At 38.0% G+C, this 121896-nt stretch overlaps 3 protein-coding genes across 3 annotated transcripts; 1 reads left to right on the top strand and 2 right to left on the bottom strand.

The window, feature by feature from the left end:
- The first annotated feature begins 2588 nt into the window (after window positions 1–2588).
- LOC140245980 (hepatocyte growth factor receptor-like) lies at window positions 2589–34496 on the top strand. The gene is made up of 18 exons (XM_072325430.1): window positions 2589–3483; window positions 4854–5185; window positions 5529–5717; window positions 15501–15656; window positions 16208–16429; window positions 18231–18385; window positions 18971–19112; window positions 20033–20169; window positions 21195–21359; window positions 22506–22614; window positions 23198–23491; window positions 27916–28074; window positions 29013–29277; window positions 29718–29870; window positions 30969–31228; window positions 32373–32645; window positions 33527–33663; window positions 34239–34496. Exons 1-18 carry the CDS (start codon window positions 2631–2633, stop codon window positions 34411–34413), a joined length of 4176 nt encoding a protein of 1391 aa, XP_072181531.1. The 5' UTR covers window positions 2589–2630; the 3' UTR covers window positions 34414–34496.
- Window positions 34497–42312: 7816 nt separating this feature from the next.
- On the bottom strand, window positions 42313–77638 carry LOC140246299 (peregrin-like). Its single transcript, XM_072325766.1, has 12 exons — window positions 77263–77638; window positions 69499–71149; window positions 67298–67454; window positions 66084–66212; window positions 64946–65074; window positions 63450–63638; window positions 62084–62204; window positions 61297–61548; window positions 59925–60812; window positions 47993–48099; window positions 45402–45544; window positions 42313–43364 (listed from the first exon to the last, which is right to left on the bottom strand). The coding sequence occupies exons 2-12, from the start codon at window positions 71043–71045 to the stop codon at window positions 43160–43162; spliced, it is 3867 nt and encodes a 1288-aa protein (XP_072181867.1). The 5' UTR covers window positions 71046–71149; window positions 77263–77638; the 3' UTR covers window positions 42313–43159.
- A 17061-nt stretch (window positions 77639–94699) lies between these two features.
- LOC140245063 (protein fem-1 homolog A-like) lies at window positions 94700–96007 on the bottom strand. The gene has a single exon (XM_072324662.1). The coding sequence runs from the start codon at window positions 96005–96007 to the stop codon at window positions 94700–94702; it is 1308 nt and encodes a 435-aa protein (XP_072180763.1).
- Window positions 96008–121896: the final 25889 nt, after the last annotated feature.

Raw genomic sequence — 121896 nt, 5'->3', positions numbered from 1 at the left:
CTTTAAAATGATGTATAACTCGATTCAAATGGACTCTCCTAACCTTTCCTAATTTTGGACAGAAAGCACATACTCTGGAAAGCGTGAACAGAGAAAGGAGGCTCTTAAATTCAGGGTCTATTTAAGTGTTTAATCTTTACCAAGCTGTGCTAGCTGTGTGATGAATGGAACAAAAAACAGGATGTAAACCACTGGAGCATCAATAATGAAGGGATTATTGGATTAAGCTGAAGTTGAACATGCTCTATCAACACATTCTGTAGATGATTAATGCCAACTTTCAAAGCAGTAGCATCATCTTTTCCCAAGTTTGTAGAGTTAAAAGTGAAGGGTATGGACAGGGTTTTTTTTAATGAAATGAAAAGGGAACTCTATAAGACTCACCTAATCACATTTAAAAAAAAAAAAAAAAAGTATTTGAGAAAAACTGCTAAAACCAGAATTTCCTGTTTGGCTTGTGATCATAACTTTAGTATGATGTAGAAGAAGACTTGCTCTTTCAGAAAATATTAAATAATCAAGATTGGCTGGGCTGACCCACTTTACCTATTTTCAGCCCTCACACAAAATCAGTATGTGCAAATTTTGTTGGTTTTGTAATGCATGGTCACATTTATGGAAGATATTCTATATCCTTAATAAATGTATAATCATAGTTATGGTAAAAAATTGTTGCTGTACACAATATACAAATGTTCATGTGCCGAATAAATAATGATAATAATAATAATAATAATAATAATAATAATAATAATAATAATGATAGTGATAATAATAATAATAATGATAATAATAATAATGTATATTTAAATTCATTCAGGATATGCAACAATAACAAACTGGCCAGAGGAATTAATATGAAAGCTATTCTGCTGGCATAAAAGCTAATTAAATGACTCTCAATCTCACATCTTGGTCCAGCATTGTTCTAAAGAGGGATACCAATGATGGTTAAATATAAACTGTGACTCCCATTCAAAACCACATTAATGAAGACAAAGCATTAGGTGCAGGAAGGCATGTAGCGAAACTTTTGCATGACGAAACTTGGTGTAGTCAAAGTCGTTATCGTAACATTTTGCAGGACTTGTTGTGGAAACCAGTACATGCAAAGTTTGTTTAATGTGCATCCTCTTTCTCTCTCTCTGTCTATTCTTCTGTATGTCTTCATCGGTTGGACACATTTTATGTGATTTGTTTCAATTCTGCTTGTCAGGACATTGTGATGTACAGCATTGGGCAAATTGAATTATGAGGAAAAAGATGCAAAAAAGCTCTGTGTGTGTGTGCATGTGTGTGTGTTTGTGTGTCTCTCCAAGCCCTACCCCCTCCCTCTAAAAAAGAAAAATATATGTATATAAATGTGTACATATTTTTGCATTGCCAAAACTATGTTCGGGCTTTAAATGAAAATGAAAACTGTTTTTATTCATTTGTCCAACCGCCCACACGTCTCGAGCAGCTCTCTGCCCTGTTTGTTTACTAGTCAGAGCTCAGGGGGACTGAAAGTTTGCCTGGGGAATTCTCGTAAGTTTGAAAAGCCGGAAGGAGGAAGTCCCAGGCAGCCCTCTGGGGTGAGAGATGCCGAATGCCTGGAGGCATCTTAAAGAGACCCAAGCCATAGCATTTTCATTCATTCATTTTTATTTCATTTCAACATGGTGATAAAAGAAACTTGCTTAGATAGTGGCTATTGTTCTGCAAGTCCGTGCATACAATTTAAGAGTAGAAACTCAGCATAATAGATTTAGAGTACAAAATAGTAATTTAAAAAAAAAAGAAATGTGGAAGGAAATGTGTCTTATCTTGCTGGGTTTTTCACTGATTTTTGGCACTTATCCTTCCAGTCTGCAATGAAATGAAAGTGATTTATATCTACTGTCAGATAGCAGAGAGCTAGTGAAAGATATCTCTTTGCATGTGTTAATAAAGAAACCAGTATCACATGGCAGTCCCCTCCATTATTAATCTGTGCATGTCAGACTAAGCTTGGCATTTGAAGGAAAAAGTGGGTGCATTGACATATTTTAGTCGTAGCAAAGAAAATACAGTTAAAATATCCTAAAGTTTGATCTTGTACCCCTCCTGAGATTTGAAGAGAATTTAATTGATGACAATCAGTTTTGAAATGGCTGAGATATTCAAAACAAAGTAGTCCTAATTGAAAGTGGGACCCACCTTTCATTATGACATCTACATGTACAACCAAAACTACAACTTCTATTTCAAGTACAGAAGTAATAAACATATAAATACTTCACAACCACTTCTGCTCATAAATGATGTAATGGAACTATGTGGGAGTGTTGACATTTTTTACAAGAGAAGGATTAAAGATTGGAAGAGGATGGCCTATTATGTGGTTTTCACAGCTCACTTTCAATATCAATCATGTGATTGTGATTTATCCACACTTCCTGTGCAGAATAAGCAATATATCATTATTCTGATATTTAACACTGAAACATTGTCAGCATTTCCCATTGAAGCCTGTAATTAAAATTTCTGTGTGTTCATTGGTCTTCATAGATGTTTTTTTTTTCTTTTCTTTTCAGACCATGTAGTATTGGCAAACTCAACAGTGAATGTGAACTTCTGTTTCAAGACCAGCACGGAACTGTTTCACCACCATGGCACAGCTACCAATAGCGTTCAAAATGCACTGCAGACTATGGGTTCTTTTGCTGATATGCCAGCTGATTATAAGACATACTGCAGGCCAACTGAGCATTGACAATTTGATGGCCTTTGAACCCGAACTTCCTGTTCAGCACGCCATGATGGACAAAATGACAGGAAACCTATACCTTGGGGGCACAAATTTTGTCTACCATCTCAACTCAAATTTATCGTTGATTGCTGTACAGAGCTCCATCACAGCTGACATCTCCAACTTCTGTGTAAGAGGAGAAGATGGCTGCGCCCTCCCAGAGGGGTCTGGAGAGAATGAGAACAGGGTCCTCCTGATCGATCGCGAGAACAACTTCCTGATGGCATGTGGCACTGCCTTCAATGGAACGTGTGTGCTCCATCACCTGGAGGACATCCAGACCGTAGAAGCCAGGGTGCACGACGTCGACCACTACGAGGAATCCTCCCTCGGGATCGGCGAATCTGTCGTCGCCTTCTTCGGGACCACCACGTCCAACTACCGAGGTCGGACGGACAACGTGCTAGGCATCTACACTGGCATGAGTTTCAACCCGCTCTTCAACGGCACCCTGATTCGCCAGCACGCTGTCTCCACAAAGTGTCTGCGGAAGCACAACAACCGCTGGACTCTTGACCTTGCATACCAAGAGCTTGAATTTGGGCGGTACACCTTTATTGACTTGAGGGAGGAGTATGCACATACTTACCCAATTGAATATGTCAGTGGATTCTCGTGGGAAGAGTTCAATTACTTCACTACGGTGCAGAGGGTAGATGTTGATCAAGAGGCCTATGAAAGTAGACTGGTGCGCATTTGTTCACTTGACATAGGTGGGTGATGACAGACACTTGATTACAATTAAAAAAGATCGATAAACAAAATTTGGTGGGAATAAGGAATTGTGGAAGGTTTATCGCCATTTTATGCATATTTCAGGTTAGTTGGGGATGCAAGCATACAATCGAAATGTGAGAGAGTTTCATTGCAAAAGAACATTATCGTCTCCATTGTGAATCAAATCACTGTGTGATGGTACTAGTAAAGACTTACAACAAGATTCCCGTTCTGAGTTCATCTGAAGTGATATAGTCCCATTTCAGTTGTTAAATTTGGTAGATGATTTATATGCAAGAGCAACAGATCTTGTGGACAGAGCCTTAGAGTACATGTGTCATCACAAATGTAAGATGCAATTGAACAACAGAACCAATTGAAGCTGCATGGTCTAGAAAATGTGAGCATGCATGATCACAACATCTAGATTGCCTTTTGTGTGTGTTGGGGGGGGGGGGGAGGGAGCTGATAGCCAGTTGGGAAGGTGTTGTTAAGTATTAAATTAGTTTTATTGACTTGCATTAAGTTTTATAATGACTCTCATATTTATATGAAATGATGTTGGCATAGAGCTGTCATTGTGGTGATGTTTAAGTGAGTATAACCTGAGCCTGGGAGCTTTTCTGTGATTAGTGATGTGAATGTCTTTTGGAGATGAATGAAACTGACCAAATCATCTTCACGTCTTTTCATAAACCACTTTAAATTGTGCTCTGTGACCCTGGAGTGTTTTGTGCCAGAAAGTTATGCAGACCTCTACTAAAACTTCATTCCAGCAGGTTTCAAAGGAGACTACCAAGAAATTGCCAAGACAAGATTTATGAAAAAAAAGAAAACTCAGATGAGATATTGTGCAATCAGCATAGCTTCATTGTAATGAGAAACCTTGTGGCAATATATGTGTAAAAAATCAACAACAACAACACAACAGACTTTAGGACTGTAGCTATTGATACTAGTGTATCTACCAGCAATAACAAAAGCACAAGTAGAACTAATGTTAGTCAGCTTAGCAGAAGAGCCCTGGCATTAAATTTCACCCCAAATCAAATTTTTTGTTCATGACATGATTTTACAGAGTTTTGAAAGCTTTTTTATATGTTCTTTCATCAGTTTATGTGAGTTTTTGTGAGCCTGCAAGCCTTAGGGCCCTTTGCCAGAAGGCTACATAATGTCATTTTTTTTTTTCATTTGAATAAACAAAATCATCAATCAAACATTCACGCATTCAAAAATGTTTTTCCTGTCATTTGAGTTGAAGCCAACATCACATATTGATTAACATCAGCTAATCAGGTACCTTTCACATCTGTTGACTCAACTTCTGTGCGCTATTAATACTATAGATTATCTGGTCATTCTCCAGGTTACTACTCTTACACTGAAATCCCGCTGCAGTGCATCAGTCGTGATCGCACACGTACTTACAACCTGCTCCAGGCTGCACATTTCGGGCCCATAGGATCTGACATGGCAAAGAGGCTAAGAACTGCTTCCGATGAGTACGCCCTCTATGGCATCTTTGCTGAGAGCTCAGAGAGTGCTCCCAACAAGCCGACAGGACACTCGGCTCTCTGCATCTTCACCATGAAGAAGGTGTCCAGGAAAATTCGTGACGGACTCCAAGGATGTTTCAATGGTTATGGATACCAAGGCCTGAGACACTTCTCTGCAAATAAACCCTGTTCATACGCCACAGTGAGTAGCGTTCTGCACCTTGCCGTCTTGATTTATACACCTCCATACTGTACCAGGTCTGGATCAAAGTAGATAATGGATTAATTAAAAAACAAGTACAGAAATGACAGACTTAATGAATGAATGAAATGATAAATGAATGAATTAACATATGAATTAATGAAAAAATGAACAGGCCCTGTGTCAGTATCAAACAGATAAAAACCAGTATATATCTACAAAACAGAATTGAATAATGTGAATTTTTTATGTATGCAAAAGGTAGTAACCTGATCAGTGAGTGTTAAAAAAGATATAAGTACTTGCTAATGTAGGCACACTTATTTTCACACACTCTCAACAGTACAGGGTGGTTGATGAAAACTTCTGCGGGACGGGAGACCTGCATCCCATCGAAGCAGATGCCAGCCTCCGTTCCTATGACTACCTGAGGGGTGGCGGCCATGGTCACCACTACACCTCCATTACCATCAGGCCCATGGGTAGGGATACCATTGTGGTCTTGGGAACAAGGTCTGGCATGATACACAAGGTCAGTGCATATATCTAAATAGGTTTCATTTTACTTTGCTATTGTGACTTGCTGAACAGTGCTTGAGAAAAGTGAAGAGCACTCTACTCTGCCCAAGAATACTTAGCATGAACTTTTTTTTTTTTTTTGGGGGGGGGGGGGGCAAGACAGGATTGGGGCAGGCGACAGTCTTCTAAAAATGGGGAGGGGGACAACAAGATAAACTGTATTATTAATATCATATATATTGTAAATGAAATGTATATTCGTATTGACATATTCACTATCCTCTGATAATCTAACACAATAAAAAAAAAAATAAGGGTAAAGGAAACAAAAAAAAAAAACAAAAAACAGATTAGCAATACACTGTGAACAGTCAGTTTTTCATGAAAACAAATCTTTGTTCACCTTCTGGCCTGGGTACAGTGTAAATAGAATACAGGAAGATACAGAAAGCTGCAGACAGGTGTTTTTGACACTGGCTAAGAAAGTACAAAAACACTTGCACAAGTGGTTTGTTAATCTAGTCACCTGTACCACCAGGCTGGTATCCAGTTGGCCACAGATTTCCACATGGCTGATAAATAGAAAAAAAAAGTATTAGAAGGAGTTTGGACATTTTATATCAAGCCCTCGAGGAACACACTTGATCCTATCTTATTTTCCCCTACGCAGTGATTAAGTATGTTGGAAACTTATCAAAGGATTGTTCTAGACAGCCCAAAGACTGTTTTGAATACGATTATTCATTTTTCTGCAAAGTGCTAAGATATTTGAATACATAGAAGCAAAATCTGATATCTTTGAAGATTGGTATACAGATCTGTTTGTATATACATATGATATAATCATATCATTTTGTATATATCAGAAAAGTACAGCATTCAAATAATGATAATGATAGTAATTTGCAATACTTAAGTAGCATATTATAACATTAAGTGTCTCTAAGTGCTAGCACTAGTGCTAGCTTATTTTTTCCTTTTATATTCCATTTTGTGTTGTGTTCTATGTGTGTGTGTGTGTGTGTGTGTGTGTGTGTTCTGTTCCTTCAGTAAAAAACAAAAACAAACATAGAGTTGTTAAAAGGCATAATATTCAGAGGCTGTTATCCAAGTCAAGCTATTTGCTTATTGATAGCGTTCTCTCCCACCTGTATATCGTCTGTTGAGAATGAGAAGGGCGTTAAGTGGTTTTGAACACTATGGGTTTAGTGGCAACTTAACGCCCTTATCATTCTCAACCGACGATATTTAAATTTTTGCCATGAAATATATGTATTATTTCACATTATCATATATTTGTGATGTGAACTATTTTATATTTTCATGACTTGCAAGTAATGTGTTTGATATTGTCATACTTATTTTTCTTTTATAAACAAGTGGAGAAATATAACTTAACTGAAGCTGACAACTGAAAAACAAAGCATGTGAAAGGGAGAAAGAAAAATCACAAAAGAGAAAGTGAGAGAAAAGTGGGGAAAGAAAGAAAGCAAATGAAAAACAAAATGTGCATATTTTCATTTATCTCCTCTTTTTCTTTCTCTCTCCCTCTCTATCTATCTATCAATCTATCTATCCATCCACCTACTTATCTATCTATCTATCTATCTATCCATAATATATCTGTTTCCATCTCCATCCATAAATATATGCAAACTTGTGTATGATGAAATCCATACGTAAAAGAGGTCAGTAACTTAGAGATTTGAATAAGTGAATCTATACTGTGCTTGTGCCATTCCCTGAAAACTCATCAACATTAAGGTGATCACCCATATGCTGATTTGGTCATTGGAAGTGAACCTGCATGGTAAAGCTGTTTCTATACTAGTAGCTCTTCTTAAATTCTCAATGAGATAACCAGATTGGTAAATATACTGGCATAGTAACTCTGAACCCTTGTTGCAGGACAAAAATATTCCATCGCCACTGTTCAGTGGATGGTGAACTTTCTTTGACACACCTAGCTGTGCTAGATGGATCTTTAAAACTTTTTTTTTGGCAGGTACATACATGCTGCTTTATTCAAAAAGTACATTGATAGTGCCAAATTACATCCTTGCATGATTTTGTCTAATGCGAGTTGTAATCAAGCAAGGTAAATGATGTGGAGATTTTGGAAACGATATTCATGTCAACATCAGAGCAGTCTTTTTCGATCATTTGAGTTCTGCAAATTTGAATTTAAAGTTTTTAATGCATGATTACACTAACTGTTTTTGATTTAATTGCAAGTATAAAGATTATATCAACACAGTATGAAGCAAAAGGAATTAGCTCTCTTTTAGCTCCAATCAGTTCGGTAAATTTCATCTCAAACTGCATTTAGCAGCAAGGAAGAGAAGCATAATTTACATTCTGTTTACTGTCTCTAAATGAAAGCATCAACAAGGAGGTGTAAGTTAAAGGGAAAAAAATCCAGTCCAAATATATGTTATTCTGATAAGAGAGTAAAATATTACAAGTTCAACGGTAAAATTTTGATTGAAATTGGGTGAATAATAAGGAAGTTATGACATTTTGAAGTTTCGATAATTTTTTAGGAAACAGTTCTTGAACGATCAATATGAATATGCAAATAGCAAAGAGAGCATGTCATCCTCTCACTACTCGCCATATAGCTTGCACATGAAATTTTGAAATGTCCAGTTTTTCAGTCAAATGCAATTATGCGCGAGGCTCAAATCCCAGTATAAACTGATCACTATTCTGAAGTTATTCAACCAGGAACAGCATCATGTTTTAGACTTCAATGGCAGAAACATTGAATTTTCATCATTTTTTTTTTTTTTTTTACACGATCAGTGGAAAATTGTGAGGTTATGACATGGTTAGCTCACTCATTTGCATATTCACTGTACAAGAACTGTTTTGCAGAAATTAGCAAAACTTCAAAATGTCACAACTTCCTTATTTTTTGTCCGATTTCAGTCAAACTTTTATCGTTGTACTCAGAAAATTTTACTCTTTTTTATCAGACTAGCTTATATTTGGACTGGATTTCCCCTTTAAAAGGGATGCACATTTCCTGGTCCCTATTTCATTTTGAGTAGTCTCTGAATATTGTGATATCCACATATTATCTACATTTTTTTTTCAGATATATACTTATCATTCATCCACTCTCATTGTTTGTCATTTACAAGGTTACATACAGTATATCTGTATTGTGTATTTTCATGTAAAATGATGTTTGTTACTACTCCAGAGTGCCTTTGGAAAGCAGTTTTACAAAACTGAATAGGCCAACCCTTCAGTATAAAGTACATAAATAAATAAATGGTAATAACGATTACATTCAGTACAAAAAAAAAAAAATAAAAAATTTCTCTCTGATACAATTGATCTTCTCCAAACCCAAGTGACATTTGGCTTGTTTGTGTGTGTATGTGTGTGTGCATGTGTTTTTGTCTTTTATCTACAAAGTTACAAATAACAGCCCTGTAGTATTTGTTTAGTATCAAAGTGTTGTGTGTCGGTATTCATTAGTGTAGTAGTTAGACTTGAGAGTTTAGGTACAGTTCAAGTTACCATATTTGGGGCAAGGTATATTCGCAATTATGTAAAATGAGTTTTGTGATATGATATTCCTGAGTAGTACTGCTTGTATTCTATCTGATAAGAACTGAACAATATTCCTTCAGAGTTTCAGACTGAGTGGCTGCTTAGTTAATTAAGGGATCTGAGCAGTATCTGGGGATCTTTGGGGGAACTGGGACTTTGCAGTTGCTAAAAATCAGCTCTTGCACCAGCTACCCAGATAGAATACAAACAGTATTTCTAAGAACTAATGCATGGACACTACAAAGCTCACTTTACATATGCACCTCACCATGTATGTGCATACATTCAACAACTCAAGCTAATTCATATCCATTATGAGAAATGGTGGTTATTAACTGAATATGAGCTCAGTCCTTTCATTTTGTATTGTGAGTTGCCTTCTCATCTCTTTACCTAGCACTTGATGGCATGAAATTAGGTGACAAACAAAAAAGTGTCCTCGCAACTCCATCTATAGATCTCCTGCCTCAGTTAGACTATTTCCTATTCAGACTGTCATTGAGTCAACCAAATAGGCAACTGTAACTCATAACAAGGGCAGTGGCAATGTGACCGCAAAGGGAACATAATTATCCTTATATGTCGAGGGACCCATCAAATTACCATTTGGGGATGGCAACAGAAACAAACTGGTTGAAATGATTCAATTGACCCTCTAGTGAATTGAATTTCATGCCCTTTGAATTGCCAAAATAAATTTGTTGACATTGGAGTTAATTGAACTAAGTGGTAGAATGACAGCTTTCAACAGCTAGGGTACTTCTTAATCCACATATCAGCCATACTTAGTCAACCAGTGGCATGAATATCTGTATACACATATATGGGCACAACAGGAAGAAAAGAATGAGGGGAGTGAACGCAAACCAGAAAGTGACAGGTTGTAAATTTTACAGGTGACTTCCTGTCCATGGGCTTCTGTCCCATTCACTTCCTCATGAGATAGGGTTCTATCATATAACCCAGCAGTCACTGTATATAGTCTCATATACCAGCTTGCCAAGAGATTGACTTGTGGCATGGGGGTAGTCAGAACCTGCATGGTAGAATCTTTGTCAAACATTGCTCGGGGGTTGTGTATAGTCCTTGAGCAGTATACTGCACCTCTCTGTGATATCATTCTCATCATTGGAGAGAGAGAGAGAGAAAGATATAGACAGACAGGTGACAGACAGAAGAGAGAGAGAGAAAGAGAGAGAGAGGGAGAGATGTAGATTGGTGAGATATGACTTGATAGATAAATAGACAAATAGGTAAAATACAAAGATTGATTGCAAGCATTGCAGAGGTAATATATAAATGTATTATTATATAATATACTGTAAAGCATATTTTCGAAGCATGAAATTTTTCGGAATGGGAGCCGACGGCCTTATTCGCATCATGAAATTTTCAAGAGTTGCCTTTAACATTCAATGCATATAGTGTAGACAAGATCTTCAACATGCATTTTGAAAAATTCACAAAATCAAAATGCATGCGAATATTCCTCATTTTACAGTATATACACTTGTATATTCATGGTTCATTGTATGATTCACAGTTCCATAATAATGAGCATGAATATATATATGGCAAGGCTTGACACTATACTTTCTCTTTTGGTGGCCCTGAGCCACAAGGCAACTGCAAATGTCAAACCTTTTAAATAAAAGGCATTTTTCTCGAAACGCCAACCATAATTTTTAGATAGGTAGAAAGGTGTATGTGGCAGTAAGAGAGAGGTATGGAAGTACAGTGCTAGGACTAGAACTATATGAGGAAATCAAACTGTAGTCATTCTTATGTATGCTGCATGTATTAGTGGTTTGTCGTTGTACTATGCAGGTTTGTCATTGTAGGTTTAAAGTTTTACATCACTGTGCAATTGATGGCTTATCATTCTGGCAAGTGTGCAAGATCATTCCATTTGATCAGGTGGTAGGTGTCATATCTTGCTGTTAAAGTTTACCTATCATTGTGATAACTGTAAGATAAAAAGAAGCCTGTCCATCATACTTATGCAAGAGGTTGAGAAATGGATAAAATTCATAATCAAACAACAAAATGAATTATAACTATCAGTATGTAGTACTGTTACTGATGGTATTATGATTATTACAAAAGTTATTATCATCATGAGTAGTATTATAAACATCTGTATGGTATACCACTGACATCATTAGTATTATCATTGTATTCATTGTTATCACCACTACTTTTATCACTATCACTATCATAACTGTGATCATTGTAATTGTAATGATGATGAGAATGATAATGATAAGAATTATTATCAATATCAATGATACTCTACATATAAAATGCAACTGTGGTAACAGTATTCACCAAGTACAAATACTGGAAGATCTTGAATTGGTCTGGTAAAAACTGGCTGACTTATAGTAATGGCAGTCTGTTCCCTTCACAAGCTGCTATCACAGATGATTTATGTGACTGAGAATGTCAATGATTAAATACAGCAATTAATGGATTCAAATTTGCAGACGACATAATGGGGTGCATCATCATAAGAGTTATGCAATGTCAAGTCTCATTTCAACAGACCTTACTGTTGCAACAATGTCAGGTGAGAACAGAATTCAGGAGCCTCATGCAATAATTATAAAAGTGTAGGAGAGGGTGAGGGGTATCGTTTTAACACACCAAAATCCTTCTCCGGGTAGGTTTCTACGAAGGGGGTGTATCCACTGATCGGGCTACCGACTACCGGACTGGAATATAAAACCTGCAAAATCCTTGAGACATAAAAGGAGGTATAATGTATCACATTAGGGCTGCAGGATACTGACAATTACAGACCAGGATAACACTACATAATATTTGTGAATTTGTCTGAAATGAAGATGATTCCATCTGTCTGTCTCTTATTCTCTCTCTCTCTCTCTATATATATATATATATGTGTGTGTATTTCTGTCTGTGTGTGTGTATATATTCATATGCATGCATACATATATACATAAATATATGAATATACATACATGTACATACAGACATATATATACTTTGTATATATATATATAGAGAGAGAGAAAAAAAAAACACCTTAATTTATCAATTTTATAGAAATGGCTATTTTGACCATCTAGCTCAACAATATGGATAGAATCTCAAAAAGTCTCTCGGCTGTTCACCCTGAAATGTGTCAGCGGACCATGATTAATTTTGTTTCATGAAATATGACATGTTTTTCTGATATATATGAGAGCAAGTCTGTTATCAAAATATTGCTCACATTTCACAGTCTGTCATGCGATGTATTTTGTTTTTTCCCCATCTAGAAAGGCAGACGAAAGTTCTGTTATTCTTTCCTTGTTTAGGTTTCCATGAATCACAATGTGGGTATAATTAGAGCAACATACATCAGTTATTATATAATTCAAATTAGCTGTGAAATGGTGACACTTAAAGTTACAATTGTAATAGTAGCTTTAGAAAAAGAATAGAGAGGAAGAGCAAATGCAAGTTGTTTAAAAGAGAGGTTATATGAAGAGTGTTAAAGGGATGGTACAGTATTGGTGGAGATGAGAATTGGGCTTTTAACTTTTTGCGAGATGCCAAGAAAACACTTATTAAATAGTACAGAGCATACCATTTTAAGAGGAATTCAAACTTTATTTGATGAAAATCGGGTTTGGAATGACTGAAACATCCAAAAACAAAGTAAAACAAAGCGATCATAATAAAGTGTGGGTCCCACACTTATTAATAGAATCGCTCTGTTTTGGATACTAGTATCTCAGCCATGTCAAAACCAATTTTCATCAAATAAAAGTTGTATTACTCATGGAATTACATGCTCTTTCATATTTCATAAGAGGTTTCTCATCTCACCAAAAAAATGTTAGAAACCTGAAATTAGGTCTCAACCACAACAATACGATCCCTCTGAATTACTGAAAACAAATGTAACTTGGATTAAATACTGTATGTGTGTGCGTGTCTGCTTCTTTCTTTTTTGAAACACCATATCGTCGCTGGGGTGACAAAACCTCATATCTCAAAAATGTCAAATGTTCAGGAGAGCGAAAAAACATGGCGGCCAAAGCACTATAGTGAATGGGAAAGCCTTCTCTTTGACATGTCATGGTGGCTTCATTTTTGGAGTAAGACAGTTGGGATTTGGCCAGGACATCACTTGACCCATTATTTGACCATTAAGCTAAAAAAAAAAAAAAAATTGACATTTTTGAGATACGAGGTCTTGTCACCCCAGCGACGATATACAGTTTTAAAACATTGCAATATTGTATCAGACAGATCATGAAATCATCTGATTAAATGCTACATTTCTGTTAAATTTGCTGGAGAGGAGGATGGGACAGGCAAATATCAAATGCCTTGTCTACCTTTTATCTCACTGCCTACATGAGATCAAATCAGATTGCATAGAATTGCTGCCGTCTAATTATTGTAGAGATACATCCTGAACAGGACTGATGCATATTGCCCTGTTGCTGGAGTCAGCCTTAGACTTTATACACCATAAGATTTATTAGCTAGTCTAATTCTTTGTGAATCAAGACTTCCCATCACTTTTGCAAGTGGTTAAATTTGCGATCATGAAGTACAGTAATGAATGGAGAAAATGTACGCATGTATGTTACATTTGTATCTGGATCAGTGTTTCTATTTTCGCGTATTGTTGAATTTGTGATTAGCACACGAATAGCAAATTTGCAGGAGTAAAAACTGTTCAAAATATATGCTGTATACAGTACCTACTACTTTGTGTACACCTTTACTCTGTGTCAGTTCACCGTGAATAATCATTACCCGACTTAGCAGACGTCCAACCCATTTATGTTCCACTGCCATGCAAGAGGGCAATATATGGACCTTTTCAATATGTACATGTATCATTGTACATTATTATCATACTTGGAATTAGATTTTACTACCATATCTGTTTACTACTAAGACATTTCTCTTCTGATGAACTTTAAATGAGAGTTTGAAGACAGTGAGTGAACTTTGACATCAAACCTTGTCAGATATATGGGGTATATAGGATGAAAATGCATTAACGAAGAATAATTTGTTTGTTTGTGGTTTTTTTTTTTTTCAATGAGATAGATTGAATATTTGAGGTGGGATTTGCATGTAAACTTACATGGCTGATTTTGCTTTATATAAAGAGAAATTAAAAGAAAGACTGTTAGTGAACTTTTCCCATCTGAGTATATTGGGGCTGTTCAAGTATTCCTTGTGTGCTTTCTGATATATTAACACAGAAACAGACTCTTTTTAGATGCTCTGACATCAAATTTCAATCTTCCTATCACAACATGGCTTCTGAAGTGCCATCATTGTCGTTTTTTCCCTTTTCCATCTGATCATTACCAAAGGGAGAGGGCAAAATGTCATTTAATCTTGCCGTCCAGGATCCAGGAAATAACAGCCTGTGTGACAAACAGGTCACTGAGATTAGGAAAGCTTTGAGCATAGTTCTGGGAAGTGACTCACTGAGATTTCAATTCAGTTCTGTGGATAATTCTGAACTTTTTACATTCTATTTAGAAGTCCATTGTGTCATATAATTTGTGTTTCTATTTGCTGCTTTGGATCCTATCTTGTAGTCATGTGTAGCCATTTTATAAGCATATAATGTACTTCCAATTAAGAAGTATGTGTACTAGTAAATGATTGTGCAGTGTGTATGGGTGTGTATTTGTGTAGATATTTCATTCAGTTGATGACAGAAAATGCCTCTAGATCTAGTTCCTAGTCATATCATTAATCATATCAAAATACACTTTGGGAACTTCTGTAAGCAACTGAACATAACCAGAGTGTTGAGTATAGTGGATAAAATGTTGACACAAAAATTTCATTATTGCACAACTGTTGCATACAGGCATGTACATGTATGTATAGCTCACACACTTGTGTTCCTGGTTGATATGCATTAACAGATTGTGGCAGTATTTTGAGTGACATTTAATCCATTGCGATCATTATTCCAAGGTGTCAAATGTAAAAGGAATAGATTATGTTGGAATTGAATTACAAAAAAAAGAAAACATGATTAACTTTTAAATGTTTTATTACAGCTCTATGATTGAATCCAATATCTACTATGGTAATGATTGATTTTGATTTTGTCCCATTGAGGACGGTTTGATTTTGCTACAACATGCCTTTCCCATAGACACCTGCCCAAGTATACTCGAGATTTGATCGTCCTCAGCTGGGCTAATGGTCTCACATTATATCTCCACATGGACAGTTCATCCTAGAGCCGTTGTCCTTCACCCCAGGACCTGCAGGAGAGCCCCCACTCCTTCCCTACAAGAAGATAAAGCTGGATTCTGATGGACCAGTCCTCCGAGATATGCCCTTTGACCTTGACAAGAGTCATGTCTTTGCGATGACACCCAACAAGGTACATGTAAAATGCAATGGGTGCACTTAAGGCTAATTTCTCATATTAAAGATCTTTGTCTTTCATGAAGAAGTGATGGTTGTGAAAGAATAGGAGCAGGGTGTATTCTGGGTTAGGTTCGATATATGTTAAAATGTGAAAGTCAACACGAATTCAATATCTTATGAAATGTACTCAAACAGCTCATATGGAACATATGCAGTTTGGCATCATACAGACTTGTCTAAATGGTAGAACATTGTTTCCAAACTTTGGTGCAGGTGTATTTTGATCTATTCAGCCTTAACACCCTCATACACAGGGTCAAAGTTTCCCTGACCCCTTGCAAGTTTACATTAATTGCTTTACAAACAGTTTAGTAATCATGAAGACTCACTTGTGTAAAGGTCATGAGACCGTCTGTCATATGTTATATTGGTGAGAATGCTGCATGACAATTTAGTTTTGTGTTTGTGAGACGTGCAACAATTAGGATGATAGAGACAGAGACAATTAGAGATTGGCAGGACTATTGCATTGCAATGTGGTCCATCATCATCTTTATCTCACAGGTGTACAAGATTGGCCTGAGGACCTGCGACCACTACACCCACTGCTCAGACTGCGTCACCTCCAACGACCCCAACAGGTGCGGCTGGTGCGGCGGGGTCTGCACCACGCAGGCGGAGTGCGAGAACATGGACGGCGGGTCGGGGGATATACCGGAGGAAGAGGTGGACTCGGAAGATGGTCCCGAGTGGGTCACAGATGCATGTGCACCAGTTATCTATGAGGTGAGGATCTATATGCCACCCCATGTCTTGCTTGTGTGTCTTGGTGGTGCATATAGAGTGTGATGTACCAGTAGGGTGCATTACTTTTCTTTTGCATTATTCACTTATCTTCTGTCATATTTTGTCACACATGTTCAGATGATATATACACTTGAGTGCCAATTGATGTGTGTAAATGAGCTTGTACAGTTGTGTCTCTGAATGGATGAATTGAGTTCACAAAGGCATGTTGGTATTTTTGAGAACATGATTCCATCTTGTCACCTGCCTGGCAGAAGGGAACTATATAAGGCTTGCGGTCTAGAAAAATCACAAAAAAATTGAGATGGCATCATATGAAAGAGCTTTCAGAAAACTGTCAAATCATGTAATGAACAAAAATTTGATTTTTGGGGTGAAATTTCATTGCTGGGGTCCTTCTGCTCTGCTAGGCAGGCAATTGTCTATGTAATGTGTGGAGTGTATGTGTTGATCATTAGAGGCATGCATGCAACATGAGCCCCCATGCATGTGTGTTATTAGGTGTATATATCTATGAACATGATTTTACACAAGTGTGTTTTACATGTGAGTATAGCAGATGAGCAAACACAAGTGTGTCATTCATTGAGTATATGTTTGTGAGTTCACACTGCTGGTGTATGTGACCCTGCATCACAAAACCTACAATAAGTCGCCAGACATGGAGTTTTAGTTCGCAACAGACCCTGAAAGAGCAGACTTTAAGCTTTAAAATGATGTATAACTCAATTCAAATGGACTCTCCTAACCTATCTTAATATTGGAAAGAAGCACACACTCTGGAAAGTGTGAACTGAGAAAGAGGCTCTGAACTACAGGGTCTGTTCAGGCGCCTAATCCTTACCAAGCCATGCTGGCTGCGTGATGAATGGAACAAAAAACAGGATGTAAACCACTGGAGCAACTACAATGAAGGGATTATTGGATTAAACTGAAATTAAGCATGCTTTATTGACACATTCTGTAGATGATTAAGGCCAACTTTCAAAGCAGTAGCATCATCCTTTCTAAAGTTATTAGAGTTGAAAGTGAAGAGAATGGACAGTGTTTTTAAGAAATGGAAGGGGGACTTACACCTAATCACGCTATTCTACCAAAAGATGTTTGAGAAAACTGCTAGGAACACAGTCTCCTGTTCATTTTATGATCCCAAACTTAAGTATAATGTAGAAGAAGACTTGCTCTTTCAGAAAATATGGAAAACTCGAGATTGGTTTGGTTGACCCACTTCACCTATTTTCAGTCCTCACACAAAATCAGTGTGTGCGACTTTTTGTTGGTTTTGTGATGCATGGTCACAAAAGCATGCAACGCTGCACACTGGCACTGGTCCGTCGGTCCCTTACCAGTAAAAATCACTGTTGGACCAGTAACTTTTTAGGAATGGACCAGTAAAAGATGGAAAAACTGAGCACCTACTGGTCTGACAGACAGGTTGGACTGGTAGAAAAAATGGGTTAGTGCATTATATATGATGGGTTTGTTTGCAAAAACCGATAAGTCCATTTTTGAAGATTTTGAAGTACGATCTCTGTCATAAAGTACGAAATAATACCTTTTAAATGATATATTGGTCACTACATAATAAGGTATATTTTTGAAGTTATGGTCAAAAGAAGCAAAAATTTCTTATTGTTCTCTTTATTTTTCTTGACCTTTAATCGCAAATATCTCCATTTGGCAAATATGGACTTATGGGTTTTTGCAAACAAACTCTTCATATGTTTATATAAACCCACAAGTGCATCTCATGATGTACCTCTCCCATCACCTATGGCAGGTGTCACCGGTCTTTGGTCCCCTTCAGGGAGACACCCTGGTCCACATCATTGGTGACAGTCTGGCCTCTGACAGCCCCAATGTGAACATCACGCTCAATGTCACCGTCGCTGGCCAGCCTTGCGATGTTATTCTGAACATCAGCAACATCACACAGTGAGTCAGATATACCACAGTCCTCTTCAGGAAAGAGACACCAGATTTTTACAACTGTGTCAGAACTGTCAGTGCTTTAATGTGGTACTACACGTTCCTGAATTTTTGAGGACTTTTTTTTTTCTTTTACACCTCTCACATGACCTTCAAGTTAGTAGTCATGGAAAAATAAAAAGTTACTATAACAGTGATTATGATTAAGATAATAATGATGATAAAAAGAATAAGGTTAGAGATCAGCAATCATGAATGAATAGCAAATTCATTATTGAATGAAAGCAAGATATTATTAAGCAGAGGGATGAAGGTTGAGGTTGAGTTCCATATCATCAAACTGTGCACATGTATAGCCACATCATCCCTTATTTCCCCTGCATATTTTAATCAATTTGTTCCATATCTGAAACGGTGATGAATGTGATTGAAAATTCATTCATTTTCTAGTGATCAAGAAATGAAAAGAGAAGCTGCCAATGTTATAAATGTTACTTTCCCTGATCTGATAACAGTCCAAGCCAGTTTGAACTCAAGGGCTGACTGTGTGTGATCATAACAATTTGTTTCCTGTCGTTCATTCCTTTTCAGCATCCTGTGCGTGATGCCGCCGGTTGAAGATCCCATCCAAGGCCCGGCAGTGGTAGACGTGCTGGTTGACATGAACCTAGACCAAACCTTTGCCATTGGAGGAACAGCTTCCTCTGAGCCAAACTACATCTATTCCTATGTGGTAGGTGCTTCATATGAGGCTCTTGACCCCTCAAATCCTTAGGGTAACCCTAATTGCTACAGAAAGTGTCCCCTCCATGATCCGGCATGGTAGAGGATGGTACTTGCGCATGGTAGTCTTAGCTGCAATGTCAGTTCAATGCTGCAGACGTCATTGAGGTGTCATTGTGTTGCATGTTTGCCCCATTGTTTACCAGAAGTGCACACAGGTTGACCTGTCCTGACCTTCAGCATTTCAGGCAATTCCAACCGGAAATTTGTCAAGAACTCTCTGTGGTGACACATGTACATGTAGCAAGTTTCAAGATGTATTATGATAGTGATCAACCTCTTGCTTTAAGGCCTCGATCTGCACACTGAGCAGCTAGCAGTCCGGTAACATCAAAGGTCCGGTTTTTTGCTATGTTGCGCCAAAAGGAACCATATCTGGTTCTGCTAAAAGATCAATAATTTGGTGAAAAATCACCAAAAACTTTACACTTATGTCAAATCAAGAGCAGCAAATCACCAGTTGAAGATTTATTTTGTAACAAAATTATTAGCGGGGACGTGATATTGTAACAGAACCAGACGAGGTTCCTTTTGGCGCACCATAGTAAAAAACTGGACTGTTGCTGTTACCATACTCGGTGTGCAGAGGCCTTGTAAAGTGGCTGACGTATATAACCCATTTGCTCCACCAGGGTACCAGACTACGCTCCTGTTTCACTAAGACATTGCAATCATGACAACATCACTTGTGTTGCTATGACAACAACTTTAAACAATTAGCACAGCTGATTGTTTGCTGCCAAGCATGCTGCCATGAAAACTTACCGTTATTGCAATTAGTAAGTTATTGTTTTATGATCAGTACTTGCCTCGTAAGTACATATGAATGCATCATCACCAAGGTCTTTTTGGTCATTTTTTGTTTTGTAGGAGCCGGTGTTCACCCACTTCAGTCCAATGGCTGGGCCATTGTTTGGTGGAACGAACCTCATCATTCACGGGAGTGGGCTGCTGGCAGGGAATACGAGGCAGGTGGCAGTGGCCGGGGTGCCCTGCCTCGTGCACAGGTCAGTAGCAGAGGTGGATCCAGGAATTCCGTAAAGGGGAGGCGCCTTTGCAAAATTAAAGGGGGCACATGCCCCATTTTTTCTATATATTTCTTTTGTTTTTGCAAAAGATAAAGAGGGGGCACATGCTCAGTGCGCCCCCCTCTGGATCCCCCACTGAGTATGTGGCTTAGTGATTGAAATGTCTCATTTTTATAAGTACCAGGTCAAAGTACTAAGTAGCTTTAGTCCTCAGGTTTGATATAGCAAGTAAAACAGAGTCCCAAGACAAGAATAGGAGATCGAGTCTATCTCAACATACTGGAGTGTATAGCTAATCAAGCAAAATTGCCAGAAATCTTATGATTGAAAGTAAGATATTATTCAGGGGGGTGAAGGTTCAGGCATGAGATTCTTCACTTTGTCTCCCTCTACAAATTAAATTTGTTAAGATCACAACTGCTGATCTGTAAATTAACAAACATGTCGGAAAAAGGAACCAGTGGGACTCAAACCTGTCATATACTGCAGTAGTCCTATTGGAGTCCCACTGGTTCCTTTTTTCCAACATGTTTGTTAATTTACAGATCAGCAGTTGTGATCTTAACAATTTCATTTGTGGAGGGAGACAAATTGAAGAAGCTCACACTTGATTCTTATGACTGTTGAATCATGGCATAACGACCTCAACACACAAAAACAACCATGTTCAGCTAGAGATCAGTTACCACAATTTGACTCTATCCTGTGTAGCAGGTGGTGACACAACATTTGCTTCTTCGACAATTGCTCCAGTTTTATTCGCTCCAAGGACTTATAGTTGGGGGATAGGGCTGTGATAGAGTTTTAGGTTTAGTTTTATGTGAGGATTAGGATTAGGGTTAGGGTTTAGGGTTATGTTTGTGATTAGAATGAATTTATATTTGGCTCATAGCATGCAGATATTTCATGGGAGCAATAGTCATAGGAGCAAATGTCATGAAACCATAGCAGACACCACATCCTGAGCGTCACAATTAATGCTCACTTTGTTCTTATCCCACCAGAGTGACTGCCACAAAGCTCCACTGCACCACCCAGAACACCAGCCAGCCGACATCTGGTCCAGTGTTGTTGTCTCTGGACAGTCTGGAGCTGCCCCACACACTGGCCTTTGAGTACAAAGAGAATCCATACGTCACTGACTTCTCTCCAAAGAAGTCCTTTTTCAGGTGAGCACTAGGTGGTATATGAACCGCACAGATTATATTATTATACCACGGTTGAGCTCAAAATGAACACTAACTTTAATACAACCTAGATTACTGAACAAAATGATCAAAAATGGCTGAATTAAGATGACAAGCTACTGGTTAGTGCACACAAAATTCAATTCACTTTTCTTCATGGCACACAAAGTAGTTTTGTGTTCCCCGTATGTCCGACAATTAGAAAGTTAACCTGTTGAGGACGCACTGATCTTGCTACAACACGTATTTCGCATAGACACCCTGTCCTAGTATACTCGGAACTTGTCCTCAACGGGTTAAGGGCAAATACAAAGGTAGAGTGTCACTGGAGCCTTTCTGACTTTCCTCGAAATATTGCCACTTTCCTTGGACATGTTAGAAGTTTTAGGTTCAGTCAGTACTCTCAGTGCCCTCTCACAAAAGTATAATTGTTGAAGTTTTGGTTTTGCTAATGCTGTATCAGTAACCTCATTTGCAGACCTATCTTAAAGGCATTATTTACCATTTGCAGATGAAACAAAAACCCACCATTAGTGCTTTAAAATAGTTCTAAAATGTGAGTTAGGGATAGAAACAACCACTGTCAAAATTTGAATTCGTATAATCGATGTTAAGTGTTGTTAAATACACAAAATGTGAACAATAGTTATAATTTATTGAGAGAAACCCTGATATCTCCTTATATTTTAGGTTTTATTGCAAATATTTCATATGGTAGGATGTTTTATGATACAACAGACCCCCACATATGCATCAAATGTGATATCTTCAACATTTTTGAAATCACTGCTCCCAAAGGTAAACTGGACCTTTAACATAATAAAATTTGAAAGTGGTATAAGGTCATGCTTTTCTTTTCATCCCCCGTTTTAAAAAGTAGTTTGAGACTGTCAGGATTTGAACAAAGTGTGGATAATCTATGACTTTTGCATCAATTACGTAGTTTCCTGCATGATATGCATAAATCTTCCTTAGCTGCATGAGTGCAACTCGATGTTGCCTGTACATGGCTGACTGCCCGTTGTACGTGTGTTCCAGCAGAATTGTTCATTAATGTCTTTATGTGCCCCTTCTCCTCTTCCAACCCCGCCCAAACTTTGACGGCATCTTTTTTGGGACATCTCCCAGTGGTGACATTCCGCTGGAGATTTCGGGCTTCAATCTCCACCTCGGCCAGTCTGTGCGTATAGAGGTAGAGGCAGTCAGTGAATCTGGCCACAGGGTCAGGGCCAGTAAGGTAATGTCCACATCTACCACAGCTACAACAGCTCCACAGTTGTTTCATTTGTTTGTTGGTTTGTTTTTTGTTGCTCTGCTTTTATTAACAGATTTGAGAAAGTCAGTTTAAATGAAAGTGGTGTATTAGAACAACAATGATGACAGCGAACAGGTCAGAGGACAATACAGAAGACTAGATGACTACTGTAAAAGTGACAATAGATGCATGCAATATGAAACTATAGCTCAGAAATAAAAGTGCACAAATATGTTTGCTTGTGATATGTAGAGACATTTCATCTCTTTGACTCCATCGAATTAAAAATACACAAAATTAAATTTACCAGGCCAGGCATAAAAAATTATTTGTGAGAAAATGTCCACTTTTACAGTACCAGAGTGTTAGTCATAAAACACAAGGTGTTCGATAGTCATTCCAAGTGATTGCTATTTTCACTCAAAAACATCTTTCCTGTGAACAAACTCCTCCTTTAATATTGACTCTCCAAAATTAGGTCATCATCATCTTATTATCATGGCACTTTACACCTCTATGTCAAACTGATCACCATATGCACTTTTATCTTCTTTTTTTTACCCAGGATTGCACACTGCCTACCATCCCTGACTCAAATGCCATACCAGATTTAGTCAAGGGGGCACTGACATGCCCCGCCCCAGACCTCAGCGACTCCGGACTTGTCGCCACCCCTGACCAGCCCATAGTAGCCAACCTTACTGTCATGTTCCACAAGCGCATCCTCCAGCCTATGTCCGAGGATGGCCAGATAGTGTTGCCGCAATGGGAACTTGTGTACTATCCAGACCCCATCCTAGACGAGTTTGAGGAGAAGATCTTGGTTTTGGACCAAGATTCCTCATCCATCATTATCCATGTGAGAACTAGATGATCCTCTTGTTGAATATATGACATGGTCTGGTATACATATGATGATCCAAAAGCTTCAAGGCACTCTGGATAACTCCTGCTTTGAGATAAGAGTTTTTACATGAATATAATTAGCATACTCACCTTGGCCTTATGGAAAGTGATATGTTTCATATTTGTCAGTGAGACATACAACAAAGAAATGAAATATTAAAGGGATGGTACAGTATTGGTGGAGATGAGAATTGGGCTTTTAACTTTTTGCGAGATACCAAGAAAACAGTTATATAGTACAGAGCATACCATTTTAAGAGGAATTCAAAGTTTATTTGATGAAAATCGGGTTTGGAATGACTGAAACATCCAAAAACAAAGTAAAACAAAGCGATTGTAATAAAGTGTGGGTCCCACACTTTATTAGAATCGCTCTTTTTGGATATCTCAGCCATTTCAAAACCAATTTTCATCAAATAAACGTTGAATTCCTCATAGAATTACATGCTCTTTCATGTTTCAAAAGAGGTTTCTCGTTATCTCACCAAAAAATGTTAGTCTGGGTGCCAAAGCAACTTTTTGGGCCTAACCTTGTTTTACCGTCCACCCAATGTTTTTTGATGGTTTTGCCCTATTTCGGGGGTGCTGAATCCGAATCTGGATGATGCAACTCTTGCATCCTTGAGGGTTTTGAGATATTCAAGATGGCCGCCAAAATGGCCGCCCGAACTGGAAATTCCCACGTATTTCCTTCTAAATGGTGATAGATTGAAAACAATTGACGGTTTTACTCCATTTTGAGGGTGCTGAATCCGAATCTGGATGATGCAAATCTTGCATCCTTGAGGGTTTTGAGATATTCAAGATGGCCGCCAAAATGGCCGCCAAAACCGAAAATTCCCACGTATTTCCTTCTAAATGGTGTGAAATTGAAAGTAATTGATGATTCTATCCTATATGGAAGGTGCTGAATCCGAATATGGATGATGCAACTCATGCATCCATGAAGTTTTTGAGATATTCAAGATGGCCGCCAAAATGGCCGCAAAACCAGAAATTCCCATGTATTTCCTTCTAAATGGTGAGAAATTGAAAATAATTGATGGTTTTACCCTATTTCGAGGGTGCTGAATCCGAAACTGGATGATGCAACTCTTGCATCCATGAAGTTTTTGAGATATTCAAGATGGCTGCCAAAATGGCCGCCAATTAAAAACGGGAATTCCCACGTATTTCCTTCTAAATGGTGAGATATGGAAAACAATTCGGATGGTTTTGCCCTATTTCGAGAGTGCTGAATCCGAATCTGGATGATGCAACTCTTGCATCCATGAAGTTTTTGAGATATTCAAGATGGCCGCCAAAATGGCCGCCAAATAAAACCGGAATTTCCCACGTATTTCCTTCTTAATGGTGAGATATGGCAAACATATCATATTGTGATAGTGATGTAGAGAAGTGTACTGAAATTACCCAATATTACCTGTCTTAATCCATGAGCAGTTTTAATCTCTTCATCCATGAACACTCAAATTGGTTATTTGGTTTATATTGATGGTCTTGATGACATTGTTGAAGACACGAGTGGGACATTTTTATAGTTATGCTTCAATTTTTTTTCAATTATGATGTAACATTATATATGTGTATATGTATAATATATTACAAACACACACGAGGGGACGGTCATATCACAGGTAACGCGAAAAAAAAAATTGAGTAAAAAAACAAACGACAACATGGAGGTAATAATTTAAGTATAAGAAAATGTTAAGGAGTTTCCGTTCATACAGGATATTTTAGATGTCCCAAAACCTTCAAAGACCTTCAGCACCCTCGTAATAGGGTAAGACCATCAATTTATTTTAATACTTTTACCATTAAGAAAAATATATTAACATTGGAATTCTGCCACTTACTTTGGCTGTCATCTTGGTCGTCTAAAAACCCTAACGAATGGATGAATTTCAACAACCAAGTTTCGAGGGTACTGAATAGGGTCTAAAATTTTCCAATTTTTGACAGTTATATTGGCGGTCATCTTGGACATCTTAAAAACCCTTAAAAAGAATACGAAAGTCGCATCAACCAGGTTCGGACTCAGCACCCTCGAAATAGAGTAAAACCGCCAATTGTTTTCAATTTTACACCATTTAGAAGGTAACAGAGGGCTTACATGGAAAATTTTGTTTTTAACGGCCATTTAGGGGCCATTCTGGCGGCCATCTTTAGTATCTCAAAACCCTCAAGGAAGCAAGAGCTGTATCCTGGAGCTTCAAATTCAGCAAACTCAAAATAGTGTAAAACCACCAACTGTTTTATATTTTACACCATTTAGAAGGAAATAGGGGGTCTACATATGAATTTCCGTTTTTGGCGGTCATTTTTGGCGACCATCTTTATCATCTCAAAACCCTTAAGGATGCAAGAGTTGTATCCTGAGCTTCGGATTCAGCACACTCAAAATAAGATAAAAACCACCAATGGCTTTCAATGTATGGGAACTTTCGTTTTGGGTGGCCATTCTGGCGGCCATATTGAATATCTCAAAATATTCAACAATGCAGGAGTTGCATCATCCAGATTCTCATTCAGCACCCTCGAAATAGGGCAAAACCATCAATTGTTTTCAATTTCTCACCATTTAGAAGGAAATACGAGGGAATTTTCGGTTTTGGCGGCCATTTTGGCGGCCATATTGAATATCTCAAAATCCTCTAGGAAGCAAGAGTTGCATCATCCAGATTCGGATTCAGCACCCTCGAAATAGGGTAAAACCATCAATTGTTTTCCATATCTCACCATTTAGAAGGAAATACGTGGGAAATTCCGGTTTTGATTGGCAGCCATTTTGGCGGCCATCTTGAATATCTCGAAAACTATATGGTTGCAAGAGTTGCATCATCCAGATTCGGATTCAGCACCCTCGAAATAGGGCAAAACCATCAATTGTTTTCCATATCTCACCATTTAGAAGGAAATACGTGGGAATTTCCGGTTTTAATTGGCGGCCATTTTGGCGGCCATCTTGAATATCTCAAAAACTTCATGGATGCAAGAGTTGCATCATCCAGTTTCGGATTCAGCACCCTCGAAATAGGGTAAAACCATCAATTGTTTTCAATTTCTCACCATTTAGAAGGAAATACATGGGAATTTCCAGTTTTAATTGGCGCGGCCATTTTGGCGGCCATCTTGAATATCTCAAATACTTCATGGATGCATGAGTTGCATCATCCATATTCGGATTCAGCACCTTCCAAATAGGATAGAATTATCAATTGTTTTCAATTTCACACCATTTAGAAGGAAATACGTGGGAATTTTCGGTTTTGGTGGCCATTTTGGCGGCCATCTTGAATATCTCAAAACCCTCATGGATGCAAGAGTTGCATCGTCCAGTTTCGGATTCAGCACCCTCGAAATAGGGTAAAACCATCAATTGTTTTCAATTTCACACCATTTAGAAGGAAATACGTGGGAATTTCCAGTTCGGGCGGCCATTTTGGCGGCCATCTTGAATATCTCAAAATCCTCAAGGATGCAAGAGTTGCATCATCCAGATTCGGATTCAGCACCCCCGAAATAGGGTAAAACCATAAAAAAAACATTGGGTGGACGGTAAAACAAGGTTCAGCCTCTGGCACCCAGACTATGTTAGAAACCTGAAATTAGGTCTCAACCAAAACTGTACGATCCCTTCAATGCAAATTTTGTCAGTGTGATAAACATACATTTTGATAGTGTGCTAATATAAGATCAAACTCTCTCTTAAGATTCTAATACATTTCAGCCTTGACACATGATACCCATAGTTTGAAGGAAATGTTACTGCACCATGACATAATTATCATATCAAAAACCTTTAAAATGTTGCAAACTGGGTTGTGGATGTGACATTTACTGTTAACTTTCATGTTCATTATTGCACATCATTTAACCAATTAATGTGTAATCTATCACAGCACTTAAAACAAGAGCATTTGTTAAAGAGTCCTTTGAATCTTCAGGGAACCACAACTAATTTCAGGGCTCCAAACTGTAATCTCTTTTTAATCTGGTGGCCCATTTTGGCCATTGAAATTTTTTAATTTGACATGTCAGTCGCCTGAAAAAAGTAGTGGCCAAAAATGTTAGGAAACTTAAAAGTCTATCTTGATTTTTAGTTGCCCAATATTGCCACCAGAAGTTAACATCTGTGGCAATTTGGACCATGTTGGTAGTTGGCCCGGGTGGCCCATTATCAATTTCTTTTTTTTAGTGGCCCAGGGCCATTGAGCCACCACTTATGTCAAGTCGTGCATGCGGGTACAGTTATTGGCATCATCTCAGACACCAGGATAGTACACGCTTTATCCTGAGAGTGACCTCTTATGGCCCGAGACAGACTTGAACTGCATTAAAAAAAAATTATATATATATATATGCCATTTCCAGGGAGAATACCTGGATCTTGTTAGCAACAAGGACCAGGTCTTAGTCACTGTTGGTAACCAGCAATGTGCTATTCAAGAGCTTCAGTCAACGTTCATCAAATGCGAGGTTCCTGCTGAACTACAGGCATCCACAGATGACTCAAATTTCTATGAAGTCCAGGTAATATATATGCACAGTTTGTTGTTTCTTTCTCCCACAGTAAGCCTTTAGAATCTAGGCAGAGGATGCAGCTATTGTCTTTGCTGTTACGCTAAACATCTGATGCGGTGAGACTACGAACAGTGGAAGCATCCACCGCCTATATCCAGTGGTCTTACTTTAGTCATTGTTTTCTTATTATCAGCTATGAATCAGTCACAGACACCAGGATAGTACACGCTTTATCTTGAGAGTAACCTCTTAAGGTCTGAGACAGATTTTGACCTATTGACCAATTTTCATAGTTGATAATAAGAAAATGAAAAACTGCCACCAATTATTCATAGTCGATAATAAAAAAACAACGAGTGGATATAGGTGTGTGCATCCACTGTTTGTAGTCTTGCCACATCAGACACATCGCTTACCAAAGACAATAGTCTCGCCGCATTAGACGTTTAGCGTAGCAGTAAAGACCATAGCTGCATAAGAGTATAGGCTTATGCTTACCATGATAAAGGCCTTGTTAATTCTCCTTGGTAACACAAGTGTTGTATTACTTCGCATGTCTAATAGAACTACAATTGTACTTAGATTTATGTTTGGTACAGGTACTGTCATACCCAACGTGTCTAAATAATCTGTGGATAAGTTTATCATATGGCAGATTCTATTTGTGGTAAATCTGTTCAGGCAACACCATTGATTTGACAAGCTTCGAGCTCATGCACCCAGTGGTCTTTTTTGGTAGATGATTCTGTTTCAGGTTGTGTTACACACTATATACTGATCATTCTGATTTGATAGCTTTCCAGCATGTTTGAAAGAGACTATTTTCAGCATTCCAGTCAATAGCTTTCATGTGGGCCCCTATTGGTGAAGCTGTTAAAAGCTATTGAAAAGGGTGGCAGGGTGGAATCAAGTTGTGTATATCACACAGGATCCAATTTTTCTCACAGGTCACCATAGGAGGTGTGCAGGAGTACAACGTTGGCATGTTGCAGGTGCCCAAAAAACCGGGGCCCCAGGCCCATGTGGCGGGCACCATCATTGCCATAGTGGCCCTGGTGGCCGTGGTGTTCATCATCATTGTGATTGTGGTGCGCTGCCGGTACAAGTCCAAGAGACGGGCCAGCATGCCAATCGACAACACTCATGCTGCCTTTAATGCCATGGAGACAGCAGGGGAAGTACACCTAGCAACGCAGGGTCCAAGGGTGAACAGTAAGGGAAAAATTGTCATCTGTTGTTTTGAGTGATCTTGTTTCTGTGATGACTTGTTTTTTTAAAAAATGCTTTGTTACGTGGTGATCCTCTTACAACTAGTAAATTAAACTTTCACTGTTATCACACTTGATGGCTCTGCTTCTAGACATACAGTGCACTCTCATTATAACGAACATGGTCATAACGAAATTCCGTTTACAGTGAAGTAAAAATTCAGGACCCAGCATTATTTGCTCTATGTTTTTTATTGTTTATTTGTTCGATTATAATGAAATTTCTATAAAAGAAAACTACTGAATACGAGGCCTTCGTTATAAAGAGAGTTGATTGTATATGTGCGAGTGCGATTGCATTCTACGTTGAAATGATGATAGAGTTTGGTCTTGAGATTGTACGAACCGAATGATGTAGTTGAGTTCTTGTCTTCTCTTCAACAGCCTACCTCACCAATCCAGGCTCACCGATAGACGGAGCAATGCCCATTATGCAGCGCCCTCTACTGGAGCAAATCAACAACGAACTCGCTGCCGAGATCAGCCAAGTTCTTATCCACGAGGAGAGTATCGGACTGGGCAAAGTGCTAGGCTCTGGTGTGTATCATTTCCCCTCTGCAAAAGGGTTGGCATGAAAATCTGTCCAGATTATGCACCGGCAATTTTCACTTAAATTCTTGTCATAGTTGTTTCCACTTTTAACCCGTTGAAGACGAGTCCCGAGTATACTCGGGCAAGGGTCTATGGGAAATGCGTGTTGTAGGAAAATCAAACCGTCCTCAACGGGTTAATCTAAGTTTACAGCCAGGTATGATTTTTTTTGCTTTGTTTCTTCTGACAGTGTCTTTTAAAGATTAAAAAAAAAATGGCGATGATGGTATATCTCCATTGCAACCATCACGTCTGCAGGCTTTGACTTTTTGTTACGTATCGGTTGGGTTACGATTTATTGAAAGATCTTAAGGTCGGGACCTACATGGAAGTAAAGAAATGGAAGGTGTATGGAAGAAATTAATTTCATTACATACGGTGTAGGTGATTCCATTTTTATGAGATTTTCCTTGATGACAACTGACAAGACTTGGCTTGGTCATTCTTTGTCCTGTATGAAGCATATTAATAGAATACTTCAAAAATATTTTCACAAGCAGGAGGATCAGAACTGAAATGTCGGGTGTTGAAATATCTACCCGTTTTTTTTATAACTGGAAAATAGTTGCAAGATTGTTTAAATCTTGACACAGGGGCTGTACAGATTTTTTATATATGTAAATAAAGATGAGGTGGGGCTGTCAAGTACTGGGGGGGGGGGGGGTCTTTCTGCTCACGGTGGGGTCAACGACCCCATCCCCCTGCATCCTGACTGGTACTGTATTCATCTCTGGACAGGATGGTCTGCCCACAATGTCCCTCTTGACTGCTGTGGTAAAGATAATGGCAGGGCACTCCAGAGAGCAGTGTTAATAATCAAGAAGCTACTCTGGGTAAAAACAAAGACCAGATTATAATTGATATTACATTTGCGATATTGATATCAATATCACATTTGTGAAGTCTATATTGATATGGTTGTAAGGAATTTCAAGTGTACTTGTTAAAGGGAATGACATCACAATTCAATTATCACTGCTAGATTTGATACTGTGGTGGTAACTTTGCCACCTCTGACCAATGGCTTCATCTCTCTCATCCCAGGTCACTTTGGGTGTGTCTATGCGGGCAAGCTGACCCAGGACGGCAAGGAGAACAAGGTGGCGGTCAAGTCGCTGCACCAAGGTAGCCTCCACGAGATCACGTGCTTCCTGAGGGAAGGGATCATGATGAAGGACTTCAAGCACCGCAACGTCCTCGCCCTCATCGGCGTCTGCATCAGCAGCGACACCAACATGCCCTACGTCATCCTGCCCTTCATGCAGAACGGTGACATCCTCACCTACGTGCGTGACCCCTCCAACGTGAGTCCATCCACAATTTTCAGTTCAATTTAATTCAATTCAGTTTAAATCTATATCACACAAAAAATATTCACATATAGCACAAACCCCTCGTAGGGACATATGTACATGTACATAGTATTGTTTTGTATATGATTACAAAATTGAAGCAGGTTTATGTATACATAGAATGTTGTGGGGGACTTTAAAAACAGCAGAGCTTGTTAAACAATTAAGGTCCCAAAAGTTACAGATTACTATATTATGCAGCTAAGTGAAAATGATATACTGCCTATAGGGGTTTCCTCATAGATGTTTTACAGCTTCATTTATGCAGAGAGAGATAGATATAGAAATAAATATATGAATATAGAGATACTATAGATATAACAGTATGATTTCTATGATTCATATACAGATATGGACTACTTTTCAGGGCATTGTTGATATATCGTTGCCCCTTGAGATCTCAACTGCATGCTATCACCTGAGGAGCTTGTGCCGAGGGTCATACAATGTAGTGTGGAGTAGAAGCAGTCCATATGAAATTTATGAATAATGATCGCAATCGCACTGGCCAATTCACACACTATTATTGTGAACAAATTGTTGTCTGTGGTGTCATAGGCATTGCATCACAATCACATCAGACAAGGACCACCTCTCGCATTACGGAAGCAGAGCATTATTAATAGTAATTGTACATATGAACTGCAAGGAAAGGGGGCAGTTTAGTACTATGTGACACTTTGGGTACTATGGGGCAGTTGCTGAAATTATGCCCTCTATTGCAACCAATCAGAATCGAGGACTCGGTAAATGAGATAAATTGTATTATGCTTGTCCTCTGGCCATAAACCAGTGCCATGAAACAACTCAAAAAAATATATATTTTCTTGTCCATTGTCAAAGGTGTACAAATGGTTACTAGATAAGAGGGAGTAAAAGATTTCAGATACTGTAAAACCTTACAATCTTGACCCTGATAAGAGAACAGGAAGGAAAAACCTCAAGGGAAGTGGAAATGGGGTACATGACAGTGTGGTTTTCTGCTGTACACCGTAACCAGATGTGAGAGGATCTATAGCCAGGTAGGTTGGACAAAAGGCTATAAGAGAAATGAGGAACGTGAACCTTCACCTTTGACCTTTGTTCTCTACATCAGGAACTCACTGCCAGGCAACTCTTGGAGTTCTGCCGTCAGATCTCGGAGGGCATGCAGTACCTCTCCAGTCTTAAGTTTGTCCACCGCGACCTGGCCGCCCGCAACTGCATGCTGGACGAAGACCTGGTGGTCAAGGTGGCCGACTTTGGCCTGTCCAGGGACATCTATGAGAGGGACTACTACAGTGCCAAGGACCGCTCGGCCAAGCTGCCAGTCAGGTGGATGGCTATGGAGTGTCTGGAGAGGAACATCTACAACACAAAGACGGATGTGGTGAGATATGAGAGACCCTCTGTCTTCTAGCTAACTTTCTCTCACCAAGTACCGAAGTGATGGTGTCACAGTCTTTTGTTATAGGTTGGGTTGGAGCCAGGTGCATGCATAAATACTCAGGCCAGGTGATGTTGTTAAGAAATAGTTTCCACAGCGATGAATGGATATATGACATCACACTTTGGTACTTTATACAACTTTTGAGAGATGTTCTTTCCCACTCTGGTGAATGATAGCTAAAAATGGCTCTTTACTTTTTTATTTGTCCTATTTTATTGGGGGGGGGGGGGGGGGATAGATGGGCCTACAGAAAGGTAAACAGAAGTGTAGTTTCCAGAGCAAGAGAAGTTATGAGTGGGTTTGATCATAGCATGTACTAATAGAATACAGTTCATTGTAACTTTAAATTTTCCTGCGATATCACATGTGACAAAATATTAAAGTGACAGCATAAAAATCCATAAGCTGGCTTGAGTACTGCGCATTCTTAATGGCATTGTGCATGCATTTTATGATGTTTAAGCATGACTTCGGTACAAAATAACCTGTGATCTCATTGCAGACATAATGGCACTGTAGCAACAGTGTGTATCAATAATATTGGTAGCAAACATGGGGAAAGTACATGTATGGTAAGCCGAAATACATGACATTACAATTTCCTTTATTTTTTGTCTGTTTACCCCACTGCATGTGAGAAACTGAATTTGCCTCTGCCATCTGTATGTGTTGTACATGTAACACTCTGTTCACATATATAACAGGTTAATAAACTTTTATGAAGTTTGTGTGGGATATACACGTGTACATGTACAGTCATAGATAGATCATAGAGTGATAAAATCACAAGGAAACGACTCTCACATTTTCAATGTCCACAGTGGTCATTTGGTGTGGTGATGTGGGAGCTACTCACGCGAGGAATTGTCCCATATCCGACTGTGGACAACATCGACATCCTGAAATTCCTGCACTCTGGAAATCGATTATACCAGCCTGACCACTGTCCAGATCACGTGTAAGTATAGTGTGGAGTACTGGACAGCCAAGTGCACTGGTAGCTGACACATCACAGAGCAGGCAGACATAACTTCTCTTTCATTTCATTGATTCTCGTCAGTGACCCATCAAAAGCTGCAAAAAGAAAACGAAAAAACAAATAGTATTATGATGCGTCCTTTCTTTAATGCATTGAAGCAGGATATGTAAAAGTGATATGTGAATAATTTCATCTTTTCTTTCCACATACGTGTAATGAGAATACTCATTCACCAATGCCCGGACCTTTAATTAATGTTTAATGCTCGAGTGTATATCCGCAGGATCTTGTTGATAACCACCTGAGTGAGATAAAGATATATCTCTCAATATCAAATGCTGTAGCATATTGTAATGCGAGTTATCAGTCTCTTCCAACTATGCGATACCAATCATACTGCTCCACCAGTGGTTTGGAAATGGGCCTTATGGCCATTGCAACTTGTGGGTATGATGGCACTTCGAGATACAGTTGCATAATGGCGATACTGAGAAATATATATATATTTTTTTTACCACATGGTACTCTTTGTGACTTTGGTTCCTAACATCCAGGTACGAGGTAATGATGTCCTGCTGGTCAGTGAGTCCAGTGGACAGACCCAGCTTCACTCTCCTGGTGGACAAACTGGATGAAATACTCACGGTCAAGAGCAAGAATCCAGTCGAACGTGAGCAGAGCGACACCTACGTCAATGTCCCCGGCACCTCGGGCGCCTCGTCGTCATAGCTTTTCCTCGTCTTGACACTGACATGGAAGATCGGTAGAGGCCCCACCCGTCTTGGATCAGCTCTCTGTATGTCTTCCAATGAACTACCTTCATTAGCAGTCTTCACGAGGTGTTTATGCCTCTCTGATCAGTTGAAGCCCTGCATACTAAACACGAAACTGTCTCGACAACTTTCTCAATCGAGTGTGTGCAGTGGTCTCATAAGTGCCTATGAATGTAGGTGGTGATTTGAACAACCAAGTACTGACAAGCTGATTTCGTATACTACTACCTACCACTACGTACATTTAAAAGATAAAACTAGAAATGTCGCTACGGCGACTGGTGTATGCCTCCGCCATAATGCATGGTTCTCCTAATAGGTCTATAGTACAATGTCTTGACAATGTGTGATGACAGTTTCACACAATTGGCAAAATATTAAAATGACAGGTTTGCCACAAATGTGCCGAATGTTCACTTTCCTAGAACTAGGTTCAATTGGATGAATGATTAAAACGTCAGAGTGCAGGTATTTGGGGGAACTGATGATTTTCACTTGACTTTTGACCCTTTTACAAGTTTATGCATTGAGTAATTTTCAAGGTATTGAGAAAAGGTATAATTTCAGTATCAAATGGTAAAATAGTATTATCGAAACCTGGCCTTTGACCTTTGACCCCACGGTTCCAAAGAGAATCACTGTTAAGTAGAACATGCATAAATATGTAAGTTTCATGACAATACCTTGAGTTACTTTTGAGATATGGAGGAAAAAGTGCAATTTAGCACTTTCACTTGACCTTTGACCTTTTGACCTTTGACCTTTTGGCAACAAACTTCCCACAGAATATATATTGGGTTATACATGCATACATCAAGTTTTAAAAAAGTCCTTCAGGCATTGCATAAATATAAGGAAAGTAGTTATATTTTGAGGAGTTGACCTTGACCTTTGACCCCTGACCTTTGACCCATGACCCCCAACTTCCCTAGATAATCACTGCCCATCGGTACAAGCATACATGCTAAGTTCCATGAAGATATATGCATGTAAATATCAGTACTTCTGGTCCCTTTTGCAAACATATTACATGTACAATTACATTTAGTCACCAGTCAAGGGGAAGTGATATAACACTGATGGTGAAGCAGAATATAGTCTCGTAAACATGCTAATCAATTCAACCGATGTACAAAAGTGTAAATGCTTCACTGTGTGGTAGTAAGCAAGTAGTAATTGTCAAGGAGGGTATTGACAGAAATTACCTGGTATAAACATGATGTAACTCTGGAATAATTGGAAATTTCGCAAGGGCAAAGTCAAGTTATATATACAGTATATATGCATTTTTTTCTGACATCTTGGCAGAATTACCAAGAGTTGGTAATCTATGCTGACAGCTGATCTGATCAGGTGCATTATTTTGTTTTATAAAATGGTTAAGTGGAATTTGCGTCATTTGATATTGTACTTTAAAAGTGGATATTTTTGTGTGAGTAATTTTTTCATGCTCGGCTTGTCAAGGTGAATTTTGTGTGTTTTTATCTGCAGAATCGGGACATTTACTACTGAGACATATGGCATGCAAAAATATTTGTGTGGTTTTATTTTTGCGCTAGCTTCTGGTTGCGCAAAATATGCAAAAATGTCCACTTTTACAGTACACTCTATGGTACATTATGATGAAGTGTTTTAGATGGTAGTGCTACTGGAAGTTCACTAAGTACCTTGTACGTTGTGCTTCTATGGCTGAAAGGTCACAACTTATAGTACTACCGTCTCGTCATCGTACGAGGCAAAATGCAATATAGGTGATCTGTCGAACAAAAACTCTTGCCAATGATTTTATTGAAATCAACACTACATACCAGAAATTGGTCTGGGAACTGAAATGTTCAGGAATGCACAAACTGCATCAGGAGGTCAACACACTTTTGCTGATGGAAGATTGATTGTGTGGCAGCTTTGGTGAAGTAAGACTAGTAATATTTGAATGTTTCCATGTTCTAAAAAACAAACATGAAACACAAAGCCACGATCACTTGCCAAGTAACGTCATTGGGACTTTCGGTGTAACTTAAGACTTGATGACAGTTACACATCCAGTGAAAAGCATTTTTGTCAGACACGGCTCTCACAGAGTGACCAATAGCTGAGTCTTTTCAGTGTAATTATGAACAGAGAATGCACTTCTTGCCTCATCTGCCTTAAAAAATAATGTGAAAAGTATCAAAATATATTGAAAAAAATAATGCCTCCGGCCACACTGTGGCGGGGGCATAAAAAAAAAAAATTGAACCATGATTTGCATATGTACTTGTACAGGTGTAGATAGGAATTACTGCATGTGCTTGCAGCTTTTACGTCTGCAATATCTGTACCTCCTTAGAGACGCTTTATCACTCTTATATTTTACCTTGCTTTGTATATGAATGAGCAGTTACGTCTTTGTTGTTCTGAAACTGATGTACATTTTGCTATTTGCTGACCCACCATTGAGTATTTCAGTGGTGCAGTTTGTATTTTTGTTGTTTAAAAGGTTGAAGAGTCTTTCTCTTGAGATACTAAAATTTATGCAATTATCTCATTACGCAGGTATACAATATTGTCTATGCCAATGATATGCAAGTTCTTGTGGTGGGAGAATAGGGGGGGTGTTTCATAAAGCTGTTCGTTTAGTTACGAACGACTCAAGAACGACTGGTGATCAGTTCTTGTGCTGCATTATTGAAATTCTGATAAGTATAGCACATCAGAACTGATCACCAGTCGTTCGTAAGTCGTTCGTAACTTTAAGAACAGCTTTATGAAACAGGGCCCAGAATAGAGACTTGACTATACTGGTTCTAGACATACTTATTGGTTTGAATGTAATGGATGTACACGCCAAATGGCAAGACGTCCATGTCTGGTGGTTTTGCAATTTCATATTATTTAACTTTTTCCTTTTTTTTTTTTTTTAATTTAGGAGGTACTGAACAAAATCTTTTGAGTACTTACAAAAATGCAAGTCTTTTTAGTAATGAATCATTCCATACAAATAATAAAAGTGAAACTATATATTTGAGTATATATTTGAAAGATTATATTTTTGTATATATTACCTATGTATCCTTTTTATCAATGCATACTAAAAAGAATCATGTGTTTTGATAGGTTTACATGTGTCATTTCAGAGGTAAAATGCTATGCGTTACCTTGTAACCATGTCTGAGCTTACAAATTGTATACACAGTAATTTCAAAGCACAGTACTGCATTAGAATATTCTAAGCAGTACTTTGTTGAATTATCTGATATGGACACTATTGAATTTAATGCATGTGTTTGCATTTTGTCAGCATATACGTCTTTGCTGCAGTACAGTAATAAATTTATATCATTTGAGACAAGCTTCTGTTTCTTCTAATAAATGACAGTCTGAAATTGATGGTGAGGACAGTATGGTTAGAACACTTACACACACTGCTGGATACACTCACACACATTCCAAATTATCTTACAGTCACTAAAGAAAAGGGAAATTCAAAACCTCAGGACAATCAAAATTTAAATTTGAGTTGCTTGTAGAACATGACATCGGCTTTCTTGGCACATATTTGTCAGATATTTCTCCAGGTTATTACCACTTGTAGTCAATTCTCTTCATGTTTGTCCGTTTGTGTGTATCTGCGTGTCGGGGACGAGGCATGGAGGATACACTGAATCATTGTCTACATAGGATGTGTTAGCCATGCATTTATGAGTTTTCTCATTCGCTCAATTTTCACCGTGCAATGCGAGAGCGCAGTGAGTGGAACGCAGAGGCTTACACCGGCATGTATCAATTCCCACTAGGCTACCATAGTTAGGGGCCGTGCAACAATACACCATATTTTGTCTGGTCTGTTGCACGATTCTTTGCTAGTACTAACTACTGTAAGTGTACGAACTCTTGCTACAAGTCACAAGCGCACAAACATCATACCTACTCAAGTGCAAGTTCCTCCTTTATTCAGTGCAGAGCCGACTTCAAAGTCTGGTAGAAGTATGTAATTTTTGTTTATGCCTTCTGTAGATAATGATTATAGATGATAATAATTATATTGGATGACTTTAGTTCATGGAATACCAGCGAATATTGCACTCATAAGGGCCAATATTGCACTCATCTTCAATTCATGCAATATTGGCCCTAACTCGTGCAATATTCCCTGTTATACCATTCACTGCCATCCAATATATTATCATCTATATAGGACATTTAAGCGGCGCATTAAAGATGCGTATTGTTGTCCGCTCAATTTATACTGTTCAATATCAGAGCATACTGAATGAAATACATAGGCCAACCTATTAATTCCCCATAGGCTACCGTTGTTACTGGCCGTTCAAGATCACGCCATATTCTGTCTCGTCTGTTGCGCGAGTGCTTGCTGAGTGCGCAAACGCTTGCTACTATTGCGTGTCATTTTGTTACAATTCACAAGCGCGCAAACATCTTGCTACGTGTAGTTGCTTGCTTCATACACAGTTTTTGGGGCTTCCCCATTTCAGCACTGGATGTGACTGCCGAGTCAACTTCAAAGACGAGTAGAAGTAGGCCTGCTGTGGTATTTTTGTGCAGTTTATGCTTTCTCTACATAAATGGAGATGAAAATAATCATATTGGATGGCATCAATTCATGGAATACCAGGGAATATTGCACTCGTTAGGGCCAATATTGCACCCATCTTCGATTTGTGCAATATTGGCCCCAACTCGTGCAATATTCCCTGGTATCCCATTCATAGCCATCCAATATAATATAAATTCTCTATTAGATTCTTTGCATTCTGGTTGGAACAGACTGGAATCACTTCTAATTACATATTCACCACTACTCCGATTTCTGTCTCCAGCCAAACTCAAAAAAAAAAAAAAAGAAGAAGACATATGCTCCAGGTCATTTCATTGGCATTTACTAACAATTTATTGGTTGGAAACAACAGTAACAATCGAACATTTCAGAGTCCTTACAATAACGATACATATCTTTTGTCAAAAACACAAATTCTGCATGCAACTGAACATAACTGTACTTTCCTTTTTTCTTTTGTAAGGCATTGGAATCATAACCTTTGCTGTACATAAAAATTGGCCCTAGCAACTTCTGTAATGAGTGAACAAGTAAATATACAGTTAAGTGCTATCATACAATATGTACAATATCAACTCATATCTACACACACATTCAATAGTCAAGAATAAATCTCCGAAGAATTTGGTGACTATACAGGGAAATTCTATGAGAGCCAATAATTTACTTTCCATGTCAATTGTGAAAGAATATCTGTGTTCATTTCAAATTCAGATCATTTCATTTTCTTCTTCAAAGAAATTTCTATGTACAGGTACGCACTAGGTCTACATAGCAATATCTTAAATTCATGTGTACATTCCTTACTGCAACTCACATACCATGGCCATATATGTCCCACTGTGTGAATGGATGTCATCTGAGTAGCATGGTAGATTTGTACAAAAATCATTTCTTTAAGACAGAAGAATCTGCATATTTCTCTACAAATAAACATAAAAACATGAAAGAGGTGAGTGTTAAGTTCTAAGAGTCTACGGTCTGTTCTAGCATTCATTCAAGTTAACACTATGAGTGCCGCACCCAAGCCTTGTCTTAATCGTATACTGAATCCTTGCCAATTCACAGGTCTTTGTAATGATAACCACCTACTAACCACACGTGATCAACACATTTCATATACCCACGCATACACTGTCAGATAACTCGTCTTACGACTGCCACACTGAGAAATCACTTGTCATGCATTTTGCTTGATTAATTGATTGATTGATTGATTGATTGATGATCACCAAGGGGAAGGCTTATGCATCAGACTGATTCTAAACAATCAGCGTGAGATGAATTTGGTATCACAAGACCTCAATAATCATTGATACAATGAATGATTCCTTTTATGGTATAAATCCCTGCACATCGTAAACTTGTGATTCACCATGGCTGGTACCCTACCTTTTATTCATGACTAAAGACAACACCGCAAGAGACGAATCATGAGTACACATGGTGGAGCCACTTGAGCGAAACAGTCTAAAAGTGGGCACTAAACCAATGGTCCCATGTAGCAAGAGCAGCTCCATGGGAGAGAGATGAACAGTGTTGGGAGGGTTGCTTACAACTGTTCTTCTGTTATTCAACCTTGTGGTAATGGTGCAGTCACGAATGGGAAAAAATATACAAATAATGATCAAACACAGTGGTCTGGAAGCCATCCCCCCCCCCCACCAGAAAAACAAACACACAAACAAAGAATGATACCTTTCGCATCTTATGAGTTGAAGAAACATGGAAACATTTTGTTACATAATCACTTTCAATCACGCACCGTTTTGTAGCAGGCTTTCAGGATGTCCCGAGTACAAGTGGGCTTAGCGGAAAACAGTGGGACCATCAGTCACTTCAAATCTGATTCGTATGATTATGATCAGTGATGATGTGACAGCAGCAAAGACAGGTTGAATTATTCTCCTTGACGAAGAAAACTCCGCCCAGCATTCCATAAAGTTTGTAACTACTACAATGTCGGGGGACAGTCTTTGACATATTTCGCAGATGAATTTTGTGCTATGATTTACTCTTACTGGAGTTGATGAATCGGCACATCCAAGCACCTTTGGGTCTGACGTTACATGAAATCATTCCCAGAAATACAATAACGAACCTGCCACCACGTTGACTGCCATTGTCAGTGAACAAAATGACGGGACTAGCTCATCTGATGATGAATTCGTGTTCTTACTTTCATTTTTCGCTTTCCTGTTCAAGTTCATAACATTGTATTATGCCTCTAATATTGTGTTGGGAGCAAACTAGAATTCTCGCAGGAAAAAAAAAAAAGAAAAACAGGAAAACAGATATATGCACATATCAGGTTGACGGTGTGTTTTGCTTATAGTTGAAAACCATTCATGTCAGTATTCAATTGACAAACTATTGGTCTTTAATTTGCATCTTCTTTCCCCAGATCTAACTGGTAACCTGGTTATATAAATTCCTCTCTGTGATATTTTGAAATATTAGTTAAGTTTGCCATATATATTTGTATGTATTGTATCTGCTGCGTTTCTCAACCATACAAAGATGCTTTAGAGCTCGCTAAAACAGGAGTTGTAACACTGACTTGGGTTTTTGTTATCTTTTCAGAATAAATTATCTGGCATTTTCCCTCTTTGATAAAACCATATATAAGCTCTTCAGAGGAGGTGAAGTGGTATTTTCCATTCCTGCACTACATGTCTCTGCTTACTTACACACTTGTAATTGTGATATGCCTGGTAAAAGGACTTTTAAAAATGACAAAATACATAAATTATTATTTGTGAGCTTGACACTCTCTAAATCAATAATGTGGTTTTAAAAAGAAAGTCTTAAAAAAAAATCACCTCAATGGGTGAAAAAGTCAATTATCTAGGTTGACAATTTCTCTCAATTGTATTCAGTCTCAAGAAATTAGCTTTGCAAATGACCAGTACATCTTATTTATATTAGTCAGTTTTTCTTTCTCTCTTTTTTTTTTAAATTTAAACTAAAAAGGATAGCTATTGTAACATTCTTCTGCACTGGTCTGACCTTGATTATTCAAAAACCACACTTGAAATGTGACCGCATTTACAGGGTGCAATTACTACTTTTGCCTATGCTGTGGTTTTGTAATAACAGCCTTGCATGCAGCAGCTGGACCAACAATGGCACCATTAAGGTGCACAGGTCTTAACTTCGTCTTTGAGTGCCACATTTGCATGATGCATGGATGTTTGTGATTTTTTTTCCTACATATTGTCGATCAGCATGCACAGTTGTTAAAACAAGTCACAAGCCCAATGTACACAGTATAAAGATTAGCCCTGTATGTTGTATTCAAGAGTTACTGCCTTCACCGTTTGTCATTAAATGGTACAAAATTGTACGCACTACAGGCCTACTAGTTGAGTCTAAAAAATGCAAAGTCGTCAGGCAACTGAATGAGCCAAGCAGGCATGGACATACAGAGTTGGAGTTTTGATAGCACCACAAGGTGAAATGCCCACATGACCTGCACAGGAGCAAACACAGCTCTGCCTTTTCACACTCCTACAAAGAGATGTTGTCAGGGCTTGCTATATTCAAAGTCCGCTCGGTTCTCCCTGTTAAAGAACTACAGATTTCTTTCAATATAAAGGTAGCTCACGACTGCCCCATTTTCTTGAAGTACACGGTATCTGCATTTCATACCATCATTAAGAGAATAATAATGACAGACTGAAGTGATGATGTGTTTGCATCTCAAAATCATACACATTAGAATTCCATGAAAGTCTAAATCACTTACTGAAATGTGACATCCCAACAAACAACCCTACAAAAAAAAAATAACTAAAATGCATTAACCTCAGCGTAATTACAACAGATATTCCTTTGAGCATGACACTGTAAGAAGGTAGTCTTCAATATGTGTTGTCACGTTGCACAACACATGAATGATTTTAGCCACACGAAGACAGCAGAAGAATCGAAAATATACATCTTTCTATGAAATTACACTTTTCTTAAGTTAGTTGAAAGTCAATGCTATTTTTTTTTTTTCATTCACAAAAGTAATGAGTTTGTGTACATCCCTCTTATGAGTCAGAGGTTGAGAAGGATATTGACGTTGACTGCCGTGCCCATCTCACGGTAGAATGTACCGCAGACTGGAGAGAATTCCAGGGGGCCCAGGGGCCTCCTGTCACGCAGTGTCTATGGCCTCGCTCGTGTCGCTGGTGAACGGCTCGGCGCCCTCGCCCGTCACGCGGCGCCTGTGGAGGAGGGCGCGCTCGAAGGCAATCTGGACATTCTTGCGGACGGTGGACTTCCGCCCCTCCATGAGCTTCACGTTATCCAGGCCGGAGTCAACTCCCAGGGGTTCTAGCTTGGTGCGCGGGAGCCACTGCCTGTAAAGCGATGAGGAATAGGATCAGCAATTCTTTGCATGAGTAGGTCAAGGTCCAGGTATTAATTGTTACCATTCCATGCATATCTTGTCTCACAAAAGTTGAAGGGGAGGAGGATGTACATCATCTCAAGGTCAACAAAAATGACTACTGGAGTATGAAGAAATTCTTTACCATGGGTAAACACCACATTGATCCATTTCTGCTGTCCAGCTATTCCACCACATTATTTTCAGCCATGTAATATAATTCAGAACAGAAAAGTATGATTCTCATAACACAAGACACACATTACGATTGTTATGCTCAAATTTTGGAAGAACAAAAGAAAACAAACTTCTCAGAATGTGCAGGGATTAAGGGTGATTGTAAAAAGACTACACTTAAAAAATTTGGGCCGTGCAACGGCATTTTGCCATCATATAATTCATCAAACTTGGCACAGAGTCTGAACATGTATGCTACCACTTCAAAAAAAAAAATCATTTCAGACAAACTTTGATGAGTAATATAGATATACATTTGAGAGTGTCTGAAATTAGCAGGAACTAAACATTCTTACAAAATTGGAAGAATTGGAACATCGAGGTACATTCTGAATGTTTGGCACTCAACAATTATTTGCTTCACAGAACATTTTATTCTCATGTGCAACATAAAGCACCAGTCTGGGACACTGCTTCTGTACCTGAAAAGTTTTGCTTTGTTTTCATACAGTTGGATCAAAAGCTGTGGGATGTATTTGGCTGTTTCCTCTCAGCACTTCAGCATCTAACGTGTACTCTCACTTGGAGACAGAAATCTTGCAAGTCTAAAAGCTGTATTAAACCTACATGAGAAACTAGACGCACTTGGAAAGTGGAAACCTCCCCAAAAGGCCATTTGGTCACCAACAATTAAGAATTTTGCACACAGCTTCCTTTGCAAAAAATCAAGATCATAATCGGGATCACCACTAGAAGCTTATCACCTGATCCTTTTACTTAACCCGTTGAGGACGAGTCCCGAGTATACTCGGGCAGGTGTCTATGGGAATTACGTGTTGTAGCAAAATCAAACCGTCCTCAACGGGTGAATGTCATGGTTGAATAGGTGTTTGCAATTAAAAGTTATGTGCACTTCCTAAAGTTTGGTTTGCACAGTCCTTTTGTTCTTATCTGCTTCACCATGAATACCAGAAAAGGGTATAATTGACTTGTTTGATTCAATAGACTGTATAGATATGTGAAGAGTGATGACAATGCATGCACAGCTTGGATTATACATTGCTGACACTCAATCACACAACTCTATTCAAACAAAGTATATGAAGCTGAAACCAGGCAATGCTACTTATCATGACCATTCAACCTGTTGCCTTTATCAGGCATTGCCATTTCCATGAATACAGGCCACTTGCAGTTTTCATATGCAAGATATGTCAATAAACCAGTTAATTAACATATATTCACACTGGTTTAATGCCTACCTATAGCTGTAGATCACAAATGAACTTGTTGAAAATCAGAAAACTTACCTGAGGCTGCAGCACATAGCAACGACTACGACACAAAAACTCTGATTCAGACTATTGACATTATTTTACTTAGCAGGAACAGGTGAATACAGGGGTTTTGTAATATTTGACAATCTGAGAACAGCAGATTTTCTTCAATGGTAAGATGATAAGAAAACTCATCCTTGTCCTACCTAACAACAACTTATGGATGCAATCTGACTCAGACCGAGGTTATACTATAAACTCCCCAAAGTGTACAAAGTGGGTGAAAGAATTGCAAATTACTCAGATTGGCTGAAATGAAACACCCTTAAATCAGAATACATTACAAAAGTCCCATATGGAATTGAATTTTGTGTTTTGTTTTTATTTTTTTATTTTGTTTTTTGTTTCTTTGTTTACAAAGTACTCAGGGAACAACATAGCTAAACTTTGATGCATATAAGTAAACTGGTCTGTTCCCCATGTGACTACATTGCAATGTGTTGGAAAATTGATGGGGGGGGGGGGGGGAGAGATGGGTAGCATGTCCAACTCACCATGTACGCTTGTTGTCAAAGAAGAGAACGAGGTAGAGGTGTTCATCCGAGCTGATTCGCTGGTTGAGGACCTCCTTGGTGGGCACCGGGATGGGCACGCCGTTGTGGAACATTCCCGACCGCGGCATCTTGGGGTCGATGATCTGTGAGTGGGGTTGAAAGCACAGAGGCGTCATTCTTTGGGATGGTGGGAGGCAGCGACATTGAACACAGTGGCATCCATTCTGTTCTTTGCAGAAACACGGCACTAGTGGCATAGCCCGTGTTTGTGCAAAAAACAGCGGCACACGCCCTCAACGTGCAGAACTATGTGCATCGCTCATTATCCACGATGCCAATTCATAAGAAGGGCTGTGCCAAATTGTTGCCGCATGTGAAAAGTGGGTATCAGTCACACAGCTTACGACGGGAATATCATGCCACAATGAACATTCCAATATGGAGACGCAGCTCCTGAAATCAAAATACTGAATACTCCCACAGGCTCACAAATGAGGTGCGTGTGATGTCAACGAGAGGCTTGGACTCAAGACTTTGGGTATAACAAATCCTGTTTCTTTCTGCATTTCAAAACCAGATCATGAGCACAACTATTCACTTTGAAAACTTAGACATTTTGAATTCACTACACTGTAAGGAGACACTTCCATTCCCCTATGGAGTGGGAATTATCAATGGAACGACAACCTTTTCCTGCAACCAAATGTGATAAGGAAGCACTGAAATTTTTCAGTCAAAATCTGTTTTGATATAGTTCTGGAAGATATTATGTACTCTCTTCCTTTTTTCATCAAATTTCAATTCCATTGTTTATAGTCAGTTTAAACAAAAGTGAATTTATGCCTGTATTATTTGACATAAACTGTTAACTTCAGAATTTGTTTTTCTTTTGTATTTTGTAAAATGTCTGGCTGAAAAAGATGAACATCAAACTTTCAAACTACATTAAATCAAAATTTGTATATCTCTCTTGTCTGCAAACCCTGTGTGAAAGTGAGTAAACTGCTATTTTATGTGCATTCTAGATAAGATTTCTGCTCTGAGCATGGTATGTTATTCTTTTCCACTGTTATTGCTTGTGCATAGAATGTGATAGAGTATTGCAATTATTATTCTTTCTAGACACAATGCCTTGCCTTAGGATGGATTAAGAGGATCAAGGCAGTGAGCTCTCGGGAGTATTTTTCACTTCATCTTTCTCTCATTTTTTTTTTCTCCCTGTTTCAATTGTCCAACAGAGTTGTAAATATTTGCACAAAAATCTCATCGAGTCAAGGCGGGGGAACAATGTCATTGAAGCTGCATATTCAGAGGGGTTAACGAACAGGTTAATAGGTATATTCATATGAACATAATATGTACTCTATGCATATGGATGCAACAATGCAAATGCAAGCTGACTCTACAAGACATGCCCATGGGTCACATACACAGAGGAGCCGGCTGCTACAAGTGTGCTACAAAGTGTCCATGACTCAACAGCTAAATGTCTACCTTTAAGTTGGAGGGGAGATATGAACATATAGTGCACATGAAATTAGATTTCTAGAATCCTGGTCTGACTTACACCCAAACTGAATTACTTTATTTTTCTACCATTGCCAAAGCTGCACACAAAACAGGAAGCAGGGTAAATAATACCTTTTTTTTTTTTTTTTTTTTTGCCAGCAAAACACCTAAATAATATTAGAATTTTGAGGGGTAAATATGATACACATGAATAATATATCATGAAATAAAAGACAGGAATAGGGCGGATGGAAGCCTGACATGTCTTGATTATTGTTAGGGAATAAGCGTGAGAGAGGAAAAGGTCAGTGAAGCATGAACAGCAAATGAAAGAAGAAGGTAATGATGGACCAAATGTCAGGCACGCCTACTCCTCTCACAATGGAAACGGTAACATCTCTTTGCCGCCACAAACTTACTACCTACTGGATGCAAAGGCCAATGGCCTTCGTTCCTAACCTGCTTAGTCCTAACGGTCTCATGTTTTGCGTGCCTGAATCTGACAAATGCTGATGACACAAACTAGGTGCGGCTACGGCCGTCTACCACTACTCGCTACGTGACCTACGTGACCTAGCAGGGCAGGGTTTCTCCATGTCACGGGTGTCCAACCTACAGCCCACGTACCAATGGCAGCCATGCAGGGGTTAATATGCTGCACGCAAGTCCTCCCCAGATGCCAAAGAGGGGTGTATAAAAACACACAGCATTGATAACACTTTCCAAGAGCATGTACGGTGATATGGCTTTCTTTGTGAAGATGGCAAAACCAAAGTTTGAATGCAGAAGTGGCTTGTTGCTTGCAACCCATACAATTTTGGTCACTCTCTACATGTCTGACATTACAATCAAGTGTTGTCGATGTCAGCTACATATACGATCTGTCCATCACTGGAAGTACACTAATAAAGGAATGGAAAGTGGAGGAGGAGGAGGAGGTGGTGGAGGGGGCTGGAATGATTGCTTCGCGACCCTTGGCTGTAGACTTTTGTAGGTTGGACACTCGCTGGTGCAGGAGATCACCCCGGAATGACGGTTGGGTTGGAGTGTGTGTGTGTGTGTGTGTGTGTGTGTGTACATACCAGAGCGGGATACGAAGGGTAGCCTCTGCACTTGGCCCAGACCAGGTCCAGTGGATTGAGTGGGATCTCCTCTTCATCCGATCCCCATTGATGGCTCCTCAGTTTGCCTGCACGACACACAGTGGGGGTTGTGGGTACGTTAGGGGGGGCCCCAAGCAGTACATCAGTCAGTCAGTCAGTTTAGGGGGACAAAAAAAAAGTGTAGGGAAAGTGTTTGATTGATGACACGAACCAAAGACGTTATTTATTCTAGGATCTTATCTCTTTAGGTATCACAGGAAGAATATCTCTATTATCATGTGCTAGTAGGATGGTTTGAGGTGCCAAATAATCCAGACAGACAGTGACGGTTAATGAGTCTAACTGCTCAGTGGTCCACATGGGTTGTCTCAAGAAGCCCAATTCTTCTTTTTGTGGTCTGTTTTATATTTTTTTCCCATCTATCGCAGGTCATACCATCTAAATCCAAAGCTAAGCCTTACAGATAGGTGGGTTAACAGATTGCCGGTATGTTATCACTATCATTTCATACATCATGAACAGTCATTATTATCATTATTACACGTGTATTATTTTCTTTTAAGATAGAAGGAAAATCCTAAAATGTTAGCTCTCATTTGCCTGAAGAATATTCTACAATTCACCAAACAAGGAAAACTCAAAACTTAAGCAAATTTATCAATTTAAAGCTTACTTCTACTTGCTGTTGTTCTCCATTTCTTATATTGACTACAGTAAAATGGAGTTTATATCCAGGGGCTATAACCCTGCCTCTTAATCATTGCTCTTTGGTACTTCTCTGTGGTGGAACAAATATGAAATTTAAGATGCAGTCGTTCCGATCTTCTATGGTTTGCTTCTTTGCAGTACAGGGCATGCATGCAAATGTGATTGTATTAATGCATAAACAGCAAGTGCCACTGATAATACTGGCTGATGAAGAGCTTCTTGAAATTTTGCATTTTCCTGAACCTCTTTTGTTACTTTGCATCTTACAGCTTGGTTTCTAAGAGGATAAAAATGTATTGTACACGACAAAGAAATAGGCTCTCGTTCTTTTAAATGTATGCCTACATGTTGGAGGAAGAAAACTGAACTGCATTGCTGAAATTTTTCTGTTTTGCTTGCAAAGCCAAGTTGGGGGAGCCGGAGAGGTTTGCGCTGCTTTTGGTTCGCATTTCATTCAGCACACTGAAAAGAAACTTTTTTTTTTTTTTTAAAGGCATTACACAACAAACATGCAAACTGAATTGTTCAAGATCTACTGTTAAGTGTTCACCATATACCAGTATATCCATTGTAGAGAACTTAACAAGTTCAGACACAGACAATTTGAGGATCAAAGAACCCATCTTGGATGTTTTCTTCATGGTAATTCTTACAAACCTGCAACAGCACCAGGCTAGGCCTAGTAGAAAGCTTGAAAACTCAGTATGCAAAGAGAACTACTCACACCTTGTTAGTGGCAAATTCATTTACTTGTAACCCCTCAAATTCCCCCAGCACCCGCTAAAATATACATATGTGGAAAAATGAGCAATGAAAATATATATTTATTATGGGCTTGCGGCCAGAGCTGATGTTTTCATGATACAGGAACCCTGACGTCATCTCTCACGCAGACACTACACTGTATCACCTAATAGCTATGAATATAGGACAACAGTGGCATAAACAGTGATCCTTAATGGCAATGGAACATGTCTCAGTTCAGCTCAAAATTGAATATCATAATATCTAACTCACTGCATTTGCTCATTCTTCATCTGAAAATGAAAATATGCACAAGTGTGTGTGTATCTACCTGTCTACACCTGTAGTAATACATGGATCTCTCTCTCTCTACATACATTATATATTATATATACACACACACATACACACACAAATAAACAGTGTACATCTAAACGTATATCTATTTCTGTATGAAATACATATAGTGTTAGAAAAACAAAGTTAAAATTTCCAAAATTCTGGAGAAACATTTTGAAAGAAGTAGAATGTCACTTTCGTAATTATCTGATTCAGCAAAAAGAGTATAATTATGGAATACCTACCCTACAACGCGTAAAGGATTTTCTGTTCACACAAACACACACACAAAAACTGGAACATGGGACTACCAGCTATATATTAGTTTCATCTCACAACCATACAATCTGAAAAAAAAAAAACAACTGCAAGGTAACATGCAAATAGTGAGCCATCTCTTATCAAGTTTTAGTAGTGTCAACTGTGGATCATTAAGTTATGAGGCTTGTGTTACACATGGTGTTTTTATTATGTGAATATGACAGTGCATATGTTTAAGTATACAAAAAGGCATACAAAAAGAACATGCTTTAAGAAGGTTTCATTCCAGTCGCTCCTATGTCTTGTTAGTCCTCTTGTTGTAAATCATCAAGAAAGTATTGTGCTATAATAGTGCAAACTTCCAAGTACAGTTCTTACTGTAGAGGTCTTGATTTGTGCAACGTAGATCATTTCACAGAGTTTGAGCAAGATTATTTATTATCATTATTGTTATTTCAACAAAGAACATTTCAAATGACAAAACATTACATACTCAAGAAATGACACATCAATTCACTCTCAAACTTCGAACTTTTGTCTTATAAATGCAGAAAGAGAATTGAGAAATATGCATATAAAATTAAATGAAAATATACTATAAATGATGTAAAAAAATTCTTTAAAAATTAATTAGTATTTAAAATTTCCATTGGTAAAAAGGTAGCTAGACCTCATATTTGGTACAACTTAAACATAAACTTTTTTTCTCTTTTTTTTCAGTGCTGTGCAAGTGATAAATGTGAAAGAGGGCTACTTCCTTGAAACTGCTCAGACTTTGTCCATTACCTTAAAGAAAAGAGAAAGAATCAGTTCTTTGGACATTTAAAAAATGCTGTTGAAAGTCCTACGTGGGTCTCTTCAATCTATTTTTTTCCTTTTTATTTTTCCTTTATTTTTTGTTATTATTATCATTATTATTATTATTTTTATTTATTTATTTATCATTATTATTATTATTATTATTATTCTTTTTTTTGGGGGGGGGGGGGTCATTGTGATGGTTGTGTTGTTTAAGACTAACACAAAATGTAGTATGTTCACCCCTCGCTGAGGAGCGAACAGCTCTACAAGGCCTGGCGCAAGTACAGTGTAGTGCATTTGAGGTTGGTGTATTAGTGAGTGACTAGTATGTATTACATCCACACAATAGGTTCATTACACAAATATAAATAAGCCACCAAATGATAGTACCTCATAGAATAATAATTACAAAAGCAAAAACTCATATCATACGTACTCTTTCAAAAGAAGCTCTGTCACAAGTGAAGTAATCAATAGGTAAGGCAACTTCTTTCATCTTGTATAAATTCTTGCTTCATTGCACACACAGTGTATGATATCATTTTCATCTGTAAGAACTATACTTTTCCTACTCTTTTCTCTTGCACGATAGACATGTACATTTGTATGCTTATCAGCTCCAAAATCAAGTTGAGATCATAAGAATTGTGCAAAAAGTTCTCAGCTTTATGGAAATTCCTGTCATTTTAGCACCATGCAATGTACTCAATCCTAGATGTCAGTTGGGGGTGTATACTGATGCTGTGTCGATTGTAAAATACAACAGACAGAGTGAAAAACATCTTTAAAAAAAAATCTTAATTCTTTGAGACCTGAACTTAGTGTACATATTTCTCTTTCTTTTTTATTTCTCTCTTTCTTTCTCCATCCATTTTTTACCTCCGCCAAGGGAAGAAGTTATGTTTTCATCGGCGTTGGTTTGTTTGTCAGTTAGTTTGTTTGTTTGTTCATGTGCAAAATAACTCAAGAAGTTGAGCATGGATTTGGATGAAACTTGCGGGAAAGGTTGAGCATGACACAAGGAACAGATTATTAAATTTTTGTAGTGATTTAGAAATCTTTATGGATTTTATGAAGGATTTTTGATATTTTGGCAGGTAGAGGTTGTAGGCTCAATGAATTTGAGTGCAAGCTGCGCCTTTTTTAAGGTTTTCATATATGTGCACTTAAGTGCATGCTCTAGTTTGTAGTGTGCTGCGCAGCTGAAGGTTTATGACATAACAAAGGCTTCTATATTGGGAAATCGGGCAATTTTTCAGCATGCATAGGCCTACGTGAGACGTATGGGTGGAAATCACTGATCTCTATGGAAGAGCAAGATCATCAGTGGAAAGTAGCTGCTTGGCGGAGGTCTGCGTTCTCAGAGTGCCTTTCTAGTTTTGTTTTGTTTTGTTTTGTTTTTTTCTGGGAGGGGTGTATTTATCAAAATATTTATTAACATAATGTACTTGCAGAAAAGATGTATGAAGAGGGTGTTCATTCTTGCCTAATGATTATAGTAATAAAGCACACTCTTCTGTGTACAAAAGCACTGTACAGTAAAACAATAGCCATAATGCAGCACTTTCGAACCTTTGTCCTACATGAAAATCAAAGGGAAACCTGGCAATATTACATTAAAAAAAAAAAAAAATCAAGTCACTGCAATAAAGCAGTTTAAACACAAATTCCTGTAAAAAAACAAACAAACAAAAAACGCTAAAACATTTTCACCAAGGACAAAGCAAACCTCTCCACAGTATTTTAATAAGCTAGCACACCATTCAGATGAACTACAAGAGACCATTGGCAGTAATATGTTTTATTTTAATAGTTCGAGGACAACAACCCCAGACCCTCCCCCTGACCCTAACCCTAATTATAATCCTGAACCTAATCCTAACCCTAACCCAAATGCTATTAAAGCCTAAACATAACCCTAACCCGAATCTTTATTCTAACCCTATAACGAACTGATATTTAGCTGGGGGGGGGGGGGGTGTCCTGAAACACTTTTACATCATTAAACAACACTACCAAGAAATGCTAGAATTTAATTTCAAACTGTAGAAGACAATATTAAAAATTTGCCTCATGTTCATCACTTAAGGAAAGAATAATAACAGGGGCAGCATTAAGTCATATCACAGAAACACTCTAAATACACATCACCTTAGTTAGAAACTACAATTGTGAGAACCAAGGTGTCAATTTTGAATTGCACTGAAACTTCTTCTTTTTTTGTCATAGTAAAATTATTTTATGCGAGTCATGTAGGGTTGTTAAATACAACATTTGTAATTAGAATTCTGAGGAACATACACCCACACACACACACACCAAAAAGAAAAAAAAAATGAAGAAAATGCAAAATTACATAATGGGGGTATAAAATGCCATCTTGATTTAAATCCAACAGAGCAACATTTGAAATAATGAAAACTCAAAATATGATTTTACATTTGAATGGACCACACACAAACTAAAAAAAATAAATAAATAAATAAAACCTGACAAATAATACTTCAAATACATTTTGGAAGAAGGCCTGAAGATTGATTATAATGATGATACACAAAGTATTGATTCGCTTGATGTATTCATATTTGTATTGTCCCATCACTGTTAATGTCTGTATGCCATACTATTGTCCTGTGCACCTTCGAAAATTTTGGTGTTACTTTTTTTTATTGTGGCTTCAATCTACATATCTGTAGGTAAATCCATTTAATTGGATTTTTCTGACAGATATGAAAATTACTTCAAAAGAAGTTATTTTTGTTTATTTTCACTGGTGGGCCGTGAATTAACAACACACAAAAATATTGTCACATGCTGGGGTAGTGTATGTACTGGTACCTCTGTGCACTTATGGTAGCCTCAGAGTCAAACTGCAAAAACAACATCTTGTGAAAATGTCTGTGACCTCTTCGTTCGCGAAAATATCTGCACGCAAAAATAACAGCCTTTTCTACAGTACAAGCACTGCCTTTTAGTATGTTTGTTGGTTCCTCTGTTTTTGTTGAACATGTCTTGAACTTACAATGTACATACACCATACCTTTCATTGTGATGACAAGCATACCTGTTTCATAAGAGTGATATTTGCTGACTGATTTCAGTGTGTCATCATCTCATTTGCATACCTCGTTAATTTGTGTTCCTTTTTGAAAATTATATAATAATACATTTTGCAACTGAATGAAGTTGAACTAAACACTGATCTAAACCTGACCAGCAAGCCTGTGTTTTGCTAGTTCCTAAAAATAAAAACTCATCCAGGTGCTGTAATGGAAGTTTCAATATGGAGTAACTGATAATAATATGAAGTGCTGGTTTGAATGAAAGAGAAAAAGAAGTATTCAGTGTTTCTTGCACTCATAGAAGTAATAGCAATTCCCATGTTTATCTGTGGGAACTCTCAGTCAAGTGTTACAGGTGACATGACATATTTCAAATGTACCCGGCAAATTATGAATTTACGTATTTGTTGATGATCAGGCTCTCTTTCACTGATACAGTATGACCTGTATTTTCAAGAAAATCACTGTGATGTGACTGACAAATACAGCATTCTAAGACTCCAAATGAATACTTCACTTGATATCAATGTTCACTCAGAACTTTCTTGATCATTTGTCAGAAGATGCCTGCAATTCCAGATATTTGCTGCATGAGTTCATTAGCTTTTACTGGCTCACAGTGAAATGAGCATAGACTTGATACTGTAAAACCAGGTACAGTGGACTCCAGTTATAACGAAGTCCTCGGGACTGGCAGGTTTCTTTCATTATATCGAAATTTTGTTATAACCCAACAAATAAACAATAAAAGACAGAGAGCAAACAATGTTGCAGCCTAAATTATCATTTTGTTGTAACTGGAATTTCATAACGACCATGTTCGTTATGACGGGAGTGTACAGCATGAAACTTGTGCACATTTTGAGAGGAGCCGAGCTTCGTGAAAGTAAAATGCATGCAAAGGTGTTTTTCTATGCAATACATTGAATGCCAGTGGTGATTTGTGAAACTTTCACGGCGCAAACAAGGCTGTCGGCTCCCATTCATGAAAGCTTCATGTCGCAAATGTTTCTGGTTTTACGGCAGTCGCAAGCAGGCAATGTCCAAACTGAACACAGTCATCCTGTGTCAGCTCTCATGGGATACGTATATCACAGGCATCCTGGTGAAATAATCTGGGCCAAAATTTCTTGCAATCAACATGACCTTTCGTACTATCAGTAAGGCTAGAGTACTGTATACGCCATACATTTCGTGAGCATATCTCACAAATCAATATGTGTGGAAGAGAATATCCTAAATGGTTAATTTGTGACTAAGAAACAAAAAACAGCACCTATACGAGAACTAAGTATTATCACTTAGTAAGAACCAGGGTTAGTGATTTTTCATCTGGAATGTGATATGCACTACATTTGTGTTATTCGGAGGCAATACTTACCGTACGAGGTAGAGTATTGTCAACTTTGCAAACACCACATGACTTGCAAAATTTGAAAGAATATAACCACATGTTGTACGTATCGCACATACTGGTAAACCACAGCAGGTTGTCAGTCAAGTTTAGAACGTACCATTTGGTAGTTATTGTAGTGGTTCCTTCAGTCTCAAATTGATTATCACACAGTATGATGACTTTGAAGTACCTTCTCATGGGACTCCCGTAATATACTCTTTTCCTCTAAAGCCTGCACTGAAGTAGTATGGGACATTCCGCAAGAAATGTTAGCTTCTACAGGCAAAATTCATTGGTTTATTGCCAACTTCCTGGATGGGAGGGGGGCACATGGTTACATACAATGCAGGCCTTGGCTACTGGTGAAGGCTGTGGGTCCAAACCATGAAGTTAAAGGAGATTGAGCCCAATTTGTCCAACTGAAAACATCCTTGAGAATGATGTTCATTTCATACTGATCCACAAGCTTGCAATCAAAACATGGGAGCACTTACCACTATCCTTATTTCACAGATGTAAAGTAATTTACCTTGGGCTGGAAAACCATCCAACCAACTTCTCTTGGGAAATTATGTACACTGACTTTGCTAAAAATGATCAAATTGGGATTAGCTCTATGAGTCTAACAGGATCCATGGCTTCATTTGACATAGATCTGTTAAATAACCTTTCCTCAGAAAAAAAAATAACTAAAATAAAAACTATAGAACCATACCTAAACACCCACTTCCACAGTACTAAATTTCCTAGTTACAAAGTGGAATAGGAGATTTGGTTCACAGGATACAGGTATATAGAGATGCTAACATTACAATATTGTCGACCTTATGCCAAAGGGGCCTTTAAGAACTTCCCCTGTTATGCCAAAAGGGTACTAATAGTGTACAAAGTCTATAGCGTTAAGGGCATTTTGGCATAACAGTGGAAGTGGTTTAAGGCCCTTTTGGCATAAGACCGACGATATTTGCTATTTATTTTCTGTGAATATGCAGAAAAGGGATAGTAATATTGTCAAAGCTGTACTATTACCATTCATCCCCATCATTGTGCATCTGACACGACTCGACGATGTTCGATCACATCAGGATTGCAATCCTACCCTGACAAATGAAACCCTCCATGTGTGTTTATCAGGTAAGAGAGAGGAATAATCATTCACATTTCTTCGAAACTCTCACACACATGAAAATCCTCTTCAGAATCCTTCGCTCGCTCGCTCACTTGAAGACATACAAACATTGTACATTCCACTGGGGGCGATAGTGGCACACGATATGAACAGCACTGTCTCCCTAGCCGGCACTCAGATATTGATAAATATTGTCTTACCTGTTTCACATCTGTGATTCCACTTTGCAAACAGCACTGAGAGTTGTAACCACGAATGTTGGTGTTTAAAGTCAATGCACAGCAACCAACACATACACAGACACAGACACAGACACACACGCAACACAGATGAGCTTACACTTAACATTGCAAATTCGACACCAGCATTTTTACAGGCAAAAGTGAACGCCACTGATATGCGTTGCTGGAGGAACGGCAACACACGAGACTGGAGTCATGCAAGACACAACTTTCGATGGAGATGGCAATCAACACAGGATTGACAACTTTGATAAGAGTCACTGAGGAAAGTGGACGACAACTTTGCATGCTTGTAGAGTGCAATGAAATGGACACATCACAATACCACGACATACTAGTATCGTATCAGTCATCAGGATGTGAAAATGACCTGGGCAATGTGTTGGTCATGATCATGGTGCAATGAAGCTACAACACTGTGTTAGTAGTAGTAGTAGTACAGTTATGGTGGCTGTGGTAGTAGTGGTGGGAAAAGTGATGTTAGCCGTGGTCTAGTAAGAGAAGAGGTACTGGTAGTGGTAGTTGTGGTAGAGGCAGTAGTACCAGTACTAGACAGAACAGAAATGATGTAAAGTAGCATTCTCAGGTGTGGAGGTGGTGGTAGTAGTAGTAGTAGTGGTGGTGGTAGTAAAATTAGCAGGAATGATGGTATTTTAGTCTTATTTGTAAGCAGAGAAGTAGTGGCATGAAATTTAGGTAATGGCAGTAGTTGTGATGTAAGTAACAGTGGTATTAGTTGCTACTAATAGTACTATAACACAAGTGGAGCGGTTTACTAATGTTGTAAACACTTGACAGTTAATGCTATTTGATTCACCTTCTAGTTGTAACAAACATGCATCTCAGTATTGTTTTGTGGAATTTAGTTTTTCCTGGCTGATACAAATTAACTATGAAAGCATTTGCACTGTGTGGATGACATATAAAGATAATTTAAACTCCATATAATGGTGCACCTATGGGCAAAGCCAACTAGCTGTGGTCTCAGTCATTTTGTTAATATGACTACCAAAGATAATTCAAACTGATGGTCTGCATTACCCAGTAATATGAGTTTCCTTTGACTTAACCAAACAATAACCGGTAATGACTTTGGAGATACACAGAGTGTTCTGAGCAAGGGGTGAAATACTACATTTCCCAAGATGAATGCTAGTGACTTGTAACCTTCCTGATGTATAAACCCCTCAAATAAATAACTGTGTGTTCCTGCTCATGCAAGTCTACAACTCATCACCTGCCCAGCAGAATGGCCTAGGGCCTGCACATTTAAAAAACAACAATAACAACAACAACAAAACAGACAAAATAAAAAAATGACATCAGTTTCTAAACTCTATCAAATTATGTCACAATAAAAAAAAAAAAAAAAAAACGTTTTGTGGGTCAAAATTTCACACTAAGGTCCTTCTGCTGGGCAGGCAACGATATTGTCATATCACCTTTACAGGTGGCAGACCTATTTTGCAAGTAATGTACTCCCAATCTCTACTAGACTTCTGCTTTGTGGCCCAGCTGGATGTAGTTCTATTTTAGGTGTGGCAAGCATAGATGTGAAGGTTATATTTCCACAGTGCTTATTTTCTTGGAATACAAAACATTTTTTTTTTTTTTTGCTGGAGCAAAGAAGTATATATATTTTTTAATTTCCAAAGTCATTTGAGAATTACTCTCATCATATCCTCACTTCGTAAGACATTTAATGCCATGATAACGTTTATTTCTGTTTGGCACTATGTGAAAAAAAAAAAATGGGGGAGCAGGGGTGGAAGAGGGGCAACCTTATCACATCACCTAGATCACAGACTAGAGGCATATTTCATTTAGATATATGTGAGAACATATCACGTCTTTCGTAAACAACAGTTTTATTGTCTAATTATTGCAAGGAGGGTAGGCTAAATGAGCTTAATGGCTAACATGTCTGTTAACATTTAATTTGCATGACAAAGTGTAATGTAGTGATTGGATGGTCTAACAAATGTGAAAGGACTTAGATGGTGATGAAGGGATCAAAACAGCACAAAATCCATGATTTCGTGCCCTTTGAGTACTCACACTGAGTGGTAAAGGGCATTACAAATACCCCTATTATTCTTACTATTACTATTACTACTATTATTACTATCATCATCATCATTTCACAGAATATTCCACAACTTCAGTCCATAATCTTGCTTGTTAAATGATTGTCTAACATGCTTTGGAATGGAGGGAAGTGTAAGTGTTAGTACTGGAAGACATTGTCTGTAGGTCGAAACGTGGTCATCAGAGTTAAGGAGTTCTAGGTGATTCAAACCATGTGGTTACTTTTAGATGAATGAGGGGGAGCCTTTCACTGGAGCTGAAAGCAGCTGATTTGGAAGCTGTAACCCCGGTGCACCCCTTTAAGTTCATGTCATTCTAGGCACTGCTTGATCGATTTTCACAAGACAAAGTACACAGACTAGGACATGACACTGCAAGCAGATGAGTTGTACATGCAACATGCAATTGAGTGACAAGACTTACAGGCAAAGGGTCACAAAGACACACATTATTTTTCTCAACAAGGACACAGAAAAGAGACAGGTAGACAGTGCCACTTTTTTCCTTTCACTTCCCAAAATACATTTCTTTAAAAAAAAATGATTGATTTATCAAAAAAGCCTATTAAATTCAATCCTTGTACAAACAACATTCAATAGGATGTAGAAGTTGCAAAATTTTCAAGAGCCCAACCAAAAGAGAGCAGAGGGAGTATAGAGTCAAGTAACAACTGCATACAGAAAGGTTAAAAAAAAAATTAACACATAAAGCCAAACATAAGTGCCTTTGAGTGACACAGGAGGACAGAAATGAATCAAGGTAAGATGCACGAGAAGTACAGTAAAGAGCACAGGCAGAAGGTTGGAAATGATGAAAAAAAGGTAAGAGATCAAAGCACAAAAACAATTGAAAGCAGAAACAAAATTTTAGGGTAAGCAATCCAATGAATGGAACGTAGTCAAAATTTGCTCAGAAGATGAATGAGAGTATGAAAACAAACTGACATTTCTATTTTTTTTTTCAGCTTTGTAATGAAAATATGCAACTTTACACATACACCCCGGATTCTTGACAGTGGTGATTTCTTTTTGCTATTTGTTGTAGTTGGGTTTTTCTTTTTTTTTGGAGAAATTTGAGAAGAAAAGTGTTGTGTGCACGGTCACCCTACCTCTCCTGTCCCTTAGCACAGGGCCAGCCGCACCTGTTGGGATGGGTCTGCTAGTAGTACTGGTGCTCTCGCCGCACGATGTGTCGCCGCTGCTGTCGTCGGTGTAGGGATTCCTGTTGGCCTGCAGCAGGCTGCGACCACCCGGCCCGGAGTCCTCCCCTAGCGAAGAGCTCATTTCGGAGACAGACCCATTGGATGTGCTGGTGGAGGAGCTACTACTGTCAGAATCGGAGCTGCTGCGAGGTCTCGTGCTGTCCGTTCGGTATCGCGAAAAACTCTCCCCCGTCTGCTGTCCCGTCTCAAAGCCGTTGGGCAAGTCCTTGGAGGGGGACGTGACCCTTCGGGGACTCCGCTGCCCAATGGTGCTCATGCTCATACTGCGAGATCTCTTTGAGGGTGGGCTGGCACCAGCATCATTGTGCGCAGGCAGGTTTCCTTCATACTCTGTCTCTACATGCAAACTTCCACTCTGGCTGACGCGATGCGCGGGTTTGTTCGGGGACGCTCCCTGGTCCATTGACAGGGACCGCTTTGGAGGGCGTCCAGGTTTCCTTGGGCTGGGGCTACCCTGCTTGCCCTTTGTTGTGAAGAGCACAGATGTCCTCCGACCAACTCCAGACGGGGATGCTGTTGCCTTGTCAACGGGGGCAGGACTCTTCGTCTTTGGTGTCTCTGCATTGTCATTGGCCGACAAGGTTGGGATGGTGTCACCCCCAGCACCGGGCTGGGGATCAGACATGGTGCGCACAGATCTGCCACGCCCCCTTCCCCTCCCCCTCCCTCTGCCTGGGGAGCTGACAGCCTTTCCCAGAGAGGGTCTTGAGGGAGACGACCGGCTGCGATTGGTGATGGGCAGAGGCCTTGCCGGGGACAGCTTGGGTGGAACTGAGTCACTCTGAGATGTCACTTCACTCGACTCACCTAAATGGGGGCAGAGCAAGGAAATATTACAATAAAAATCCATTAACAACGAAATAGGCAGTGGGACATATACAACAACCTATGCTAGATATTGACCCACCAAAGTTGTACCTTTTTGTTATCATTTCTACTCTTCATTATAGAACATTTCACAAGACAGAGTGAAGAGATTCTCTTTCATTTCAGCCCTCTGTTGTTCACATATAACTATTCGTTTCAGTCACGAATTTTCAGAAACATCATTACTGCAAAGTGTGTAACTAGTGAATTGACAACACAAACAGATTTAAAGTTACAGAAAACTTCCATCAGACGGGGACTACAACACAACAGGCTATGGCTTTCATCTAACTTTAAAGTTCTTGTTTCTCTCTTTAAATTGGCACATTTTTTCAATATTTCCCACAGATTTGCCACAGACAGATTTTGGCAACATGTTCCAAGCAAGAAGTAGGGACTAAATCTGTTAGGGTCAAATTCTCACTTGAGGAATCCTCCGTGGTCAGTTCGGCACTCCTGCCGCCGGTGTCCCCTCCGTTCTGAGGCTTGCTCTTGTTCTTCTCGATGGCCAGCCGTCGACGGATCATGTTGATTTCGCGGCGGAGCTGTTTGGAGCGCTTGGAGCGGGCTGCCGAGTGCTTGATGCCGCACGTCGCATCCAGCTTCTCCAGGAGTTCTCGAAGCTGGTCTTCAAGGGTCATATCGGCCCTGTTCTCTGGCTGCAGTACTGAGTCAACTGGATGGACAAACACACATTGCCAAATTAATTACGATCATTGTCAATTCCCTTGCTTCCCTATCACGCTATTCTAGAGTGATTTCATGCATATTTGGTTTACACCTTGCACACTTCTGTTAAACACTAGTTAGTATTATATAAATAAAATTGTACTATCACCTTAAAATCAAAGACCTCATATCATAAAAGGAGGTAATCTTATGCCAAAAAGAAATATAAATAAAAAATAAAACATATAACAGACCCAGAATGTGAGTTGGACATCAACAATGCATTATCCTGCATCTTCGCCAATGTCTGTATGAGTGAACCATATCAAAATCATTGCACACTGAACATACACTTGTAGGAGTTGCATAATTATTACAATACATTTTGTCCCGAAAAATTAGCAAGATACTGACCACTACCATTTAAATTGAATATGAACTTCTGAAAGGAGCCAATTTACAAAAACAAGAAAAGTTTGCAAAAGGACAGGACGTTGAACACGCTTTGTACGACACAAAATGTCAGACGACACTGGACTTACTGTCTCCTAGTTTGATTTTCGCCTCCTCGTATTCTGGTGCCTTGTCAAGGTGTAGTCCTGTTTCTGGGTCGTAGCCTGCTTTCTCTGACTGCCTCTTTGCTTGTCGTATTACTGCTCCTCCCTACATAGGATGAAAACAGTTTTCAATTTCATATTGTATTTCACCTCTACTCAATTTCTGCAAATCACAATTTCTTTGTAAACAACTTAACCCTAAAAAGGCAGGGGGAGGGGGTTGAATCAACCCCCCTCGGCATTTTTGCACGACTATTCCGCTGCGCGAATTTTTTTTACCACGCTGTTCACTGACTTTTTACTTTTACATCTTGCACATCTTTAGACACCATTTTCGAGAAAATTGTGCATACCTTTACAATGCTGCATGACCTTTTATACTTGCCTGTCAGACCGACAATGGCTCAAAAACATGATTTTGTGTATTACAGCAAATGGAGTTTTCTCACCTTATTCATAAAAATATGATTATTTTCACTTTCATAGGCTGAAATCAATTAATTTTAGCATAATTATGCTTGAAATAGGTTCAATCACAAATATTGCGAAAAAAAATGATAAAACAAAAGGTTGAAAAACAAAGAAATACATAAGAAATTCATAAAATACAATACATAAGAAATTAATTTTGATACCAGATTTTTCTTTCGACTATATTGTTAGGAATGCTACAAAGGATGTTGTCACCAAAAATTAGGATTCTAGGAGCTTTACTTTCTGATTTAGAGCAAAATGTATGATTCTATACATATATTTGCATAATTAATATAATAAAATTTCTATTTCTTTATGTATAGTTTGGTAGATTACACCACAGGTAATTCATGTGCCAATTTTCATGGCGATTGCGCGATCCGGATTGACGGCCGAGATCAACCCCCCCCCCCCCCCCTTTTTAATTTTTCATTGAGGATGTGTGTGAAAAGCTATTGGTATCAGTCTCACAGACCACTGTGTAAATTGCGTTCACTGCTGTACACCGATTGCCTATCCTGCAAGATCTATACATCTTTATTTCAAAAGTTTACAGTTTTTCAACTTGTTGAGGACGGGCTGATTTTGCTACAACATGCATTTCCCATAGACACTTGACGGAGTATACTAGGGACTCGTCCTCAACAGGTTAAAAGGTTCCTTGAAGGGAAATAACAGAATAATATCATATACACGTTGTAGCATTTCAAGTCACTAGTGAAATTATGAATTCCGCAGTGACAGAAATTGCACCATTCCCTTTCGAGCTGCGCCCCTCCAAAAATAGTGCAAATCCTGCTACTACAGAACCATTACATCAACTAGAGCCTCTCGGTGCACGGTAAATTTTGTTTTCTATGACTCTACGTCAACGTACCTGGTCGCGTAGCTTGACAGCTGCTCTGTAGTACTTGGTGTCCTTACTGTTGTACGTCATGCAGTTCTCCACCATCTGGTTGAAATCCTCCTCCATCTGGTCCAGCCCCGTGTACTTGTGGCCGTCCACCTTGCGGCTCATGGTGGAGAAGTCCATGGGTTTCTTGATGACATCATAGTAGTCCGGGGCCTGCCATGAAGGAACAAAAGTTTCCCTTTGTTTACTTGTTTTGGTTTATTTTTATTATTTTTTTTTTTGCTTAATTTTTTGTTTTTTTTTGTTTTTTGTTGCTTGTGGACAACTCACTTTGCCATTACAATGTCACCAGAATCTGATGGACACTGATAATACTCTGTCTGCAAACATAAACTAGCCCCTTGGGCGGTAGGATTTGCTTATTCAAAAAAAGTCACCACACTTGCCGAGAGTATATCATCTAAATAAAAGCCTTTTGGTCGGAAGAAGAGGATGGCCAACAGGACCAGTCCACTTTTCAGCTATTTTCAACTATTTCACAATGGCTCCCTCTAATGTATGGTGATATAACCAAACCAAGCCAAGTTTGCCTCTACTGCTTATCACAGCCAAGACAAATCTAAATGTTGTATTCAACATTTATCGCATTCTTCATTACCTGGTGTTTGCCAAGTACACATAACCTCTATGATACATCTGACAAGATTGAAGGTGGGCATTTCTAGTAAAAACTCTACTCCTTCATATAATGTATACAGGAAGACATAAATCTTATGTGGGGGTGGGGCATAATTACATCTATACATAATTACGTCTATCACCTACTTTAAGTGAGGAGCGCAATGAGAAATTTCTAGGGAGATGCATTAGGGTTTGGGACAAAAAAAAAAGGAAGCATACCAAGCAAGGTGCAATGTGTCCAGGTATTGCATACTAGAATAGTCTTGTCAAGTCTGGTGTGTAATTTTTCAGAACATCTGCCCCTCACAAATTGCAGGTAACTTTCACGTACAAAAGTGTCCTCAATTTATTTCTGAAGGTCATTAAAGATAAAGGGATAGTATAGCATTGGCTGAAATAAGGATTCAGCTTCCAACTTTTTGAAAGACACTTAGAAACGGCTTTATGAAATGTTAAAGAGCATAAACTACTAGAGGAATTCAAAGTTTATTTACTGAAAATCAGCTTTGAAATGGGTGATATATCCAAAAATAAAGTAAAACAAAGTGATCGTAATAGAAGGTGAGTCCCACCTTCTATTAGGATCACTTTGTTTTCTGTATCTCAGACATCTCAAAACCAATTTTCTTCAAATAAACTTCCTCTTAGAATAGTATGCTCTTTCATATTTCATAAGAGGTTTCTCATTATCTCACAAAATGGAGTTGGAATCCTAAAGCCTCATCTCAACCAAAAACTATACCATCCCTTTAAATGGGGCTACTGCTGATGGTGGGTTGAAAAACAAGTTTCTTGACTTTTTGCCCAGTAGCATCTTTGGAACACACGCCATTCCGTACCTCCTCCACTGAGACTGGCTCTGCAAAGATGCTGAAGGGGTCCTTCTCCTCCAGTTTCTCCAGTGTTCTCTGAAGCAGGATGTTGAAGGGTTGCAGCTGCATTTCCGTTGCCTTCTGGCTCACTTTGATCTGTGATGGTCGGGGGGAAAACAAAAATTACGGAAGGACTGAATCAAGCAAACATGTGTGAAGGGTTCTAGGGCAATCACCCCCTGGACATTTACCGCCGACCCTTCCCCTAACCCTAACACTAATCGTAATCCTGAACCTAATCCTAACCCTAAACCAAACTCTAACCCTAAACCTCACCATAATCTTTACTCTAACCTTATCACTAACCAGAATTTAGCCAGGGGGAAATTGTCCTCAGGGGTAAATGCCCTGATACAGAGAAAATACTGCATTTAGTGTAGAAATTAAATTACAGAACTTTTAGAACAAGGCTGTATGAAAACCTGCATGTTGAATCAATCAGAAATCAGTGGTGCATTTCAACTTTTTTTAGAGGAAAACAATTCTTATAAAAACGTCCCATAAAAATGATATTCCCTTCTTACTCCTGTCTGTGATAGTGGTATTTTTCTTGTGTGCATAAATCTGACTATTCCACAGACATTGATTTGACATTTAGGAGGTATTGGGTGAAATTCATTTGGGCAATGCAAAATAAGAGAAAGCTTTCACATCGCTGCTACTTTCACGACACTCAGTTCTACAGTGACCACCATCACAGGAATGGCCCAAAGTTTGAAGGTTTATGTAATATGCAACATCAAAGCTCCTCTTCAGAATAGTTCAGAAAGTTTGCTCTCTTTAAAAAGTTTAGAAATAACACATAAATGAAAAAAAAAAAGACAGGAGAGTTACTGTATATGCCAAATATTTCATGAGGTTTTTATTTTCATGAATTTCGCGGGTCAGGTGCTATTCACGAAATTAAAGATATGCAAAATTAATGACTCTGATCCTGATGTGGATGTGACGTACGCATGTACATTTCTTCGTTCAGTACAGGACTCCACAATCGTGAATTTAACCACTCGCGAAATCGTCGGGAATTCCCGATTCGCGAAAATTTAGACTCGCGAAATATATGGCGTATACAGTACCTCACAAAGTGGATTCATGCCTTCCTTACCTGTTCTCGCTTGAGCTTCTCCCGCTTTCTGATGAGTTCTACCAGCAGTCGAGCCCGCTCCAGGTCGTGCCGTAGTCTCTGCCAGTACTTCAGCTGCTCCTTCAGTCTGTTGGCCTTCTGGTTCTCCCTCTGATGAAAGGAAAAGGGAAGGGGGAATGAGATGCACAAATATTGCACAGAGGATGCACACATAGAACGACAGGCACTTTACTCCGTCTCCCTTTTAATACAGCATGTGCGCTAGTGTGTGGCCTCCACATTCAAGCAGTGAAGCTTACATTTCATCTTGGATAATGACAAAGTGGCTGCAGAGACTATTGTGTATCCATCTATCTCGCATATCGTTACCGCTATACTCGGAAGTGAATGTACAAGATGTAGATCTAAGGCGTACGATTTAGGAATAGCTCTAGAAATGAAATCAATCACCATACCCATCATACAGTATGTTATCAACCCTATCTTGCTTTGACCTGTGATACTTCATCCCAATGCATAATTTTCTGGTAATATTTTTGGACAAAGATTGCTGTCACTTATTATACATTCCATTCTCAATTCTCTTACATAACTTTAAATACTTTCATACATAGTCAATGGTCCAAAGTAAAGAATGTACATGTATTTGCAATTGCCCCACATATTATTTAAGTACACTTGTCCATATACCCATAATTATTCTTCTAACTTTCCAATTACCGGTACATTAATACCTTGTGTACGTACTTGTGTACGTAAGATAGGACACCTAAAACTTTACTGAAAATGGAAGGACATACACTGTAGAGGACAACTATATAGCCGTGTATGAATAAAACTATAACACTGCTTTTCTCATTTTCTCTTTTCACTCCACAAACACACAAAAGCAGCTACACTTCTGGACCACAAATGAACAGGAGTTGTAATGGCAACTGGGCATTCAGGACTCCGCCATGCATGATGCTACTAGTGTCAAGATCTACAGCAAAAGTACTCTAGATAGTGATATCAATTTCACATTTCCAATGCAGACACAATGGGGTGACTACAAGAATAGGTAGAAAGTGAAACTCACAGGTGGACTAGGCTATCAAAGCTTGACAGAGCTAGCTAGGGCATACAGATGTACACTCTAATCTTGCATATCTACACTAATGAGCCAGAGAAAGAAAAGGAAGGTGCAATACAATACTCTGAACGGGCAGCAGACTGGACACAATGCTTACACTAACCGAATCCTTGTTGCGCTGCGACTGGTGGTGTGCTTGCAAGCGGCGGAGAAGCGGCACGCCATTCCGTGACTGCCGCTTCAGGGTCCAATAGCTCACCAACCTCTGCATGAACAACTGCTTTTTCTGCATGGACACCTTTTTCAGAATCTTGGATATTCTAACATATCAACATTCAAGTGGAAAAAAAAAAAGAGGTCAACATGAAAATTATATGTTAAGACACAACAATGTCAAATCACACACAAATATGTGAACTGTATCACATGAACTGATAGAAAGTTCACGATGAATGAACATCGCTTCTTGAAGAAAATATTATGTTGTATGTGAGAAGACAATTCCATGATGCCAAGGATAAAAATGTCCTAATCTGGACATGGGTTTCTTTAAGGTTTGAATCAACATTGGGAACAACAAGAGACCCAGGGATCTCGTGAACACCCGAGTATTGCAAGTTCACCTGCCATGCATTCTTGCAGACTCTTACCTGAGAACATCAGAAACTTGGGGCGGGGGCAGCTCTGAGAGCTGGGGGCATGGTGTCCATTTGCATCCATCACACTGGTAAAAATACCTACCAAGTACACTGTACTTTATAGAAGGTTGGACTATGCAGTCTGGGGAAAAAAGACTTAAAGCTCTATCACTTCTGATTCTAGAGAAGAATATCATTGAATATTCCTTAATTTAGGAGGTTTAGGAAAGGAAGGTGCCCATTAAAGCATTTGGACCCCCTCATCCCCCCCCCCCCCCCCCCCGACTTCAAGGGGGTGGGGGCAACCCTGGATCTGCAGTGAACAAACTTGGAACTAAAGTCATCAATGTACAAACTCATGGTATTAACTTTGCTTTATCACTACTGGTTCTACAGAAGATTTGTAAATATTCCTGTAATGTGGGGAGGGGGGGGGGGGGGGGGGGAGAGGAAGATTGGGCCCCCTAGGGGCCCCCAAGGAAAGCATGGTGCCCATTTGAAGGAATTGAGATTCTATCCCCTTAGGGATGCTACCTGCTAAGTTTGGTGAAAATTTATCATGGGGTTTTCAAGAAAAAGATGAAAATGTACAATTTAGGTCCCATTAGGACTGGGTCCAAAGGGGGGCACCCCAGATTCCGCCATGAACAAACTTGAAACTACAGTCATCAATGTACTAACTCATCGTACTAACTTAGCTCTATTACTTCTGGTCCCAGAGAAGAAGATTTTTAAAGATTCCTTAATTTGGGGGGTTTTGGGCCCCCCTGGGGGGCCCCCCAGGTGGGGCATGGAGCCCATTTGAACGAATTGAGATCCTATCCCCCTAGGGATGCTACCTGTCAAGTTTGGTGAAAATCGACCATGGAGTTCTCAAGGAAAAGATGAAAATGTAAAAAGTTTAAACACAACGCACGCCGGACACAGACGAAGAGCGATCGCAATAATAAGTCATTAACAACAGTCTACTCACAAGTACAATACATGGTAGTCTTACAGTATAACACTTGTCCATGTCTCTTTGAAATGTTCATTTAGGATTGTGTGAGACTACAAATTGTATCGCCATTAAGTTTGTTAGGAAAATTTCATGACACCAAAATCAAAGTCAAGCTTCATCTTTGGATGTGCCTTACTTTGACATACATACACTATGTACATGTTGTACATGATGTACAATTCTTTGCCAAAAAAGAAACTCTATACAGTTCGACCTCGATTATCCGGCCATGTCGGGACCGGTGCTCATCCAGATAAGCGAATTGACCATATGGGAGACACAATGCTAATGTATATAGCTGCCATCCAAGCTGCTGTCCCAGTGCACTGGCAGCTAGGCAGGTAGCGTACCCCACAACGGTGGTGTAATCTATGCTAGCCTGCGCAAAATTGTAGTCCCTTCTTTACAAAAATAAAGTATATCTTTATATGAAAATCATACATGTTTTACCTCATTAGATATTGAGAAACCTATCATGTACATCTTATGAAATTAGTGAAATAGATCCATGAAAGTCACTGTTTTGTTCTCAATTTTTGGTTGAAAAAAAAAAGTCCTTCACTGTGTGAACGCATCTGGATAATAGTGATTTCTGGATAAAAGGAGGCCGGATAATCGAGGTCGAACTGTACATGTCTTACGTATTGCCTTGAATAAATGTCTGAATTCCATACACTGTATTTCAGACATTTGATATTGGCAAGAAAAGCTTACAATAGAACATACCTTTGTTGTGGAATGCATGGAATGGAGACAACTGGCATTGCCGCCCTCTTTTCTGCAAGGATCTTGCGAGCCTTCCTCATGTTCTTCCTAGACTGTGCTTTGGCTTTTTTGGTCGACCAGCCTTTTTCGGTCCCATCCATCTCACACGTCTTTTCATTGTTCATGATGGGCTTCTTCTCTGCCTCTGCTGGTGTGTGGATGTCGCAATACGCCGTCTTCCTAATGCTGATGGAAGTGCCATTGATGCCCGTCTCGCGGATAGGCTCCATCTTCATGAAGAGAGTAGCCTGTTGCGCGCAGGTGACGTGAAACGCCGTGTAGCAGTTCGTTTTGTGACACTGAATGCATGCACCCACACCACGCTGTTTGCAGATGTAGCACGTCAGTTTCCACCTAGCTGGGGGTATGTGGGCAATACTGTCAATGGGTTCTAGGAATACTGTGTTGGCGAAGCCCACTTCGGGGATCCAGAGAGCACACATGACGTGGGCCCACCTCCCATCGTCGGTCTGTTTGAACGCACCGCCTTTGTTGGGACACAGAGCGCAGTCCACTGCGCGAGAGGGGGACTGGAGGCACCGCCTGCACAGCCACTGTCCTTCTGGAATGTACGGCACTCCATAGCACTCTTGATGTACTGCGAGATTACACATGTCACAGAATAATATCACATTGCTGTTCTGACATTCTCCGTCATTGCATATGCAGCACACAGCATCCTCATCGATAAATTGTTGATTATCCGGCTTTCCTGAGGACTGGCTTTGGAAGTGGGACTCTTTCTCCAATCTGTCCATCAACAGCTCAAAGATCTCCTGGGAGACAGTATTCAAACTTGAGTTCTTTCTTTTCTGATTGATCATGTCCAGCCACACATAATCTTCTTCGTCCATGTCGTATTCCACATCGTCGTCAAGCTCTTCTGCTGTCTTTTCAATGTATCTAAAGTACGCATTTGGTCTGTTAGGAATATCTGGTGGCTCTTCGTAGTCCGTCAACACAGTGAAGGAAGCCTCTGGTAGTTTCAGCGAAGACGCCACAGGCTTCTCTTTCAAGGGTTTTTGTGCTTGCTCGACTACCTTGTTCCCTTTAGTCTGTGGTGGTTTCTCGTTTTTCTCCTCTTCACTTGTTTCACTTTCAAACTCGTCTTCTGTCATCACATCAATATTCTCGTAGATATCCAGCCGCAGGGTCTGACCATCAAGGTCAACCTCCACAAGTCTCTGTGCCTGGGCATAAGTGAGGGCCTCCCGTGCTGGGGAGCGAATCAGCTGCGGCGAAGGAGCACGCTGGTTGGGCCGGCTATTGCCGCGCGTTTTTCTCCACCCCCCACGCTTCACTGGTGTGGCATATCCATTCCCATTGGGATTGTCATGATCAAAGTGAAAGAGGTGAAACTCTATCCCGCTCAGTGATTTGTAAACTTTCCCACAGTCATTTATGGGGCACTCATACGGAGGCTTCGTGGCCCGTAGATTATGACAGAACGTCTTTACATCAAAATCCGGTGCTGGCATGGTGACTGGCTTTGTAGTCAACGGTCTCATAGAAACAAAGTTTGTCTTGCTTCTTCAGTCATCAATGTTGTGAGGTTGAGTTGGTTTACTTGCACAATATGCTGTACATCTTTGCTGCTCATTGGCTATTTCCTCTGTGAAAAAAAAAAAATAAAAGATAAAATGAGGGCATTACTATCATATCTACAGAATAATTTTCATTGACAGTTTTGACAGGGTTTGCATACATGTAGAATTGTACACAAAGGACAAAAAAAAAAAAACAACGAAAAAGAAAGAACAAATGAAACAACCTGGGAACAATATGGATCTTTGAAATATTACAACATACAGTAATTCAATAGTGTTAACATAATAAAGGAAACCAAAGCTCAAATATAAAATGTGGATTGAGTAAAAGCAGCTACAATTGTATGTTAGTAGAATGCATCCCTGAAAGTTTGAGGAAAGTCGGACAGTCAATTCAAAAGTTTTGAATTTTTAGAGTTTTGATGATGTCATTGCTGGTAAGAAGACTACAAGTACTGCAGTTCATGATGTCAATCTGGACAACATAAAAAAGTGTTAAAAAGAAATCCACAGAATTTCATTTTCGTGAAAAGTACACATTCTATCAATTTGTTTATACTGACTCACAAATTACATGTATGTACATGTATTAGGTCAAGAGTAATATTAATCCCCCCTGCTTTCTGAAAGAGGGGTGTGCATAATTCTAAGTCAAGTGCTCTTTCATCATGCTAGAAAGGCAAAATGACAAATGTATGTCAAATTTTCTTGATGTTTTTATATTGCTGTCCATATTTTAAACATCATGAAGTGTAGTAGTCTCCTTATCCAGTGGTGACAGCATTGAAACTTTAATTGAAAATTCATAACTCTTGAATCGATTGTCCAATTTTACATGTCGGTATGTATACAAATGTACAAGATATAAGTTTGTGTTTTAAGTGTTATACAGTAGGTGTATCAAATGTGTGTAAATGTCAATGTATTACAACACTGAAACTGACTATACAGTATAAACATTAATTTGTGTGTGTGTGTGTGTGCGTGTGTGTACAAGTCTGTGTACGACTGTATGTGTGTGTACATTGTATGTGGGGGGAGGGATGGTTCATCTATTTCTGATAACAAGCTTTCTATGAACTCTGTGAAACCATCAAAACAAGAGTGGAAGTGTCTGTTAATCATCTAGTAAAATTTTCACAGTTGTATGGCCAAAGAATCACGAACACCTTCTCCTACAGTATGACATGACCATAGCACACAGGATGTACAACTGCACATGGGGAAATACAAATGTATGTTAATATTTATTGCAAATCACGTATGTTTAATAATATTTATTGACTGGCCTTAAGGGGGATACAACATTCATTGCCTGAACTAGGATTGTATTGCCCTTGTCTTCTACTCGGGCAATTAGTGTCATATCCCCCCAAAATAGCCAGTCCATATCATTATTATTACCCATTTCAGGCATCCTGAGCAGTACAGGCAACAAAAATTATAACAATGTAAATTTTTTACAACTTTCAAATAACAAATTTCCACTCAGCGCCAGCTCAAGCTCTACAGTTTGTACACCACCTAATCATACCATGCATGCACACATTTACAGAGCAATGTAAGCTCTGCGGCACGCGTAACAGCCAGCTCACACAGTGGCACGTATGGAAATTTTCCCTCTGTTGCAAAACTCGGGCATGCAGTGCGTGTTACAGTCATACAGTGTTTGTATGCTTGTAAACACACAGAAGGGAGATGCAGTGATCATCCTCAATTTTCACTTAACGTTTGGGAATTTGCCCTCTGTCAGAAAACCACTCGCAAGAAACACTCCTCAACAGCAACTTTTCATCACAGGTGTTTGTGAAAGAGGGCGATATTAGAAATTTACCCCTGCTGGCCCGTAAAAACGAGGGGAATACAATCTTGTATAACCACAGCTCAGATGTATGATATGGGTAATAGTATGCATACATATTTTGCATGCTACTGACATGACACTGATTGAAAGTTTTACTGGTAAATTCCTCTTTCGCTATTGTATGCTTAAAAAAAAAAAAAAAAAAAAAAAAAAAAAACTACTACAAATATCTTCTAGCAACATGGAAATCTTGCATCTGTATTGATTTTAATAAACAGGGCCTACATTGTATGTAAAAGTACACTGTACAGTATATACACTTTGTACATCCTACAGCACCGTAGCTTACAAGCACTAATAAGCATTTCATCGAGATCACATACACTGTGTAGATGTGCCTGTAATACACTTCGTAGGCATGCCATTTGTCTTCAGCAAAACAGAGGTGCGGTACAGATTGTAATGCTGAACTGTGCTAATGTTCTATAATGACGTCAGAGTGGAATTATTGTACATCGATGTACATGTTGTATGTGTAGCAATGTTAAAGGAATACATAATGTCTACATTTGTATGTTGTGGTCGTAACAAGGCAACTGAATGGAATCGGTGGGCTCATAGCAAGACATAAAAATATTGGCCACAACCCACACATTACAGTACACCCAATTTTGTTTAATACTCTAAAAATCTGACAGTACAGGGCTATACATTTTATGTGTTACGTATACAAAAATGAACTCTTTCTTGTGGTACAGCTGTACATAATGTACATATGACCATGGCACCTGCAAAGACATTCTCATAACTTGCATGATCTGTATTCTGAACTCAACTGAAAAAAAAAAATGAACAAAAACTGTGGCAAATGATACATGTATTAATGTGTACAATTTTTGTACATTGTACGTGTAGTGCTGTTTACATTGTATGTAATGTTGATTTTATAGTATGACGCGAAGCATCACAAAATGTAGGGACAGCAAATTTATTTGTAAAGTAACTTTTTAATATCAAAGGACAAGTCCACCTTCACATAGCTACGGATATACAAATGTACGAAAGGATTGAGAGAATGCAGCAATATCAGTAGAACACATCAGTGAAAGTTTGAGGAAAATCAGACAATCCATTCAAAAGTTATGAATTTTTGAAGGTTCTGCGCAGTCACTGCTGGATAAGAATACTACAGCTCATGATGTCAAGTGCATAGAACAATATGAGGAAAGCATGAAGAAAATTCAACATACCGGTACACTGTACATATAATACTTTTCTCGCATATAAATAATAAAGCAATTGACTGCCGCTTTCAGGAGGCAGGGGGAATAATATTGCCCTTAACAAATGTCAGCAGCAAGTCGAGGAAATGTGTATTTTTTCAAGAAATTAAAATTTAGTGGAATTCTCTTTATATTTTCCTCATATCATTCTACGCATGTTACATCATACACTGTAGTAGTGGTACAAATGTAGTCTTCTCATCCAGCAATGACTGTGCAGAAACTTTAAAAAATCATAACTTTTGAACGGATGGTCTGATTTTCCTCAAGCTTTCCATGATGTGTTCTACTATTGGTGCATTCACACAATCCTTACAATGTATGTACATAAAGGTGGACTTGTCCTTTAATTTCATGTTGCATTACTGGAGAAACAAAGTTTTTATTGTGAGACAACTCATGAAAGTGTGCTTGCAATGATCTAACATACATTTATCACAAGGCATTTCTGTGAATTAAGGCTTTGAACACAACATACATTTGTACGTGTATACTGTACATTTGTGTTTATACACTTGGTACCCCCAAAATAGGGTTGGACAACTAAACATTACAAATTATGTAAATGGGCATAACATTAACGTCAAAAAACAGATCAAATTCCTTTATCACATTATGAAACATATGTACGATATAAAAACGTACACATAACAATTTATACACCAAACATTGAACTTTTGGTATATTTAGGGTACTAGGTCTCGCGCAGGGACCTAATGATCGTGCATAGCGTAACTGCGTATACAGTAGCAAGCGATATTACGCGTAGGACTAAGCGCAAAATTTGCCGATATGCCCATGGAATCATACCTGACTTAACGCTCAACATGAGAAGGAAGCAGGTAAGAAATTTTGATTTCCAACAAATTTTCCACTAAATTTCCAATTTTTTACCTTGTACAAACCTACCTTCCCTTAAAATCTGTTCTAAGGATGTTGTAGCCTAGACGTGTCGTCTCGCTTGTCTCGTTCGTAGTCGATAGAATTCGTAATTTGTTCGATCGATCGTTTACAACGTGACGTCATCATACACAAGAACAATGTATGCTGCCAGCTACGCTGAAATACTGTTAATAAATGTTGTTTTAAATCAAATTTTAACACAACGATTATAATATTACAAAGGAATAAATATTTCAGTCTATCGAAGTTGAAGTGTGATTTCAATTTGAATTTGCTTGTGATTTCTTGCGCTAACTTGTGATATATTTGTAACAGGGGAGGGCCATAATGATACTGAAGAAAACAAATTAGATGAGAGTGTGACAAATGTGTGACGAAAATGAGAAGGTGACGAATGGGTAAGCACACACACAATCACACACACACACACACAAAATATATGTTCATATTCTACTTTTTTCCATTTTATATTACGTGTATATTATTATAAAGTGATTAGAAAAGTGATTAGAAATGTTGTAAGAAAACTTTATAAATGAAAATCATTAACGATTATGAAAATATCAATGATAAAAATAATGATAATAAGAATGATAAAATGATGATGGTGGTGGAAGTGATAATAATAATAATAATGAAAATGATAATGATAATGATGATTATGATGATCGATGATGGTGGTGGTGATAATAGTAATAATGATAATAACAATAATAATAATAATAATAATAATAATAATAATAATAATAATAATAATAATAATAATAATAATAACACATATAATAATAATAACAATAATATACACGTTAGGTAAAACTGCTGTTGCTGAATATCAAGTGAAAAAATATTCTACGAAAGCCGGAGCACGTTACAGCCGCAGAGGGGCAGACACTTTCACGCATGAAACTACAGAGGGCAGCTGCGCGATCTTTACATACCCCGAGAAATTGAACGCATAAAAAAAAATCCGACACACAAACGGCGACAGCGCACTACTCCGTCATCGTATCATCAGGAGATTCTGGGAGGTGATTTTTCTGCATTTTCGTGATATTCATTGAGAAATTCAGGTACGATTATGGAATAACTTCTATTATAAGAGCATTTCAAATTTTCGTGTGCGATATCTAGACCCCTCAACCTACCAGTAATGAGTTTTTTTTTACAGTAGTATTGTATGAGCAGATGATGAGATTTTGCTTAAGTGCCCCAACCCTATACTATTGAAAGACCAAAGTCTCAATATTTTGTGCACATTTTGTGCACTGGTTCATCGGCAACACATTCGCTCCTGGGTGACAACTGCTCCGGTACCAAGCAAGTCGGTCCCACAAATGTATTTTTTCTTTTGTCAAGGACTTAAATGGGTTAAAAAATTAGGGACCAAGCAGGGTTGTGACAGCTAGTTAGTTTCATGTGAGGACTGTTTATAGAATTAAGAGTTACAGTACTAGAAATTCTACATATACTAGGGTTATGTTTGTGGATAGAATTTTTCATGTTTGGCTTAGCATGCAGATATTTCATCGGAGCAATCGTCGCAAGAGCAAATGTCATGAAACCTGTTCATCACTTAGATCTAACGAAGTAACGTTAGTCTTTAATACTCTTATATTAAGTTATCGGGAAGTGAGACCACCATCCCACCTTGGCCTTGCACTTCCCTCCACCCCTCGGCCCTCCGCTGTGCTCTGCTCTGGCCTCCCTGGCTTCACTGCCACTGGGTTCATGCAGATCCACATCAGAGTCAGACTACACAGATTAGTAATATTGCCAAACATATTTATATCTATTTAGAAAAAGAGAAATAAACATATGTCTAAGGCGTACTACAATGAGCTGCTGGCGCTTTCAAACTGGAATTACCCGTTAAAATTTCCATACCTCGCCTCCCCGTAACAAAGGCAAAGCCATTTGCCGAGGCATATTTTTCCACAACGAGCTAGCCGTGCCAGTTCAAATGGTTTCGAACCTCATGAATATGCATTCAGGCAGACTTCGGTTCAACGTGACGATTGTACAGAGCGCGAGAATCCCGTGCACGCCCCACTAAATTACACATTAATGACCAAGGCAACACATTCCAACCCTCAAAGTCATGCCAAATTTTCTAACAAGTGTCACACTCACTCCAATTAACAAGGCATAATCAGTCGATTCAATGTTCTAAAATATATTATCACAATACCTTTTTGGCGTTTTTCACACACATCACATTCTCGCACGGTCAGCTAGCCGACAACACGCACGCTCCATCGCAGGCGGGCATTTGCATGGGTAATGTTCCCCGTAGAACACACAAGCAGATGCATTGGATTGTACGTACGGACGTAGGCTTTTCGGGAATATCTGTCCGAACAAAGACGAACGAACGGAGGCTTGCTACATTTACACACCCTATTCCGTCAAAGCGCAAGGTAAAAATCCGCTATATGATAGTTCAAAGTCAGCTTGACATATTCCAGAGGGTGATGATGCCAAACGTTGTATGGTTTAGGAGATATTCGATGCCAAAATCCGGCGATTGTCTCGTCCTGATGCGCAGTCGAACGTCGGCCCTAAGCTCATAATCAGACATCTTTTCAGTGCATGAACGAAAGAGGCGCCCCTAGCTTTTCAAAAAAATATTTTGTGTTTTAGCGCCACCTGCTGCCAGACGATAAGAATTTATTGTGATATGAGGGAGAGAGGGGCTGGCTCGGCTATGCTACACAAGCTGGCTATGCGTAGCGGCTGGCTCTGTTCTTTGTAAACATCCTGTTCGCTTTATACACAGCGATGTTCAAAATGAATAATTGCTTGTTCAGGCCATTCATTGCTTTTGTTTCCTTTTCATCGAAGCCCAACATGTGTACAGGTATTGTCCCACAAGAACCAGCGCTATCCCACACTTTGTGAGTGCCAAGCCAAATGGAAACATTGAGCAGTATTACGAATGCTGTAGGGTGCATTATAAATGTTCACAGTGAATTTGCACTCCTCTAGTTCCGCGTGCACTCGAGCTACCGGTACTCTGTATAAGCTGTTATTTTCGGGAGGGTTGTATTTTCGTGAATTTTACATATCACTGGTGGACCGCGAATTTAACAACGCGCGAAAATGCCGCCGTCTCGGGATAGCAAATTCACAACGTAGCCGCTATGTCAATTTGCAAAAACAACATTTCGCGAAAATATGTGTCACCTTCTCATTCGCGAAAATATGTGTGGGCGAAAATAACAGCTTAGACAGAGCGATATTGAGAGCGGCTATAGCTGTCTAGATCCACGGTTGAGAGCCTGTCATTTTTTTAGATGTAGGGCGGGCCTACATGTATCTGTTACTTTCTCCTTGGTGGAATTACAACACGGTAGCCCTATAAGGTGTTTCATTTCGTGGTTTTATAAGTTATAAGAACATGGCCGGTGGAACCGGGGGGGGGGGGGGTGGGGGCTCGGCCCTCACTTTTTTTTTTTGGCACCATACAAAGGATTACATAAAGCATCATAATTGTAAACATCGATCACTATAACAACCCGACTGAAAAATAGTGAAAACCTATCATTCTATGAGCTGTAAGCCTACCAGATGCTTCTCACGTCAGTGTATCACTAAACCAGTACAGCTTCTAAGTAATAGGTCCTAATATAGGCACGTGGGGTGAGAGGCAGTACAGGCCTATACTGGAGAGAAAAGGAATACGAAAAACAGGACGTTTATAAGGATCTATAGGAGATAGAAAGACAGAGAAGATAGGATTAGGGGTTACATAATCATCTAAATACATGTATAGGCCTGTATAATCTTTATCTGTATAGATAATCTTAAATTCATTTTACGGTAACATCATCAAAATATTGTCTAAAGGGCAGAAAGTAAATTTAATGGGCCTACAGGAGTGAATGAATGGATATAGCTGAATAACTAAGCGTTCATAATCAGTGGCATCCCTCTAATAAAAGATATTAAGCAACCTTAAAACCTATCAAAACCTATCAAAACATTTCAAATCTATATCTGATGCAATTTCTGGACACGCTCCTTGTATGCTCACTAATACTGGTGCGCATCATTCTAGATGAATTCCTCATTATTTCCAAAATTTCAATTTCAAACTTTCATTTTCAAAGGGCCTATAACAAAAACGATATATTGTTAGTAGTTGGAAGCTATAGTTAATGATCACTGCATGTGTTTGAGGAAACACAAAATTTTCCTCCGACCTTCAGACAGATATAGGCATGCACCCTTGCTATACATCATAATGCTTTTGAAGAGTGAATGAATTTAGAGTTTCTTCTTTTCCGTAGATTATTGTAACTCAAATGCAGTGTTCGAATAGAATTTCTACGCCCCCCCCCCCCCCGCCAGTGTCCCGTCCATAAGCAGGTCTCTTGTGTGTTTCTCACAAGACAAACTTGAAGTGTTCCCAAGACAAGTTTATATTGCTTTGGACAAGATACCCCCTCCTCCATCCTTATATCTCTTGTTCCTTTGTTTCTGCCTGACTTTCCTTTAATCTTATTCCCTTCGTATTATCCCGGAGGAGAATATTGATTGTAATAACTCAAAGAATATTGAAAGTTATATAGGACATGACAAATCCCACAACTTCTGTATAGTGACTCTCAGATTCCTCGTCATAATATTCCACTTCACATCCTTATTAATCAAGCCTTGTTCCTTAATATACCTTTAATGTAGTTCACTCTTAGAATCGCAACAGTCTTTCACAACTTCACAACTTCGGGTTTTTACAGAAATTTACGGGAATTCAGTTTTGATGATAGTTTGTTGCTATATTAGTACTAAAAAGATGCACCTTCTACTTTCCGTGGACTCTCAGGCATTCCTGAATACCTGACTCTGCCTTTTCACTATCATTACAAGTTATCATGTACAAACACATTGCAGTCATTTGCATAGATAGACTCTTCATAGCTGTACTGTATTTGTTAACCACGCAAGTCAATTTTAATATAGCGCTCAGTCCTGTTTTGAATTTTCTCGGGCGAGAATGAGAAGGCGAGATTCAAGATCTCTTCCTCTCGAATTGTCCGGTCCGAGTAGGTATAGTTTGGGCGAGATCGCTGTGCGTATTCTGACGACCAGACATTACAAACGAATTTTGTGAAATTCTCATTATACATTTTCCTTATATTCAAGTGTTCTATGCATGTGACATCATACACTGTAGGAGTCTTCAGATCCAGCAGTGACTGAAACTTTAAAACTTCATAACAAGGGGCGGATCAAGGAATTCCGTATAAGAGGGGGCGCCTTCACAATATATTGTTTTCTTTTTATTTCTTTTGTTTAAAAAAAAGATAAAGGGGGGGGGGGGGGAGAGAGAGCCGCGCCCGGTGCGGTCCTCCCTGGATCCACCACTGAAAACTATTGAACGGATTGTCCCATTTCACCCCAACTTTCACTGATGTGTTTTACTAATATTGCTGCATTCAATAAACGTTAATCCACATGTACATGAAGATGGACTTGTCCTTTAAAGGGATGGTACAGTATTGGTGGAAATGGGAATTGGGCTTTTAACTTCTTGCGAGATACCAAGAAAACACTTATATTGAAATAGTAAAGAGCATACCATTTTAAGAGGAATTCAAAGTTTATTTGATGAAAATCGGGTTTGGAATGACTGAAACATCCAAAAACAAAGTGAAACAAAGCGATCGTAATAAAAGGTGGGTCCCACACTTTATTAGAATCGCTCTGTTTTGGATATCTCAGCCATATCAAAACCAATTTTCATCAAATAAACGTTGAATTCGTCATGGAATTACATGCTCTTTCATATTTCATGAGAGGTTTTTCATTATCTCACCAAAAAAAAAATGTTAGAAACCTCAAATTAGGTCTCAACCAAAACTATAGGATCTCGCGTATGAAGCTACTGCACTGCTGTATAGATACACGAGGTGGCTCGACATCAGTGCAAATTGAGTGATTCCTAATTTCAGAAGCGCGCCCTCGTTCGACTACATGCTTATCATCTGTATATGCTTATCACTATATAATTTCGCGAGGAGCCAAGACTTCCCAAATTAAAATGCACGCAACAGGTTTTGTCTACACTTTGCATTGAATGCCATCGGCAATTCGCGAAAATATCCCGCGAAAAAGGCCGTCGGCTCCAATTCGCGAAAATTTCATGCCGCGGATATCAACTGGCTTTCCAGTCCTCTGACTAACGCGTATCGCCAATATTCATCAGCAGAGTCAATGATTGTGTATATGGTGTACTGCCAAATATAGCATAGAATGCCACGCCAATTTCATACTTCTTTGTCTTTCCATGTTCCTCTTCGTGTGAATGTTTTCCTGTACCCAAGAAAATTATTTTTTTTTTGTATTTCGTCTGACTATCAGAGGTCTGACTCCTATAGCGAACCTCACTATTGATAGAGCAGAACTTTTTTTTTCAAGATATTGTTCTTGATGCTAAAACTAAAAACAAGTGTAATTTCCTTGCTCCTACAATAATTTTGATTTGTATTTTCTCACATCAATAACTAGCGAGTGCGTGTGTGCTTCTGCGTGTGTGATTGTTCTTGACACCATAATATTATTTTCCTGGTACACACGGCTCAATGAAAAATTTCCATGCTACATCTTTGGTATCTTATTCTCGAAACCCGAATAGTTTAAGTAAATTGAGTTAATGCGGCAGTATAACACATATAGAAACAGGGGGTTCTGTTGCCCTTAACATAATGACGTCAGTATTTCAAGAGGAGGGATTATATTCATATATACATTGGCTCTACTTTTGTAGAATTCTCTCTCTCTCTCTCTCGATACATACATAGTTGTCCACGCATTTCATCACAAACTTTTGTAGTTTTTCCATCTAGAGATGGCGGCAACGAAAGTTTGAAAATTCACAACTTTTGGACGGATTGTCCAATTTTCTAACACTTCACTGATACGTTTTACTAATATTGCGACATTATTTTATTGAATCCACTCAAATGTTATTTGCGTTCGTTCCTCTTGAAAATGTATGTCAGCTGTACATTAAATCAAGCATCATTACAGTCATTTTAATTACATCATTAGGCTTAAGTGCTATCACTGTTCATGAAGATATTGCAGTTGTACCGGACGTATGATGTGGAAAAAAGGTTTAATTTTATGAATTTACGGGCACATTTTTATAAAATGATGCACAGGCCTATTTCATGGATCAGTGAGAATTGGATGCTCTCGTTTAACTTTGGAACAGTCTAAAACCCACTCGCTCCGCTTATTTAAACAGTTTTCTCACCCATCACTCTGTCCTATATCATGCGCATAAGTTAAGTATGTTAGAATTTGCATAACGATATTGCCTGATAACGCGCTTTTCCTGATTTTTTTTTTTTAATGCCTCCGCCACGAAGTGTTTCTGAGTTGCGTGCCGGGTTGTCCGTCCGTCCGTTCGTAATCAATTTGTGGAGAGCGTAACTTAAAAACTGTTTGAGACATCCCTAATGAAAATTGACATAATTATGCATGTATGAGTGGACAAAGTTGTGTCTTTTGGGTGCACATGTTCAAGGTCAAAAGTCAGGTCAAATTTTCCTATTTCCCCCAGATCTGATATGCAAAGCCTGCAGGTTTTTTCTTGAAACTTAATGTATACATGTATCACCCGATAAAGATTCTCCAGAGAAAATTTTGAACCACGGGGTCAAAGGTCAAAGGTCAAGTGAAGATACTAAAATTTCATTTTTGTTGTATCTCGGAAATGGCGCATGATCTTAGTAGGCCCTTTATGCATATACTGCCTAACAGCGATTCTCTTGGGACTTTTTGGGTCATGGGGTCGAAAGTCAGGGTAAAAGGTCAAGGTCATATTCGCAAAATTCCACTCTTGTCCCATGAAAATGGATGTTATCAGTTAGTTATCATTTGAAGAATCATGGGACATGGGGTCAAATGTCAAGTGAAAATGCTCAAATCCCGGAATACGTGCTCTCTTAAACAATAATGTGTTAGATATATCCATCCAAATGAAACCTGATAGATCAAGAAAAGTAAACACTAAACACATTTGTGAAAAACATGTCGTTTTGATTTTTTGCCATTTATAAGAAACTGTCGTCTCACATTTTCAAGACGTATACTCTATAGAACTATGCCGTATGGCGGAGGCATACCAGTCCCCAAAGCAACATTTCTAGTTTAATTCAAAATTACTTAAAAGTGAGATTCACCTGACATGAGCATTATTTACCGTAAGTGACATCAAGAAATCGATAGATATTTGCTATTCATGAAAATTCAAGCAAAAACTGCGCCATAAACAGTGTGTACCACTCTATTTAGTCATATAGAATATACTTGCTATGACTTAAAAGAAACTAATAAGTGAAGTACTTTGTGGAGTTTGAGCAGACCCAAATACCCCAAAAGTTTAGCAAATAAAAAGAAACAATTATGATAACTGGATCTTTCTCTCTCCCTTTTTTTTTTAGTGTGGTAGAGAATCTTAACGTCACTTTTTTTTATGTTCTTGTTGTTGTTGCAGGGTTTCTTTTTTTTTCTGAGCGAGGATTTTTGTTTTGTTTGCTTTATTTATTTATTTATTTTTTTTTTTTTTTGCTTTTCATTTCTATCAAAATAATTATGATTCTGTAAATCGACCCGGCTTGTGTAGACTTAACTACACAACAGGTGCAATGATACATTGTATAATATGAGACATGCGCCACCTGGTGTTCAGCTGTGGGTTATGTGCTTTCTAGACTGGACCTTGCACACTTTACAAATGAAACTTGTCATTGATTGTTGACTCGGTTTAATTCTGTTTCCTAAAACAAATTCAGCAAAATACGGTGCCTTGAAAGATTCCATTGGTTTGACTATGAACGACTGCTATTTTGACAGTCAACAAAAACACTAACAATATCTTACCTCATTTTGTTACCTGTCGAATGTGCACTTCAAAACTTGGGTAAATCTGTTCATTACTAGCCTATAATCTCGGCGGAGGATGCAGCTACAGTGGTCTTTACTGTCATGCTAAACGTCTGATGCCACGAGACTATTATCTTTGCTAAGCGATATGTCTGATGCGGTGAGACTACAAACAATGCATGGATGCAGGCGAAGCTTCCACTGTGACTGTTCCTAGTCTCGCCGCATCAGACGCATAGTTTAGCAAAGACTGTAGTCTCGCCGCATCAGACGTTTAGCGTAACAACAAAGACAATAGCTGCATCCTCCGGCTAGATTATAAAAGGCTGCTAATAGTTCATTACATGTTACATCAACATTAAGGCGTACATCATACACTGGTTTAAACAAAGGCCATACATATACATCTGCTAAAAATAAACGCTGGTCACAAACTTCTCTTAACAGGTCAGAAGAGCTAATGAACGCATGAACTGCGCTCTGCCGAACACTAATAGGTAGAAGCAATCTTAATTTCCACAGAAATATAAAATGTATCTCTGAAAAGCATCGTACGCAAGGTTCACATTACAGGCCCGTAGCCAGGATTTTTCAAGGGGGGGTGCGGTCACTAAAAAAACGGACCTTCGGTACCAATACCAATGATGACACACACACACACACACACACACACACACGCTATTATATATATATATATATATATTTTTTTTTTTTTCTTTGGACGACCGAACTACAAAAGTTGTATAAGAATTTGCGCGGGAAGCGCGCCGCAAATTGTGAATTTTGACTGTTTTAATGACGTTTTAAAGTCTCGAGGAAATTTGTATTTTTGTCTGTTGCATGCAATCGCGTTACGGTATTTCATCTAGGAAATAGTAAAAACTCATTTTGCCAGGAAGTTGCAAAGTTTAATTGTGTTCGAGACTCTGCGCGCGTAGCGCGCCGCAAAATTGAGAATAGTGATTTTCCTGGTGTTGTTTTAACTTTTATTTTTTCTATTGTATACCCGCGTTAGCAGGCCTGAAGCCTGGTATGCGAGTTTGTCAAAAACGAAAATAAATAAGAAAATTTTTAAAACAAAATGAATTGTAAATGTGAACCATTTATATTTTGCCTCCTTGTGGTAGGATATTTCCAGCATTTCCGAACTTTCAAATAATCATTTTAGATTAATAATATTAAAGGTAGTAGATCCGATTCGCAAACATCTCCAATATCAGTCAAATGTCATATTAACCATCATGCTAAGAAGGTTTTCTTTGTGAAATTTGGAGGTCAGTGAAATTCAAAAATTAAACATCCGTTAGCCATTGGAAGAAGTTGAGTGCAAATTCAGACCTCAGGCTTAGTGCTCAGATGTTTTCCTATTTGATTTGATCTGTCTTACTGTGCACACTAAGATACATACTGGAATGGTTATTTCTTATCTATTAAATTATAGTAGGTTATTTGGTTACTAGCTGTCTCTGGGCATTCTCGAATTGGGCTGCAAACAGTGGCGTATCTAGGGAAAACGGCGCCCGGGGCAAGCACGAAAATTGCGCCCCTAATTTCTGAAAAAAAGTGTTCAACCCCTACCCCATCCCGGTAGGGACTTTAAACAAAGTCCGCATGATGCTTTTTCAAGCACTTAAAAGGGATCTTTTTGAGGGTGATTTAAATGTAATGAATTTTGATAGATTTTGGCGAGCGAGCGCAGCGAGCGAGCCGAAATTTTTTGTATTTCAGCTTACAAAACATGGAATTTTTGTCATTTTTTGCTTACCAAATCTTACAATTCTAATCAAGATATAGTGACAGCCTTATAGATATCGATTTATACCAAAAGAACTGAGGACTTAAAAAAGTACTCTAAATTAGTGCGCGCGAGTGTGCTGAAATTTGTAAATGTCCTCGTCATCATCACGTATTGTTCTTATATTTTTTTTTTATATAAATTTTGGCGAGCGAGCGCAGCGAGCGAGCCGAAAATTTTTGTATTTCAGCTTACAAAACATGGAATTCTTGTCATTTTTTGCTTATTAAATCTCACAATTATAGTGACGACCTTATAGATAACGATTTATACCAACAAACTGAGGACTTGAAAAAATACTCTAAATTAGTACGAGCGAGTGAGCCGAAATTTGTATATTTCTGCGTCATCATTACGTTTTTTTTTTCTTATCTTTTTTTATTTTTTTCTTGCGCCCCCCTTCCCCGTATGTTCGAAACCGTTGGCGTCCTCTTTTGATCCAATCGGCGATCGCTTCAGAACGAATGAAATTGCAGTCGCTGCTCCGTGTAACATTTTTCCTGCTAAATATAAAATGACATGAGTGAACACAATAGACATTATCATTTTGTCCGCGTCATCGTCACGTTTTGTTCTTATCTTCTTCTCTTGTTTTAAACAAATTTTGGCGAGCGAGCGCAGCGAGCGAGCAGAAAATTTTTGTATTTCAGCTTACAAATCATGAAACTCTTGTCATTTTTTGCTTATTAAATCTTACAATTCTAATCAAAATATAGTGACGACCTTATAGATAACGATTTATACCAACAAACTGAGGACTTGAAAAAATACTCTAAATTAGTACGAGCGAGTGAGCCAAAATTTGTATATTTCCGCGTCATCACTACGTTTTGTTCTTATCTTGTTTGATTTGTTATTGTTTTTTTGCGCCCCCCCCCCCCCGTATGTTCGAAACCGTTGACGCCCTCTTTTGATCCAATGGGCGATCGCTTCAGAAGGAATGAAATTGCAGCCGCTGCTCCGTGAAACATTTTGCCTGCTAAATATAAAATGACATGTGTGAACACAATAGAGACTGCCATTTTGTCATCATCACGTTTTGTTCTTACCTTCTTTTTTATACAAATTTTGGCGAGCGAGCGCAGCGAGCGAGCCGAAAATTTTTGTATTTCAGCTCACAGAACATAGAATGTTTGTGTGAACACAATAAACATTGTCGTTTTGTCCGCGTCATCATCATGTTTTGTTTTTATCTTGTTTGATTTGGTTTTCTGCCCCCCCCCTTACCATTCATTTTCTTTTTTTTTTTCTTCTTCTTCGTTTTTTTTTTCTTCTTCTTCGTTTTTTTTTTTCGTTTTTTTTTTGCGCCCCCAAGGAGTGGCGCCCGGGGCACGTGCCCCCCTTGCCCCCCCCCCCCTAGATACGCCACTGGCTGCAAAGAGATCCACTACCTTTAAGTTAGAAGAGAGATTTACAGTAAATAATGATAAAATAAACAAACAAAAAAGAATGAGTTTCTTTTGTAATACTATCTGACAAACTTTTTACTTTACCATTTTACTTCATAGCTCAGCACTTTCCATTCTCTCTCATACCCTCTTACCCATTACATTTAAATGAAATACAACTAAAATGAGTTTGCGTGCCTGCATAATACTCTTTGGAAATTATAACTGAAAATTTTTTTAGGTTTTGGCTCACTTTAAAATGAGAACCAATAGAACTGTCACAACATGAGAAAATGTATAAGTAATAATCAACACTACATTTCCGAATTTGGCCTGCAAAGAAATCCGCTACCTGTAAGTTAGAAAAGAGATTAGTAAATAATGATAAAATAAAAAAGAAAGAAAAGAATGAGTTTCTACCGCTGTATCCAGAACAGAGCCTGAAACGGTGCAGGCTCAAGAACTCGTTTGTACTATAATACGTCTTGAAGTACTGTGTGATACTGTTGACTCAGACTTCTACAAAGCTGTGAGAATTGTAATCCAATCCGACTCATTTTGTCTCTCCTGATCGTTCGTAAGAAATGCTAATTCATGACCACCTTTTCACAATTTGATTGGAGCATGCATTCATAATGGAAAATAGTTGACATAATAATCTATCCCCAGGCATTATCATGCCAACATGTACTTATATACATGTACTATATCTTTGTGAGACGTAGATATAAAATGTCTCAGGTTTTCGATTATAGTTATAATTTCGAGGAAATTTCTTTAATTCTTATCATAATAAAAACATTATACGTAAACTTGAGGCTATTAGATTTTCATCCACTTACCTCTGTTCCTGTGAAAAAATGCAAGTGTCAACCTCAATGTCATCCACGAATCGCACGTACTCGGGCGGCCAGTGGAAAAAAAAAAAACCACCGGTCACATGCGCCAAGGGCCATGGCATGCAGTGCCAATATAATAATAGCTCGCACAAATTGATACATAACATTTGTGTTTGTGTGCATGGGGACGATCCGATGGTTCATACAACAAAAGGGTTTCGTACAATTATTTTTAACATTGTTAAACGTACTCTTCCACATTTACGTAGCATAATAATGTGTCTTTATATTTATTTGGATTGTTATCTTGAGAATTGCTAAAAACCGTTATTATGAAAAAGTGGACCTTTCAGAATTTGGGGGGGTGCGTACGCACCCGACGCACCCCCCCTGGCTACGGGCCTGCATTACAGCATAATTATCTGAAGACTATGGTATAACGCAACAGTAGGCCTAATCATTATCCAAAATGACGAGTGATATTTACACCCAATGTTTAAAGCACAGATCATGTATTCTCCGTTTCACACCCCAAAAAGAAGCCGATAAATACAAACAAACAAACAGAAACCTTCGGATAAACCCAAGATGTATAGGTATGTGACGGTAGTTTGATTACATTGTAGCTGTTAGAGTCGAAGTCCACACGAAGAACCTTATAGATTGCACCAGTATCTACCCATTTCTAATACTAGTACACCCGTACAATGTACATAACATTTGCATTGTATGTATATTACAATACCGAGGTATACACTGATCTCTTAACTGAAATACAGATGGGTCACTTCAGACTTCTAAGAAAGTTATAGCAGCGAGCTGGTAAGATTGCTTTTTTTTTTTAAAGAAATGATGAGAAAAAATGAACACTACACCAATTACATTAAACCGATAAAATAAAGTAGCTACATCATAACGTATATTAAAAATCACAACACAGTGTGATAAGTACACAAGATACAAAAATTTTAATCAAAAGGTGATTATAACATACAGAGAAACAGGGTATTGTTATAACGAGCTTGACAAACCATGCATTTTACTCTTGCGATGACGGTCACGATCGAGTACAATTGTATTATACGAATATCAACAAATAATGTTTTTGGAGATATTTCCCATAGACAATACAATGTGTTGTAGATATTCCGCTCTCCTGCTATATCCTGTAGTTATGCTAGTCATGGTTATTTCCTATATCAGTCTGTAAATAATGTACATCTTCTAGAATATGCAAAGTGATATGAAACTATTATGTTTTATGATCATAATTAACATTATGAAATATGAATATAATATAATATTCAATTCAATTCAATTCAATTCATTTTTATTTCATTCTCATTTTCTTTCCAACAAAACATAACACGAGGTAAATCAGAAAATCCATCATAAGCATGTATACAGTACAAAGTGCGAAGGATTAACGATATACAACAAACTAATAGAGATGAATCATGTATACATACGGGAAAATACAAAGTTATATTTTGAGGAGGAAATAAAAGAGAACTGAGAGGTCCACTAAAAAGCAGTGCTTGTAGGTTGTGGACCACTCAAGAATTTCTTCCAAAAATACACATACAATTACAAATACATTACACATATGCACAACAACATGGCATAACTAAACTAAGGAGATACAATCGAACGGAATGATGGGACAAAAACAGAATTAGTGGAAGAAAGGGAAAGGAAGAAAGAGAGAAAGAGAGAGAGAGAGAGAAATGAGAGAGAAGGGGGGGGGGGGGGGAGAGGGAGGGAGAGGAAAGATAGAGAATGCCTACACGCTGAACAAGAGAAACGGAAGAGAGAATTGATGAGGTGCTTCGAACAGCTGGTGACTGCACACAGCTGTGTAGAAATTATGCAAATAACATGCCGTATTTCATTGCCTAGTAATGCCGTTTTTCACTGCGTAATAATGAATTAAATAACCGATGATGACCCTCATGTTTGCTGTAACCTGTATAGGTAATGAAAATAAATATCTTAGCTAGAATTTAACAAAAAAGATTTCAAATTACGCTTAAAAATATATAACGATGAAGAATTTTTTATTTCAGGACCTAATGAATTCCAAAATTTAGGGCCGATGTACATAAATGTGTTCTGAGCTAATAAGGTTCTCAAAAGGGGTAAGTGAAACTCATTAGAGCTCCTAGTAGGATAATCATGAAAAGATTGATTTCGTGGAAACATTGAATTAAAAATATTGGGAAGAGCATTTGTGTTATAATTGAACATGAACTGGCCCAGTTGAAAAAGAAACAAATCTTTAATTTTTAAAATCTTATATTCAATGAACAATGAATCTGAATGAGAACGTGGCGAAACCCCACAAATAATACGAAGTACTTTCTTTTGTAATAATAATAATTTATCTAATAAAGTTTGATGGGCGCTACCCCATGCTAAAATTCCGTAATTAAGATAAGGTAATATTAAAGAAAAATACAACGTTAACAAAGACGACGATGGAATGTGAAACTTAAGTCTGTTGATAATACCAATATTTCGTGAAATTATTTTACTTATGTTGATAATATGAGGCCTCCACGAAAGTTTATCATCCACTGTAATACCAAGGAATTTTATGTGGGATACACGTTCTAACTGAGTACCATCAAAAATAAGATCTGTGCTTAATGTTTCTATGGATTTACTAAAAAGCATATACTTAGTTTTCTGAAGATTAAGTGATAATTTATTAGCTCTTATCCATTGAGTCACTTTTTTCAATTCAGAGTTGACGGTGTCAATTAAAGTAACTAGGTCTTGATGGGAAAAGAAAACATTTGAGTCATCAGCAAAAAGTATAAATGAGAGTGTATCAGATGACCTGCAAAAATCATTGATGTAAACAATAAAAAGTAAAGGACCTAATATACTACCCTGAGGGACGCCACATTTAATAAATTTGAAACTTGAGTTATTCTCGTTCAGAGATACATATTGTTTTCGGTTTTGCAGGTAACTCCTGAACCACTCCAAGGCCTTCCCCCTTATGCCATAATGTGACAATTTATGAAATAAAATGTCATGATTAATTGTATCGAAGGCCTTGGAGAAGTCCAGGAAGATACCAACAAGATGTGAATGATTATCTATTGTATGCGCGGCATTATCAATAAACTTCAATAGAGCGTGAATAGTGCTGTGTTTCCGACGAAACCCAAATTGAGAGTTTACAAAAACATTATGAGAGTTAAGAAAATTAATTGTTCTTTTAAATATTAATTTTTCTAAAATTTTAGATAAGGATGAAAGTAAAGAAATGGGTCTATAATTGCTGACATCAAGATCATCTCCTTTTTTAAATAAAGGGACAACCTTAGCAATTTTCATTTGATCAGGAAAAACGCCATATAACATAGATTTATTGAAAATATGTACAAGTGGGTCCACAATTGAAGATATAATACCCTTTAAAATGAAATTACTTATGTCATCATAACCCGCCCTGCGTTTGTTATTCATTCCAGTAACAATATCCATTATTTCATGTTTCGTAGTTGGAACGAAAAAAATAGAACTAGAATTAGATTCACCTAAAAAATGTGAAAAATGTGTATTAGACGGTGGTACTTCTTTCGCCAAATTCTCTCCAATCATTGAAAAATAAGAATTAAAAATATTTGCCATATCACCAGAATCTTCAAAAATTCTATCATCGAATCGAATTTTCGTAATACTTGATTTCTTTTTTGATACATTCATGGCCTGTTTCAATACCTTCCATGTATTCTTCATATCATGTTTATATTTTTCTAACTGAATCGCATAATATTTCCTCTTTTCAAATCGTATAACTTTAGTTAAAACATTTTTATACGATGTATATTTCCTTTTCGACTCTTCAGTTTTTTTCATTTTATATTTATAATATAACCTATTTTTCCTATTCACAGAACGCAAAAGGGATTTAGAAATCCATGGAAGCTTAGGGAATGTTTTATAATTAACTAACTTATCTTTTATTTTAGGTATATATTCATCTAAATTTCTATTAATTATCTCTAAAAAATTATCACATGATACATTAACATCATCATTATCACAAACACCAGACCAATCAACTCTTTCTAAGCTAGCACCAAGGCTAGCTAAATTTTCTGGTGTGGCTCTTCGTCTAGATGGAGGAACATGAAACTTATTAACCGCATGCTTAAGATTAAACCAAGCCATAACTGGGAAATGATCAGTCATATCGGATAAAATTATAGAAGAATCTAAAAATTGTAATAAATTACCAAAAATATTATCAAGGAGGGTGGCGGAATGATTTGTAACACGTGTGGGTTTCGAGATTAAAGGCAAAAATGAGGCTGATAAAAGTATTTCAAGAAACTCTTGTGACATGATATCATTTTTTATCAAATCAATATTAAAATCACCCATTACAAAAACATTTTTATTAACAAAAAGGGGACTCTTTAACACATTTGTAATACAATTCAAAAAATCATTAGGATTAGAACTAGGGGGTCTGTAAACAATACCAATTATAATATTCTTACTTTGTGGAACAGATATTTCCACAAATAAAGATTCTATAATATCATTCATTGAATATAACTCATCGCAAACGTTGTAATCAAATTCATGAGACAAATAAAACGCTACCCCACCACCCGTCCTATTCAATCTATTATTAACAATTAAATTATAACCATTTATTGCATACGGTAAATTAATATCAGATGATAACCATGTCTCAGTTAAACCTATAACTGAAATTTGTTGTTTATTTTGATTATCTAATAATATCTGTAATTCATCAAAATGCTTATTGATACTCCTGACGTTTAAATGTAACATAGAAAAAATATTTCCAGAAAAAATTTTTCACGATACCTTTAAACTGATCAACTGTAACATACTTAGAATAAATTTGGGCCGGATCATATTCAAAATCAAAATCATTATATAAATCTTGTGAAGACGAATTAACATTATTGGCAAAACAATTATCAATAAAAGCAGATGAATGTGAATTATTCCGACTTGATTCTGTAGGGGAGTGCCTAAACAAATCAAAGAGTTCATCATCATCAAGGGAATCAAATGCTAGGTTGGGTCTATTAGCCATAATGAAAAGCAGGATCTACATAACAGCATATCAATTGGTGAGGTTGCAAGAGAAAGACATATTCTGGCATAAGTGAAGCACAAACAATTCCGAGTTCATGGAGAGTACAGCGAGTAGGCAAACACAAATAAACAAAGAATTCTGACAACATAAACAATGAACATAGAACACATAAACAGACTTGAATAAGTGTATGAGAAAACATTAATTTTCAGCACAAAGCATAATATGTCTGCGTTGCAGGTCTCATAAATTAATCTTCTTGTTTTTCTACATGGGACATTGGCTATCCTCTTGACAGAATATGGATGTAATCAAGGTGTCGATAAAAATTGTTAATGGCAAACAGATATTGCAGAATGTTGGGGTTTTTTTAAATAAAAAATCAAGATACACATGAAAATGAGCTATAGCTTATCATGCTAAGTGGATGAGTAATAAACAGATTAAAGCTTTCACGCAATGAATCCATTTTGGGAGAAAAATATACAAAGAAAATGTATATGATTTGTGTTGATCAAAAGGAGCGACAATGTGGAGGCCACAAAGAAAAGAAAAATATATGTATAAAATCGCACATTATCAACTCAATATCAGAATAAGTTTACACATGTTACACAGCACTGTTATTTCCAATAACAATTCAACAGTAAATCTATTCTGATCACTTAAAAAAAAAAAAAAAAAACTTGAACTGCATGTGAATAATAATCAATATATGTAAAAAAAAACCAAACAAACAAACAAACATGCAATACCCTCAGAGTACATCGTTAACCGACAAAACCCGTACACCTGTTTTGCAGTCAATCACCTCACAAATGATTGTGCATACAGCCACGGTGCAAGTCATTGTGCATGACCGGACGGCCGCGCACAGAGTACAGTCGAAAAGGTAAGTGTGCCAGAATATAACAGTTCATAATTGAGATATCATATTTCGAGCACTGGTCAATTTCTGAAAGTTTTGTACATTTTCATAACATTATGAAACATGAATATAACGGTTCATAATTGAGATATTATGTTTCGAGCACTGATCAATTTCTGAAAGTTTTGTACATTTTCATGATAATGATGTTTATGCACATGCGCTTGCAGACCGAGAACATCGTGAAATCAGTGAACGATATTACTATATTTGATACAATCATGCCATCATACAGGTAACAATTGCGTTAACACTGAAGTCAATCTTAACATACAACTTTACTGCATATACTCTAGAGCCCTGTAATGTATAATTATTATACTCACACCTCCAGTATGATCATCGTATAGTGAAAAAAGCATAATTGTTGTTTTGATGCCGCTCCTTCAGCAAACATGATTTTTTAGACTATACGTATGTCATTTACTGGCGAATAGCCAGCTCTGAGTGTTTCAGACTTTCAATACAAACCACAAATACCTAATAGAGTAGTTGATGGTGTCTTCCCGAGAGTAAACCCGGGTAAACCTGAAGTCGACATCATTCTGTTAGAAAAAACCTGGTGACGACGGAAACCTATTACCTGTCGTAATTTATTTTGGATATTTGTAAATGTTATACAATAATGAAATCTATAATTTCCTTGACGTCTAATACCAAGTATAGAGGAGAAGCTGAAATTCGCCTAATTCTTGACAAGTGACATGATCCTTTGTATCGATGCAGGAATCAGCCCTGCCCTTGATTTCGCTGTATCGGAGAATTTCTGTAGGATCGTGCAGATGATGTCGCAGATCTGTGGATCCAGGCCACCCTCGGCGCGCTGAAGGTTCAAGGCATGTTCCGTGATAAGAGCTGCTTTCTCGAGGCGATCGTTCTTGACTGCCTTCTCGGCATAGCGAATCAGCTGAGGCCGTAGATACAACTCTTGAGCTGCTGGTGTAAGGAGCCTCTCCCGTATTAGCAGGGCCTCTACCTCAAGAGCCTCAGAGTCCCCCTCGAGAATGTCTAATTCTGACATTGTCACTGTTTCGGACTGCAAATCATAAGCCATAGCGGGAAAGCACAGCAACTTGATGGCAACTTCTGCCGTCGATTCGGCTCGAAGTGCCATGGCACGTCGGAGATACTGGAAGCCGAGGGTCAGGTCACGGTACGAGTGTACCCGATGATCTCCTAGGATCAGGGAGGAGCCTGTTAGCTCCAGTGCACAGATAATGTCTTCCGGAGTATGTTTACTTTCTCCAAGTGACAGTATGCTCTCTACGTCCTTGTGTCGCCCAAGTACCGCCATCTTGGTCAAGGGCGTCAATCCGACGTAATTTTGATGGAAGATAGCTCCATGTTTAAACAACATTTTACCAAGCTGATCGAACCTCATCGGCTGAATCAAGTGAAGCGGAGTTTCACCGCCGAAATCTTGAACATTGGGGCTTGCACCATGCTCCAGAAGCTGCTCAACCATTGTCGACTTTCCATCGATACAGGCAATCATCAGAGCGGTTCGTCCCTCATCGTCCACTTGGTCAACATCGGCTACTTCCTTCAGCACTGTCAGCAGGCTCCAATAGATGCGTTGACAATTCGAGAACCAGTGAACCAACGCATGGAACAATAAATCTTTGGAGCTGTCTGCCCCAGCATCAAGCAATGCCTTAGCAGTTTCAAGCTGACCGTTCTTGAAAGCGTGATACAGAGCTCCGCAGAAGATATCCGCCACATCAAAACGCACGCGATCCTCCGCTTCGATCTGCAGTGCACCTCGAGCGGCAAGGAATCTCACCACCTGGGTATGGCCGTTCCCTGCAGCCGCCGAGAGAGCGTTTCTCCCGTCCAACTCTTTGTACTGCCCCAAAGCCTTCCACTTTTTACGCCACCTCAAGGCTGTTTTAATTTCATCCTCACGTCTGCTTTGGAAGAGAACTGAGAGTACACGGTCATCCCCTCTGTCCGAGGCCTCAAAGACTAGCTTCCCGAGACAAGTTTCCGCCATTCCTGCGTTTAAGATCATGAATGGATGACATTACCAGTTAAACACACTGCGACATGGATAAATGAATATGTATGTATGTATATATATACATTGTATATATATAAAATTATATACATATATAACGTATACATGCATGTGCATATACATATACATATACATATACACTGTACGTATATATACATGTACATATACATACAAATACATAAAATGTTACATTTTAATCTACATCAGAACAATAAAGAGTATTAAAGTTCACAGCACATTTTCAATCGAAATAGAATTATATTTTAATAATTAAAATGAGAAGTTTCTGCAGAGTATCTGTCTTAATCATTAATTCAACAAGTTCGATCATTTAGCACCTATAGTCTCTCGACCAGAGGCTGAGCATTGGTTTACCTAGTCCTTCCGATGTATGTTTATTGATTGCTTCACTCAGTTTCAAGGGTGATGAATCTGATATTTAAAGAAAACATACATGTATTCAAGATGGTCGCCAAATGAACGCCATGATGCCTTTATATTTCGTTAAGAGGTGAAAATTGGAAATGATGATAATTATGTAGGTTTTGCCTTATTTCGAAAATGCTGAATCTGTACTTGAACGATGCAACTTTTGCACCCCTGAGGATTTTGAGATAGTAAAGATGGCTGCCCCCTCAAAAAAAAAAAACCGAAATTTTCATATCTTTCCTTACTTACGAATGGTCAAAAGTTGAGAAGATTAAATAGTTTTACCTAATTTTGCGGGTACAGAATCAGAATCCGGGTGTTGGTACTCTTGTACTCTTGAGGATTTTAAGAAATCAAAAGTGGCCGCTAAAAATTGAAATTGTAAGTGTTCAAGTTGTTACATTTTCCTTATGAAGAATAAAAGGCCCAAATCTGGTTGAGGATGGTTAAGATGTTAATCAGGATGGCCGCCATAATGGCTACCAAAAATATCAAATATCTGTCAGCCCTCAAGGATGCAAGAATATCATTGCATCAGATTATGATTCAGCACCCTCAAAATAGGGTAAACCCATCAATTTGCAATTGGTTAACAAATTGCCCTACATCGACGTAAAGAAGCGCCTAATTAATCAGTGTTTAAAGCAATAATGATCTAATTGAACACACACACACACACACACACACAGGCATGCTTACTCGGGCTGGGTGGTTTGAACAAACTGACATGATCACCGGACAGGCGTCTTATCAGCACAGGAAGTCATCGGCTTAAATTAACGACATTATTTTTTTTTTCCTTGGGCAATATGAAAAACAATGATTAATTCAAAACAGGGCACTATGTCAATCAGTTGCAATTAATCGATTCGACGAAGGAACTTGATCTACCTATCAATTGCTATTCAATTTATTCGACCATTTATTCATTAACTTTTATATCGGAATTGCAATTTTGGCGGCCATCTTGGATACCTCCATGACCCTCAGGTGCAGCAAGAGTTGCTTCAAACCGAGTTGGATTCAGCACCCCCTGAAGAAAGGTAAACCATCAATTTATTTTCGATTTTTCATCATCTTTGATAAGGAAATGCTTACAATGACTTTTCACTTTTAGGGTGGGTATTTTCATGGATAGCCTACTCTAAACCCTCAGTAGTGCAAGAGTTACCACACCTGGATTCGGATACATTTGGATGGGATCCTCCTGAATACTCCCACACTGGAGTTTTAACTGGCATTACCCTGGAAGTCGAGTAAAACCATCCAATTTTTTCCAAGTTTTTATCAAATATAAGGAATAATGGGAATTTCCATTTTCGGCGGCCATCGGGGACAGCCATGTTGAATATCTCAAGACTTGTTATAAAGGATGCAGAGGTTGCATCGTCTGGATTTGGTTTCAGCATCCTCGAAATAGAGTATATAAGGCTTATTTTCTGTTCATTTTCATTTTCCACTAGTTATCAGGAAAATGTTTAGGAATTTCAGATTCTCAAAACCGTCATGTATTCAAAAGTTGCATCATCCAGATTCGGACTCAGCCCTTTCGACGTAGGATAAAACCGTCAAAAAGACAACAACAACAACAACAACAACAACAACAACAACAACAACAACAACAACAACAACAAACAAACACACAAACAAACAAAAAATCTCGTTCGGACTGTAAAACAAGGTTATAAGGGTCAAAATCTGACTATGACACGTCCATTGATAGTATTTTATATGGCGATTTGGTGCTCTGATGATTCATAATCAGTTGCATTTTCTCTTCAGCATTTCAGATTCTGTGAAGAAGATAACGTGCTAGTGAATCACTCCCTTGCTTGCAGTGCGCTTGAAACCAATATTTTGCACGTAAATGTGGAAGTGGTTCGAAACATTATCTCATGAAAGAACCCACAAATTGGTCAGCCATGGACATGACATTGTAACTAATATGCTACGTCCATTGTAGAATTTAATACACACACACACACACACGCACACACATGCATGCAATGACTGGACTCATGGAACACACACGTATATCATTTCGTGTCAAAGCAATGCGGGGTGCATCTCAGTGTAAAAAACAAAGGTCTAATTACGGAGGATCAACTTACTTGAGTATACTGTATTATAAGTTTGTATTCATGGGGAAGTACACACTATTAACACTGACAAATAAACACCCTCACCCCTCTCACTTTGGTGTACGAGGCTGCCTTTGATGAAAGAGAGAAAGAGAAAGAGAGAGCAAGAAGAAGCTGTTTTACATGCATTCATGCAAAATAGGCCTACTTCCCATTTCATCGGTGGAAATGACGCCGTTTACTGTTGCTGTTAGCTTGTTATGGAATATCATAATGAACAATCTGAGAGAGTTGTTTGATGATCAAACTAAAAGACTCGGTTAGTTTGGTCTATTTGAGGGTGACAAATTATCACATTATCTTTTGTTTTAAGAAGCGGTCCATACATAATATTTCTAAACTTGTGTCTTGAAGTTGTAAATATATTAAAGGTACGTCTAAACTGAAAATCTATACCCTTTTTTTTGTGAAAATCATCTTTTTTTTTGTGTGTGTGTGAAAAGCATTGGATGCCTCAAGATTAGATCACGCTTTCCTTGACTCTGCTTTGGTAGAACAATTGTTCAGTATGGATGTCACAAAAATGTTGGTAATAAGCAATGTAAACACAAGTACCGACAGCATTTGTATTTTCATATAGAGTATATATAATCAATACTAACAAACATCTTTGCAATAACGCTGTGTAATGATTGTGTACACATTCCTTTCAATTTTGCAAATATATAAACAATTATAAAATGATGCCACATTTATTCTCCTATAAGAAGTATTGTTATACATGCTCAATAATATGACTGTAATTGAACTACCACTTTTTTATATTATAATTCCTATGATACCAGTAAGCCTCGAGTATAGAATTGAATAGACCTCAAGGTTGCCAGTTTATTTGTGAAGCCTATGTACAGAGTATTCCATTAACAATACCTTTAACCGTGTCCTTGTGTGTTGGATAGTTTGCCATATAAATATTTGTTCCCTTCAGATTGAATGGATGTAGACGCTTATGGTTTTTCCGAAGAAAGGAATTTTACTGATAGAATAATATAAATCATCCAAGCTTACATGCACATTCACAACCGCTTCACCAGAGCATGGAGCGTGTATAGCTCTATGATAAGAGCTTCCTTTGATCTACGTATGCATGTCTCTATACACGTCTGTAGATTTCCCGCTGGCGTTTGCTTAGCTTGATATAGAGTAAAGGTGTTTTTCTTTCCAGTGGAACAGTTTTGCATATTCCACATGAGAATTATATAGCCCAGTAGGGAATCTTTTCAAATTATTTTGCAGTCTCCCGTTGTGTGTTCATATCGTATTTTGTTTATTTCATTAGATTTGCAATGGTAGGTTTATACAGTTCTTGCAAGTCGTCGAAAACGACTGATGGGGTCTTAACGTTGAAGACAAGGAAATAGTAATAATATTAATAACTTTGAAGCTCCCAAGGAAAAAAAAAACCCAAACTATTATACACGAATATAATCATCGCCAGTACCTGCAGCTTGAGTTGGAGTGAAAAGGAAGCAGAATGTCCGAAGAAATGTCTGCTTTCTTCAGTGGGGAAAAGAATCCATCATGACAAAAATCACGTCTAAAGTCTTATACGCGCTTATGTCTGTGAAACCGGCGGTATGGCTCATCGGGCATGGTGTTTATTTGATTTTTTTTTAATTTGGTTTCTGAATTTCCTTTTCATACATAATAATGTATGTATTCCGTCACCAGAGTCTCTAACGTCACATGAAACCGGTTTGAATATACTTTAGACTCGAAGACTGTAATTCTTAAAAAAAAATACCATCAAAGTATTTGATGCAACAATCACCTTTTCAACAAAGTATTTCCCCTGATAGCAGAGACACGTCAGAATGACGTCAATTTCACTTCAGCGCTGTCGTCAGAAAGACGTAAACCGTCGACAATTTGTCTTATTTTTGCTCAAATGGAAGACATCATAAAGATCTCAAATTTGTGAAGTCTGTCTGACGTCTAGGTGGTCATACAAAGACGTCTTAATTACGTTTAAATTACTACTTTAAAGACAAAATGTCACGTCAGAATAACGTAATAAGCATGTCGTTATAACACGTCAATTCACGACATTTGGTACAGAAAGAAGACGTCTTAAAGACATCTTTTTGACGAAAAAAAAATGGACGTCATTTTGACGTCGATTTTTAAGCCGACACAGATTAATTAGTATATCATTACAAATCTGATAAAGCTGTGGGCATCTTCACGTATGAATCTAACCTGACCTACTCCTAAGGTCCTAAGTCCTATACAGTCCGACCTCTCCTATCCGGCTTCCCTTTATCCGGTTCTCTATATTATCCGGATGCGATCTCTGCTTGATTTTTTTTTTCAATCTAGTATTCACGGGGAAAGGGGGATTTCCAACTCAAACACAGTTCCTTCACAAACTCACATTAATTACAAATAATAATAATTGCATATAGCGCTTATACCGGTGTTTCTATAAGCGCACAAAAAGACTAAAATACAAAATAACATTAGGACAATCCAAAACCAAAATTACAATTTTAATTACATTATTCCTAACAAATTGATTTCATTTTGATAAAAACCGCCTATATCATTTTGCGCTGACATCAAAGAAAGAATTTCAGTGTACGCTACCTTCAAACATAAGAATAAAGTACAATTTCTGACACAGTTAAGTTTAAACACAACATAAATACTGTAATTATTAATATTTGTTCCGTATTTCCACTAGTTTTTGCATATTAGATTCAATCTTATGAATATTCATGATCGATATAGAACCAAAAGAAGCCAAGTTCCAACTGGCATTAGAACAGGAATCAGATTTAAAGTTAGGTTTATGATTTGAAATAATACACAAACCATTTTTTGTTGTCGACTAACACCCAAGGAAGGAAGGCACGCGTGATTTCCTGTCTCGTACGTTATCATACAAACACACACAAAAGAATAGCGTAGGCTTATATCATACACATAGAAAGTGATAAGATTATGGAGCTATAATAGCAGTTCACCCATATGAACTTTATGAACTTTGAACTATAACCCGTAATAAACATAATACAGATCTATTCTGAAAGAAAATGAGAGCGAGGTTACCGCTGGTTGTTGTTCACTAACAGTAAAGTTTCTGGTCATAATCACTAACTTGTCAGAAATTGTACACTTTATTGTTATGTTATTCAAACTTTCAACTTGTGTTATAAACATAGTAAATTCCGTTCTGTAATTATATTTAGTAATATTATGTTTGTTTGTTATTTTGCATTTGTTTATTTAACACATATTGTATTATTGTATATATGTTTTTGTAGTTAATGTTATGTTTAAGTAATTTTTTGATTCATAAATGAGTATTGTATTATTTAAGGTTAGTTGAATTATTCAGTATGATTTCACACTGCGGTTAATTTTGCCTGAATGTTGTTGTTACACATTGTTATTACAGATTCTGAAGGGGGCAATCAGCCCGAAAGCTCGATTAAAGGGGTTGCAACTCAACAACATCGCAGCCACGTCTCTCGTGCAAGTTTTGTTGGCATTATATTTAAGTGTCCTTGCACCGCCCCGCCATGTTCTGGTTTAGTCCACTGCTATATCAGCACATTTCAAAGTCCAATCAGTCAAATAATCCAACCGCACTGATACGCTTTCCTTCTTTTCATTCATGGCGACATATGCTGGACATTGCGTCATTTCATTAAATCACTCTTTTTTTCGAATGCCAAGGTAGTCTATTACCTAGGAGACAAGCAAGTCATGTATCACAAGACTAGGAATGTTACATTATGATGATACTCAAAATGATGGAAATGTTGGTGCACATCCTGCGAAGGTATGAAGTTTGTGCTGAGCGTGTCCGCTATCATCCTACAAACAACAGGAACAACAATTTACAATCGACCCCCCCCCCCCCCCTCCCCCGGAAAAGTAATCGCATTATTATTAGTAGGACACCGACAGTCGTTGGTTTCGTATTTGCTCCTTTTTTTTTTCTTTTTTTTGCGTTTTATCGCTGCCGTGACATCTGAAATGGTTAAATAGATATTAATACAAACTCATCTGACATCATTTAACCAAGGAGGTATGTTCTCTCATACCTCCTTGATTTAACCAAGATATTCTTAGCTTACCTACTTCTATTAGCGAGAAGAAAAACAAAACAGACAAACGAGAAGGGAACCAGTTATGGACAGACGAGTAGAGCGAACAGCCATGCCTAAAATGCGATTATAAACCTACTTTATCAACTTAAAATGCACCTACCAAACACAGTGATATCAACCAATATGAGCACAGCCATACACAGGGAGGATGACACATAACAGGAACTCGTTATAACTAGGCCTATGCGTTATTGATAACAATAAATCGAGGACTCGATGTGAGCCTGCGGCCCTGCGCGGGAACAGGACAACAGGACAGGTCTCAAGCCTAAAACAGATTCTGTCCACCGCAGCTGCGCCTTGTTCAGTGTGTCCTCATGGGCAAGAAAATAAGATATGATGAGAAGAAGGCCTACATACTCCGGGAAGAAAAAAACATCACGAAGAGTAAAGAAAGGAGAGAATGGGAGCCTTTGAGAACACAAAAAACAAGTGCATACTTACTTTGAAAAAACAACGATAGCCGTTCATCGAAAAGTGTATAAAACACTGCAGAAAAACCTGATAAGCCGGGTACTTTGTAAACTCTTTCCCAAAAGTTTATCCACGAGGTGACACTGTATAAGAGGCGAGAACCAGTTAGTTGTAGAGTTCACGTCGACAGTGACGAAATCAATCAGATTCAGAAACGTCATGTTCATACAATGTATGAGAACCTACATCATTGTCAACGATAGAGGGCGTCATTTATATCATAATGGTTCGAGTACTAGTACCCTGACTAAGCTATTTTAATCTGCTTAAAGGGGCCCTGAAATCCATGTTCCCTCGCCATGTCTTTTGTTAGTCACATTAATATCACAGAAACATGCTAGTTATGCTGAGTCGAGGGGAAGGTGCATTCCAATTTCTTTTGTTAAACATTTCAGTACTTTAGTAATGATTGACAGATGACGTCATCTAAAGAATATTGGTTTGGAAGGATTTTTTGTGGGCGTTCCCAAGTAATCTGAAGGAAAATAGAAGAAAAAATCGTGAAAAATATATGGAATGTTTCTAGATATTCGTTTCACAGCAAAAGTGATGTCGAGGGTATCATAAATCAACACAAATCAACATGCATTTGGATTTCAGGGTCCCTTTAAGAGCAAGCACGTTTTCAAACTTGGAAAAATTCTTCACAGTTGAGCAATAAGTGTTTAGCTATGAGGAGGAACATAATATGTGTTTACACAGTAACAGAACCACAGATTACAACTGCAGTATTATACCTAATTAATTTTGCTCACTTTACATTAATCTTTATTAAAGTTCTAACATCTCCCTCAGGCTCATAAAGGCATGCTAGGGGTTTTCTATCAAAAAGTAGCTTTAAATGGTACTTAGATGGAAAGCCTATGAATAGGGATGATGAGTACACGGATCAATGACAATAACAGAAAGTCGAAAAAGCATTTCACAGCATGATACATTAAAGCATCATTTACCATTTGCAGATGAAACAAAAACCCAACTTTAGTGCTTCAAAATAGTTCTAAAATGTGAGTTAGGGATGGAAACAACCATTGTAACAATGTTTATCAGTATAATCAATAATAAAAATTGTTAGATATACAGAATTTGAACAATTGTTATAATAAAAATGCATATTAGACTAAACCGTCTACAGTTATGGTTTATTGAGAAAAATAGTGATATCTCCTTATATTTTTGGCTTCATTGCAAAATTTTTATATGGAAGGATGTTTTGTGATACATGTGACCTACGCAATATGTATCAATGTGATTACTCGAACATATTTTTATATCACTCCTCCCAATGGTAAATCTCATGGAGGTGCATACCTCTTTCCTTTATGTCAGAGTAAAGGAAGTGAGGAAACAATTTCGTCACTTACCAAATCCTCCCGTTCTCACCTCGGTGTTCATATTATCATAAACGAGACAAACAGAAAAAAAAAAACATGATGTGGAGTGTGATACTAAATCAGGTTAAGTGCACGATGAAATGTGTTTGTGTACGTCACGTAAATTTTTGTCCCAACAAAAAAAAAAGTCAAGGATATCGGAAGAAACTCGTGGGACCATCTCCTGAGTTAAGAGTGCAATTCGTCGGGACAATTTTGTTGTTGTTGTTGTTGTTGTAGGCCTACTCTTCTCTTTGTGTTTCCCCCGATATCGCCCGCAGGTCTGGAACTATAGTTAGCTTTCTCTTATTGATATAAAGGAGAAGTAGCTAAGAAAAAAAATCAACAAGAAAGAAATTACATTTCCGGTCATGGGAAAAATGAACGCGTTTCTGACGTCATTTCTTCTGCTATATGGACGTGAAAATTTACTCACTGACATCTCATGAGATATAATTTTCGCATAATTGACGTCGGCTTTTTTTTCAGAAATAGTGACATGTCTATAGAGCAAAGAGTTTTTGTTTAAATAAACGGTTGAGTAAAGCGATATCATACCTCTCCTGTATGACGTCATTTCGTGGAAGTCGTGATTAAGACGAGTAACACTATTTTCAGTTCTCAAAACCGCGTATACATTATAATGTCCTCATTCACGCCACCCCACTTTATATATATATATATATATATATATATGTGGATATACCATGTGGATGTGCCATGTATTACACCAGTATTTTCAAGGATACATAAATTTATGAGTATCATGCCAGCAATATCCCTCCTTTTCTTTTGACTCAATGACATTAAAGGGATTGTATAGCTTTGATTGAGACCTAACTTCAGGTTTGATATTTCTAACATTTGGGGATGAGAACACGAGAAACCGTTATGAAATATGGAAGAACATGTAATTCCAAGAGGAATACAACGTTTATTTGATGAAAATTAGTTTTGAAATTGCTGAGATATCCAAAACAGAGCAATCCTAATAAAAGTGGGACCCACCTTATTACGATAGCTTTGTTTTACTTTGTTTTTGGATGCCTCGGCCATTCCCAAACCGATTTTCATCAAATAAAATTTGGATTCCTCTTAGAATGGTATGCCTTTTACGAGTACTATTTTATAAGTGGTTTTTGGTATCTTGCCAAAAGTTAAAAGCCAAATCCTCATCTCCACCAACACTATACCATCCCTTTGATACTCGGCATGAGAGCCTGCTGGAAAGCCATCGCTTCAATGAGGCAGTGAGCGTGTCGGATGTCACGAAGACAGGTCTATAGGGATTTCGTCATTCACCTCACAGAAATTATGATTCCTTTCATAATCTGTGGTAAGTAAATGTCGAGTAGATGGAGATTGTTGAAGAAACCTGTCTGCCACCAAATTAAATATTGGGTAAACAATACACACTTTGCAATAGAAACCAAGAATTTATAGATAAAGTGATAGCTTTATTCATTCTTGGTTTCTACTACAAAGTATGTACTGTTATCTGTATATATACAGCTGTATGTGTATTATACATATGGGAGAAAATTCGTTAAAATAGCGTCATTCACGGAGTTTTCTTTATTACTTCTTTGTATATATATATATATATATATATATATATATATATATATATATATATATACAAACAGAAGTAATAAAGTAAGAAGTAATAACGAAAACTCCGTGAAAGACGCTATTCTAACGAATTTTCGCCCATATGTATAATACACATACAGATATATATATATATATATATATATAAATGTGAGGGTCACAGTAATATCAGCACTCACCCCTACCCCCCCCCCTTTACCTGTGATGATTACACTCGCTCATTATATTTATGTAGTATTTATATGTATGTTTATCTATTTGATTTACTATATGCAAGATATATCACAGTACTCTAGTTGTATAGTAGAGGTACATATACACGGTGGTGTAAGGTCAGGAGGTAATTTACATAATCATGGGGAACACCCCCGCCCCCCATAAGTGGAATCTCCCCGTGAGGGGTAAAGCGTGTCCTGAAGTTATTCAGAAGGGGCACCTCCTTTGATCATTCTTGAGAAGGCGTCCAAGCAGGCAACGTCACTTTAATCAACCTGCTCCTGTGGCTGTAGCTATAGTCCCGTCCCTCATCCTTTGTACAAAGAAGACACCAAGACTTCTGTCAAGTGGATGGACCCCAGCGCACTGCACATGCTGTAATGTCAGAGCTTCTGTGGGAAAGGGACACGGACTTGCTGTATTCTGCGTCGGACAGTGTTGTGTTGTTAGAGTTGCCTTGCGTTGTTAAAGTTGCCTTTTTGTAGTTGTTTTCAGCGTTGCCTTTCGTTGTTAAAGTTGCTTTAAGTGTTTGCGTTGCCTTTTTTTTTAAATTTGATTGTAGTGTTGTTTTGTTATTAGTTGTTTTGAATTTGTTATAAGTTGCTCTCCGTTGTTTTAAACTCGTTTGTTTTGTGTTCAGTCTAATGTTACAATTTTGGAGTTGTTTTAAATTTTGGTTTAGTTTGAAATACTGCAACAAAGTGAAGTAATAAAGACACCCTTCTTTTGCAACGGAAACACAGTAAAATCATCTTTGAGCATTCATTCTTTTCCCAGTCCTTATTAAATAGAACCAGGTGATTGATTTTGTCTAATTGAGTCCGAGCTATTGAGGTCAACACTGACTGGACGTGTCCAGCCGGTCACATATATTTAAATATGTATTATATATATTATATATATATTATGTATGTATTATATATATATATAATATTATATATATATATATATATATATATATATATATATATATTTGTACTATATTATATATATATATAGATATATATATATATATATATATATATATATATATATATATATATATATATATATATATATATATTTCATGCGCTTCTTCTTTTTTACATCAATTGAATTGAATTGAAATTGAAATTGAACATAAAATATGAATCACGCTGTGAATTCCTTGAAGTATGTGGAGGTGCGCAATTACAAGAGTGGATACTTTAAGTTTGTCAACAAGGCAACTAGATGGGTTTTGTGCACAAGTTTAATCTTATAATATATGTTTTCGTGAGATAATTGGTAACTAAAAACTATGTCCGTCCTGAAAACCATCCCTGCTTGGTTATTGCAACACAATAAACAATCAATGCGGAGGATACAAGCTCTTTCTGTTTTATTTCTTATCAGAAAAGTAATGTAATGAAAATTCGTGTCGTGGCATTGTATTTTGCTGACCTAAATTTCATGACGCGGTTGCTAATGACAGTACCAAATGTTACCGTTGTTTTTGTTTTTGTTTTGTTTTTTGAAAACATATGAAATTTTAAGGTCCCCTATATATATGATTTTTGGATATATAACTTTGACGAAAACCTCTGCCATTCATTCTATCTGTTTGAATCAACTCTAATTACAACGTCTTGCGAAATTGTATCTAAATGTCATCAAGAGTTTTCAACAGGATTAACTTGGTTAACAGGCCCATTGATACTTAGATCATGACTGAATACAAAGCAAAAACAAAACCCCAAAATAATGGGTTTCATAGCACTCGTGATTCGACAGCAATAAAATGAAATCGAGAAACACGTTCATGGCAGTTTCACAGACACACTTTATTCTGATACCTTGTCTTCAGATAGTGATTTCCTGCCTATTCCGTCCCTGCTTTCGTTTTTGTCCTTATCATGGTCCTTTCTTTCTGTTTGTTTCGCCTGACGTCATGATATCAAAATTTTCATACATGGAGTCCTTGACGATCTTGAGATGCCCTCATCTAGAGCAATTCACAAAATTTACAAGCTATGCTTCTCTTGTGAATTCCTCTTTTCCATATAATACAGTTACAAAATAAGATTGTATTGCTTATGGTTTATTTATCTAAAAACCAAAGTTGATATCATTGCAATATTGTATCCATGTTTTGCTGAAACTTATGTGATTCAATGTTATGTACTCATGTAAGCGTTATGTATATGTTTTGTATTACCTTATACGGAAATAAAAATCATGTGAATTGAACTGAATTTGAGTCAACAAAAGAGAGATATCATTAGTCGCAGCACCTAGATCCTTCCAAGATTTCAACTTTACCCTGTTGCATGTAATCGGCATTACACCTATAATTGTATGGAATTTCAAGATGATATCTTCGGATGTGAACCCACACTCAACGTTTCCGAAAGATGACATTTTTCGATAGAACGCTCTATCTTCATACCGAAATGGTCGACATTTTCAACTGTTTGTATACGTAGTTCTAGTCGTTAATAATACGACATACCTGTGACTTAAAGATGATTGTATTCGAAAATACGCATCCAAACAAGAGAATCAACCAGACAAATTAACCCGAAACAAACCAACAAAAAATTGCAAAGGTCATCAAGTGGGTGAATTAGATTGGCAACAAAGCAGCAGAACCATAAAAGGTTGTACCGTCAAGTATAACAAACTGTGGCTGAAATGACCTTTACATCACTTTGATGGTAAAAACGAAATTTTTCTAATGTAAAGTTGTATGTCATATTCCATGTTCAAGATGTCTCTGGTAGATACATCCAAAAGAAGACGAAAGAATGGAGAAGTTTCGTAAATTCGGTATTCAAAAGTAAAAATAGTTATGGAATTGTAATACCTTACATGCTTCGCGATACAGATGTAGCAAATAAGATGAGGTACTGGTGCTATTGTCTGGAATCTTTTAAAGTGGTTTAAACAGTATCACAGTATCATCATGTCTTTGGTAGATAGTTTAGCAAGCACATTCCCCTAATGAAAAAACGCCATTGCTGAGTTTTCTTCTATTTTTAAGTCTACAGTGATTGTTGTTGCGCAAGACTCACAATGTCTTCTCTCTGATTCATGATTATGATAATTTTAAAGAAAAAATCGTTTGATTAAGTTTTAAGCATAGTCGATTTGTATACCGTTGGGGAGATGAAATAACTCGTCAAATCTGCATTTGTAATTATGACTAATATCATTGCCTTTGCGAGAGAATAAGTAAAAACCCTGAATTCCATGATTTTCATATATATTGTCTGATCTAACAAAATTTCTTCCTTTCTGAGTGAATTTCAACATCCAACTATGACTATGACAGACATTTTGACTGACATTTCACTTTGAGCAAAGTCTAGCCATGTCTGTTTTAACGACTTTTTACCGTTTGAGGCGGTATTGACACACCCACACTCACCAGATCACAGAACACAGGCAGACATCCACACCCAGTGTATAAGTAACAAATCCCCAAAAACTTATATGAGTTCAAGTCTTGAGTGCGCGTTCATTCTCCAACTAGATGTTTTTAGTCACGATGGCCCTCTCAAACTGTAGGTGTGTTAATGGGAAGCTAGTAATGGTGGGTATTAATGGGAGGCAGGGTCGCTCGGAGGAGCAGTGATGAAAATGGGAAGGTTAGCCTGGAATCTTTCATAACATTTCATTTCATTTATTTGTTTCCATATCCAAATAATGCAAAACAATTGCAAAATAGGATAATGCATTTGTACAAGAAGGTGAAGTGTCTTAAATCACTGCACTGATACAAATGCAAACAATAATACAAAAGTATAGTACATGTGCAGCTGCACCTACCAAGACATAATAATACACGTGATTTTCATATGAGAAATGACCAATAAGACCACATCAATAATGTTCACCTTTTTGTCACCGCGGAAAAAGTTCAAGCCCCCAGACTTCATTCTTAACTCTGTTATTACCATCTGCAAATTGTTTTATATGCAGTATTCATGGCATCATTGAAAGCGGTGGTCTTGAGGGGTTTATAGGGAGAAAACTTGTCAAGCCGGTGGATATCAATCGATTGAGCAAAATTGCTTAGTGATACGACACACGTGCCGAAGTGCAGATCGGCTGGTGTGATGGATGAGTATCACCGTGCCAGACACGTGGAAATGTGAGGGAAGACGCCCCGCTGCAGCCCTCTCAACCCACCTCACGTTACCGCCGAGACATCTAGCTGTGTAGGCTCCATCATCAAGTTGTCATGGTAACCGAGAAAGAGTGGATGACTTAGACGTGTCTGGAATTTTACCCCCAAGATTCTCCCCGAGGTTACAGGTGCATAATATCATACCGGTTGATGTCAGGACTTATTCAAAACATTGATATCACTTGGTCCCATTACACCCTCGCATGTATAGGCACATTGTATGCACGATTTTTATGATTGTATACTTGATAATCTTATGTATGTATGTGTGTAATCATTGTGTGTATATATATATGTATGTATGTATGTATGCATGTATGTTAAGATGAATGACTGCTCATATGTTTGTATGTCTTTTGCTGTTGTTTGAAATAATGTCCTCATTAAAAGTGTTTTAATATATACCGCAAGCACCGGAAGTCCATAGTAGGCCCTGTAATAGCACAGCTGCGCATGTAAGACATTACTTGAATGATTCTTTCATATCAGGACATCGTTGAATGTTGAATATTGGCGCATTATTTCAACAATTGCCCTCGATAATACTCTTCGAAAATAGCGTACTAAACTGTCCCTGAGTACTGAACCGCCCTCGTTTGGTTCGTAACGGTACGGAAGCGGTCAATAATGTGAGGCGAAGTCACCATGTGTCTAGCATACAGTTTAATAAGATACCATCATATTTTAATTTTTTTTTTTTTGCTACGTGCATGGAAATCAGTATACCAGTGGAAAAGGACATGGATACTTGAACATGGTATCGGCTGCCGAGTAGGAACAGTGATACATTATGTGGGGGAAGAATGATTAAAAGATATATTTCATGATTGACAATTTTAATGACGCTTTTCTCATACGTTCCCTGTATACATAAACCTTCAAATCCAGATCCTGCTTATTCTACTGTTGGCAATTTCAGCAAATTTGTTTTGTTTCTTTTTTTTTTCTGCACATTCAGTTCCGATAAAGTCACTAAGAATTGCCTGTTGATAATACTTTGCTGTAGTGTGCACTCTATAGGGTCATGTAGCACCCCAAACTCACATCTAATTCTAAACTTGACTATAGGGACCTTCTTTTCCGGCAGTCGGAAGAACTGTCAAAATTGGGACAACCAAGAGAGGAATGGTTTGATGATTGCATGTTCACTCACAACCAAACAAACCATTAAATACGCCCGACATAGAAAGTCCTATTGCCGGTATCAAACATGCACAAGGACGCCAAAATGTATATGGTTTGGCATCATTCCCATGGTATCATTTTTTTTTTCTAATCGGTATTTGGCAACCTTTATAATGGCAACTATATCAGTATTGGAAATGAGGATAATTCCTACAGATGTGTTTTTGATAAGCTTTGTGACGAACTATGCTCAGGAGCCAATACACCATACACAAAATGTACTTGTGTCAGACACATGCAACCGTACCGTCGACGTTGCCGAACACTTGAATATACAGTTGCGTGATTTAACAAGCATCCCAGGACGACAATTATGATGTGTGTACGCAAGAGTCCGTCATCCTTTGGTCTCACTAGAAGAGTCATAAAGAACTTTTCTGTCGACACAGAATTTCACAACATAATTATGAGAAAATGCCTCTAACTTGGTCTTGTCTTGTAACTATTTATAAAAACATGAACGGGACGAAGTTACCATGGTTACCAGGTTTCGGTAAGATCCAATGCGATAACGATGATTCCGTTAACATTTTAAAGGACGCATTAATTTCGTCATTTTTTTCTTTTTTCCCCTCACTTATAGGCATACAGCTGTAAATATATTACAAATATATTGCTTTAACGTTATTGAGAAATAAGTGATTTACAGGGGTGCTTACTATTCATTCATTCTTTCATTCATTCCAGTCTTTATTGTCCATATCATTGATATTCGTTTTGTTCACATGCGTTTTACAAAGGAAAATATACAGTACACAATTACATGAACAACATTCGAATGACATATAAAACATAAGAGAGGTACCTTTTTGCTAACATTATAAAACGAAAAAAATACGTCGTATAACATCATCTTATATCAACATCAATTTTTAAACATTCAATCTGTTAATTTATCTTCATCTTTAACTGTGAATATGATTTGTGAAACTGTGATGAATTTTGTTTCCGTATCTTAGGGGCACAATATACAAAATTTTATACTCTCCTTTCAGTCGTACGTTAACATGAATTACTGAATACCCTTTGAAAGATCATTGCAGTTTTGATCATTTCCATCAAGGTTAAACGGAATATAACAATATTCCATGCCCTTTTGCTGGATGAATGTTGTTCAGCGTTTGGACGATTCACAGTGTGCTGGCGTATTGGAATTTAAAAGTGCAGTGATCTGGGGCAAACTATTGTCTGGATTCACGCATGTAGAATTCTCATGAGAGTGAGATGTTCTTTGTGGCCCCGAGAGATATGTCTTCAGAAAATGAAATCTTTCACTCTAAAAACATGAAATGGTACATAAACATTTTAAATGTTGTCACTCTTCCAGCCTTTTTGTAAATGCTAAATTGAACATTTCAAAATGTTTGATTTACCATTCATTATTTTAGCTAGAAATCGAAATGACAAATCCATAATTTTGAGTGTTAAATTTAACATTTTGAATGCAAATGATTATTTCAATATTTACAAAAGGTTCGAGGAGTGACATATTTCGGTGTTGTTTTCTTTTTTTGAAAGAAAGTGTTTTGTAACTAAAAGCAATAGACTGTCATGATATTTCCGTTAAAAAGATCCCAAATGAATTCGCCCAATGTATTCTTTCAATTTCACACACAGCATCAAATTACCCGGTGTCACGGCTAGTCATTTGTCTTTTACAAGTATTCGTATTGTTGTCATTCTGGTCGTTGATGAGAAATGGAATGATCAAGAGAGGAAAAAGAGAGAGAGATGGGGGGGGGGGGTGGTGGGGGAGCGGAGAAGGAGAGAGAGAGGGAGATGGCCTGGGGAGAGAGAGAGGTAAATCGGAAAAGGACGAAAGTAAGAAACGGGAAAATGAGAGGGGGGGGGGGGCGGGATTGAGGGAGAGAAAATCTGGAGGCAGGGATCCATAAATGGAAGAGAAACATTCCGTATCTAACACACGAAGACATGCTTTCCCATGATTAGTTACTTTTTTTTTCGATGGTTTCTGGAGATTGAGCAGACGTTCTCGGGTAGACGTCTGCAGCGGCTAATCTCTTTCGATAATTAATGCCGAAAGCGTGAAGATCTATCTATACAGGTCTGCTGGGCTCCCTGCCATTTTGTTGTTGTTGTTGTTGTTGTTGTTGTTGTCAGATTCTCCTTGTAATCTAAACTCGGTTCACTCTCGTGGTGGGGTCGTTTCTATACATTCCCATCGGGAGTTATCACAGCTTTTCCAAGCCGCAGTAGGGAAACGTCAGCGAGCATATCGGAGAAATACTATCGTGTTTTTTTTTTTTTTTTTTTTTTTTGGTGTTCTTTCAGGGAAAATATGACATTTTGAATTTTATTCAGTGACTCAGGTTTTGTCTGCATGGATCCCCTTTCGAGGTGGTATACTATGTCTTCCAGCCTTTTTTATGTCTCACACGAGGAAATGTTTGAGATCTAAGAGGGTTAAAGGGATGATAAAGTAGTGGTTGAGGTGAGGATTCAGCTTTTAACGTATTGCGAGATATTTAGAAACCCTTCTATGGAATGTTGAAGTTAGACACTTCATCCTATCCCTTCTATCACCTCAAGTCAATGCTCAGTTTCCACTATCACGTCCAGTCACACTGACAATGAAATAATTTGTTGGTTTTTTTTCGATTTTTTTGTTTGTTTTTGTCTTGAGGTTAGAGATTATCAGGAAGAGATTCTGGTGTTTGTCGTGATTATGAAAAAAGAATAATTAAAAGTCTTAAAAGGCTTGCTACGACTCCCTTTTTATAGTCATCGTTCATCTCGTAATGAATTCTGTTTGAACAGAAACAATGTGTTCATTTTGGTGACAAAAAAAGGTTGAATCATCAAACAGATTTAGATTATATCTATTTCATTGGCTCGAATACGTTCGCTTATTCAATTGTATTCCGTTTCTGTTGTATTACCAGCAACCACAATTACAATGTTTATACATCTGGCGAAAAGAAATGAAGCAGTCGATGAAAAATGAGACAGTGTAAGCTTTCACGATGTCAATTTACTGTTTACCAGATATTATGAAAGAGGGATACCCTCTCGGACTATAGAATATAGGTAAGGGACAAGCAGACGCATATATCCCTATGTTCGTTCTCTCGGACTGCTCCTCTAGTTCTTAGGTGATGCATAAACGTATCACCTTTATTTGTACGGAATCTTCTTTTCTTTTGTATACACTGGTTGGTGTGAGAGTTTATGATATAGTAATGTAATGTGTCTTTGCGCGAGGGCGTGTATGTGTGATTTATAGTTTGCCTACGTAGGTGTATAATTTTGTTGAAATGAATGTGAATGTATAACTGCAGTCTAAACGTACACAATTTCGTTATACATCAGACGATTAATACCTCCGCCAAAAAGGTTATGTTTTGCCTACGTTTGTTTGTTTGTCTATCTGTCTGTTTGCAAAATAACTAAAAAAGTTATTAACAGATTTGGATGAAATCTTAAAGAAAATTTGGTGATGACATAAGGAAAAGATGATTACATCTTCTTTTTTTTCTGTGTGTGTGTGTGTGTGTGTGTTTTTGTGTGATCCGGATCACCGTCTGCATGGATACAAGGTTCAAAATTCAAACATTTTTTGAAGGGTTCACCTTCTTTATCATTGGGGGAAAGGGATGCGGGGGGGGGGGGTCTGCGCTTTCCGAGTGCTTGCCTAGTTTTGTACCGTCTGTCTTCTTGGTATGCCATTTCGTCCGCGGTGTAAGATTAGAAATGCCAGCGGAACCATGCGCGTCGCCACACACGGCATTACACTACCACCTGATATGCCTTCGCACAATCAAGCTGCGGTTCAGCTACAGACTAAGTTTTCTACCCGCAGCTGTGTCTGAGTAGTTTGCAAATAGGCATCGAGGCATGCAAAGAAACGAATCAACGAATAAAAAAAAAATCTATAAAAGGTATCTTTCAGGTGAATTGATACAACCTCAGTAAGATTAATTATGTCAGTTGTATTCATGATTGTACATCAGGTACAACTGAAGCTTATTTTCTTTTGTTTATGTGGTTTTAATTAGTCTAATCTTACCATGATAGTCGAAGTTAACTCCGCATTATTTCGACTCTCATGTACAGAGTGAAATGCAATAAAGTTGAGGTTTTTCTCTTCGTTTAATCCGACCGTAAATAAGAGAGATTCCGCATAATTTCACATAAGCATTGATATCGAGAGTTCGAATTCGAGAGTCTTGCAGTGCTGTGCAAAGTCTAGATTAATGTCTGTTTTACTGCAAACATACAAACGAGTAGATTAATGGGACGACTAACGGAATGCGCAGTAGGCCCCTACGCAAAAACACGTTATTCTGTCACATTAGGAGAAATCCCAATCCAGATTTTCCAACATTTTCTGGAAATTTAGTCTTGAAATCCAGTGGGGGTGGATATCTTGAAAGACAGTGGGAGTGGATAAATCGTCCCAATCACAAAAATGTGATCAAATGTCATGGTGTAATACCATAGCTGTCGAAGAAACAGTCTCGTCCATCAGTAGCCATGGCAACAAAGTGACCTTCCGCGACTTGAGTCATATCAGTTCGATATAAAAGACGTAATCGAAAGATTTTCCCCCTTTTGGGCTTGCTGAAGACAGTTATGTTTAATATCTTGGCAATGTGGAAAGATATCATCATAATATATAATTTCAGGAATACTACATCATCTGCAAATTTGAACGAGCAAAAAGGCATCACTTCTAGAAAAGCGAAACAGCACCACCAGCCAAGATTCAGACGTATTCAAATCCATTCGGAGCCGCCAGGAATATATGTTCCTTTCCAAATAGCATTCCATCTACCACATTCGCCATCAGCACTGTTGATGGATGCACCATGGAGCTACACTTCGTTATGTAGCTCCATGGATGCACCAAGTTCTGATGGGAAAATTTACTGGTTGTATGATGGATAGCTTAACCGCCGCGTCTATAATCACAAATAATGGAAGTATAGGTGATTTGTCTTCACCGTTTGATCTCGAGAACCAGTATTTTTTTTTCTCCACTTGCATGTATGTACGAAGCGGAACGGGGGGGGGGGGGGGTGGGAACAACCCAAGCAAAGCCAAAATGTAATCAAGTGCTTTACCCTTTCGCTGGCCTACGGGCAAACAGAAACAAAAAATGATATTTGCATCTTTTTCTTGATGGTTGATTGAAAGGGTAGAAAAACACATACAGATAAAAGTCGTCTTTTCATGCGGCGAATACTAATATTTGGGCAACAATACATTTCGAAAAGGAGAGATCTTAACTGATAATGTAGTCTAAACGTCCAGTCCTATCATTTTTTTTTTTTTTTTGGGGGGGGGGGGCAATCAAAAGTCAAACTCTCGTGCCTCAAATACTCTGGAAAAATTAGGGGGAAAAAAAGGAAATAAAGGTCACAGAGAAGTAGTGGCATTATATGCAAATTATGAATATTGCTACCATTGTCAGTATTTGAATAATGTTTCCAACGTTTATAACGCCGCAATGTTGCTGAATTTGAAACGGGGAAGAAAGTCAGAATGTCTCGATGGAGTGAAATGCTATAGCGCGCTATGAAATCGTGCACCATCTGTTTATTCACCTGCTGCATCAGAAATGCGCTTCCCTTCTCCGAGATCGACCGCCGAGAACGCTGTTTTACTACAGATCGAAGGCGCCCCCCCCCCCCCCGGCAAGACCGAGAATATGTTTATGGAAATTGTATGCGAACAAGATTTCGATTGGATCATGAAAATGGTTCATCACCTTTAGCCGACCTTCACATTGTCCTTACGAGGCAGTTGACGCGGCTGTGTGTTCTTTTTGTTTTTGTTTTTGTTTCTGATGTAGAGCATGCACGTCATCATCGCTAAACCTGTCTCCACTGAAGACCCACTTTCACCCTCACACGTCCTCGGCTCCACTTTCATCGCGGCATTGTGTCCTATCCATTACTGTAGAGGCGCCTCATGTATCTTACCGGAGCTGAAATGTCCATTATGGATTACCACAACGGACACACCTGGGCTCATCACTTCGTTGATGTAGAGTCTCAGCCGCTCAAACCTTCAAGAAGATTAAATCACTTTTACCGTCATTACATGTAATTCCACTGGTTTAGGAAAAGCGAGACGAAAATCTCTTGACTGCAATTTCTTTGCGCCGCGTGAGCTAGCATGATCCCTGGAGAATAAATGTATATTTCAGCATCGCACAACGTGTCTCCACGGACTACAAACATCATCATTATATATAATGATGATGTTTGTAGTCCGCGTGTTGGTACCAGCATTACTACCCTACTTCGTCATCTCTTATAAATGTATTGTTTTTAAAAGTTCAATGGTGGTTCTTTGTTTTTCTTTTCAGAGAGTATTGTGTCCCTACTGTTATATCTGTAATAGAATGAATCGGTCTTCCTTGCATCAGACAGTTAAAACAAAATGGCCTAAAGCACAAGTTTAGTTTATTTATGATTGCAAATAAATCATCATCATAATGGGTACATAATCATGGTCGTAATGATAATGTTCTCCGTCATTATTTACATCATAATGTAAGAATAAGTGTTAAGGGTATACAATGATTTTAGTTGTCATTGCTTAATTACTTTGATTTCGACTTTATAGGTATAACTACTGTGATGATCATATTCAGCTAATGAAGATTATTATAGCTATATTCAATACAGCGCTCTTCACACCAGAGGAAACATCAAAGCCCTTTAGAGATAAAAAGAAAATGTAAACAACGTGACAATAATTGTCACGTTGTTAAGTTTCTTTTTATCTCTAAAAACTTATTTATCATCTATAAAATGGTTCAATACTTCTGAACATAGTTGAAGTTACACAATCCGAAGCCAAACATTAATATAAATGATTTTTTTTTTTAATTGCTACATTCAAATTCATTTAGTGACAATCTTACTACCCATCTTATCGGAGAATATCTCATTAAAATAGCCCATTCGGAAAAGCAATAAGGGCAAAGTTATCGAATCTCCTTTTCCTTCGGTTCGAGGGCTTCTCGTGAAACAATGTTGATAAGTGGTATAGTGCGCCGATCCAAAACGGCAAAAAAAAAAAGGAGAATCCTTCCCAAACATGCCGGTGGATTGAGTGAATGCAGAAATGGTAGTAAAGAATATATCAATTTGAGGAATATCAGACCACCCATGCCAAAGTTATGAGATGTTAAAGATTTTTATTCAATCTACGTGCCTTCATTGCTGGATAAAAAGGCATCAACAATTCATAATTATTGTCACTGTAATGGAACGATATGCCTAGAATATGAATATTCATTTCTGGCATAATGAAACGGCACACAACTTAATATCTCCGTTAACGAAGGCAGGGAGAATGATATTCTACTTAACATATGCCAAGAACAACTTAAGATAAGTGAATGTATAAAAGAAAAAAAAAACACACCGAAGTTTCGTGGAATTCTCTACATTAGTATTCTTGTTTTTTATATCGTTCGACCGCTATGCAATTCCAAACTGTCTTCTTATCAGTAGCGGTCTGTCAAGTTTTGTGACACTTCACTATGCTTGCGCTCTATAGTTTTTCTGCATTTACTAAATTCATAATCATAATAGTACTTGGGGCAAACATATAGATAGATAGTCTAGCATTATAGACTTCAGCACATTATCACAAGCGGCTTGAATAAATCCTATCTGATACTCGGAGCAATATACTACACGAGAAAGTCTCGGTCGAACGTGAACTCTAATGGCCTTGCGCACGTGTGCCTACCCATCGCCGTGCTCTCCGAAGCCGAAATGACGACATTTATTGATGGAATCCGAGAAACTAAAAGGCTTCCGACTGCATCTTTCTCCGCGTTTCTATTTAATGAGGCATATATCAAAAACTTGTGACCTTCCTTACGTGAAGAAGAGGATGTAGGCATTTGCGGAAACCGAAATGAGTACCTAGAAAACGTGCATTATTTCCCCTACACACTTTACACATTTTTTTTTTTTTTTTTTTGCTTTCGTTGCTCACAAATAATTTCCCATAAGGCTTTACCGTCTCGTCCTCAAATTCTCAGTAAAGTTAATGATCAGTTCTATTTTGATTCTCTATCTGCGCATGATTCACTTTTGCCAACTTTATTTCTTTGTTCTAAACTACTGAATAAACGGATAGATTAATGTCATAATAAGATAAGTGAACTAAAGGTCCAGTTTACCTTTCGGAGCAGTGGTTTCAAAAAATGTTCAAAATATCACATTGATGCATATGTGTAGGTCTTTTGTATCACAAAACATCCTACCACATAAAACTTTTTCAATAAAGCCTGAAATATAAGTGGATATCAGTGTTTTTCTCAATAAACCGGAAATGTAGACGGTTTGGTCTGGAAACATTTTTATTATAACTATTGTTCACATTTTATGTATTTAACAACACTTAACATAGATTATACGAATTCAGATTTTTACAGTGGTTGTTTCTCTTCCTAACTGTCATTTTAGAACTAGTTTAAAGCACCAATGCTGGGTTTTTGTTTCATCTGCAAATGGTAAATTATGCCTTTAATGTATATATGTATATATAAGAAAATTAAAAAAAAAAGTATTCAATTCAATTCAATTCATTTTATTTCCATACTTCTCATTTGTGGGCATTATAACAGAAATCAAACAAGTTCTTTCACCTTGTAAACAATGTGCAAAACACAACAATATACATGGTGATAACACAGTAATTATATGTAATAACTGGTCAAATTCGAAATCGAGATGGGGTTGATCAAAGAAAAGTATGGCGGGACCTACATGAAAGCAAGCTTGTCTGGCTGTAAGCCCCGAGTAATCAGTGTTTGTGAAAAAGAAACGGAGAACGAAAGTAGAGTAGAGGATGCAAAGGCAAGAGTAAGCGAATGGTGAAAACAGAAACAGAGTAGAATAAGCTGATAAGGGGAAAAAAAGAAATGTTTTAAAGACACTTTAGTTGGTGTTGCAAGAAATCTTCTCATCTATTCCTTTTTGAATACAGGACAATCACTCTTGCATTGCACCCTAAACAATCACAACAAGGACATGATGTAAGATGAAGTTGATGGAGAGAGATGATGATTATAATGAAGACGTTGATGAAGATGAGGGTGATGAAAGATGGTGATAATGATAATGATAATGATGATACTGATCTCGATGAACAGGAAAGAAGAAAGAAGGAGAAGAAAGTATCGTGCGTTAGCAACCATGCAGATTGAACACTAATGCTCTGCATTCGCTGATAAAACAAAACAACAATTTAGCTGTATAGGTAAGTATTTTACACAGTGATTTACAAGATCCGGAGTGACATCATTAACTAAATTACATATCATACAGGCTCTCATAAGAGTTGACCACAATCATCTCATAAATCATAGTGGAGAATGTTATGACACGATTTTTGCTGCTTTCCATACATCGGGGACGATGGTGTATGCTCACATAAGACCATCACAGCAAAATACAGCATATGGCATCCCACGCAGACAATTGTGATTTGTAAAGCAGTTTACCAAGACGCATTATCATACACACGCGCACACACACACACACACACACACACACACACACACACACACACACTTTTACGGACATACACACACATACTTACACACACACGCACACACACACACACACTCACACACACACGTACACACACGCACACACATACACACACGAGCCTCTCTCTCTCCCTCTCTTTCTTCCACTTTTCATTTATTTTTTTTTTATGCAACATTCTCATAAACACAAATTTTAAGTAGAAAATACATTTTCAAAATACGAAAAGAAGGGTACATTTGATATCGTGATATAATGACACGGGCCTGTCAAAGTTTTCCTTCTTCAGGAGTCTTGACAAAGGAGTTTTGTCAAGACTCCTGAAGAAGGCGTAGGATGCCGAAAATTTGAGTCGAATAAACTCATGCTTTATTGGCCAAAAATGTATTACCAGTTTGTTTCTTCATTTTTTCGTGGAGCCAATACTTGAAATCTGAACATGTATATATATATATATATATATATATATATATATATATATATATATATATATATATATATATATATATATATGTGTGTGTGTGTGTGTGTGTGTGTGTCTACATTAGGGTGTTTACTTAAATATGAATATCCTTAATGATCAACAGTAGTTGCATAAGATGCGACAATCATTAGTCACACCTAAC

This window comes from Diadema setosum, chromosome 2 (assembly GCF_964275005.1).
Source record: "Diadema setosum chromosome 2, eeDiaSeto1, whole genome shotgun sequence".
Classification (NCBI taxonomy): Eukaryota; Metazoa; Echinodermata; class Echinoidea; order Diadematoida; family Diadematidae; genus Diadema; species Diadema setosum.
Note: the sequence above shows the minus strand (reverse complement) of the source record. Positions and strands in the feature narration are given on the sequence as shown.

Excerpts from the sequence above, each read along its gene's own strand:
- LOC140246299 (XM_072325766.1), bottom strand. The coding sequence starts at position 71,045 with ATGAGACCGTTGACTACAAAGCCAGTCACCATGCCAGCACCGGATTTT. Across the intron at positions 67,455-69,498 it reads CCATGCATTCCACAACAAAG|AATATCCAAGATTCTGAAAA; the intron begins GTATGTTCTATT and ends TTGATATGTTAG. Across the intron at positions 63,639-64,945 it reads AGCCAGTCTCAGTGGAGGAG|GCCCCGGACTACTATGATGT; the intron begins GTACGGAATGGC and ends CCTTCATGGCAG.
- LOC140245063 (XM_072324662.1), bottom strand. The coding sequence starts at position 96,007 with ATGGCGGAAACTTGTCTCGGGAAGCTAGTCTTTGAGGCCTCGGACAGA.
- LOC140245980 (XM_072325430.1), top strand. The coding sequence starts at position 2,631 with ATGGCACAGCTACCAATAGCGTTCAAAATGCACTGCAGACTATGGGTT. Across the intron at positions 5,186-5,528 it reads AACCCTGTTCATACGCCACA|TACAGGGTGGTTGATGAAAA; the intron begins GTGAGTAGCGTT and ends CACTCTCAACAG. Across the intron at positions 29,278-29,717 it reads GCAGGGTCCAAGGGTGAACA|CCTACCTCACCAATCCAGGC; the intron begins GTAAGGGAAAAA and ends TCTCTTCAACAG.